The sequence below is a fragment of the Odocoileus virginianus genome, chromosome 18 (assembly GCF_023699985.2).
Source record: "Odocoileus virginianus isolate 20LAN1187 ecotype Illinois chromosome 18, Ovbor_1.2, whole genome shotgun sequence".
Lineage (NCBI taxonomy): Eukaryota > Metazoa > Chordata > Mammalia > Artiodactyla > Cervidae > Odocoileus > Odocoileus virginianus.
The window spans coordinates 3,093,013-3,213,086 of NC_069691.1; the positions used below are offsets into that span (position 1 = coordinate 3,093,013).

At 50.2% G+C, this 120,074-nt stretch overlaps 8 protein-coding genes, 1 long non-coding RNA gene and 1 pseudogene across 21 annotated transcripts; 8 read left to right on the forward strand and 2 right to left on the reverse strand.

The window, feature by feature from the left end:
• The first annotated feature begins 12,627 nt into the window (after positions 1-12,627).
• LOC110147478 (olfactory receptor 13J1-like) lies at positions 12,628-13,566 on the forward strand. The gene has a single exon (XM_020908960.2). The coding sequence runs from the start codon at positions 12,628-12,630 to the stop codon at positions 13,564-13,566; it is 939 nt and encodes a 312-aa protein (XP_020764619.2).
• An 8,944-nt stretch (positions 13,567-22,510) lies between these two features.
• LOC110147469 (olfactory receptor 2S2-like) lies at positions 22,511-23,699 on the forward strand. Its single transcript, XM_020908952.2, has one exon. It carries the CDS (start codon positions 22,532-22,534, stop codon positions 23,513-23,515), a length of 984 nt encoding a protein of 327 aa, XP_020764611.2. The 5' UTR covers positions 22,511-22,531; the 3' UTR covers positions 23,516-23,699.
• Positions 23,700-36,698: 12,999 nt separating this feature from the next.
• Positions 36,699-37,682, forward strand: LOC110147477 (olfactory receptor 2S2-like). The gene has a single exon (XM_020908959.2). It carries the CDS (start codon positions 36,699-36,701, stop codon positions 37,680-37,682), a length of 984 nt encoding a protein of 327 aa, XP_020764618.2.
• A 10,693-nt stretch (positions 37,683-48,375) lies between these two features.
• On the forward strand, positions 48,376-49,359 carry LOC139039476 (olfactory receptor 13C7-like; annotated as a pseudogene).
• Positions 49,360-51,840: 2,481 nt separating this feature from the next.
• TMEM8B (transmembrane protein 8B) lies at positions 51,841-76,164 on the reverse strand. 7 transcript variants are annotated; one of them, XM_070480275.1, is made up of 14 exons: positions 75,438-76,164; positions 70,943-71,132; positions 70,373-70,580; positions 66,922-66,976; positions 63,891-64,024; positions 63,447-63,597; positions 62,405-62,730; positions 59,407-59,500; positions 59,128-59,251; positions 58,909-59,051; positions 58,526-58,704; positions 53,617-53,763; positions 53,368-53,507; positions 51,841-53,125 (listed from the first exon to the last, which is right to left on the reverse strand). In XM_070480275.1, the coding sequence occupies exons 1-14, from the start codon at positions 75,961-75,963 to the stop codon at positions 52,648-52,650; spliced, it is 2,895 nt and encodes a 964-aa protein (XP_070336376.1). In that variant the 5' UTR covers positions 75,964-76,164; the 3' UTR covers positions 51,841-52,647. The 7 variants fall into 7 exon arrangements, with proteins under 7 accessions (XP_070336376.1, XP_070336375.1, XP_020764599.2 ...); XM_070480274.1 differs by lacking the exon at positions 66,922-66,976 and having other exon boundaries at positions 51,841-53,121; positions 53,368-53,484; positions 63,329-63,597; positions 75,438-76,163; XM_020908940.2 differs by lacking the exon at positions 66,922-66,976 and having other exon boundaries at positions 63,329-63,597; positions 75,438-76,163.
• Positions 76,165-76,179: 15 nt separating this feature from the next.
• On the forward strand, positions 76,180-83,815 carry FAM221B (family with sequence similarity 221 member B). Of its 4 annotated transcripts, none has more exons than XM_070480278.1 (8): positions 76,180-76,969; positions 78,866-79,493; positions 79,641-79,784; positions 82,260-82,283; positions 82,638-82,748; positions 82,877-83,074; positions 83,266-83,385; positions 83,527-83,815. In XM_070480278.1, the coding sequence occupies exons 2-8, from the start codon at positions 78,866-78,868 to the stop codon at positions 83,706-83,708; spliced, it is 1,407 nt and encodes a 468-aa protein (XP_070336379.1). In that variant the 5' UTR covers positions 76,180-76,969; the 3' UTR covers positions 83,709-83,815. The 4 variants fall into 4 exon arrangements, with proteins under 4 accessions (XP_070336379.1, XP_070336381.1, XP_070336380.1 ...); XM_070480280.1 differs by having other exon boundaries at positions 83,739-83,815; XM_070480279.1 differs by lacking the exon at positions 82,260-82,283.
• A 3,282-nt stretch (positions 83,816-87,097) lies between these two features.
• Positions 87,098-89,251, forward strand: HINT2 (histidine triad nucleotide binding protein 2). The gene is made up of 5 exons (XM_020880406.2): positions 87,098-87,213; positions 88,425-88,565; positions 88,662-88,766; positions 88,871-88,943; positions 89,066-89,251. The coding sequence occupies exons 1-5, from the start codon at positions 87,133-87,135 to the stop codon at positions 89,155-89,157; spliced, it is 492 nt and encodes a 163-aa protein (XP_020736065.1). The 5' UTR covers positions 87,098-87,132; the 3' UTR covers positions 89,158-89,251.
• Positions 89,252-89,340: 89 nt separating this feature from the next.
• SPAG8 (sperm associated antigen 8) lies at positions 89,341-92,579 on the forward strand. Of its 2 annotated transcripts, XM_020880400.2 has the most exons (7): positions 89,341-90,320; positions 90,427-91,249; positions 91,351-91,525; positions 91,718-91,763; positions 91,848-91,962; positions 92,093-92,155; positions 92,264-92,579. In XM_020880400.2, exons 1-7 carry the CDS (start codon positions 90,283-90,285, stop codon positions 92,438-92,440), a joined length of 1,437 nt encoding a protein of 478 aa, XP_020736059.1. In that variant the 5' UTR covers positions 89,341-90,282; the 3' UTR covers positions 92,441-92,579. The 2 variants fall into 2 exon arrangements, with proteins under 2 accessions (XP_020736059.1, XP_070336387.1); XM_070480286.1 differs by having other exon boundaries at positions 92,093-92,579.
• A 101-nt stretch (positions 92,580-92,680) lies between these two features.
• NPR2 (natriuretic peptide receptor 2) lies at positions 92,681-111,082 on the reverse strand. 3 transcript variants are annotated; one of them, XM_020880398.2, is made up of 22 exons: positions 109,587-111,082; positions 108,530-108,735; positions 102,555-102,668; positions 102,130-102,265; positions 101,798-101,892; positions 101,432-101,564; positions 101,118-101,202; positions 100,415-100,535; positions 100,178-100,252; positions 99,889-99,966; positions 99,556-99,660; positions 99,368-99,439; positions 96,636-96,795; positions 96,306-96,461; positions 96,060-96,228; positions 95,754-95,900; positions 95,142-95,265; positions 94,880-94,948; positions 93,665-93,839; positions 93,495-93,593; positions 93,149-93,240; positions 92,681-93,022 (listed from the first exon to the last, which is right to left on the reverse strand). In XM_020880398.2, the coding sequence occupies exons 1-22, from the start codon at positions 110,251-110,253 to the stop codon at positions 92,957-92,959; spliced, it is 3,144 nt and encodes a 1,047-aa protein (XP_020736057.1). In that variant the 5' UTR covers positions 110,254-111,082; the 3' UTR covers positions 92,681-92,956. The 3 variants fall into 3 exon arrangements, with proteins under 3 accessions (XP_020736057.1, XP_020736058.1, XP_070336384.1); XM_020880399.2 differs by lacking the exon at positions 100,178-100,252; XM_070480283.1 differs by lacking the exon at positions 92,681-93,022 and having other exon boundaries at positions 93,148-93,240; positions 93,495-93,561.
• Positions 111,083-111,235: 153 nt separating this feature from the next.
• LOC139039478 (uncharacterized) lies at positions 111,236-118,851 on the forward strand. Its single transcript, XR_011492743.1, has 2 exons — positions 111,236-111,673; positions 117,668-118,851. It is a non-coding gene; the product is annotated as an uncharacterized lncRNA (long non-coding RNA).
• Positions 118,852-120,074: the final 1,223 nt, after the last annotated feature.

A 120,074-nucleotide genomic window follows, 5' to 3' on the forward strand; every position in this document is an offset into this window, starting at 1 on the left:
GCTCTGAAGGTCCAGGGGTTACGACTCCTAGCTTTCACTGCAGGGAGCATGGGTTTGACCCCTGGTCAGGGAACTAAGATCCCACATGCCATGTGTTGTGGCCAAAAAAAGTAAAAAAGGAAGAAATCCGTTCTTAGAAGAAGGAGCAGAAGTCCAGACAAGAGATGACAAGTGCTTGCATTAGGGCAGTATTAGGGAGAGGAACATATGAACAGATTTAAGGCATATTTTTGAGAGGACATTCTAACTCTTTGATGTGGAGAATTAAGAAGGAGTCAAGTATATCTCTTAAGTATCTGGAATGACCTACTGAGTGGTGAATCGGGCAGGAATAACTTCAAGAAACTTGCTAGTGAAGGGAAGAGAGAGAGATGAGGCGGCAGCTGGAGGAAAAAAAATATGTCAAAGCAGGTTTTATTTTAAAGATACAACAAGGTTAAGCTTTATGCTCTCAGCGGGGTCACTAAGGGAGAAGAGTAACTCATGAATGAGGTTCCTGAGAAAGAGAAGGACTAGGACCAGGGATAGGATCAAGTGGGATGTTTTTAGATTGAGTCCCTGTCTCAGGGTCTGATGTCATGGGCCCCGGCAACTAGATACTTGAACTGATTCCCCCTTTGGCTTCCTTCCTCTTGCTCCCTGCCCACATTTTTTTTTTTTTTTTTAATTTAAGGTTTGTGCTATATATTATAAAAGTCTAAAAAAGCAAAAGGATAGAAAAAGATATGTTAATCAAATGTTAAGCAAAAGAAAGATGGTATAATATTAATAACAGACAAGATAAAATTTTGAAGCAAAAATGATTACTTAAAAGGATTTCTTGTTGTTCAGTCATGTCTCACTCTTTTGCGACACCACAGACTGTAGCTCACCAGGGTCCTCTATCCACAGGGTTTTCTGGGCAAAATTACTGGAGCGGGTTGCCATTTCTTCCTCCAGAGGATCTTCCAAACCCAGAAACTGAACCCAGGTCTCCATGTCTCCTGCATTGCAGGCAGATTCTTTACCGCTTTACTGGGGAAGCCTGAAGAGGATCTCTACATACACACCAAAGAGTGTTTTCTGGGGACTTCCCTGGCGGTCCAGTGATAAAGAATCTGCCTTCCAGCGCAGGGGATGCAGTTTCAATCCTTGACCAGGAACTAAGATCCCACATGCCGTGGGCAACTAAGCCTGAGTGCTGCAATTAAGACCCGACACAGTCAAACAAATAGAAATTAATATTAAAAAATTATTTTCACCAGCAGGATATACCAATTCCATTCTTGTGTGTACCTGATGACGTAGTCTCAAAATATATAAATTAAAAATTTATAGAACTGTAACCAGAATTGATAAATTCATAACGAAGAAAATGGTTCTAGCATATATATGTAGGTAACTGACATATGAAGCTGACAAAACAATCAGTAGGGATTTAGATTTGAACAAAGGAATTATAAAACTTGATAAAATGGACATATATAAAAACACTGCCCTCAACAGAGAAGACACATTATTTTCAAACACTCAGATAGTATTTATGAAAAACGTTCAGAGAGTAGGTCATAACACAAATCACAACAGATTTTAGATAAACAGATATCATATATACCACATTTGCTGACTACAATGAAATTAATTTTTATAATGAAATTAAATTAGAAATCAAGCTGAGATCAACTGTAAAAGTTAGAAAGATTTACCTAAAAACTTCCATTTGCTTGGAAATTAAGAAATATACTTCTATAATAACTAGAAATAATAATAGTAAAAATTAGAAATTATTTAGAACCAGACAAAAACAAAAATAGTATATATCAAAACTTGTGGCATGAAAAGAAAAGAGCATTTATATTAGAGAAAAGGAAGAAAGTCTGTAATTTAATGATATTTTATTTTATTTTTTTTAATGATATTTTAAAAATGAGAAAAAAGAAGCCCAAAGTTAGCAGAAGAAAGAAAATAATGGAGATTAGAGCAGAAATAAATCAGTGAATTAAAAAACTATAGAAAAAGTCAACAAAACCAAGTTAATTTTTTTACTAATAGAACTAAGGAAAAAGTAGAGAAAAGACTCAAATAAATCAGAAATGAAAGAGACATTGCAAGAGATCACTCAGAAATAAAAAGGAGTATTAACAATTGTTATGAATAATTGAACACAAAAATTTAATAACCTAGAAGAAATGGATGCATTCCTAGAAACCTACCAAAACTTAATTGAGAAGAAATTTGAAAGCCAGAATAGACCAATAACAAATAAGGAAACTGAATCAGTAACCAAAAAATTCCAACAAGAAAGTCCAGGACTAGTTGACTTCACAGGTGAAAACTACTAAACACTTGAAGAAGAATTCAAACCAATCCTTCTAAAACTCTTCCAAAAAGAAAAAACTAGAAGCAGCAGGAGCCCTTACAGACTCATGTTATGAGGCCAACATCACCCTGATACCAAAGTCAGGCAAAGTCACCACTAGGCTGGTGCCAAAGACTCAGGATCTTACTTTCTGGACCAAAGTTGGGACATAGTTTTCTGAATTGTGAATTTGTTGATGTGAAAAGCCATCCAGATTTATAAAAGTGAAATTATATTTGAGGGATTACTCTCATTGAAAATGGCATAAAGATAAATATAAAGCTTAAAGAAAGAACATGTCAGTGAACAGACGGCTGGATTCTAAGAGAATAAATTGCTTTAATACAGATTTGTTCTCTTCTCTCAGAGTCTCCAAGCCGTAAGAAGCTAGCAAAGCCCAAGGTGGCCAGATAAAGAGCCACAGAGCTGGGGCACACGAATTTTATTTCTACCAGATTCTTAGATCTATCATTCTACTGCCATAGAGATCGCCTGGGCCTGAGCCCTGCAATTCAAGGTGTCACTGCCACGCCGACTCCCCAGCCCCAGAAGTCCGGAAGAATGGCCTGATGCCCACCAGGTGGAGCCCAGGAGCTGGAGCCCGGTCAATCCTAAACGGACAAGAATGAAGTATCACGAGGAAGATGGGTGTATCTCAGAAATACAAGGAGAGTTCAGCATGGGAACCATATGGATGGGAATCACTTCATTAACAGGTTACAAAAGAGCTATGTGATCAGTTCACAGTAAAAGACCGGATTGATGGAGAGACAATGTTTCTGAAGGGCTTCCGTCGTGGCTCAGTGGTAAAGAATCCGACTGCAGTGTAGGAGATGCGGGTTGATTCCCGGGTCGGGAAGGTCCCCTGGAGGAAAGCATGGCCACCCACTCCAGTATTCTTGTCTGGAGAATCCCCAGGGGCAGAGGAGCCTGGTGAGCTGCAGCCCTCGGGGTCACGGAGAGTGGGACACGGTGAAGCAACTGGGCAGCAGTGTTCCTAAAGGGGGAGCTGGATTTCACGAAAATTCACTTTTGCCCCCAAGTTAGTCGATAAATGAAAGGCAAGATCTCAGAATTTTTATGAAATTTGGCAAGCTTATTGCAAAATTTTTCTGGAAAAGAAAATTTGCAAGAATAGCCAATATATTATTGAATAGGCTAGTAAGAGAAAATTTGCCCTAAAGGACATCAGTACACTCTACAAATCTATAGTAACTGAACAGTGTGTATGGGGACAGTAAAAAAAAAAACAATAAAATTTCTTTAAAACAAAACAGTGAGTCTAGAAAGAGACTCATACATGTATGAGAAATTAGTATTGATAAAAATAGCATTTTTAAATATTGAGAAAAGGATAACTTTTACAATAAATTCTGTTGGGGCGTGTAAACAAACTTACCCTATCTTGCAAGTAAATAACTAGATAAATAAATCCAGATAAAATAAGAGTGAAATTAAAAAACAAAACTTTTTAAAAGTACTAGGATAAAATATAGAAAAGAAAATGTATTTAAAAGTTTGGAGATATGAAGCAAGAGAAAGAAATTTAGTTACCCCAAATCATTTAACTTCTGTATAACAAAAGGCACCATAAACAAACAAAAAGGCCAAGTGACAGAAAACATTCGCCACACATATAATAAACAAAGGATATCGTAGACAATACATAAGGGAATCTTAGAAATCAGTAGTCTTCAAAATTAGAAGAATGGGCATAAAATATGAAGACAATTAACAAAAGGAAAATATTTAACAGCAAAAGTCGATGTATAAAATTATGTTTAACAGGATTAGTAACAAGAAAAATGCAAAGTAAACAATTATATCCATTTTCACCCATCATAATTGTAAATGTCTATATTGTGATTTGTTACAAAGCAAGCTTCACACATTAAAGAAAGACAGAAGTTTTTTTTTTTTAAAGACCCAAATAGAACTTTTAAAGATGAAAAATACTGAGATAAAAATTATATTAGATGACTCAGTGCAACCTAATACCCTTAACTGGCTTCAGAAAATAAAAATGACATTAGTGGGAAATTGGTGAAGTTTGGATAAAACCTGTAGTTTAACTGTATTGTATTAGTGTTAATTTCTTAGTTTTGATAGATGTACTATGCTTATATAAGGTGTTAACATTAGAGAAAGCTTGGTGAAGGGTATATAGGAAACCTAGGTACTGTTCTGGAATTCTTCTGCCAACTAAAAAATTGTATAGGTTTCTTTTTAATAATTGAGTGGGATTAATGGCAGACCAAAATCTGCAGAACAAAATATTTGGTTAACCTGATGACATAGCAATATAAACTGTCTAAAATAAAACATAGAGAGGAAAAAAACTGAAAAAGAAAAGAAAGAGCAGAGTATCAGTGAGCTTTGGGACAACTTCAAGCGCCCTAAGATAAGAACAACTGGGGAAATGGTGGACAGAATAAATAATGTAAAAAACTAATGGTTGAAATTTTTCCAAATATGATGAAGACTACCAATCCACAGATCCAAAAATCTCAACAAGCCTCAAGCAGAAGAAACATGAAAACACCTACACCAAAGCATATCATAATCAAACTGCTTAAAACCAATGATAAAACAAAATATTAAAAGCAGCCAGAGAAAAAGACACATTATGCAAAGGCACAAATATAAGGATGGCAGTAGACTTCTTTCTAGAAACCATGTAGGCCAGACAGTTGTGAAACATCTTTAAAATAGAGGGGCGGAGCAGTTGGGGAGAAAATACCATCAGAATTATGTACCAAGCAAGACTACTTCTCAAAAATGAAGGCAAAATAAAAATATTTTCAGATACACAGACATTGAAATACTTTATCATCAGTAGATCATATCTATAAGAATGTTAAAAGAATTCCTTCAAGTAAAAGAAAAGTGATACCAGAAAGAAACCTAGATCGATACAAAGCAATTAAGAGACCTGGAAGTGTAAAATAAATATAATATAAAAGATTTTTATATTATATATAAATAAATATAAAATATTTTTATATTATATATAAACATAGCAGTTTTTTCTCTAATTTTTAAACTTCTTTTAAAAATAGTCGATTATCTGAAGCAAAAGTAGTATAGTATTGCAGGATACATAACATATGTGAAGTGAAAATATATGACAATAGCTCAAAACTCAAGAGAGAGGAAATAAAAGTGCATTGTTAAAAGGTTTATATACTATTGGTAAAGTGGTACAGTATTAATTAAAGCTAAACTGATAGGTTATACTTAAAGCAACCACTAAAAATAAATGATAACTAGCATGCTGCTTCGGGGCTTCCCAGGTGGCACAGTGGTAAAGAACTCACCTGCCAGTGCAGGAGATAAAAGAGATGCAGACTCAAAGTTTGGGTTGGGAAGATAAAAGAGATGCAGACTCAAAGTTTGGGTTGGGAAGATAAAAGAGATGCAGACTCAAAGTTTGGGTTGAGAAGATCCCCTGGAGTAGGAAATGACAACCTGCTCCAGTATTCTTGCCTGGGAAATTTCATTGCCAGAGAAGCCTTGTGGGTTACAGTCCATAGCGTTGCAAAGAGTCAGACATGACTGACTAAACACACACACCCCCCACATGCCAATACAGGGGACAAAATGAAGTCATAATGAACACTCAGTTAATCCAGAAGAATACAGAATAAAATTTAGAAGGGAGAAAACCAGACGGGACAACAGATAATAAAAAGCAAGATGGAAGATTTAAACTCAACCATATTCATAATCATTTTAAATGTAAATGGTCTAAACATCCCAATTAAGAAGCAGAGGTTGTCAGATTGAATTTTTAAAGATCCAAATCTATCGTAATAGTGTATAAAGTAGATTTTAAAGAATATTAACAATGATAAAGGGCTTTCCTGGTGGCTCAGTGGTAAAGTACCTGCCTGCTAGTGGAGGACACCTGGGTTCGATTCCTGGGTTGAGAAGATCCCCTGGAGAAGGAGATGGCAACCAACCCCAGTATACTTGCCTGGAGCATCCCATGGACGGAGGAGCCTGGTGAGCTACAGTCCGTGGGGTCACAAAAGAGTTGGAAATAACTTAGCAACTAAACAACAACAGTGATAAAGAGAGTCATTTGAAAATGACAAAGGGATCAATTCATCAAGTGTACATAACAATCCTAACAGTTCATGGATCTAATGATAGAACTTCAAAATAAATGAAGCAAATACTAACAGAACAGAAAGAGAAACAGACAAATCTATCATTACAGCTGTAGATTTCGTCACCACTTCTTCAATAATTGAAAAAAAAATAGAAAATGAGGAAGGACAGAAAAGATTTGAACAACACTCTCCACTAACTTGATATTTATAAAACACTTTACCCAGTAACAGCAGGATACACACTTTTTTTTCAAAATGCATAGAAATTTACATGGGGCAGGGCAGGCCACCAATATTTCTCATCCCCTCCAACTCTGAGTCACAGAGGATAAATTTATAGTCAGTGCAGCTGAGAAGCTGGGGGCTCCCTTTCTCCCCAGAGTCCCCTCTCGTAGGGTGGAGGCTCTATACCAGATGGAGCAGCAGAGAATACTTGGGCTCCAATCTCACTCACCCCAGCTTTCAGGGTGCTGGGAGAGACAAGCTAAGATGACAAGAGGCTACTACCTACTACTCTTCACCCAGCACCCAGAGCAGTAGCTCAGAGACTTCATCCACGGGAAGAGGACATCTGTAAGAAGGGAAAATTCCAAAGTTTCTTCAGAGGAACTGACTCCATCTGAAACAGAGTGAGTAGAAGGTTAATCCTAAACATGCCCCAGGAAACAGCACACAGTAATGCAAAGACAACCCAATTTTAAAATGGGCAAAGGGTCTGAATAACTGTTTCCCCAGAAAAGATATATAAATGGCCAATATGCATGTGAAAAATGCTCTACATCACTTGTCATCAAGGAAATGCAAACCGCAATGAGACCACACCCACTAGGATGGTTATAACCAAAAAGGCAGATAATAACAAGTGTTCATGAGGTTCTGGAGAAATTGGAACCCTCATAGGTTGCTAATGGGATGTAAAATGGTGCAGTCATTTTGGAAAACAGTCTGACAATTCCTCAAAAGGTTAAGGAGAGTTATCACATGACCCAGCAATCCCACTCTTAGATATGTACCCAAGGAAATGAAAACATACATCCATACAAAAACTTGCCTTATGTGAATGTTCATAGTGGTAATATCCATAACAGTCAAAAAGTGGGAACTCAATGTCCTTCAACTGATGAATACATGAACGAAAACATCCATTGCCATAGACAATATTGTGTCCTCCAAATAGTCACATGTTGTGATCCTAACCCTAATGTGATCAGAGGAGGTGGGGCCTTTGGGAGATGATTAAGTCATAAGGGTTGAGCCCTCATGAGTGGGATTAGTACTTTTATAAAATAGACCCCAGAAATGTAAAGTGATGCAGCCACTATGGAAAACAGTATGGAGGTTCCTCAAAAACTAGAGTTGCCGCATGACCTGACAATCCCACTCCGGGGCACATATCTAGACAAAACTATATACAATTTGAAAAGATTCCAATCTTCATCGCAGCACGATTTATAACAGCCACGCCTCCACAACTATGAAAAATAGATTTCTGTTGCTTATAAGCTGCCTAGTCTACGGTATTCTGTTCTACCAGCCCAAATAGAGGAAGATATATACATACCATGGAATTTTATCAAGAAATTAAGTACTGATACATGCTATACAATGTAGCTCAACCTTAAAAGCATTACGCTGTTAATATATGAAAGAAATCAGTCACAAAGGAACACATATCATATGATTTCATTTATATAAAATAACCAGAATAGAATTATATATAGAGAAAGTAGATTAGTGGTGGCCTAGGGCCAGAAGAAGCTTGAGTAGAAATGGGGTGTGACTGTTAATGAGGACAGAGTTTCCCTTAAAGGTGAAACTGCATATCAATTGTTCATTCACTCTCTCCATTCTCTTTAAATGTATCCACCAAGAGTGGCCTATACATTGACTTAATTGTGCACCCATCCATCCATCCATTCATTTATTGATCCTGCAAACATTCACGGCCCATTCTGAGGACTCTTGTGAGGGTGGATTCCTGGCCCCGAGCTACCTCCTCCAACTTTTCTACACCAATTAATATCTCTAAGTAGACTCTGTGTAATTGGGTCTTTGGGGCATCATCCCTGAAGCACCCTAAAGTTTCTAAGCTGGGCGAATTTCCCCTTCTGCCTCTAAATTGCCTTGGGGATGGTGCAGTCCCCCGGTGCAGGGAGCTTTGAAAGGACCCTGCTCTCCGGGAGGCTGTCGGCCAGCATGGAGCTGGGAGCGGCGTGGTCAGGCAGTCCCTGGCTGCTGAGAGTCAACCACCGGGCACCCTGCTCAGCCTTGAACCCAGCAGAATGTCCCAGTTCTGTCCAACCCGACACACTTCAGAGAAGGCGCTGAATTCTAAGTGCTTGGTCTACTTCTCCCAAATTCTAAGAGCTCCGCTTAACTGTATCACATTGCAAGCACTTCACTAAACTCTACGAAAGCCTAGGTGTGTCTTCCTAGTTTGGAAAGCTCCATCAGTGTGAAACTCCGGGTCCTGTCCACTGAGGTTCCGTGCAGAGAGGAGGCGCAGACCTGCTTCTTGGACCTGTGTTCTCCTGACTACAGCCAGTGAAGGTTCCTGGTCTCAGAAACATCTTCCAGGGAACAAGGCACATGGATCTGGAAGAGGCTGAAGGTAAGTAAAACAATGCTGACATGGGGCAGAGGAAGGGGCTGGGATCAGGAGCCCCGGGGAACTCCTGCAGCCTTGGTTTCCCCTCTAACTCACTGTGCAGCACTGGGCAAGCCCCTCCTTCTCTGAGCTTCATTTCTCCCACACCTAACAAGGGGTGGTCTTGCTGATCTGCAGGCCCCCTCCCAGTTCAGACAGGTGTCATCCAGGCTAGGAACAGCTTGGAGTGAGCGGCCAGCTGCTCTCTCCCAATGTGTCTTAGCCGCAGGAAGTGGCAATGGGACAGGAAGAAGCTGGCTGTGCCCAGGCTGGGGGCTTCAACTTGGCCTTGAGAATCTGGGTGAGGAGGGGAGAGGGCGACCTCCCTGCAGGCTGGTGGGGCTAAGCAACCGGCTGGAAGCCAGGGAGGAAGGTGAGCACCATCCTCCAGGTGCACACCCACGGCAGTGATGCATACAGGACAGAGGGCTTGGGTGGCCTGGGAGAGGATCAAGGGAGGCTCTCCAGGGGAAGTGGCACTTGAACTGGTTTTCAGAGAGCATTTGGCCAGAAGATACGCAGAAAGACACTGTGGGCTCTGCAAACGAAGCTCCCTGGCCCAGCTCTGGGAACCAGTGTCCCACAGCCTGCAGCCACATCCCTCGTCCTGGCTCTTCTCGGCCCCCAGTCTAGGAGAGAAGGCTGAACAGCTCAGATTCTCAGGTTCTCAGCACTCAGGCCGGAAGGCAGATGAAGCTCGGAGCAGGCTGCTCACCATGTCCCGGGCCCGAGCTCTCTTTGTCCTCAGGGTTCATCCCAGGCAGAGATTGCTTCCCAGCCGCAGGGCTGCTGCTTCCCCCGTGATACTCCCAGGGCCCCCGCCTGGTCACAGACCCCCTCTGTCCTACCTGTTCCTCTGAAGCTCTGGCCACGGGTCTAAGGGCTTGCTCTACTGGGGGTGTGTGTGTGTGTGTGTGTGTGTGTGTGTGTGTGTGAAAGAGAACAAGAGTGAGTGCCTGCCGCACATACACTCGAGCCGGGACTGTGCATGCACACACATGAGCCCGCTGTGGTGTGTATCCTCACAGGTGAAGTGTGCATCTGGCTGCCAGTCGCGTGTTTGGGCGTACAGGCAGGCAGTTGCCCGGGTGGCGACCTGTGTGTGTGTATGTAGATTCTGACAGGTGTATCTGCAGCCACTGACCGCAGACAGCTGCCAGTGCCTTTAGGGGATAAGGTATGTGGTCCACCGAACTATGCGAAGGAGGAGGCTATGGCCTGAACCAGCCGCCGGGCCTGCAGCACAGTGCCCACCGCCTCTGTGCCCCCCAACCCTGGCACGGCCCCTGCTGCCACTGGTACTCCGTCCAGGGTGCCTCTCCAGGAAGCCAGCCTGGAGTTTCCCTGCTGAAACTTGAAGGGAGCTCACAGCTCACGCTCTCCTGACCCTGCAACGGCTCTAGACACAGTCAAACTGAGGCAAGACCTTCTATCTGAGATGCCAGGGCAAGGCCAGTGCTCTTTTTGCTGCAGAAAGGCCCCTCCGCCCCCGAGGCAGCACGCAAAGCTCGGGACCCTGCATCTATGCATGTGAGCGCATAGTCGACAGGGGCCCCAGCCCTGTGGTGGAGGAGGCCCAGGGAGACCCAGAGAGAGTCCACATCAGGAAGGATTTTGTGATGCTTCGAGTGGCCTGACAGCAAAAAGAAAAGTGTGTCTAAGGGAGTCATCTTCCCGTCACTAGAGGCATCACACAGAAGCAGGATGAGGCTCAGGTAGGAACTGGAGAGGATTTTTACCGGGGGATGGTTGCGGCTTCCTGGCCTTGGGGCACACGTGTTCCCATTCCTTCCCCTAATGCCTAGCACCATGTCTGGAGTATGATAGAAACTCAATCCCTTCTCGATTCTGAAAGGAATAAACATGGTAGGTCTAACAGAAGGAAATTGTCTCCTGCAAGGGCAGCGTTGAGGAACCTGTACCCAACCCAGACCCAGGCTTGGACAGTGTGTCCCATGGGTTCCAAGAGCCTGAAACACTAGGGAAAGTTCAAGTTCTGCTCCTTAGCTTGTGAGAAGATTGGGAGTAGGGGGAGACTGTCAGGAGAAAGATGTCCATCTAGGGTGATGAAAGAACAACCAACATTTGGGGTTTAACAGAAGCAAACTTCTGCCGTGAGCTCCGTACAGCTGTCATGCTGCTGGGAGAACAGGATTTTAGACTCATCTCGCCAGGAACCCACTGCCCAGCCTCAGTTTCCCTACTTGCACAAGGGGAGCTCCAATGGATTAATCTCTCAGGGCTTATTCCAATTTGATGCCTAGGACTTCATGAAGCCCAAGCAGCCCTGGCTCAGGTTAAGAGAAAATAGGAGGTGGGCTGAAAGGTCCATCAAATTGTCATTCAAAAACACATCAGTAGTCAGTTCAGTTGCTCAATCGTGTCCAACTCTTTGCGACCCCATGGACTGCAGCATGCCAGGCTTCCCTGTCCATCATCAACTCCCAGAGCCGGGTCAAACTCGTGTCTGTTGAGTCAGTGGTGCCATCCAACCATCTCATCATCTGTCTTCCTCTTCTCCTCCCGCCTTCACTCTTTCCCAGCATCAGGGTCTTTTCTAATGAGTCAGCTCTTTGCATTAGGTGGTCAGAGTATTGGAGCTTCAGCTTCAGCATCAGTCCTTCCAACGAATATGGTGAAGATCGATTCTGAAGGTCAGTCCGCGGTAGCTGATGAAGCAGGACCTCTGGGCGCCCAGGTGGATGAGCCCCTGATGAGCTCAGAGGCCAGCAGCCCCTCCAATGCAAAGTACAATGTGTGCTTCATGCATGGAGACCAGAGCTGAGTGCAGAGGCAAGTCAGAGTTCTGCAGGCTGGGGGATGAGTGAGACAGGCACCTCCATCAGTGGGAGCAATGAGATGCAGCTCAAGGCTTCCTGAAAGCCAGGAGGACCCTCAGAGACCATCTGGGCCAGTGAGTCTCAAAGTGCGGTCCCCTGACCAACAGAACAGCATCACTCAGACTTAATGAGATAGAAACTGTTTTCACAGACTTTCCAGGTGATTCTCGTGTAATCTTTACAGGGGATTCTAAGATTTGAAGACCTTCCATCCAGCCCATGGTTCCCGAAACGATGCTGCAAGAATACTTATTTGCAGAAGGTTAATGGGTGCTCTGTAAAGGGGGGATCTATGGTCAAATAAGTTTGGAAACTACCTACTCTCTACATCACTTTCAGAAAGTCACAAATCACAGTGGTGTGTTAATGACTCTGAGTAGTTCTGCAGTAAATTATTTACTTTTGATTAATCCAACATTGTTTCAAATTGCTTTTTCAGATTGCCCACATTTCCATTAACACTCTCTTAGAGAAATTCTGACCCACCTCAATCCTTATTTTTCACATGGATCTATTGAAAACTGGAAGAAGTGTGGGGACTGCCCAAAGTCTCAGAGAGAAACTGGGTCAGGGCTCAAAAAGGCCCTAGCAATACGCTTCACCCCTAAAGAGACTCTGCGGGCTCCCCGCCACCCTGCACCCTCTTTCCCTGCCTCCCAGCCATGCATCCCGCCAGAGCTTTGAGATATGGAGCCCGTCAACAGCACAGACGTGTCTGAGTTCTTCCTGAAAGGATTTTCAGGTTACCCTGCCCTGGAGCACCTGCTCTTCCCTCTGTGCTCAGCCATGTACCTGGTGACCCTGCTGGGGAACACAGGCATCGTGGCAGTCAGCGTGCTGGAGGCCCGCCTGCACACACCCATGTACTTCTTCCTGGGCAACCTCGCCATCCTGGACATCTGCTACACGTCCACTTTTGTGCCCCTGATGCTCGTCCACCTGCTGTCAGCGCAGAAGACCATCTCCTTTCTTGGCTGCGCACTGCAGATGTGTCTGAGTCTGTCGACAGGCTCCACAGAGTGTCTGCTGCTCGCCATCATGGCCTACGACCGCTACCTGGCCGTCTGCCGGCCGCTTAGGTACCCCGTGCTGATGAGCCGCCGGCTCTGCTGCTTGCTGGCGGGAGCCGCCTGGGTCCTCTGTCTCCTCAAGTCGGTGACTGAGACAGTGATCGCCATGAGGCTGCCCTTCTGTGGCCACCGGGTGGTCAGCCACTTCACCTGCGAGATCCTGGCAGTCCTGAAGCTGGCCTGCGCTGACACGTCCATCAGTGAGGCCTTCCTGCTGGTGGGCGCCATCCTGCTGCTGCCCGTGCCCCTGGCCTTCATCTGCCTGTCCTACACGCTCATCCTGGCCACCACCCTGAGGGTGCCCTCGGCCGCCGGGCGCCGCAAAGCCTTCTCTACGTGTTCAGCACACCTGGCCGTGGTCATGCTTTTCTACAGCACCGTGATCTTCATGTACATGAAACCCAAGAGCAAGGAGGCCCGTGTCTCTGACGAGGTCTTCACGGTCCTCTATGCTGTGGTCACACCCATGCTGAACCCCATCATCTACAGCCTGAGAAATAAGGAGGTGAAGGAGGCCGCCAGGAAGGTGTGGGGCAGGATGCAGGCCTCTAGGTGAGGGAGGCCAGGGCTCCTGCAGGTTAGCAGGTCAGGTCTGCCTTCGCCTACAGAGAGGGTGGATAGGGCGCAGGGTTGGGGGTCTGGAATCTTCAACCCAGAAAGGCAGCACCACCTCCCGCTGATCCTGCCACAGATCCGAGCTCACAATTCCGCCTTTGTTCCTTCCCCAGGCAGAGCCCTGGGCCAGCTCTCAGCATCACTCCCCGCATCTTCACACCAGCCTCCCGGCTGGCCTCAAGATTTCAGTCTTGCTCCTCCCAATCTACCCTCCAGGGTCATCCAGAGGGCTTTCTGGAAAACTCTATTTGATCACGTCTCTCTCTTGACTGAGACCCCTGAATAGCTCCCAGAGCTCTCAGGACGAAGTGGAAGGGCTTCACTGGGGGCATTACAGGCCCCTGCAACCTGGCCCTGGGGCTCATGACCAACTCCCTCCCCCGCCCTGTGCCCCACAGACTCCTCCTGCCAGACGCACACACCCGCCCGGCAGGAGCCTCGGTGCGCCCAGCAATGCCCAGCTCTGTGCCCTTCTTGCCTCTTCCCACAAGGCAGCCCCACCCAGGACACAGCTCCATGTGTAAAAGGACAGCCTGATCCTTAAGGCCCGTCTTTTTATTTTTAAAATGTAGTTCCCTAAGCTACACACGAGGTCCTTGTTGTTTTCCTATTTTATATATAGTACTGTAAATCTGTTAACCCCCAGCTCCTAATTTACCCCTCCCCCCACCTCAAGGCCCATCTTGAATGACACCTCCTCCAGGAAGTCTCCCCACTCTGCACCTCTCACTGTGCTCCTCCTGCTTTATTTCACTGGTGCTCTAAGAGCCGGTAGTACCGGCTTTCAGTCTGTCTCAAGGTCTGGCCCTACCCAACCCCATGCCCGCACCAGTTTCTTAAACAGAAAACACATCAGCGTAGGGCAGAGCCTGGGGTCCTGCCCAAATCTGAGCAGGGCTCAGATGAAGTTTGCAGATGACAGGCACAGTCTAGCGCCTGGGGAGGTGATCGCAGAGGCAGTGATGAGGCCCAGCCTCCAAGATTTCCGGCCCAGCCCAGGCCCTGGGACACTGGTCACCCGGAGCACCTGAGGGTCTGGCTTCCTCTATCGCATTAGCAGCAGCCCCTCCATCGCCTCTGTGCCGAGCATCCAGGCTTCCTGTGGCCTTGGGGAGACTCTGCTTCACCCGTCTTCACCCCACCCACTAACACCCTGCCATTTCTACATCTTCCTGGAGCTCAGCCTCTTCCTAGGTTTGAACACATGGAGGAAACGGACTCAGACTTGAGAGCATCTCCATTCCCTGCCCCCTCTGGCCTCCATGGTACCATCTTGTGTGATGGGAGAGCTCAGCCGCCGCACAGCGGGCCCAGTCTCCTGCGCCCGGTAGGTAAGCACAGTCCTTGTCTGAAGCCTCAGATACCCTCGAGTCCCTCTTCCTGCTTCCTCTGTTGGTCAGAACAGAGGCGCAGAGAGCAGCAGAGCCCGCAGCCCACAGCTGACCACCCAGGGCGAAGCTTCTGCAGAGATGTCTGCCAGGCCTCTGATGCCATGACCGGAGTTTGGACTTCACGCTGTGGGGACTGGGAGTTTACAATCACACTTACTTTTAGCAGGGCCACTGATTAGACACCATTCTTCACCCATGAAACTGGCAAAGAATTTTTCTAACACATATTGTTAACTATAGTGCAGTGAAGCAGGTAATATCATACACAGCTTGTAAGGGTGGGAATAAATTTATATGAACTTCCAAGTAAGTTGTGGGTATGAATCAAGAGATTGAAAACTTCACACCCTTTGACCCAACACCTCTTCTTTTAGGAATTACTCAGAGAAAATTATTACAGGTACAAAGATTTATCTATTTATCTATCTATATGATATTAATCACAGAGGTATTTTTGGTAACAAATATTGTTAAGACTCATAACCTCCAACTGGGGCAGAATACGTAAATAAATTCTGGTGGAGCCCAATGATGTACTGTGACACAGTCATTGTATATCTTATTTTTTGAAGAATAATTGATGATGGGAAATGTTCACACTGTAATTAACATTCAAAAAGGTAGAACAAGTAACTTTGTACTCAATATAATCTCAATTTTTTAATGACATTTTCTTAAGGATATATGAATAAGTATGTATATAGAAATTCCTGGAAAATTATGGCAACATATTAACTAACAATTGTTTCCTAGAGGTGATGGAGTTAGAGATTAATATTGCTTTCTTAATTATTCTTTCCAATCTTGTTCAATACTTCTAAAAGGATCATGACTTTGAACTTAAAAGATAGTATTATTTTTGAGAAATGGAAGATCATGTGGCTCCAGATAGAGCCCAGAGAAGGGCCCCTGCCCGAGGGCAGGAAGTGAGGAAGCACAGATGGAGGCTGACCCAGATGGGTGGTCAGACAGAGAGCGTGGAGCTGAGACCTCTTGCGGACATTGGGCTGATGGCAGAGATGGCTGAGGAAGGAGGAGACTGTGGTTTGGTGCTTGAACTTCTGGGTTCTTTGGGTGGGTATCGCATCACCCTGAGAGATGCCCTAAGAGATGGGGAAGGAAAGAGTAGGCTGGAGGTGGCGGGAGGGCTAGGGGGAAGCTTGTTTGTGGGCAAGATGGTCCCGTTCCTCAGCAGTCAGAAAACACGTGGTGACAATCTTCCAATGTTTTATTTTGACCTGTGTTCTTGACAAAAGGATATTCCAAGAGACATATCACAGTTTATTCAGAAAATTTGCAATTGCTGCTGCATTATTTAAGGCTGTTTTTAGTCCTTAAGCTCTGTCAAGTTGTCATTCTTTCTTGTGAAGGAAGGAGAATGGCACGGGAAGGGAGGCAGAAAAGGGGACCTGCAGACACTCACACCTGGCTCAGCCCCTGACTTCACATCCGTCACGGGGCCCAGGGCTCATCCTGTAGAGCAATCCCTTTCCTTAGCCTCCCCTGCTGGCTCGGCGGTAAAGAACCCGCCCGCCAGTGCAGGAGACACAGATTCGATCCTTGGGTTGGGAAGATCCCCTGCAGAAGGGAATGGCAACTCCAGTATTTCTTTGTAGGAAAACCCATGGACAGAGTAGCCTGGTGGGTACAGTCCACAGGGTCACAAAACTCACAAATAGAGTCAGATAGACCTTAGCGACTAAACTATACCAACAACCTCTCATGAGCACAGGTCCCTACAGCACTCCTGGAAGGAGACACCCCATTTCATAGCCCCCAAGACTCAGGTCCAAGGGGCAGGGCTGCAGGGAGACCTGGTCTTCAGCTTCCTGTCTGGTGTCTCCCCTGTGCCCACTTCACCAGCCAGGCCCTCCTGGGGCAGCGTAGGGAAGCTGGGGTCTCTGAAGCCGCATCGTGCCAAGTCTGCAAACTTGTGTTGTTGCAGAGTCTGAACTTTAAATTGGACAGGGACCGTGAGGTCCCCGAAGGCAGGGAGCAGGAGAGATGTCTACGGGGCAGGGGACCAGGAGGCTGGGCCTCAGGGGCCCAAGGCCTCGATCCTGGCCCACCCCAGCACAGCATGTCTGCTGGGAATGCACTCAGCACTCCTCACTCTGCTCTCCCCAGCCTTGGGTCACCACACCTGTCATCTGCTCAGCCACCTACCGACACCCAGGTCACTGGGCCAACAGGTAGGAGGCAAGGAGAATCCATCTAGCATGTTAACTAGTCTCCTGAAATCTTTTTAATCATACAGAAATCAGAATACCTGCTTGGAGAAGGGAACAAAGTGATACTGTAATATCCACTACCACTTAACTGAATACTTACCCTGTGCAAACCTCAGTGCTAAGACCTTTCACTGAATCCTCAAAATTGCCCCACAAGGAAATACTATTCTTATCCCTACAGGTAAGGAGGCTGAGGCTGAGAAAGCCTTTAGCAAGTGGCAGGTCTCAGACCTGGGCTTGGCGGTCTGACTCCAAAGCCCACCCTCACCAGCTCTGCCGTCAGAGTGTGGAGTGATGCAGGAATCCAGATGCGGGACCTTCTGGGTCATTCTAACAGGAACTTCTTCTTGTGCTCCTCAGCTTCCTTTTACAATCATGTCTGAAGCTTAAAATAAGAATGAAATGGTTCAAACTAGATTTACCAGCCAATGAAACGGATATGATATTAACCTGGGTTGGAAGTTGCTAGAAAGATGAGGGAATGTTTCAGGGATGGTCCAGAGTATAAGAAACCACATATTGAATAATTCCATTTCACACAAGGAGAAACTCAATGAAGGCCATGGAGCAGAATAGGAACAAAGGCAAGAATCAAATCTGGACCCCTCACTCCCAGTCTAGGGCTCCTTCCAGGGCATCACCTTGCCTCTCAGGAGGGCTAAAAGTGGGGAGAGAATTAGACAGTGATTCTCTGTAAACCCAACTTTCCAGGACATGTTGGAATGAAAGACCTGTCAGACAGATGCTGGAGTGTTTTCCTGAGTCTACTGCAAAACACCACTGCAGCAAATGCTCCGCAGCGTGTCTGGTCCTCCTCCTCTGGGCATTTGTAGGATGACACAGGGCAGCGGGCTGTGGACAGATGGGGCGCATCGCACTTCTGAGTCGGAGCAGTGACCTGCTGGTGTGAGATGCTCTGCTGGGTTCTTCCCCAGCTGTGAGAACTGGTGACGTCCCAGATGGTGGAGCCAGGGTCTCTAAGGATAACAACCTGGAACAGAGCTTCCTGAAAAGCTGCAGTGGATATGAAGGGTGAGAACTTAACCTCTGTCCTGGTAAGCCGCTAAAATCATGAGGTTGTGTGTTTCTGCAGCAAGGCTCTGCTCATCTTTCTTTTTCCGCTGTAAGATCTTTCTCATTTGAAACTTTAAGTTTTCTATTTCGTCTTGGGATATCGCTGATGAAGAATATTGAGGTAGCTTCAGGTGAGCAGGGAAGGGACTCAGTCATTCAGAGGCAGGGATCCATTCTCCCCCTACCCCTCCCCACCATCCAGGCTGGCACGTAACACGGGTAGAGCTCCATGTGTTGTGCAATATGTCCTCGGTGGTTATCCATTTTGAATGTAGCCAGAACTCAGCTCGTCTTGGTGGACCAAGGGAACTACAGCTGCTGTCTGTGGGGCCAGCCTCAGCCCACGTTGCAGTCCCAGCTGTCAGTAACCTGGCAACATGGTGTTTTCTAGACACAGTCTTATTTCTTTGGGGTCACAAGCCTACAGCTTCATGGGCTGTTCCTGATTCCCATGAATGTGTTCTGATCTGACTCTTAAATTGCAAGGAAAACACCCCTGTCTCCTCATTTAGCTCTTCAGAGAGACCAGTTGTCCCTGCATGGAGGAGAGGCATCCCAGAGCTCTGGTCCTTGTAATCACATCCTATTTGTGCACATGGGGGAAGAAGGAGGGTGATCTCAAGGTCAGACATCTGGGATCAGGATTTTAGCAGAAGAAAAGCGCTGGATCTTAAACAGCAGCTCCTGGGTGGGGCGCTGGAGAGGCTGAGGGTAAACTGGACACAGCCCTGTGATTTCCGTGGCTCACAGTCTCCTGGGCGAGAGGGAACGAACACACAACAAAGCATGCTAACGGCTGTGTGAGCGCCATGGTGTCAGGATGTCAGTGCTGTGGAGACGTCTCAGAAGGCAGCCCCAGGAAGGAGCTGGGTGTGAGCGGAGCCTGGCAGGATGAGTACAGAGAGAAAGGGGCTCCAGCCTGAGGAAAGCAGGAGAAGAGGGAGGGGACAGGAGCTGTGGGGTTTCTCCACCAGTGGGGACTGGTCTGCTGAGGCGGGGAGGCATGCCCGAAGGTACAGAAGGTGAGGCGGGGCTGGGTGGAGGCTGATGACAAAGCCGTCCGATGTCCATGCCATTCCCACCTGGTCTCTCTGATGGAGACAAGGGTGGGGACAGAAATGCAGAGTTAGGTGGTTTCCTACCTTTTACTTGCCTGAAAACACTCCCACTCCTGTGTCCAGTGCCAGAATTGGAGGTTATCAGGACTCTTGGACATAGACAAAGGCCTTATATTTGAATCTGAAAAGAAGCTGTGGACTTAATCCAGCCACATGAAGTCATAACCTAGGAGAGACCTGCTCTTTTAACTTCTGCTTTCCAGACCTCAAGTTTTCCTCTGTCTTTACATTCCAGACTCAAAGAGAATCTAGATGTTTCTAAAGCCAAGTGAGAGGAAGGAATAGGCCAAGGTCACCAAGAGACAAGGGGATGACTGTAAACACCGCAAGGGAAGAAGGCACATAAGCCTCTGCTGTGTTGCCAGCATCAGTACATAGTAGGTGCTCAGTAATAATATCTTGGATGTGTGAATGAATAAGCCATCACACTCAGGCAGTTATTTACCTTTTTGCCAAACTTCAGCAAGAGAATCCCTACCTTAAAGTGTTTACGTGGGTAACATTCACGGTCAATGATGGACCCAGACTAATCAGCTACCCGCTATGATCCAGAAACTTCCCTAACAGTATCACCCTGCTTTGGGCTGGAGGCAGTAAAACCAGCCCAGGCTCTGGGGAGAGAGGGAGCCCGACAAATGCTGCAGGTCTGGGCTGGGAGGGAGCCCTGACAGATGCTGCAGGTCCGGGCTGGGAGGGGGCCCCGACCGACAGATGCTGGGAGGGAGCCCCGACAGATGCTGCAGGTCTGGGCTGGGAGGGAGCCCCGACAGATGCTGCAGGTCCTGGCTGGGAGGGAGCCCCGACAGATGCTGCAGGTCTGGGCTGGGAGGGAGCCCCGACAGATGCTGCAGGTCTGGGCTGGGAGGGAGCCCTGACAGATGCTGCAGGTCCTGGCTGGGAGGGAGCCCCGACAGATGCTGCAGGTCCGGGCTGGGAGGGGGCCCGACAGATGCTGCAGGTCCGGGCTGGGAGGGGGCCCCGACAGTTGCTGCAGGTCCGGGCTGGGAGGGAGCCCCAACAGATGCTGCAGGTCCGGGCTGGGAGGGAGCCCTGACAGATGCTGCAGGTCCGGGCTGGGAGGGAGCCCCGACAGATGCTGCAGGTCCGGGCTGGGAGGGAGCCCCGACAGATGCTGCAGGTCTGGGCTGGGAGGGAGCCCCGACAGATGCTGCAGGTCTGGGCTGGGAGGGGGCCCGACAGATGCTGCAGGTCCTGGCTGGGAGGGGGCCCGACAGATGCTGCAGGTCCTGGCTGGGAGGGAACCCTGACAGATGCTGCAGGTCTGGGCTGGGAGGGAGCCCTGACAGATGCTGCAGGTCTGGGCTGGGAGGAGGGGAGCTCGGATCCAGCAGGTGCCATGGTTTAAGGCACAGTCTCTGACCTGGAGCCTTGCTGCTAGGTCATTTATTGGTACTTTTTTATGTGAGTCTCATCTGGACTACAGAGAATTCCCACGTTTCAAAAGGAAATTGAGTCCCACAGGCCAAGAGACTTGGTCAATATTGCACAGCTCCACTTAGTTATGAAGCTGTTCTGCAGTGCTGGGTTTTGAGTTGACTGTCTGTTGACTGACTGGCCTTGGAAGCATTCGCAGGATGACGTGCCTGGAGGAAGTAGACAGTTTGCTCTCAGGTGTAACAGAGGAGACAGGTGTGCAGCGCAAGAAGAGGAAGGATGGCCAAGAGCTGTGGGAGGAAGGAGGGAGCAGGTAACTGTGCAGGGGGCAGGTGGGCAAGGAGGACAGATGAGCTGGCTCTGCAGAGGAAAGAAGCATCTCCCTACTGGGGAAGAGGGGGAGGACAAGCCTTCAGAAGGGAACTTCTTGGGAAAGTTGTAACTCTGGGGACATACATGGTTTATTCAGGAAGAGTAAGCTTACTGGCTGATATGAATGATAGATGCAAATCCACAGGAAGAATGAAGGGAGGGAACCGTTGCTGAAGGACAGAGTGGACTCTAGTGTTGTCATAGGACATTGGCTCACATCAGTCTAGTTGTGAAGAGATGGAGGGAGGGGTAATTTGATCTTCTGACAAGTTAAATTTCATTGTCAGCTCCTATTTATCCCTAAGAGCAGGGGGTCGCTTGGGCCACAAGATAGCTTTCCATCTAACACTTGACCCTTGTCTCCCTCCAGACACTGGCATTTGCCAAGGGGCTGAGACCAGTTCAGAAGAGACATGGAGGCCCCTGGGCAAATATTGTGGCCGTTTCCCACCCTCTCTTGATATGTGGGTCAGTGACCCAGGACACCTCTGCCAGATTAGAACCTGCCTCTCCCTCCTGCGTAATATTATTGGCAATATCATTTATCCTAAAAAGCTCTACACAGGCGAAGAGGAGACTCAATTGGCTTTTATGACCGGAGTTAAATGTTGTCACCAGTGGCTCTATTGGGATAAGTATGTTCTTGTATATTCTTTTAAAAAGCAATGCATGGTCTCTGCTCTTAAGTAGAGACACCGGAATAAGGCTTGTGTAGCTTCTGCGATAGAAATGTTCAACCTTTATGCCCAAAGGAATGAGGTGACCATCACATCACCCACCTGCCTTCCCAAGCTCAACCCACTTAATTAGAGAAAGAGGAATAGCACTGGTTACAACTGTGGCATCTTTTGGTCCATGTGGTTTTCTTTCTGCTATAGCCCACCACCTAAACACCCTGCACAGGGTAGGAACTCAGCAAATCCTCAGTAAGTGAATGAATCTGAAATCCAATGGGCATCATTTAGCCACATGAAGTCATAACCTAGAAAATGTGCTTCTTCTTAATAGCCAAGAACACTGTAGATTGAAAAGGAGCTCAAGAAACATGAATTTATTCTCTTGTCTCTGATAGGCCAGCCGGGGGAGAAGAGAGAAGGGCCTAGGAGATCAGAATGGACCCCATCTCCTGTAAGTTACACAGGAACTACAGAACTGAGGGGGCTGGCTTGCAGACCTGAAGTCACTTCTTTCATTGTACCCATGGTGAAACTGAGCTCCAGGAACAGGGCTGATCCGCCCCAGGTCACACATCCACGCTGCTTGGCTCCCAGGCCCACTGGTGCTTTATCCAACACCTTCATGGTGCAGATGGGAAAAGAGGGAGAATGAGATGGATGCAGACTGAGATGAATGGGGCAAACCAGACGGTCATGACAGAGTTTGTCCTGCTGGGGTTCCACGACCACCACAACCTAGAGATGGTCCTGTTTGTGCTCTGCCTGGGCATCTACTCCATGAATGTGCTGGGGAACGCCCTCCTCATCGGGCTGAACATGCTGGACCCCCGCCTGCACACGCCCATGTACTTCTTCCTCAGCAACCTCGCCCTCATAGACGTCTGTGGCACGTCCTCCTTTGTGCCTCTCATGCTGGTCCACTTCCTGGAAACCCAGAGCACCATCTCCTTCCCTGGCTGTGCCCTGCAGATGTACCTGACCCTGGCGCTGGGCTCCACGGAGTGCGTGCTCCTGGCCATGATGGCGTGTGACCGGTACGTGGCCATCTGCCAGCCACTTCGCTACTCAGAGCTCATGAACCGGCAGACGTGCATGTGGATGGCGGTGCTGAGCTGGGGGACAGGCTTTGCCAACTCCCTTCTCCATTCCATTCTCACCTGGAGCGTCCCCTTCTGTGGCCACAATGTCATCAACCACTTCTTCTGTGAGATCTTGGCAGTGCTGAAACTAGCCTGTGGGGACATCTCTCTCAATGCACTGCTATTAATGGCGGCTTCAGCTGTCGTGACACTGCCCCCATTGCTGCTCATCTTCCTGTCCTACGTGTTCATCCTCACTGCCATCCTGAGGGTGCCCTCTGCTGCCGGCCGGCACAAAGCCTTCTCTACCTGCTCTGCCCACCTCACAGTGGTGGTGATTTTCTATGGGACTATCTCCTTCATGTACTTCAAGCCCAGGGCCAAGGACCTCAACCTGGATAAGCTTCTTGCATTGTTCTATGGGGTCGTGACCCCCTCACTGAACCCCATCATCTACAGCCTGAGGAACGCAGAGGTGAAAGCTGCCGCCATAGCTCTGCTGAGGGGAGATCTCCTCTCCAGGAAGATGTCCCGCTTTCCTGTGGTTCTCTAAGTCCGTCAGGCAGGTGTGTGGGTGCTGAGTCGCTTTAGTCCTGACCAAGTCTATGGGAATCTATGGACTCTAGCCCTCCAGGCTTCTTTGTCCATGGCATTCTCCAGGCAAGAATACTCAAGTGGGTTTCCATGTCCTCTTCCATGGGATCATCCTGACCCAGGTATTGAACCAGGACTTCTTATGTCTCCTGTATTGGCAGGGGGGTTCTTTACCACTAACGCCACCGGGGGAACTAGTTATCCTGTGGCGTGACTTCCAAATTGACTTCCCTGGTGGCTCAGATGGTAAAAGCGTCTGCCTACAATGCAGGAGACCTGGGTTCGTTCCCTGGGTTGGGAAGATCCCCTGGAAAAGAAATGGCCACCCACTCCAGTATTCCTGCCTGGAAAATTCCTTGGACAGAGGAGCCTGGTAGGCTACAGTCCATGGGGTTGCAAAGAATCGGACACAACTGAGCGACTTCACTTTCACTACAAACACAAAGGTTCTTTTTCTTGCTCACTCTCCAGGTCCATCAGAGACCTGATGAGGGATTTACTTCATCTTTTCATCCTGTGGGCCTCAAGTTGATAAAGCATCTGCCGTATGGCACACTGTTTGTCAAAAGGCAAAAGAAGAAGAAGATGACAAAGCCAGTGTGGATTCTTGCAGCTTCCACTCAGAAATGACCTCTTACTTCCACTTCTACCTCCTTGGCCAGTTATTCAGGGCACAGGCCAGAGCTGACCAAGGATTGGGGATGCCCACCGACCCCACATCTGGAAGGAGGGGGAGGACTGAGGAATTCCTGAAGAGCCTGGTGACAACACCACTACCCTACAGTCAACCCAGGAGCTACTAGAGATTTCTAGTACTTCCGTTTTCTAAGCAGCCATCCCTCACTGGCTGCTTCCACATTAATCACCCGGGGGGCACAGGTTAGCTGGCTTGTGCGTCTCTGGATGGAGTATCCAGCTAGGTTAGAACCAGCCCTCCTGGAGCTCTCTTTGCTCTCAGGTTCTGGCTCGGGTTGAGCACGAGAGAGTCTGGAGGAGACGGGAAGGCAGAGGCAAGGCAGTGCTGAGGCGGCGGAGCCTCACCCACTGTCAATGCAGACCCCGGGCTCCTGCCAGGCTGCCTGCAGCTGCTCCGAGCCCCGAGCGAGGGGCCCTGCAATGCAGAGAGTGCCAGCTCCTCCAGCAGGTCACCAGTGTCAGTGAGTCCACGGCAGTGAAGGCCAGACACGGGTTCCGTGTGTCCCCCTGGTGCGGGCCTGTCCTCACCTCCTCCTTCACCCACCGTGAGCAGCTTCAGCCCCGACACCAGGTGCAGAGGCCGAGCCTGGCTCAGGCTTCTCCTGCAGCTCCCACGGGCGGCAGCCCTGCTCTCCACAGCGAAGCCTTACGTCACTCACACTGGGCCTGCTCCTTTGGCCAGACCCTGGCTGATTCACCGCTCCAGAACATATGATGCCTCCCCCTTACCACAGAAAGAAGACCACGTTCTTCACCTGCGTCCTCGGGCCTCCAGAAAACAGCCCCCACTGTGTGACGCTAATGTTCTACTCAGCCCAGCTCACCACCAAGCCCTCTCTACGCTGTCTGTACTGCCCCCATCTCTGTATGCTGTTCATGCCGTTCTCTGGGGAGATCTGGGACTTGTTCTCAAGCCACCTCAGACACCATCACTTGCACACAGCCTTTCCCAGCCCTTTAAAGGGGGTCTCTCCTTTCTGTCTCTCCGAACTTTGTTGGGACATTTTGTTGGGTATCTAAGCCTTTCTGACTGTTGTTGAATCTGAAACTCCAATACTTTGGCTACCTGATGCAAAGAACTGACATTTGAAAAGACCCTGATGCTGGTAAAGATTGCAGGAGGAGAAGGGGACGACAGAGGATGAGATGGTTGGATGGCATCACCAACTCAATGGACATGAGTTTGAGTAAACTCCGAGAGTTGGCGATGGACAGGGAGGCCTGGCGTGCTGCAGTCCATGGGGACACAAAGAGCCGGACATGACTGAGCGACTGAAATGAACTGAAACTCTTCAGCTCTATGTCCACAATATTTCACAACACTGTGGGTGCCTCGAGGGCAGGACTCTTTAGGGGCTTGTCTCTACAGCTCCACAGAGCTTTCCCAACAGAAGGTTATTGAACTGTCACTCAAATACGCAGATGACACCACCCTAATGGCAGACAGTGAAGAGGAAATAAAGAGCCTCTTGATGAAGGTGAAAGAGGAGACTCAAAAAGCTGGTTTAAAAGTCAACATTCCCAGTTGACATCCAGTCTGATTACTTGATGGCAAACAGACGAGGAAACAATGGAAACAGTGACAGACTTTTATTTTCCTGGGCTCCAAAAATCACTGTATATGGTGACCACAGCCATGAAATTAAAAGACGCTTGGCTACTTGGAAGAATAGTTATGACAAACCTAGACAGCATATTAAAAAACAGACACATTACTTTGCCAACAAAGGTCTGTCTAGTCAAAGCTGTGGTTTTTCCAGTGGTCATGTATGGATGTGAGAGTTGTACCACAAAGAAAGCTGAGCACCAAAGAATTGATGCTTTTGGACTGTGGTGTTGGAGAAGACTCTTGAGAGTCCCTTGGATTGCAAGGAGATCAAACCAGTCCATTCTAAAGGAAATCAATCCTTAATATTCATTGGAAAAAATGATGCTGAAGCTGAAGCTCCAATATTTTGGCCACCTGATGTAAAGAACTGACTCGCTGGAAAAGACGCTGATGCTGGGAAAGACTGAAGTCAGGAGGAGAAGGGGAAGACAGAGGAGGAGATGGTTGGATGGCATCACCAACTCAATGGACATGAATTTGAGTAAGGTCTGGGAGTTGGTGATGGACAGGGAAGCCTGGCATGCCACAGTCCATGGAGTCACAAAGAGTTGGACACGACTGAGCAACTGAACTGAACTGAACTGTCACTCAGAGCCGTCCGCTGTCACACCTGGGACTGGATCCGAGCTGCTCCAGGCAGTCAGGGGCTTAGTCTGAACGTGTGGACAGACACGAGTGGGGAGCAACGGTATCTTGTGGCCACAGACCTGCCTACTAAGAAGTCACTGAAGGAAATCAGGAGACAAAAAGGACCCCCAATAGTGGAGCCAGGAGACCCGGGTTCCAGACCTGGTTCAGCTGCTCTGCCCGGTGAGGTCTTCCTGCTGGCCCTTCCCCTCCTCAAAGGCACCTCACACTTAAAGTGCCCACAGCTGAACTCACCCCTCTGCCCCCAAAGGGCTGTCACCCTCTCGGGGAACAGCACCCACACTCCCTAAGTCCCCAGCCAGAAACCGGGCAGTCATCAGGGGTGTCCTCTCATCCTCACCGCCCCACACAGCCAGTCGGTCACCACGGCCCAGAGCGTCCCCCTCACAGCAGCTCCTGGTGTGTCGTCTCCTTCCTCTGATGCCGCCATCACCTCCTCTCTCTCTCAGATAGTGTGACAGCTATGCCAGACTCTGAAATCCATCCTCTGCACTAACTTTAGAAAACAAAACAAACAACAAAAAAAAACCTGTCTGAGAAATGTAAACAAGAAACCACACCAATCCAATATTACTACTCACCTGTTTAAATTCCTAAAGGTCACCATTGCTCATCTCTCCTAGGATAAAAGCCAGATCCCCTCCACCTGCCCAGCCTCATCACTGGCTGCTGATCTCCACCCCACTCCACCCACAGACACCTTCCAGACCCAGTTCCCCGTGAGGATCAGTCTTTCCCGCCCCCTGCCTCCCCCTTGCTCTTGCCTCTCAAGTCCAAACACCTCCGGACCTTCAGCTAACATACATTGGACACTTACCACACACCAGGCCAGGCACTATACTAGAGGTCTGAGAGCTTTCCCGGCTGGGGATCAGATGGGGTGCTGGAAATCACAGGTGAGGAATGCAATATGGACACTGGGGACCATAGACACCAGTCCCTCAGCATCGTAGCGCTCTCATAACTCATTCAATCCTGTCTCAATGCCTCCACCCCAGCCCCCTTCCAGAAAGCCCCTTCGGATCCCTCCTTCATGAGCAGGGTCTGTCTCAGCTCTGTCTCCCTCTTCAGGGCCTTCTGTGCCCAGCTAACTCTGTCCTGAACCCCAGCTATTTAGATTATGGGTATGAATCAAGAGATTTGAAATGTCGTACCTTTTGACCCAACACCTTTACTTCTAGGAATTACTTTGTTTTTTTTTTTTTTTCCATTTATTTTTATTAGTTGGAGGCTAAACTTCTAGGAATTACTTTGAAAAAATTACTAGAGGTTCAAAGATTTATGTAAAGAATATGTATGGATGTTACTCACAGAGTTATCTGTGGTAACAAAGGTTGGTAATTCTTAAAGGGCAACCATAGCAGAATGTTTAAATAAGCCCTGGTGGAGACAATGATAGACTGTGACACAGCCATTAGAAATCTTACTATTTGAAGACTATTAGATAATTTGAAATGCTCCCACTGTAATTAATAGAAAAAAAAGTACATGTAACTTGTACTCAGTATAATCCTAATTTTAAAAGTGTTTTGCTTAGGATATATGAATAAATATATTTATAGAAAATGCTAGAAAAATAGGGCAAAATGTTAGCTAACAATTATTTCCTCTGGGAGATGGAATTATAGATAAATACTGATTTCTCAATTATTCTTTCCAACATTGTTCAATACTTCTAAAATGCACATGATTTTGAACGTAAAAGTAGTATTATTGTTGAGAAATGGAAGCTCACGTGGCTCCAGATAGAGCACAGAGGAGAAGGGCCCCCGCCCGAGGGCAGGAAGTGAGGCGGCCTGGATGGAGCCTGACCCAGATGGGTGGTCAGACAGAGAGGGTGGAGCTGAGACCTCCTGGGGACATTGGGCTGATGGCAACAATGGTGGAGGAAGGAGGAGACTGTGGTTTGGCGCTTGAACTTCTGGGCTCTTTGGGTAGATATTGCACCACCCTGAGAGACGCTCTGAGAGATGGGCAAGATGAGACAAGCAGGTTGGAGGAGGTGGGAGCGCTGGTGAGGAGCCCGTTTGGGGCATCCACAGGGTGGCAGACGGCCCCAGTCCTGAGCACCTGGACAATGAGTGGTCACAATGCTCCAATATCTGACTTTGACCTGTGCTCCTGAGAAAATGTTCCAAGAGACAAATCAGAGTCTACTGGGAGAATCTGCAGCGGCTGCTGTGTTATCTGAGGCCGATCCTTAGTCCGTGAGCTGCCTCAGGTTGTCGTGTTTCTTGTGAAGGAGAGAGAATGGCCCGGGAAGGCAAACAGAAAGGGACCTGCAGACACTCACACGACCACAAACCCCCGACTTCACGCCGCCACAAGGGTCTGGCCTCACCCTGGACAGCAATCCCTTTCCTTAACCTTCGCTGCTGGCTCAGTGGTACAGAACCCGCCTGCCAACGCAGGAGACACAGATTCCATCCCTGGGTCGGGAAGATCCCCTGAGAAGGAAATGGCAACTCAATCCAGTATTTCTGTGTAGGAAATCCCATGGACGGAGTAGCCTGTGGGCTACAGTCCATGGCTCCCATAAGAGTCAGACACAACTTAGCCACTAAACTATAACAACATCCTTTCATGAGTGCAGGTTCCCGCAGCACTCTTGTGAGGAGACACCCCATTTCATAGCCCAGGACGCCCACCTGAAGGACACAGGGTCACAGGCCCTGAGCCTCAGTCCAAGGGGCAGGGCTGCAGTGAGACCCGGTCTTCAGATTCCTATCCAGGGTCTCTCCTGTGCCCACCTCACGCAGCCAGGCCCTCCTGGGGCAGCACAGGAAACCTAGGCGCTCTGAAGCCCCATCATGCCAAGTCTGTAAACCTGTGTTGTTGAAGAGTCTGAACTTTAAATTGGGCAGGGATTGCAAGGTCCCTGAAGGCAGGGAGCAGGAGAGATGTCTCCGCGGCAGGGGACCAGGAGGCTGGCCTCGAGGGCTCGGGGCCTCGATCCTGGCCCAGCCAAGCACAGCGTGTCTGCTGAGAATGCACTCAGCACTCCCTCACTCTGATCTCCCCAGCCTTGGGTCACCACACCTGTCATCTGCTCAGCCACCTGCTGACACCCAGGTCACTGGGCCACAGGTGGGAGGCAGGAGAATCCATCAGCAATGTTGACCAGTCGCATGATTTTTTAAACATACAGAAACCAGACTATCTGCTTGGAGAAGGGAACATAATGATATTAATAATATCGGTTGCCACTCACTGAATATTCACCCTTTGCCAATCTCTGTGCTAAGACCTTTCACTGGATCCTCAAAATCATCCTATGAGGAAATGCTACTCTTATTTCTACAGGTAAGGAGGCTGAGGCTGAGAAAGCCGTTAGCAAGTGGCAGGTCTCAGACCTGGGCTTGGTGGTCTGACTCCAAAGCCCACCCTCACTGGCTCTGCCATCACAGTGAGAAGGAGTGACACGGGTTGCTGATGAGGGCACTTCTGGGACATCGTAACAGGAGCTGCTTCTTCTTGTGCCCCTCACCTTCCTTTAAAATCATTTCTGAAGCTTCAAATGAATATTAAATTGTTCAAACTAGATTTACCAGCCAATAAAACTGACATGATATTTACCTGGGTCGGATGTTCCTAGAAAGAGAGGGAATGTTTTGGAGATGGTCCAGAGTACCAGAGATCACATAATGAATGGCTCCATTTCACATAAGGAGAAACTCAACCAAGGTCATTCAGAGGAACGGGAACAAGGGCAAGAATCAAACCTGGATCCTCACTCCCAGGTCAGGGCTCCTCCCATGGCATCACCCTGCCTCTCAGGAGGAGTAAAACTGGGGAGAGAATTAGACAGTGTTTCTCAGAAACACACAATCTTCTATCACTCCGTAAAGCTGACTTTCAAGGACATGACGGAATGAGAGACCTGTCAGACAGATGCTAGAGTGATTTCCTGAGTCTACTGCAAAACACCATTGCACGAAAATGCTCCTCAGCGTGTCTGGTCCTCCTTCTCTGGGCATACGGGAGGATTACACAGGGCAGCGGGCTGTGGACAGATGGGACACATCTCACTTCTGGGTCAGAGCAGTGACCTGTCATTGTAAGATGTTGTGCTGGGTTCTTCCCCAGCTGTAAGAACTGGTGATGTCCCACAGGGTGGAGCCAGGGTCTCTGAGGATGACAACCTGGAACAGAGCCCCCTGCAATCTACTCTAAGGGTGAGAACTAAACCTCTGTCCTGGTAAGCCGCTAAAATCATGAGGCTGTGTGTACTTGCAGCAAGACTCTGCTCGTCTCTTTTTTTTTTTTCACTGAAAGGTCTTTTTTATTTTCAAACTTTAAGCCTTTTATTTTGACTTGGGGTATAGCTGATTAACAATATTGAGGTAGTTTCAGGTGATCAGGGAAGGGAGTCAGTCATACAGATGCATGGGCCGGTTCTCTTCCTACCCCTCCTGACCATCCAGGCTGGCACATAACATTGGATAGAGTTCCATGTGTTGTGCAATCTGTCTTGTTGGTTATCCATTTTGAAAATAGACAAAACTCAGTGCATCTTAAGTGATGGACCAAGAGAACTACAGTTGCTCTCTGTGGTGCCAGCCTGAGCCCGTGTTGTAGTCCAAGCTGTCAGTAACCTGGCAGCGTGGTATTTTTTTATCACAGCCTTATTTCTCTGAGGTCACAAGCCTACAGCTTCATAGGCTGTTCCATGAATGTGTTCTGATAGATTTGCTTCAATTGCAAGGAGACCCACCTGTCTCCTCATTCAGCTCTTGAGAGAGAGCAGTTGTTCTTGAACGGAGAAAATGGATCCCCAAATTTCTCGTCCCTGCAGTCTCATCCTGTGTGTGCACACAGGGGAAAGGGGAAGGAAGGTGATTTCAAGGTGGGAAATCTGGGATCAGGATTTTAGCAGAAGGAAAGCGCTGGATCTCAAATGGCAGCTCCTGTGTGGGATGCTGGAGGGGCTGGGGGTAAATCGCACACAGCCTGTGATTTCTGCAGCTCACAGTGAGATGTCTCACAAACACAGCAGATTGATCGAGCTCACAGCTGTGAGCATCGAGTGTCAGGATGGTCAGTGCTGTGGGGACGTCTGAGAATGTGACCCCGCAGCAGAGTTGGGTGTGAGCAGAGCCTTGGAGGATGGGTGGGAGACAAAGGGGCTCCGGCCTGGGGAAAGCAGGAGAAGAGGGAGGGAACAGGAGCTGTGGGGTTTGTCCACCGCGGGGACTGGTCTACTGAGGCTGGAGCAGCCCGCACAAAGGGATGTGTGGGAGGTGAGGGCAGGCGCAGGCCAGAGGCTGATGACAAAGCCCTCCCATGTCCATGCCATTCCCACCTGGTCTCTCTGATGGAGACAAGGGTGGGGAAGAGAAAAGCAGAGTCAAGTGGTATCCCGTCTTTTATCTGCCTGAAAACTGTCCCCGCACCTGTATCCGGGGTCACTCCTGGAGGTTGCCAGTTCCTTCTGTAGCAACGCACCAAGAAAGACCAAGTTCTTAGAATTGAATCTTAAGTTGAAACATGAAACATGAAGTCGCTCAGTCCGGTCTGACTCTTTCTGACCCCATGGACAGAAGCCTACCAGGCTTCTCCATCCATGGGATTTTCCAGGCAAGAGTACTGGAGTGGGCTGCCATTTCAAGCGGCAGGATTGATCTAGCCACATGAAGTCATGACCTAGGCTCCCTTTTAACTTCTGCTTCCCAGACCTCAGGTTTTATTTTGTCTTTACATCCTAGACTCAAAGAGAATCTAGAGGTTTCTAAAGCCCACAGAGAGGAAGGGATAGGACCAAGGTCACCAAGGGACAAAGAGATGACTATAAACCCTGCAAGGGCAGAAGGCCCTATTTGCCTCGGCTGTGTTCCCAGCACCTCACACATAGGAGGTGCTCAACAATAATTGGCAGGATGTGTGGATGAATGAGCCACCGTACTCAGGCAATTCTTCACCTTTTTGCCAAACTTTGGCAAGAGAATTCCTACCTTTAATGTTTACATGGATAAGATGTATGGTCAATGATTGGCCCATCCCTTAACAATCATCCTGATTTAGGCTGGAGGAGGGAAAATCAGCATTGCCTCTGGGAGAGAGAGGGTCATGGCAGATGCTGGAGCTCTTGTCCGGGAGGCAGGACAGGTTCAGCAGGTGTCGATAGCTGAATGGGCAATCTCTGATCTGGAGCCTTGCTGCTGGACGGATCAGCAGACTTTTTCTCTGTGAGTCTCATCTGCACCAAACAGAATCTCCTTTTTTTCAGAAGGAAATTGAGTCTCAAAGGCCTAGTGACTTGGTCAACATCACACAGTTAGGCTGGTGATGAAGCTATTATGCCATGATGGGTTTTTTTTTTAATTATTTTTTTATGGAAGGATAATTGCTTTACAGAATTTTGTTGTTTTCTGTCAAACCTCAACATGAATCAGTCATAGGTATACATATATCTCCTCCTTTTTGAACCTCCCTCCCATCACCCTCCTCAACCCACCCCTCTAGGTTGATACAGAGCTCCTGTTTGAGTTTCCTGAGCCATACAGTGAATTCTTGTTGGCCATCTATTTTACATATGGTAATGTAAGTGTCCATGTTACTCCTTCCATCCATCTCACCCTCTCCTCCCCTCTCCCCATGTCCATAAGTCTGTTTTCTATGTCTGTTTCTCCACTGGTGCCCTGCAAATAAATTCTTCAGTACCATTTTTCTACATTCCGTATATATGTGTTAGAATACGATATTTCTCTTTCTGACTTACTTCACTCTGTATAATAGGTTCAAGGTTCACCCACCTCATTAGGACTGACTCAAATGCATTCCTTTTTTTGGCTGAGTAATGTTTTCATTGGAAGGACTGATGCTGAAGCTGAAACTACAGTACTTTGCTCACCTGATGGGAAGATGTGACTCATTGGAAAAGACCCTGATGATGGGAAAGATTTAGGGCAGGAGGAGAAGGGGACAGCAGAGGATGAGATGGTTATGGCATCACCGACTCAATAGACATGAGTTTGGGTAAAACTCCAGGAGTTGGTAATGGACAGGGAGGCCTGGCGTGCTGCAGTTCTTGGGGTCACAAAGAGTTGGACACGACTGAGCAACTGAACTGAACTGAACTAAATATTCCTTTGTGTATATGTACCACAACTTCTTTATCCATTCATCTGTTAATGGACATCTAGTTTGCCTCCATGTTCTAGCTATTGTATATAGTAAAGCTATGATCAATGGGATACATGTGTCTTTTGCAATTTTGGTTTCCTCAGGGTATATGCCTAGGAGTGGGATTGCTGGGTCATTTGGTGGTTTTATTCCTAGTATTTTAAGGAATCCCCATACCATCTTCAATCATGCCTGTATCAGTTTACATTCCCACCAACAGTGCAAGAGCATTCCCTCTTCTCCACACCCTCTCCAGATTTATTGTTTGTAGACTGTTTGATGATGGCCATTCTGACTGGTGTGGGGTGATATCTCCTTGTAGTTTTGATTTGCATTTCTCTAATAATGAGCAATGTTGAGCATCTTTTCATGTGTTTGTTAGCCATCTATATGTTTTCTTTGGGTAAATGTCTGTTTAGTGTTTTTCCCACTTTTTGATTGGGTTGTTTGTTTCTCTGGTATTGAGTTGTATGACTGGGTTGTATACTTTGGAAATTAATCCTTTATCAGTTGTTTCATTTGCTATTATTTTCTCCCATTCTGAGGGTTGTCTTTTCACCTTGCTTATAGTTTCCTTTGCTGTGATAAAGCTTTTAAGTTTCATCAGGTCCACTTGTTTACTTATGTTCTTGTTTCTCTTACTCTAGGATGTGGGTCATAGGGGATCTTGCTTTGATTTATGTCATTGAGTGTTCTGCCTATGTTTTCCTTTAAGAATTTTATAGTTTCTGGTCTTACATTTAGATCTTTAATGCATTTTGAGTTAACCTTTGTGTATGGTGTTAGGAAGTGTTCTGATTTCATTCTTTTACACGTTGCTATCCAGTTTTCCCAGCACCATTTATTGAAGAGGCTGTCTTTGCTCCATTGTGTATCTTTGCCTCCTTTGTCAACAATAAGGTACCCGTAGGTGTGTGGGTTTATTTCTGGTCTTTCTATCTTGTTCCATTGGCCTATATTTCTGTTTTTGTGCCAGTACCACACTGTCTTGATGACCATAGCTTTGTTGTATCATCTGAAGTCAGGGAGGTTGATTCCTCCAGCTCCATTTTTCTTTCTCAAGACTGCTTTGGCTATCTGGGGACTTTTGTGTTTTCGTATGAATTCTGAAATTTTTTGTTCTCCTTCTATGAAAAATGCCATTGGTAATTTGATAGGGATCGCACTGAACCCGTAGATTGCATTTGGTAGTATTGTCATTTTCACAATACTGATTCTTCCTATCCAGGAGCATGGAATATCTCTCCATCTGTTTATGTCACCTTTGAGTTCTTTCATCAGTGCCTTATAATTTTCTGTGTATGGTTCTTTTCTCTCCTTAGGTAAGTTTATTCCTAAATATTTAATTCTTTTTCTTACAATGGTGAAAGGGATTGATTCCTTACTTTCTCTTTCTGATTTTTCATTGTTAGTATATAGAAATGCAAGTGATTTCTGTTATTGATTTTACATCCTGGAACATTGCTAAATTCAATGATAGGCTCTAGTGGTTTTCTGATACTATCTGTAGGGTTTTCCATGTCACAATGGGTTTTTGAATCGCGTGTTGACTCTCTCTGGTGGGATGGCCACTGGCAGCGCTCGCTGTATGAAACCCAGGAGGGAGGCAGGCAGACGGGGTCTGCTCTGTGCTGTGGCCGAGGAGACGGGTGTGCGGCCCAGGAGCAGGGAGGATGGCCAAGGGCTGTGGGAGGAAGGAGGGAGCAGGTGGGAGAGGAAGAGACGTGGACTGGGCTCTGGAGAGGAGGAGGAGAGGCCCTCCTGGGGAAGCAAGGAAGGACATGCCTTCAAAAGGGAACGTCTTGGGCAAAGATGTAGCTCTGGGAAAGGGCATGGTTTATTCAGAAAAGGCTGGGCCCACGGGCCTATATGGAAGATAAATACAATTAGCAGAAGAATTCAGGGCTATATCCAGCCCTGAAGGAGAGACCGGGCTCTGACGTTTTCACAGGATACTGGCCTCAAGTCATCTAGGTGTGAAGGGATGGAGGGAAGTATAAATACATCTTCTGAAAGGTTAAAATTCTCCATCATTTCCCATTCCTCCCTTAGAACAGGGATCACATGGGCTACAAGACAGCTTTCCATCTGACACTTGACGCCTGGCTCCCTCCTGACAGTGGCGTTTCCCAAGGCGCTGAGACCAGCTCAGAAGAGACATGGAGGCTCCTGGGCAAAGACTGTGGCCGCTTCCCACCCTCCCTTTATAGAGCTGGTCAGTGACCCAGGACGCCTCTGCCGGATTAGAGCCTGCCTTTCCCTCCTGTGAAATATCATTGTCAATATCATTTATCCTAAAAACGGATGCCAAGAGGAGACTCACTTGGCCTGTAGGACCAGGGTTAAATGCTGTGACCAATGGCTCTCCTGGGGTACACATGATCTAATATACTCTTCTCAAAATCAGTGCATGGTCTCTGATCTTAAGGAGAAACACCTGAATAAGGCTTGTCCATCTTATGCAGTAGAAATGTTCAACCTTTATGCCCAAGGGAATGAGGTGACCATCACTCATCACCCACCTGCCCTCCCAAGCTCATCCCATTTAATTTGAGAAAAAGGAGCAGCCTTTGTTACAAATGTGGCATCTTTTTGTCCACATAGTTTTGTTTCTGCTATAACCGAGCTCCTAAACAACACCCAGCATGGGGTAGGCATGTAACAAATCCTCAGTGAGTGAATGCATCTGAAATCCTATTGATGTGATTAGCCACAAGAAGTCATAATCTAGAAAACGTGCTTCCTCTTAACAGGCAAGAAAACTGCATATTCAGAAAGAGCTCAACATACATGAATTTATTGTCTTGTCTCCCCTAGGTCAGCCTGAGGAGAAGAGAGAAGAGCTTAGGAGATTACAATGGACCCCATCTCCTGTAAGTTACACCAGAACAGAACCGAGGGGGCTGACTTGCAGACCTGAAGTCCCCTCTCTCATTGTACCCATGCTGAAACTGAGCTCCAGACACAGGGCTGACTCACCCCAGGTCACACATCAATGCTGCTTGGCTCCCAGGCCCACTGGTGCTTTATCCAACACCTTCATGGTGCAGATGGGAAAGGATGGAGAATGAGATGGATGCAGACTGAGATGAATGGGGCAAACCAGACGGTCGTGACAGAGTTTGCCCTGCTGGGGCTACACGACCACCACGACCTAGAGATGGTCCTGTTTGTGCTCTGCCTGGGCATCTACTCCATGAATGTGCTGGGGAACGCCCTCCTCATCGGGCTGAACATGCTGGACCCCCACCTGCACACCCCCATGTACTTCTTCCTCAGCAACCTCGCCCTCATAGACATCTCTGGCACATCCTCCTTCATGCCTCTCATGCTGGTCCACTTCCTGGAAACCCAGAGCACCATCTCCTTCCCTGGCTGTGCCCTGCAGATGTACCTGACCCTGGCACTGGGCTCCACGGAGTGCGTGCTCCTGGCCATGATGGCGTGTGACCGGTATGTGGCCATCTGCCAGCCGCTTCGCTACTCGGAGCTCATGAACCGGCAGGCCTGCATGTGGATGGCAGTGCTGAGCTGGGGGGCAGGCTTTGCCAACTCCCTTCTCCATTCCATTCTCACCTGGAGCCTCCCCTTCTGTGGCCACAATGTCATCAACCACTTCTTCTGTGAGATCTTGGCAGTGCTGAAACTAGCCTGTGGGGACATCTCTCTCAATGCACTGCTATTAATGGCGGCTTCAACTGTCCTGACGCTGGCCCCGCTGCTGCTCATCTTCCTGTCCTACGTGTTCATCCTCACTGCCATCCTGAGGGTGCCCTCTGCTGCTGGCCGGCACAAAGCCTTCTCTACCTGCTCTGCCCACCTCACAGTGGTGGTGATTTTCTATGGGACTCTCTCCTTCATGTACTTCAAGCCCAGAGCCAAGGACCTCAACATGGATAAGCTTCTTGCATTGTTCTATGGGGTCGTGACCCCCTCACTGAACCCCATCATCTACAGCCTAAGGAACGCAGAGGTGAAGGCTGCCGCCATAGCTCTTCTGAGGGGAGATCTCCTCTCCAGGAAGATGTCCCGCTTTCCTGTGGTTCTCTAAGTCCGTCAGGCAGGTGCGTGCATGCTGAGTCACTTTAGTCCTGACCAAGTCTTTGGGAATCTATGGACTCTAGCCCTCCAGGCTTCTTGGTCCATGGCATTCTCCAGGCAAGAATACTCAAGTGGGTTTCCATGTCCTCTTCCATGGGATCTTCCTGACCCAGGTATTGAACCAGGACTTCTTATGTCTCCTATATTGGCAGGGGGGTTCTTTACCACTAGTGGCACCTGGGGAACTACTTACACTGTGGCGTGACTTCATAACTGCAGAGGCTTAAAAAACAAAGTTCTGTTTCTTGCTTATGCTGCAGGTCCATCAGATATTGGATGGGAAATCAATTTCATCTTTTTTATCCTGTAGGCCTCAAGATGTCAAAGCATCTGCCATGTGGCACACTGCTGGTCAAATGGCAAAAGAAGAAGAAATGATGAGAAAGCCTGTGTGGATTCTTGCAGCTTCCACTCAGAAATGACCTCTTACTTCCACTTCCACTTCATTGCCCAACGTGAGGTACCGGCCAGAACTGACACCAAGGGTTGGGCATGCACACTGACCCCGCATCTGGAAGGAGGAGGAGGACTGAGGAATTCCTGAAGAGCCTGGTGACAATGCCACTACCCTACAGTCAGCCCAGGAGCTACTAGAGAATTCTAGAGCTTCCATTTTCTGACCAGCTGTCCCTCATTGGTTGCGTCCAGGTTAATCACCCCGGGGAGCACTGGTTAGCTGGCTTGTGCGTATCTGGATGGAGTATCCAGCTAGGTTAGAACCGGCCCTCTTAGAGCTCTCTTTGCTCTCAGGTTCTGGCTCGGGTTGAGCACGAGAGAGTCTGGAGGAGACGGGAAGGCTGAGGCAAGAGAGCGCTGAGGCGGCGGAGCCTCACCTGCTGTCACTGCAGACCCCGGGCTCCTGCCAGGCCGCCTGCAGCTGCTCCGAGCCCCGAGCGAGGGGCCCTCCAATGCAGAGAGTGCCAGCTCCGCCAGCAGGTCACCAGTGTCAGTGAGTCCACGGCGTTGAAGGCCAGACACGCGTTCCGTGTGTCCCCCTGGTGCTGGCCTGTCCTCACCTCCCCCTTCACCCACCGCGAGCAGCTTCAGCCCCGACACCAGGTGCAGAGGCCGAGCCCGGCTCAGGCTTCTCCTGCAGCTCCCACGGACGGCAGCCCTGCTCTCCACAGCGAAGCCTTACGTCACTCACACTGGGCCTGCTCCTTTGGCCAGACCCTGGCTGATTCACCGCTCCAGAACTTATGTTTGCTCCCCATTATCAGAGCAGGAAGCCCAAATTCTTCAGCTGAGCCCTCAGAACTCGAAAACAGGCTCTCTGCTTTCTCAGCCCGACATCCCACTCACCTCTGCTCGCAGTCAACCCCTCGGTCGTGTCTGTGTCGCATCTTGGTTTGTTGCTCATCTGTTCTCTGGTGAGACCTGGGACTTTGTTGTCAAGGCAGCTTAGACCCCGTCTCTCCCACACAGGCTTTCCTGGCCTTTTAAAGCGGTTCTCTCCTTTGCATCCCACTGCACTTAGTTGGAACCTTTCCCGCGGTATCTATCCCCGTCTCCTTTGCATCCATGATATTTCACAACAATGTGGACGCTTCAAGGGCAGGACTCTGTGGGGGCCTGCCTCCTCAGCTCACACAGAGCTTTCCGAGAGAGGGTCACTGAGCTGACTGTCACTCAGAGCCGTCCGCTGTCACACCTGGGACTGGATCCTGAGCTGCTCCAGGCAGTCAGGGGCTTAGTCTGAACGTCTGGACAGACACGAGCGGGGAGCAACAGGATCTCGTGGCCACGGCGCTGCCTTCCAGGAAGTCACTGAAGCAAGTGAGGAGACAGCAAAGGACCCCCATTTGTGGAGCCAGGAGACCAGGGTTCCAGACCTGGTTTGGCTGCTCTGCCCGGAGAGGTCTTCCTGCTGGCCCTTCCCCTCCTCAAAGGCACCTCACACTTAAACTGCCCACGGCTGAACTCACCCCTCTGCCCCCAAAGGGCTGTCACCCTCTCGGGGAACAGCACCCACACTCCGTAAGTCCCCAGCCAGAAACCGGGCAGTCATCAGGGGCGTCCTCTCCCCCTCACCGCCCCACACAGCCAGTCAGTCACCACGGCCCAGAGCGTCCCCCTCACAGCAGCTCCTGGTCTGCCGTCTCCTTCCTCTGATGCCGCCATCACCTCCTCTGTCTCTCAGATAGTGCGACAGCTATGCCAGACTCTGAAATCCATCCTCCGCACTAACTAAAAAGAAAGAAAGAAAAACCTGTCTGAGAAAAGAAAACAAAAAACCACACCAATCCGATCATACTACTCACCTGCATAAATCCCTAAAGGTCACCATTGCTCATCTCTCCTAGGATAAAAGCCAGATCCCCTCCACCTGCCCAGCCTCATCACTGGCTGCTGATCTCCACCCCACTCCACCCACAGACACCTTCCAGACCCAGTTCCCCGTGAGTATCAGTCTTTCCCGCCCCCCTGCCTCCCCCTTGCTCTTGCCTCTCAAGTCCAAACACCTCTGGACCTTCAGCTAACATACATTGGACACTTATCACACACCAGGCCAGGCACTATACTAGAGGTCTGAGAGCTTTCCCGGCTGGGGATCAGATGGGGTGCTGGAAATCACAGCTGAGGAATGCAATATGGACACTGGGGACCATAGACACCAGTCCCTCAGCATCATAGCGCGCTGATAACTCATTCAATCCTGTCTCAATGCCTCCACCCCAGCCCCCTTCCAGAAAGCCCCTTCGGATCCCTCCTTCCTGAGCAGGGTCTGTCTCAGCTCTGTCTCCCTCTTCAGGGCCTTCTGTGCCCAGCTAACTCTGTCCTGAACCCCAGCTATTTAGATTATGGGTATGAATCAAGAGATTTTAAACATCATACCTTTTGACCCGACACCTTTACTTCTAGGAATTACTTTGAAAAAATTACTAGAGGTGCAAAGATGTATGTAAAGTATGTATATGGATGTTACTCACAGAGTTATCTGTGGTAACAAAAAGTGGTAATTCTTAAAGGGCAACCATAGCAGAATGTTTAAATAAGTCCTGGTGGAGACAATGATAGACTGTGACACAGCCATTAGAAATCTTACTTTTTCAAGAATATTTGATAATTTGAAATGCTCCCACTGTAATTAATAGAAAAAAGTAGTATATGTACCTTGTACTCAGTATAATCCTAATTTTAAAGGTATTTTTCTTAGCATATTTGAATAAGTATGTATATAGAAAATCCTAAGACAAAGGATTAATCTCAAAAATATACAAGCAACTCCTGCAGTTCAATTCCAGAAAAATAAATGACTCAATCAAAAAATGGGCCAAAGATATAAACAGACATTTCTCCAAGGAAGACATACAGATGGCTAACAAACACATGAAAAGATGCTCAACATCACTCATTATCAGAGAAATGCAAATCAAAACCACAATGAGGTACCATTATACGCCAGTCAGGATGGCTGCTATCCAAAAGTCTACAAGCAATAAATGCTGGAGAGGGTGTGGAGAAAACGGAACCCTCTTACACTGTTGGTGGGAATGCAAACTAGTACAGCCGCTATGGAAAACAGTGTGGAGATTTCTTAAAAAACTGGAAATAGAACTGCCATATGACCCAGCAATCCCACTTCTGGGCATACACACCAAGGAAACCAGATCTGAAAGAGACACATGCATCCCAATGTTCATCGCAGCACTGTTTATAATAGCCAGGACATGGAAGCAACCTAGATGCCCATCAGCAGACGAATGGATAAGAAAGCTGTGGTACATATACACTATGGAATATTACTCAGCCATTAAAAAGAATTCATTTGAATCAGTTCTAATGAGATGGATGAAACTGGAGCCCATTATACAGAGTGAAGTAAGCCAGAAAGATAAAGACCAACACAGTATACTAACGCATATATATGGAATTTTTTAAAATGATAACAAAAAATAAAAAATATAAAAAGATGGTAAAGATAATCCTACGTTCAAAACCAAAAAAGAGACACGGATATACAGAACAGAATTTTGGACTCTGTGGGAGAGGCGAGGGTGGGATGTTCAGAGAGAACAGCATTGAAACAAGTATACTCTCAAGGATGAAACAGATCATGAGACAAGTGCTCAGGGCTGGTGCACTGGGAAGACCCAGAGGGATGGAATGGAGAGGGAGGTGGAGCGGGGATCGGGATGGGGAACACATGTAAATCCATGGCTGATTCATGTCTATGTATGGCAAAACCCACTAAAATATTGTAAAGCAATTAGCCTCCAACGAGTAAAAATAAATGGGGAAAAAAGAGAATATCCTAGAAAAATAGGGCAAAATATTAGCTAACAATTATTTCCTCTGGGAGATGGGATTCCAGATCAATACTGTTTTCTCAATTATTCTTTCCAACATTGTTCAATACTTCTAAAATGAACATGATTTTGAACGTAAAAGTAGTATTATTGTTGAGAAATGGAAGCTCACGTGGCTCCAGATAGAGCACAGAGGAGAAGGGCCCCCGCCCGAGGGCAGGAAGTGAGGCGGCCTGGATGGAGCCTGATCCAGATGGGCGGTCAGACAGAGAGGGTGGAGCTGAGACCTCCTGGGGACATTGGGCTGATGGCAACAATTGGTGGAGGAAGGAGGAGACTGTGGTTTGGCACTTGAACTTCTGGGCTCTTTGGGTAGATATTGCACCACCCTGAGAGACACTCCGAGAGATGGGCAAGATGAGACAAGCAGGTTGGAGGAGGTGGGCGCGCTGGCGAGGAGCCCATCTGGGGGCATCCACAGGGTGGCAGACGGCCCCAGTCCTGAGCACCTGGACAATGAGTGGTCACAATGCTCCAATATCTGACTTTGACCTGTGCTCCTGAGAAAATGTTCCAAGAGACAAATCATAGGCTAGTGGGAGAATCCGCAGCGGCTGCTGTGTTATCTGAGGCCGATCCTTAGTCCGTGAGCTGCCTCAGGTTGTCGTGTTTCTTGTGAAGGAGAGAGAATGGCCCGGGAAGGCAAACAGAAAGGGACCTGCAGACACTCACACGACCACAAACCCCCGACTTCACGCCGCCACAAGGGTCTGGCCTCACCCTGGACAGCAATCCCTTTCCTTAACCTTCGCTGCTGGCTCAGTGGTACAGAACCCGCCTGCCAACGCAGGAGACACAGATTCCATCCCTGGGTCGGGAAGATCCCCTGAGAAGAAAATGGCAACTCAATCCAGTATTTCTGTGTAGGAAATCCCGTGGACGGAGTAGCCTGTGGGCTACAGTCCACGGCTCCCATAAGAGTCAGACACAACTTAGCCACTAAACTATAACAACATCCTTTCATGAGTGCAGGTTCCCGCAGCACTCTTGTGAGGAGACACCCCATTTCATAGCCCAGGATGTCCACTTGAAGGACACAGGGGTCACAGGCCCTGAGCCTCAGTCCAAGGGGCAGGGCTGCAGTGAGACCCGGTCTTCAGATTCCTGTCCAGGGTCTCTCCTGTGCCCACCTCACGCAGCCGGGCCCTCCTGGGGCAGCACAGGGAACCTGGGGTCTCTGAAGCCCCATCATGCCAAGTCTGCAAACTTGTGACATTGCAGAGTCTGAACCTTAAATTGGACAGGGACTGTGAGGTCCCTGAAGGCAGGTAGCAGGAGAGATGTCTCCGCGGCAGGGGACCAGGAGGCTGGGCCTCAAGGGCTCAGGGCCTCGATCCTGGCCCAGCCCAGCACAGTGTTTCTGCTGGGAATGCACTCAGCACTCCTCACTCTGCTCGCCCCAGCCGTGGGTCACCACACCTGTCATCTGCTCAACCACCTGCTGACACCCAGGCCACTGGGCCAACAGGTAGGAGGCTAGGAGTATCCATCTACAATGTTGACTATTCTTATGAAATCTTTTTTAAACATACAGAAACCAGACTATCTGTTTGGAGAAGGGAACATAATGATATTAATAATATCGGTTGCCACTTACTGAATATTCACCCTCTGCCAACCTCTGTGCTAAGACCTTTCACTGGATCCTCAAAATCATCCCATGAGGAAATGCTACTCTTATTTCTACAGGTAAGGAGGCTGAGGCTGAGAAAGCCGTTAGCAAGTGGCAGGTCTCAGACCTGGGCTTGGTGGTCTGACTCCAAAGCCCCCTCTCGCTGGCTCTGCCATCACAATGAGTACCAGTGATGTGGGTTGCGGATGCGGGCACTTCTGGGACGTCATAACAGGAGCTGCTTCTTCTTGTGCCCCTCACCTTCCTTTAAAATAATTTCTGAAGCTTAAAATGAGTATTAAATTGTTCAAACTAGATTTGCCAGCCAATGAAACTGACATGATATTTACCTCGGTCCAAAGTTCCTAGAAAGATGAGGGAATGTTTGGAGATGGTCCAGAGTATAGAGATCATATATATTGAATGGCTCCATTTCACACAAGGAGAAACTCAACCAAGGTCATTCAGAGGAAAGGGAACAAGGGCAAAAATCAAACCTGGATCCTCACTCCCAGGTCAGGGCTCCTTCCATGGCATCACCCTGCCTCTCAGGAGGTGTAACACTGGGGAGAGAATTAGTGATTCCCAGAGACATGCAATCTCCTATCACTCTGTAAACCTGATTATCCAGGCTATGATGGAGCGTGAGACCTGGCAGACAGATGCAAATGTAGTGTCCCGAGTCTCGTGCAAACTCCATCATACCCAAACGCCTTGCAGTGCGTCTGGTCTGCCTCTGGGCGTGCGGTGGGATTACACAGGGCAGTGGGCTGTGGACAGATGGGACGCATCTCGCTTCTGGGTCGGCGCACTGACCTGCTGGTGCGCGATGCTCTGCTGTGTTCTTCCCCAGCTGTGAGAACTGGCGATGCCCCAGAGAGTGGAACCAGCGTCTCTGAGGGTGATGACCTGGAACAGAGGTGAAAACCTGCAATGTTACAAAGGGTGAGAACTAAACCTCTGTCCTGGTAAGTCACTAAAATCATAAGGTTGTGTGTTCCTGTAGGAAAACTGTGCTCATCTTTTTTTTTTCTCCACTGTAGAATCTTTTTTTATTTTCAAACTTTAAACTTCTGTATTGGGGTATAGCCGATAAACAGTATCGTGGCAGTTTCGCGTGAACAGGGAAGTGACTCAGCCATGCATTCACTTGTAGCCATTCATCCCCAGCCCCTTCCTGTCATCCAGGCTGTTGCGTACCATTGAGGAGAGTTCCATGGGCGCTGCAATCTGTCCTTCTTAGTTATCCATTTTGAATATAGCCAAAACTCAGTTCATCTTCGCTGATGGACTAAATGAACTGCAGCTCCTGTCTCTGGTCCCAGACTGAGCCCATGATGCAGTCAGTAACCTGGAAGCATGGTATTTCCTAAACACAGTATCTCATTTCTTTGGGGTCATAAGCCTATTGCCTCATGGGCTGTTCCTAATGTCTGAAAGAATGTGTTCTGATAAGACTCTTAAATTGCAAGGAAACCCACTGCTCGCCTCATTTAGCTCTTCAGAGAGCAGTTCTTGCATGCAGGATATGGCAGCCCCGTGGCTGGGCCCCTGTGAGCCCCAGGCGGGCAGCCTGGGCTCTGAAATGGGGTGTATCCTGGCAGTGGTGCTGTGGAACCTGCAGTCATGAGAGGCTGTTGTTTTAGTCCTCCCGACAATGACATCCTGCGTGTGCCTGTGGGGAAAAGGAAAGGAGGGTGAGTTTAAGGTCGGAAATCTGGGCTCAGGACTGCAGCAGAAGGAAAGCACTGGATCTCAAACGGCAGCTCCTGGGTGGGGCACTGGAGAGGCTGGGGGTAAGTTGGACACAGCACTTGGATTTCCGTGGCTCAGTCTATCGTGTGAGAGGGAACGACAACACAAGAAACCAACTGTGCTAATGGCTGTGTGAGCGTCATGGTGTCGGGATGGTCAGTGCTATGGAGACATCTCAGAAGGCAGCCCCACGAAGGAGGTGTATAGGAGCTGAGCCGTGGAGGATGGGTGGGAGAGAAGGGGCTCCGGCCTGAGGAAAGCAGGAGAAGAGGGAGGGAACAGGAGCTGCGGGGTTTGTCCACCAGCGGGGGCTGGTCTGCTGAGGCTGGAGCAGCCCGCACAAAGGGATGTGTAGGAGGTGAGGGCAGGCGCAGGCCAGAGGCTGACGACAAAGCCCTCCCATGTCCATGCCGTTCCCACCTGGTCTCCCTGATGGAGACAAGGGTGGGGAAGAGAAAAGCAGAGTCAGGAGGTATCCCGTCTTTTATCTGCCTGCAAACTCTCCCCACACCTGTATCCAGGGTCACAATTGGAGGTTGCCAGTTCTTTCTGTAGCAACACACCCAATAAACACCAAGTTCTTATCATGAAATCTAAAATGAGCTGCAGGCTTAATCCAGCCACATGAAGTCATGACCTAGGAGAGATGCTTCCTTTTAACTTCTGCTTTCCTGACCTCAAGCTGAATTTTGTCTTTATATGCCAAATTCAAAGAAAAGTTTCTAAAGCCCAGAGAGAGGGATATGAGCAAGGTCACCAAGAAGCAAGGGGATGACTGTAAAGTCTGTGAGGGCAGAAGGCACATCTGCCTCTTCTGTGTTCCCAGCACCCAGCACATAGTAGGTGCTCAATAATTTCCTGAATGAGTGAATGAATAAGCCCTCACACAGGTAGTTATTTACCTTTTTGCCAAACTTCAGCAAGAGAATCCCTACCTTAAAATGTTTACATGGATTAGATTTATGGTTAATGACTGACCCAGATTAAGCAACTACCCTTGTATTTTCATAAACCCCCTTAACAATGATCTTGATTTAGGTTGGAGGGGAAAAAGCAGCACAGACTCCAGGGAGAAGGGGGTCATGAGAGATGTTGGAGGTCTTGTCTGGGAGGCGGGGAGACAGATCCGGCATGTGCCCGTGGTTGAAGGTGTAGTCTCTGATCTGCAGCATTGCTAGGAGACTCACCAGACCTTTTCTCTGTGCGTCTCATCTGGACTACACAGAATCCCCATTGCTCAAAAGGAAACTGAGTCTCAAAGCCCAAGTGACTTGGTCACCATCACACGTCTGGTTAGTGCTGAACCTGTCATGCAATGCCGGGTTTGAATCGGGTGCTGACGATCTGTTGGGGGACTGCCCGTGGCAGCATCACTGTGTGAGACGCTGTAAAGAGGTGATGGAGTCAGCTCTCACGTGTGGCAGAGGAGACAGGTGTGCAGCCCAGGAACAGAGGATGGCCAAGGGCTGTGGGAGGAGGAAGGGAGAGGTAACTCGGCAGGGCTCAAGGGGAGAGGAGAAGAGATGCACTGCGCTCTGGAGAGGGGAAGCAGCCCTTCCACTGGGCCCTGCCTGCAGAAGGGAGCTTCTCGGGCAAAGAGGCAGCTCTGGGAAACCATGTGGTTTATTCAGAAGAGGGTGAGCCCGTCGGCCCCTATAATGATAGATGCAATTGAGCAAGAGGAATGAAGGGGAGCTGGAGGAGGAAATGGCAGCCCGCCTCAGTACTCTTGCCTGGAAAATCCCATGGACAGAGGAGCTTGGCAGGATACAGTCCATGGGGTCACAAGGAGTCGGACATGACTGATTGACTGAGAACGCACATGGTGGGGGAAAGGTCCTGCCCTGAGGACAGACAGGACTTTCATGCTGACAGGACACTGGCCTCACAGGCAGGGTGGCTGTGAAGGGACAGAAGGAGGGGTCCGATGTGTCCCTCAGACCAGGGATCACAGGGGCCACAAGACAGCTTTCCATCTAATACTTGACACTTGGCTCCCTCCTGACACTGGCATTTCACAAGGGGCTGGCACCAGCTCAGAAGAGAGATGGAGGCTCCTGGGCAAAGTTGCGGCCTCTTCCCCCACTCCCTTCATAGAGCTGGTCAGTGACACAGGACACCTCTGCCAGATTACAACCTGCCTTTCCCTTCTGTGTAATATTACTGTCAATATCATTTATCCTATAAAGCTATATGGAGGCCAAGAGGAGACTCACTTGGGTTTTAGGACGAGGGTTAAATGTTGTGACCTGTGGCTCTATTGGGATAAGTATATTCTTGTATATTCTTTTAAAAATCAATGCATGGTCTCTGATCTTAAGGAGGGATACCAGAAATAAGGCTTGTGCATCCTATGTAATAGAAATGTTCAACCTTTATGCCCGAAGGAATGAGGTGACCATCATTCATCACCCACCTGCGTTCCCAAGTTCATCTCACTTAATTTGAGAAAGAGGAGCAGCCCTTCTCACAATTGTGGCCTCTTTTTGTCCATGTATTTCTCTTACTGCTATAGTCCAGCATCTAAAGAACACCCAGCAAAAGGCAGGTACTCGTCAAATCCTCAGTGAGTGAATGCATCTAAAGTCCTATGGGCATCATTCAGTCACATGAAGTCATAACCTAGTAAACGTGCTTCCTCTTAACAGCCAAGAACAATGTAGATTCAAAAGGAGTATGGGAAACTTGAATTCCACTCTATTGTCTCCACAGAGCCCTCCTGGGGAAAAGAGAGAAGAGCCTAGGTGATTAGAATTGACCCCATCTCCTGTAAGTTACACCAGAACTATGGAACTGAGGGGGCTGGCTTGAAGACCTGAAGTCCCCTCTCTCATTGTACCGATTGTGAACCTGAGTTCCAGATGCAGGGCTGACCGGCCCCAGGCCACATATCCACGCTGCTTGGCTCCCAGGCCCACTGGTGCTTTACCCAACACCTTCATGGTGCAGGTGGGAAAAGTGGGAGAATGAGATGAATGGAGACTGAGATGAATGGAGCGAACCAGTCGGTCGTGACAGAGTTTGTCCTGCTAGGGCTACATGACCACCACAACCTAGAGATGGTCCTGTTTGTGCTCTGCCTGGGCATCTACTCCATGAACGTGCTGGGGAACGGCCTCCTCATCGGGCTGAACATGCTGGACCCCCACCTGCACACCCCCATGTACTTCTTCCTCAGCAACCTCGCCCTCATGGACATCTGTGGCACATCCTCCTTTGTGCCTCTCATGCTGGTCAACTTCCTGAAAACCCAGAGCACCATCTCCTTCCCTGGCTGTGCCCTGCAGATGTACCTGACCCTGGCGCTGGGCTCCACGGAGTGCGTGCTCCTGGCCATGATGGCGTGTGACCGGTTCGTGGCCATCTGCCAGCCGCTTCGCTACTCAGAGCTCATGAACCGGCAGACGTGCACGTGGATGGCGGCGCTGAGCTGGGGGACAGCCTTTGCCAACTCCCTTCTCCAATCCATTCTCACCTGGAGCCTCCCCTTCTGTGGCCACAATGTCATCAACCACTTCTTCTGTGAGATCTTGGCAGTGCTGAAACTAGCCTGTGGGGACATCTCTCTCAATGCACTGCTAATAATGGCGGCTTCAACTGTCCTGACGCTGGCTCCGCTGCTGCTCATCTTCCTGTCCTACGTGTTCATCCTCACTGCCATCCTGAGGGTGCCCTCTGCTGCTGGCCGGCACAAAGCCTTCTCTACCTGCTCTGCCCACCTCACAGTGGTGGTGATTTTCTATGGGACTATCTCCTTCATGTACTTCAAGCCCAGGGCCAAGGACCTCAACCTGGATAAGCTTCTTGCATTGTTCTATGGGGTCGTGACCCCCTCACTGAACCCCATCATCTACAGCCTGAGGAACACAGAAGTGAAGGCTGCTGCCATAGCTCTTCTGAGGGGAGATCTCCTCTCCAGGAAGATGTCCCGCTTTCCGGTTGTTCTCTAAGTCGGTCAGGCGGGACAGGCTAGTTACACTGTGGTCATGACTTCAAAATTTCAGTGGCTTAAAATCACAAAGGTTTTTCTTCTCGCTTACACTGCAGGTCCTCAGAGGTTGTTTGGGGCATCTACCTTATCTTCTTCATCCTTTGGCCCTCAGGGTGATCAAGTGACTTCCACATTACTGATAAAAATGGCAAAAAGAAAGGGAAAAATGACAAAGCCTGTGAGGATTCTTAAAGCTTCCACTCAGAAGTGAGGTGTTACTTTCTTTTCCACCACATAGGCTAATGCAAGGCATAGGCCAGGGAGGATGACAAGGGAAGGGGATGACCCTCACCCCACACATCTGGAAGGAGGGGAAAGACTGAGGAATTCCTGAACGGGCTGGTGAGGACCCCAAACCTTACAGTTCACCCAGGAGCTACTAGAGATTTCTAGAGCTTCCATTTTCTGATCAGTTGTCCCTCACTGGCTGCTGTCAAGTTAATCACCCCAGAGAGTGCTGGTAAGCAGGCGTGTGGAGGTTCTGGACTGGGGTGTTCCAACTAGGTCGGATCCAGGCCTCACAGAGCTCTCTTTGCTCTCAGGTTCTGGCTCGGGTTGAGCATGAGAGAGTCTGGAGGAGACGGGAAGGCCGAGGCAACGCAGCGCTGAGGCGGCGGAGCCTCACCCGCTGTCACTGCAGACCCCGGGCTCCTGCCAGGTCGCCTGCAGCTGCTCCGAGCCCCGAGCGAGGGGCCCTCCAATGCAGAGCGTGCCAGCTCCTCCAGCAGGTCACCAGTGTCAGTGAGTCCACGGCGCTGAAGGCCAGACACGGGTTCCGTGTGTCCCCCTGGTGCGGGCCTGTCCTCACCTCCCCCTTCACCCACCGCGAGCAGCTTCAGCCCTGACACCAGGTGCAGAGGCCGAGCCCGGCTCAGGCTTCTCCTGCAGCTCCCACAGACCGCAGCCCTGCTCTCCACAGCGAAGCCTTACGTCACTCACACTGGTCCTGCTCCTTTGGCCAGACCCTGGCTGATTCACCGCTCCAGAACTTATGTTTGCTCCCCATTATCAGAGCAGGAAGCCCAAATTCTTCAGCTGAGCCCTCAGAACTCAAAAACAGGCTCTCTGCTTTCTCAGCCCGACATCCCACTCACCTCTGCACACAGTCAACCCCTCGGTCGTGTCTGTGTCGCATCTTGGTTTGTTGCTCATCTGTTCTCTGGTGAGACCTGGGACTTTGCTGTCAAGGCAGCTTAGACCCCGTCTCTCCCACACAGGCTTTCCTGGCCCTTTAAAGTGGTTCTCTCCTTTGCATCCCACTGCACTTAGTTGGAACCTTTCCCGCGGTATCTATCCCCGTCTCCTTTGCATCCATGATATTTCACAACAATGTGGGCGCTTCGAGGGCAGGACTCTGTGGGGGCCTGCCTCCTCAGCTCACACAGAGCTTTCCGAGAGAGGGTCACTGAGCTGACTGTCACTCAGAGCCGTCCGCTGTCACACCTGGGACTGGATCCTGAGCTGCTCCAGGCAGTCAGGGGCTTAGTCTGAACGTGGGGACAGACACGAGTGGGGAGCAGCAGGATCTCGTGGCCACGGCCCTGCCTTCCAGGAAGTCACTGAAGCAAGTGAGGAGACAGCAAAGGACCCCCATTTGTGGAGCCAGGAGACCCGGGTTCCAGACCTGGTTTGGCTGCTCTGCCTGGTGAGGTCTTCCTGCTGGCCCTTCCCCTCCTCAAAGGCACCTCAGACTTAAACTGCCCACAGCTGAACTCACCCCTCTGCCCCCAAAGGGCTGTCACCCTCTCGGGGAACAGCACCCACACTCCCTAAGTCCCCAGCCAGAAACCAGGCAATCATCACAGGCGTCCTCTCCCCTCACCGCCCCACACAGCCAGTCGGTCACCACGGCCCAGAGCGTCCCCCTCACAGCAGCTCCTGGTCTGCCGTCTCCTTCCTCTGATGCCGCCATCACCTCCTCTCTCTCTCAGATAGTGTGACAGCTATGCCAGACTCTAAAATCCATCCTCTGCACTAACTTAAAGAAAAACCCTGTCTGAAAAAAAGAAAACAAAAAACCACACCAATCTGATCATGATACTCATCTGCTTAAACCCCTCCAATGACACCATTGCTCATCTCTCCTAGGATAAAAGCCAGATCCCATCCTCCTGCCCAGCCTCATCACTGGCTGCTGATCTCCACCCCACTCCACCCACAGATACCTTCCAGACCCAGTTCCCCGTATCAGTCTTTCCCGGCCCCTGCCTCCCCCTTGCTCTTGCCTCTCATTTTCAAACGTCTCTGGATCTTTAGCTAACATACACTGGACACTTATTACACACCAGGCCAGGCACTATACTAGAGTTTTGAGAGCTTTACCGGCGGGGGATCAGATGTGGTGATGAAATGTCAGGGGACGTATGGGATATGGACACTTCTGACCAGAGAGGACACCCTCTCCACATCTCAGCATTACACAAAACCCTTGGGACTTGGCTGTAACCTTTGTGGAAAGATAAGTATATTCAAAATGACAAAAGATTATGTTTCTGGCACTGGGGCAAAATGGGGGCTGAAAAAGGATTTACAGTCTTGTGATATTTCTTGCACATCTGAGATTCGTACCAGCTCATCCCATCTCCTGAGCCCTCAGCTTCCCTCCCGGTTGAGTGCGGGCACCACAGAGGAGGTCTGTCTCACTGATTTGTATCATCTCATCACGTACACACACACACTCACAACTCTGTTCCCCAAGCTGCCGCAGCCTGACACAACAGGGCAACAGCCTCCGGCAGCTGCTCCAGCCGCTCACGTCACGCCAGCTGGGCTGCCTCACCCGTGCCCATCTCCTCAGGGTCCACCTTCCCCTCCTCTTCCCCACACCCTCGCCCGCAGGAAGAAGGGCAGCACGGAACCAGGAAATTCTTCACTGGAGACACACCAGACTCCACTGTCTCACGTCAGGATCCAGCGCCCCCAGCCCAGCCCCTGCCCTGTCGGTCCTGCACCCCCTCGCAGGGCCGCACGGCCCGGACGCTGCCCCCGGGAAGGAAGCCAAGACCAGGGAGGCTGAGTGGCCGGGAGACGTGGGGACTCAGCTTCCCCCAGACAGACTCCACCTCCTTAGGGACAAGGCTGTGTCCTGCCAGGGCTCTGTCTCCACGTCCTCAGCGGGTTCCACACCCTGGGCAGGACCCTCGGTCCTGAGGGGGCTCGGGGGCCCTGCACAGGCTCCAGTCCTGAAGATGCTGGAGGCCTCCCGGCCCTCAGGAAGTTGCCAGGTCCCTGGAAGAGTTCCATGTCCTTAAGAAAGACTCCATGTCCTCAAGAAACACAACTTGTCTCTTAGCCCTGAGCCGACTCCATGCTCCCAGGAGGAACCCCAGGAAGGGCTCTGTGCCCTGAGGAAGGGTTCCAGTTCTCCCAGGGCCGGCCCGAAGCCCCTCTCAGCTGGCACAGATGCTGCTGACAGTGGCCCCTCCCGGGCCCACAAGGCCCAGCTCCTCCTGCTCATTGATGCACAGCTGGTAGCCACAGCCCCGAGCCCGGGCTCCGGAGGGGACCCGGCGGTCAGTCTTGGCACGAGGGGGCAGCAGGAAGCCCACACTGCCGGCGATGAGCATGTGCCAGATGCTGTGAATGTAGAAGTAGTTGTCTCGGGTCTCCACGAAAGCATACAGCAGGATGGCACCGCCCGCGATGAGGCTGCCCGGGCAGAGGCAGAACAGCCAGCGGCGCCACGTGGGTGGGTAGCAGTGCCGGCGGCGGACGCTGCGCACTGTCTGGGGGAGGCAGAGAAGGGGGGCTCAGGGACAACTCTGGAGCCCAGGCCAGAGCCGGTCACTCTCAGGTGTCCCCTGAGCCCTGGCGGTGACCCTCGGTGTCTGCCAAGACTGGAGTTCGGCCCTGAGAGCAGCACAGTGATGACAAGGTCCGAGCCCACCTTAAACTGGAAAGCAGGTACCCAAGTACCTGTCCCCAAGTCCTGCTGGGACCTCCCCTCCCCCAGCCCTCCCAGCCTTACCCAGGCCGTGGCCAAGATCCCCAGAGCAAAGAGACTCGGTCCAAGCAGGTTCCAGAGTCCATGCCGGTCAAGCTGCAGAGCCATGGACAGCAGCATCGCCCCCAGCAAGTATAGCACCTAGAGAAAGAGGTCTCCGGGGGCTGGGCCAGGGTGGTGAGGGTGCTTGGCCATGCCCCCGGGAGAGGTCGGGAGGTGAATTTAAAGTAGATTTGGGCAACGGTTGCTCCCCCAGGCCCTCTCCAGACTGACCTGCTTGGCCACAGGCTGTAAGCGAGCCATGGCGATGACAGTGACCCACACGGACATTAACGAGCCCAGGAAGTCACAGAACTGCAGCACATCGTAGTCCATGATGCAGAAAACCACAGTGCCAGGCTGGTCACAGGCGTGGTAGAACTGCAGGAAGGAAGGACAGGCACTGAGAGAGCCCAGGGCAGAGTGCCAGCCCACGAGGCTGGAGAAGCAGGCCGCGGGCTGGGGCGCGCTCGTCAGGAGAGCAGACGGACAGCGTCCCCGCCGAGCAGCACTGGGAAATGCCCGGCTCCCCAGCCCTGAGAGTGCGGTAGGGAGGCCCAGTCCCTGTTCTACTCTGCATGTACCTGGCAGCCCTGAACCTCGGCCTCACCTTCCTAATCTTCCTGCTTCCGGAATGTCCTGTGAGAGCACCAGGCCTGGGGTGGGGGCGGGTAATCCTCAGCCTGACCCAAGCTCTGGGGCTAGACTCTGACCTCTTGGCCAATCCAAACCCCAAGCCTCATTTGATAGCTCAGACTCTTGAGTTATGTTGCACCTTCAGATCTTGGACTAACTGGTCCTCTGCATCCCTTGAGCAGGAGGCAGTAATAAAAAGGGCAGTCTCTAAAGCGTGGAGAAGAGCGTGGCACTTTACACCGTGGGGGAGGGACAGCGTGCACCTACCCGACACTGTGGAAACACAGCAGAGAATACAGTACTGAGGAGTTTGAGAGGGGAGCGTGCTGGGGACACAAGTAGAACTGGAATAAGCTCTCTAATATTCTATGACTGATCTATGACTGATTCAAGTATACTAAAAAGTCAAAGAGATTGTTTAAGCTGCAGAAAACCCAGAGGGCTAGAGTTAAATTAAGCTTCAGGGTGAGGTGAACAACATGATCTACATTTCACCAGGCCACTGTCACCTCTCAATGTCCAAAATGCCATCAGTAAAGTCCATCACTGACTCCATCATGCAGCGCAATTTGTTAGAGGAACAAGCCAATAACTTGTGGCAGCTCACTTCATTAAAACTCCTCAACCTGGAGAAGACAGCATCTTGTCATCATATATTCTAGGCATATATCTGTCTCTTCTACCTGCAGTGCTTCAGCCTGTTTTGTTATTCATGGAGCAGAATCCATTATCGATTGCCATGGCACCCATTCATTGCCATCTCTAACCAGGAGACACAATTTATAGTAAATAAGGTTGAGCAAACTTCACTGGTGTAACCATTTACCCATCACCTAGAAGCAACTGGCTGTACCAAATATTGGAATGAGCTACAACATTCAAAAAACTAAGATTATAGCATTGGTCCCATCACTTCATGGCAAATAGATGGGGAAACAATGGAAACTGTGACAGACTTTATTTTCTTGGGCTCCAAAATCACTGCAGATGGTGACTGCAGCCATGAAATTAAAAGATGTTTGCTCCTTGGAAGAAAAGCTGTGGCCAATCTAGACAGCATATTAAAAAGCAGAGACATTACTTTGCCAACAAAGGTACATCTAGTCAAAGCTATGGTTTTCCAGTAGTCATGTATGGATGTAAGAGTTGGACCATAAAGATAGTTGAGTCCCGAAGAATTGATGCTTTTGAACTGTGGTGTTGGAGAAGACTCTTGAGAGTCCCTTGGACAGAAGGAGATCAAACCAGTCAACCCTAAAGATCAGTCCCGAATATTTGTGGGAAGGACTGATGCTGAAGCTGAAATGCCAACAGCCTGGCCACCTGATGCAAAGAACTGACTCACTGGAAAAGACCCTGATGCTGGGAAAGACTGAAGGCAGGAGGAGAAGGGGACGACAGAGGATGAGATGGTTGGATGGCATCACTCTCTCAATGGACATGAGTTTGAGCAAGCTCCGGGAGTTGGTGATGGACAGGGAGGCCTGGTGTGCTGCAGTCCATGGGATCACAATGAGTTGGACACGACTGAGCAACTGAACTGAACTGAAGACTGGGTTATGTATGGTAGCACCAGGGAGAGACTACCCTGAAAGTCTGGAATATTCTCCTATATGTTTGGCGCACAGTATGTGCTCAATAAATGTTAGTTATCTTATACTTTATATCATGTATATTCATGGGATAATACCCCCACACTACCAGACTTTCCCCTATACAAAAAATATATATATTTATATAGCACTACTGTTGTCTCACAGAAAATTGTGGACTAATATTTAGGTTAGTATTCCTTTTGCATTACCAATAAAAAGGAGTGGTAGAAATAACACAGAAAGACCGGAAGATTTAAGAAACCAAATTCAGACTACAAACTGGCTTCCATTAGTATAATCTAATTTGACATCTTCCTCAATTTTGGCCATTTCTTTACTTATAAGGTAATTTTGGAAAATTATCCTAAATTGTTCTTTTCTGTGGAATTTTATATTTATAACTATATAGCTCATCTAATGCTCCAAATAGAGTATCCTGGCACTACAGAATTTTAAATTGGAGATGCAAATATATTCAATCTGTACGAAGACTGGAATATTTGTACTCAGGATAGACTGAAACTTACTGCTGTTCTCTTATTTTCTGCTTCTGTTTCCTCTTGGAAACATCATGGCATTTTGCCAAGGGCCACTGAGAATGACTGTGCTGATGTGAGGAATAGAAGAGGGGGTGGAATAATGAGGAGGCGGGCTTTCAGCCAGGATCTCAGTCATCAGCAAGGAAGGCTGCCGGGGCCCCAGAATGCCAGCTCTCTGGGTCTTACGGGATCCAGTTATGAGGTCTCTAGCACTGGAAAGGACACGTGGCTTGGGCTGTATAAGTGAGAGATGTACAACCTCCATGTCTGATACATTTTCCCTGTCCTTTCTAATACGTGGCTTGGTTATAATTTCTGACCTTTTGGCTGGCTCTCCTTCAATAAGAACTACTAACCTGAGGTCATTAGTATCTCCACATACTCCTGGACTTCTGAGAAGCTAAATTCAGGCTGGGAATGTACGCACGCATGCTCATTGCCTGGGGCAAGGAGAGCCCTACAGCTCAGTGATGACATGAGAGGGACCAGAAGACAGGCTGAGCGACAAGTCCGGTTCCGCCGCTCACCTCAGGCCTTAACCAGAGCATTTAAACTTTCCTCATCTGCAAAAAAGGGAGGATAATAATAATAGCAATGCTTCTCCATTGTTACAGTGCTATTGGAAGGATTCGATGAGCAGTGTCTGACACACAGCATGTATCAGCAGATGCGGTTTTTCTGTTATTGTTATCTGAACTATCAGCTACATACAAAATCAAGTGCTGGGTTTGTAGGCTGTTTTTGTTGGGGTTTTTTTTTAACACATTTACATTTTAAATTTTAAACTCCTGGATAACAAAGCTACTGTCTGCTCCCAGGCCCTGGACAGGAATCAACACACTACTCCCAGGTGTAGACTGTCCTGGATTTAAAGACAGGAGAAGACTGCCGCCTCTGGTGCTGGTGCTGACAGCTGCAGTAGGACCTTCCACGGAGACTGCTGAGAAGTGAATGAAGTCTACGCTAAATACAGAACAGGAAAGAGGGACAACAAGGATCCTGCCTGGGAAAACAGCATCACAAGTAGCTCTACACTTTGGCACAAATGGGCAAAGAACAGGACTCTAGGCAACCCCTCAGAGCCAGTATCTTCTCCGTGATCATTTGCCTACTGCCTTATTTACAAAGTGGAGGCACTGTACGTGGGACCAGGCACTTTTGGCTCTGACAGTGTTCCTTCTGGGGCAAGGTCTTTTCTCTTGAGGATGATATGCCACCAAACCCAGATGAGGAGAAGTCATCTGGAGCCAACTTTCAGGATGCCTTGTGAAGTGCAGGAGACTGGATAAACTCTCCTCACATGCTCTAGGCTCCTGACTCACTCAGATGTTCTTACTACTTGTGAACCACATTATATCTGCACACAACTAAGAATATACTGGTGAAACTGCTGTTGCTAGAGGATTTGGTGAGCAACAGTATAAAGGGCATCTGGCAATAAAAAAAGAGAGAGGAGAATACTGAAAATAAAAGTATAATGGAGCATTGTCAGAATAGGCCTAAGGGGGGGCATTCAGACAAAACTGGGGTGTACTGTTCTCACACAGCTTAAGGGGCCAAGGTCTCACTGCATGGCACAGTTACAACCACTGTTCCTCAACTGTGGAGAAGTATCCAGGACCTTAGAACATGACTCCCTCAGTCCCCACCTCCTCCTAAGATGACAGGTAGAATTCTTGTGATTTGGACAGAGGTCTGATCTATTAATCTCTAGAGAAGGGAATGGCAATCCACTCCAGTATTCTTGCCTGGAAAATTCCATGGACAGAGAAGCCCGGCAGGCTACAGTCCATGGGGTCGCAAAGAATCAGACACGACTGAGTGATTAACACACTGATCTATTAATACTGGACAACAGGGAGGCATGTACTGGTTTCTGTGATATCCTTGTTCCTAAGAAACATGGAAGTCTGAATCCATCTAAGACATTTGCAGTGCTCATAGGCAGGCACTGACATCACAAGATGCCAAGAGCACACAGCTGAGGTGAACAGATCCCGAGATGTAAGCACCTCAGGACAACTGTGTAGACACAATTCCATATTGTAGGTCAGAGCTTCTTGGCCAGCGTGGTGAGGTAAACGTCCCTTCAGCCCTTAGAGTGGACAGGTAGGGTGCGGGACGCTGAAGACCCCATGCTGCCTGCAGCGGCTGTTATCTTAAGTCACAAACAGCCTTGTTCATTTATTCCCATGTGTCTTCTAAAAATTATCGTGTTCTATGCATGCCATGATAGGAAGCGGTGGGGAAGCCCTGCTGTAAAGAACAGTGAAGAGAGACGCTCCAAACCCAGGGAGGCCCATGGTGGAAATGTAGACCCTCACCCACCACCACCGCTAAGGACTCGGTGCAGACATGAACGGCACCACATACCGTGGAGAAGAACATGGTGAAGGTGTAGACAGCCGCTTCCAGCACATATCGGCTCCGAATGGCCAGGACCACAGGTGGCAAAAACATGAGGTTGCTCAGGCAGAGCAGAAGTGTGGACAGCAGCTGGAACCCGTAGGTGAGCGCGTCCGCACTGTCCGTGCAGCCCCAGCCCCGCCACCCTGCAATAGCACGGGGTCAGAAGGGGTCAGAAGGCAGCCCAGGGTTCAGCAGACACTCCTGCTGGCCCTTCTGCTCAGGCCCTACGTCACTGCCAGGGAAGGGTACCCTGACCCCGCACCATTCTCTCCAAACCCTACTACACAGGTTGCCACCTCCCTCCCCCGCGCCCCACGTGGGCTCCCTCGCCAGCCCAGCCTGCTCACCAGCCTTGCACTCGCAGGCCGCGTACAGGTAGTTGTGCGTGCGCAGCAGCTTGCACTGGCCGTAGGGCCCGCAGTCATCTACGCACGGGGACAAGAAAGTTCGCAGCCGCACCTCCGCGGTCGCGTTTCGGCATCGCCCGAACCTGCGCAGAAACTCGCGGTCACCTGGCGCTCAGGCGCATCCTTCCCCACCGGCCACCGAGGCCCCGCCCCGCTCACCGAGGCCCCGCCCCGCACAAGGAGCGCAAGGTCAGGAACCAGGTCCCTGTCTGCGGAAACGGGATTCTCAGCCTGGCCACTCTGGAGGCGGCACTGACGGTGAGGAGGAAGCCGGCCAGGGACTCTGAGGGGAGAAGGGAGAAGCCAGTGTGGGGTCAGGGCCTGAAGAACCCTCACCCGCCGGCCCCCAGTTCCCAGACGCCCTAGCCCATCTGTCCTCCATACCCTACCCCTGCCCCGGTCTTCCAGCCCCTCTTCTTCCCCAGTTCCTCACCCTACCTTTGGCACAGGTCACTGCGGCATCCCCCAGGCTCAAGGGCACCTCATGAGTCAGGCATCCAAACACTGTCACATTTTCCTGGCGCAGGGAGCTCTGGGCAGGCAGATAGAAACATGAGGCTGTCACATCCTCCAGGCCTTCCCACCACCACCCCCAGGTTCCTCCACCTCTTAACCCTTCCCTAGAAACTCCTCCAGGCCCTCACCTAACACCCCTGGTCCTGTGGGTGCTCCCACAGGAAGCACACCCACCCCCTTCATTCTTACAACCAAAAAGTGGGGAAACACCATCACCAGATCTTCCATAGCAGAGATCTTTCAAAGACTGATGAGAAGCCAAGGCCACTTCTAAACCCTTTCTTTGGGCAGAATTGTTTAAATTCTGTCTAGGCAAAAGACAACACCCACTTTTTCAGTCCTACCTAGCTTTTTGGGGGGGTGGGGGGAGAGGAAGAGCACTGTTGCTGGATGTAGAAACTAGCTGTAAAAAAAGGTCTGCAATTGTACGGCTCATCAATCATCATCACATCTTCACATAAACCTGAAAGCAGGAGGTGTGTAAAGATATGCACACTTCCTCAGGTGAAATGATTCTAGGTACTAGTGGTAAGAGAACACCTGTAGGATTAAATGTAGCAACCTGGCTGGGATTAAAAGAAACTGGATATCCACAGGACTAAATGAAAAGGGCTGTGTACAAGAATAAAGGTAACAGGATTCCATAAGCTCACATCATTCAAGAAGGATTTGGGGCAGCTTATTAAATACAAATAACAGGACAGAATAAATGCATGAGGGAAATTTATACATCAGGAGAGGAAAAGAAAGTCTGTACCTAGATGTGGGCCATATATTTGATGCTGATTTTCAAGCAACCAAAGCAAGGAAACGTGAGTTACCACATTTGTGAGTCCATGCGATAAGTTAATCAGGGTCTTGGGAGAAGCACTGCACCCAAAGGGATGATTCTCAGTTAAATTCATATCAAAGAAGCACTGTGTGCTGCCCTGTCTCCAATGCTTAGCTGCAAGTGTGAATTTCATACAACTTGCTCCTAACTTCCCTCAATGCAAGCCCGGAACAACATGCCAAAGTTTTATTCAGCAAAAGCCACTCTGGTGGGAACCAGAAAATGTCCTCTAGGTATGCAGTTCTCTGTTCCAAATGTCCAGTTCTTGATGCAAGGGAAAACATCAAAATGCTTGGAGGGAAAGATCAGAGTAGGTGTGCCAATATACCTCTCAGAATAAATAGAACAGGTGCTCTGAGGTATGTAGCAGTATCATAGCAGGCAGATGATAGAATGTAAGCAGACGCCCTTTAGAGAAAATAAACAAGAATGCAGAGAGTGACAGCGCAAGACAATAGGGGAGGCAGGCCTCTCCTTTCCAGATACGGAGGAAGAGAATGGGTGAGGCTGGGCTCTGACACAGGCTCTACAGTTTCAAGGTCAAATCGAGGCTTCACCGTCACTGCCCTGAAGGCAGGGAAGAAGCCAACACAAAACGCATACAGTCTGAGAGAGAGCGAGAGTGCCATAGGAGAAAACTGAGTATGAAAACAAGCCCTGTCTGGGGCTGAAGAATCAGCTCTGTCCTACCCAGCAGGGCCACTAGGACGTTCTGAGCCGTGTCCCACAAGCTACCACCGCAGGTCACAGACCAGCTACCAGGTAAATAATTAGCTCAGTGCCAACCCAAGACAGTTGCCAAAGGCTTGAAAGGGCTCTGCTCTCAGCCTAGTCCTGTTCAGTGCTGAAAATAACGACTAAGAGGTTTAGAAGTGTGCGAATTACACAAAGTAGTGAAGACCCACAGTTCAAACCAATGTTAGGCAATGCCTCAAAGATGAACATAAATTCTTCCACTCAGGTTAAAAAGTGCACTGCAAAAATACAAGATAGGAATTGGCAGCTGGTCACATGAACCATGCTCAGAGCATGAAAATGTGCGTGGTCCTTGGTTACAACTAGATACACACATCAGTTACTGTGGATAAGGACGAGGAGGACATATAACCAAAAAGCTAAGCAGTTGTGTTACGGGGGGTATCTTCCTCTATTTTCCAAAGCTTTTATATGTGATCCTATCATTTTTATAATAAAAAAGCAAATGTATGTAATTGTTTTGAAGCAAAAAAAGGAAGTACAGAAAAACAATCCAGAGGTCTCAGTCTACCACAAGCCTCAGGTGAGGCAGCAGCTCAAAGAGGTACCTTGATCTCAGGCTGCACAAACGCTGCCTGCCACCCAGGTCAGACCACCTGGGATCACTTGTTTCAGAGGCATGATGACCGGAAGTATGACCAGAGGAGACAGCAGAGGAAGAGAAGTCTCAGATGTGGAGGTGGTTCAGCTTTGGCAAGGTTGAGAGGCATCTGAAAGACTGGTTAGGGATGCAGCAAATGTACCACACTAATATAAAATCTGACTAATAGGGGGAAACTGCATGGGGAAAGAGGGGGACTCGATTTACTCTCCTCAATTTTCCTGTAAGCCTAAAACTACTCTGAAAAATAAAGTCTATTAATTTTTTTTATAAAAGGACAGGAGTAGACTACTGGATATAGCTTCTAGGACAAAACAAAGATCAGTGGGTAAAAATCCACGAGACAAATTTTGATGGAATGCCAAGAATGCCTCTAGCAATCAGAGCTGTCTAAACATGGACTGCATGGCCTCAATAGGTGGTAAGCTCCCAAAAGATATGTGAGAAACAATGAACACGTGCCAGAGAGAGGCCTTTAGTGAGCGGCAGGTGAGCCTATAAAACTGGGGAAATCTGGACCCCTCTGAGCTGCCCTGGCTGACCCAGCCCGTTTGCAGTAAATGCTCAGAGCACATTTGTTGACCAGAAGTGGGCTGAGGCATGGTCTCTAAACCATAAACTGGAAGCAACCTGGACGGGCTTCCTGGAGGAAGTCAGGGCCCCTTCACCCCTGACACCTTCTCCTTCAGGTCCCCCCACAGGGCGACCTCCCTGCCCTCCACAAAGAGTACCACGTTGAGCTGGAGCTCCAGGCTGAGCACACCGCCGCTGTCCAGCAGTGGCAGCAGCCTCAGGGCAAACACGGCTGGGCGCTCGGGCGGGAGGGCCACGCTGGGGCCGAAGAAGATGTAGAAGTGGACGGAGAAGGTGTCCAGCTCATTGCGCAGTGTCGGGCGGACCGGCCAGCAGTGCTCGGGTGGGGAGGTGGCCCCAGGCCCCTCGGCAGGGGCCCCGAGGGACGGTGGCTCTGGGGGCAGCGGCTGGTTGCCCAGCGACTGAGGCATGTTCATGGCAGCTCCAGGGACCAGGGCACGGGACAGGCTGGGCTGCGGGCACTCTGTGGGGCAGAGAAAATCAGAGCTGTGGCCTGCTGCCCTCCCAGTCCTGCAGCCCCAGCACACACTGGATCTGGGCCACACACAGTTTAAGAGAGGGTGGGGAGGGAGCGAACTCGAATCAAACATCCCTGTGTAGTTTGGCATCTAAGGTCACAGGACTGGGTCCAGGCACTTCCTAGCGGTCACAGCTAGTGGAATGTCATGTTGGAGGGACTGAAGGTCATCTCTCCCTCCCCAGTGGCAGTGAGGGCACTGCTGAAGCAGAGGATGGACCCTCTCACTGACCTGCGAGGGCTCTGGCAAGAACCATGTCCCAAAGGTCCTAGCTGTCCCTGCCTGCCCCATTACACTGGGAGGTTAGATCAAGGAGAGTAAGTCCCCTCGTAAGCCTAAGTTAGGTACCAGAAGTGACCTCAAGGCCTTCCCATGACTTGAAGCTCCACGTGGGAGGGCTTTGGGGAATAAGGGAGCCGGGTGGTGTCAGGGAGGTCACAGGGACATGGCCGAGAGCCAATGAGCACAGCCCTCACGCCCGCCTCTTCCAGCCACAGATGCCAGCACAGGCCAGCTGGCTGGGGCAGGCGCGGGGCTTCTGACCTTGCAGCCACACGCACAGCTGGAAGCGGACGGTCCTGCCGGGGCCCCGGGATGGTGTCTCCACGCGCACGTAGACCCAGTGCCCCCAGGGGGGCAGTGCCAGCTCCAGCTGGCATACCGAGGCTCCTCCACAGGCCACGGAGCTTGAGTTGTGCAGGGGTGGGGCCTTGGGACGTAGGCGCAGGGTCAAGGGGCAGGCGGATGCCCCACGGCCCCCCACACACACCAGCTGTGCTGAAACCCTGTAAGTGAAGCTGGGCACGAAGACCCTGGGCAGAGGGGAGGGTGGACATGAGAAAAGACAGGGTACATAGAGGTGAGAGGGACAGAGGATGAGGGGGACACTGGGAAGAATGGAGGGGCGGGGGGACAGAGGAGAACAGGAGACCTTTTCTGGTCTTCCCCTCCATGCTAGGAGAGAGGGAGGCAGGGGTCAGACCCACCCTGGAGTTCTGGGTGGCCCAGCAGTCCAGGCTGGCCAGGGGGAACGCAGGACCAGCAGGCAGCTGAGGCCAGAGAGGGAAGACGCGAAGGGCCCGGGTTGGGGGAGCACTCGACTTACTTGTACAGGGCTGAGCGATTGTGGACGGAGAGGGTCTGCTCGGAGGGTCTCCCAGGCACCAGCACGGCCACGTCCAGCAGACGCCGGACAATCAGCTGCGGCTGGAGGAGGTACTGACACTCGTCCTGGAGGCCCTGAGGCACAGGCGGGGGTGGCGGGAGGGGAGAGACAGCAACGCGCTACTAAAGCAAGGCTAACAGCCTGCGGAGGCGGGACAGACGGCCCTCCTGCTCCTGGGGCTGTGACTGCGGTCTCTCTAAGCTCTGGGTCCTTCCTCGGTCTGCAGGGTCTGCTGTGATCCTCAGCATTGGCTGAGAATTGGGGTTTTGAGGGCCTCAAACCCCACTGAGGTTTGGGGGCTCAAATCCAAGGCCCTCCTGGGAAGCCCCGCCTGCTCCTCCTCCAGTGAAACCCCTCCTGCACACCCCCGGACAGCCCAATAAGGTCATTTCAAACCAGCCCATTCCCCTACCAAGCCCAGAGGAACCAGCAAGCACTCTTTGGGCACTAGCATGCCCCCCAGTAAAGTTCCTTAAAGGCCTCCAGTCCAAACCGCCCCACTTCCCCCATCTGAATCTCTCATTTCCTTTATTTTCCACCTGCCCTTCCCAAGTATTACCTGTCCAGCCTCTGCTTTAATACCCCCAGGGAAGGGTCACCCTACCTCCCCAGGCAAACTCCAGACAGACACAAAGCCTAATGTAAAGTGCACACCTCACAAATGAATGTTTGCTGAATAAATGAATCAACCCAGCTGGGGCAGCTGTGACCTTTCTGAAGCCAAAGCCTATCTTCTGTCTCCCCATATTGCTCTGCCTCAGGGTCCCCGGATACATCCGCTTCTTGTGTCTAAGCCTGGGTTCCTTCTGTCACTGGAGGAGAACCACCACGTCTCCCTGAGCTGCTCTTCTGGATAAAATCTTGGGGGACACCACCCGGGCCCAGGCAGCCGCAGCATCTCCGGTGAGGACGGGCTCGTTAGCTCCAGCATTTGCACATCTCTGGGCCCTCAGTCCCAGCAGTTCAGGGGAGCAGGGTGGTGGGGTCGGGGGGAGCCTTACTAGGTTTCTCTCATCTTCTGGACAAATGGCCTTACACTAGCCCAATAAACTAGAAGCCACTGTTCACTTTTGTGGTTCTTCAGACCAACACAAACCATTAGCCTTGATCTGGGACAAGAATTCCAGGCTCTGACATCCCACTGAGTTCCTTGCCATGGAACAAGTCAGCCATGACTTGTCAGCCATGTTTGCTGACTTGTAGCAAAGCTCCACAAGGCTGGAAGGGGGCCTTGATGGTTGCCAGGCCGGAACACCTTCTTACCCTGTGCCTGGAATTTTCCTGTGCCTTTTTTATCACTGCATTCCCAACACCTATCACACCACCTGGCATGTACTAGGTGCTAGAAAATAGCTGCTGAGTTAAAGAACAAGTGTCAGAAGAGGCCCCTTCAGAAAGCTCCTGACCCACCTTGTTGCTCAGAAACCTCCATCTCTGATACACAAAGCAGATGGCCCTCATCTTTGGTGAGGACCAGAAGTACTCTCATGAGTCATTTCACTGACCCCACTTTCTAAGGGAGGAATCACCACCATAAAAATCCGGTGGTTAATGCCCCTGAGCGTGGGGACTCACCCTCAGGAGATAGCCCCCGTCCTTACTAGACGGTCCAGAAGGAGGAAACACCTTGTTCCAGTCTTGCTTGCTGCTGGCCTAACAAAGGATGAGTGGACATGACCTCTTTGGTTAAGATGTACTTCTTCCTGAAACTGTATCATGTGCATGTCCAACACCTCCCTTATTGTGGATGCAAGTGTTCAATCAGCGGAGACCAGGGAAGGCGTACGAACCTTCACCCTGACACAGAACCACAGAAAGGGCACCGGAAGTCAGGTCTCAGGAGCTGCCAAGGCAGAAGTCAAGTGAGAGCATCCAAACCGAGTGAACAGCAGCAGTCATGGGAGGAACCGGGCCAGAGCGAGGCAGCTTGAGAATCCAGGAGGCCCAGAGTGGGAAGTGGAGTGAGAAGTGATCTGAAAGAAGCTGGCATGGAAGGCCTTCGGTTGATTCCTAGACTGTACGGGTGGGCTAAGTTTCTACAGAAGCGCCTGAGCCTCTGGGTGAGGCTTGCAGGCGGAAGATGCCCAAAGATCTTGGTCTCTGTGGCCATCTCTGTGGGAATATTCCAGCATTCAGGACAGCTGCAGCCCACATTACGCTGGCACCAATCAACATGGAAGTAAACGAGCGCTGGACAGATGGCAGGGGGCAGGAGTGGAAGCAAAGAGCCCACTCAGGAGGTGACTGTGACGGCCGCAGATGGCTGGGGGGAGGTGCTGAGAGCGGACAGAGAAGTAGATGTATCCAGGCATGCTTTAGAAAAAGAGTCTCAAGACTTTTTCTTTATGGATTAGTTGTGTGGAAATAAGGGGAAAAGAAGAATCAAGTATGACCCCTAAATGTGGGGCTTTGAGCAACTGGGGACTGGCTGTGCCATTTACTGAGAAGATTAGAGAATGCAGAGGCTTAGACTTGGGAGATGGGAATTAGGAATTAAAGAGATTCCTGATTTCAGGCTTTGTTTGGATATGTACTTGTTAAATTCGAGACAGGTCTTAGACGTCGGAGATGTCAAGTAAGCCACCGGGTGTAAAATCTGAGATTCAAATAACTTAGGGCTCACTTAAAACTCTTGGAAGACATGAACTTATAGGTGATATTTAAAACTACTGTGCTGGAGACATCTAGTAAGAGAATGGAGAAATAAAAAAGAGTTATCCCAGGACCAAACTTTTGGTACCACAACACAAACAGATCAAGCAGAGGAGAAGCCAGGAAAGGAGACAGAGGAGGGGGTGGTGGGCAGGAAGAAAACCAGGACGGTTCTATAAAGTCACAAAGGGCAAGAGGAGAAAATATTTCAAGAGGAAAGAGCTAGTTACTAGCTCTGTTATTAGGTAACAGCTAGTTACTAGTTAACTCTGGAGAGAGAACATGGGGACCGAAAGGGGATGAAGGGAGGAAGACTTACTTTTCACTGTATGTCTTTTGTACCTTTTGAATGTTGTACCAGGTGCATATATTACCTATTTGAAATACAAATAAAATAATTTAGAAGGAGGAGGAAGAGCAGAAGGAAGACGGTTAGCAGATCTGAACCCCTTCAGTTGAGATGCTGAGTGAGCCACGCTTAAGTCTGAGCTGGTGGAGTCAACTGAATCTGCTCCTTTTCTTTCCTTATGGTTGTTTTTATTATTTTATCTGCTTTCATTTGCTTTCAAATCTTGGAGCTGGGAAGAGGAAGCATACAAGAGCTGTGCCCCATGCATTTGGAGAACTTCTCCTAATAAGGCGTTTGGGTGTCAGATGTTACCCAAACCCAAAGGCCAGTCTTTCAGGAAGACTGGCAGCTGGACACCACAGGATGAACACATGCTCCAACACAAGACAGGCAAGGAGATGGAAGGCAGAGGTTAAGACAGAAGAGGTTGACGGAAAGAAGGAGAAATGATAACCGGTTTCAGAAACATGAGTTTGAGAAGATGGCAGAAGGGCAACAAAAATTTGCCAAGCCCCTACTATGTGCCACGCTCTGTGCTGGGTGCTAGGAACACAGTAACACAGTAACAAAGTAAAAATAACACACACAAAGGCCCACAGAAGTGTGGGACCAGAGCCCAGGAGAGTGGCCTGGACCACATAAGTCACCTCCCTTCTACAACATGTTAGGCTCCCTATCGCTCTCAGGATAAAGCTCTAACTTCTAGACCCTTGCTGATCTGGCCCCTGTTCACCACCCCAGCTCCCTCCCTCACTGTCACACTGAACCACTTCAGTTCTCCCTTCTCACTTGTAGCCCATGCTACTCCCAGCACCTGGAATGACCTGCTTTCTCAACATCAGATCTCACTTCCTAACAGTTTCTTAAAACCTAAAACCATCTCTCCACCACACTACCCAGCTGAGTTATAAACCTCTCCTTTGTCCTCTTAAAATGCCTTCTATTAAAAAAAAAAATGCTTTCCATATCTCACTAATATACATCTTATTTGTGTCCCTAGCACCCAACCCAAGGCCAGGGATAAAGCCGGTGCACAAAGACTAAGGTCTAAAGGGAGCTCATCCCCAAAGCTGAGGAACACTGCTGCCTTCTTATTGCTGACACCCTTCAGTACCCACCCAAGGATATTCCTGAAACCACATAATCTCCTGGGGTTGCCAAGCCTCATGGGAAGTCAGGACCACGGGACAAGGAGGAGGCAAGGCGAGAAGCTGGAGCTCTGGAGGAATGCCCTGGACAACCCTCCAATAGGCTTGCTTCTAGAGAATTAACCAGAGAACTTAAGAATCCTTATAGGCCCAGGACTTCCCTGGTGGTCCAATGGATAAGAATCCACCTGCCAGTGCAGGGGACATGGGTTGAGTCTGGTCCCAGAAGATCCCACATGCCTCAGAGCAACTAATCCTGTGCACAGCTCCTGAGCCCTAGAGCCGCAACTGCCGAAGCCTGTGCTCTGCAACAGGATAAGCCTCCGCAAGGGGGGCCCACGCCCAGCGACAGAGCGCGGCCTCCGCTCACTGCGACCTGAGAAAGCCCGTGAGCAGCAGCCAAGACCCAGCACAACCAAAAGGAATAAAACTGTTTCTAAAGTACACTTTAAAAAAAGAATCCTACAGGCCCAAGTGAGATTCCAAAAGATAATCCAATTTGTAGAGGAAACATAAAGAAGATCCTAGCCCTGCCTCCCCCAACCCTAACACAGGGCTGACTGGAGAGCTCCATCTGTCACGGGGTCCACTCACAGCTGCCACTCCCAGGCAAGGCGTAACCGGGCCCTCTTCTCTCATCTCACCGCACCCAGAGACCTGTCCTGGCTAGGACTCCGCTTGCGGTACCAAGTTCCTCAGGCCCCACTGGCTGTATCTAGAGGCACACGGGCACAGCAGGCCTGGCTCTGACCTCGCCCAACCAGGCTTCAGCTCCCACTATCGCGGCCCAGGCTGAGGCGCCGAAGTTCCTCTGGTTTAATCAGAAGGGCTGTTGGGTAACTACAGCATGGCTCCCGGAGGATTTTCTCTTCTCACGGAGAGAGTCCAGGATCACAGCTGGGTTCACAAACAGGCTCTCTGGGATTTGGCCAAAGACCTAAAAAGATATTCCTCCTAACATAAGAGTACTTGGATCTGACAGGGGTCCAGAACTTAGAGCCCAAAGCCACTTCTGGGCAAGTTCCCAGCATGTTCTCACCCAGACGGCTGCCAGGCCTGGAAAGGAAGGTCTCCTGTCCTTCACTGTCTGGAAACCCTATCACTTGAGGGCCTGAGACACTCCCTCAGACTGAGTTCCCATCTCTGGCAACAACAGGGCCAGCACACTTATTATCCCTGGTAATTCTCAGCTCATTCAAAAGCACTCTAACACCTCTGAATGCCGGGCCTCAGCGGGAGGGGAAGGGGAGTCTGACACAGTCCAGAGTGCCTGTCCTCAAGGAACTCACCCTGGAGACAGCCATCTGGTCAAACCCTCTCCTGACCGGGGGTTTCCACTCCTCCCCGTCCTCAGAGGCCACACGCCACTCCCTGTCTTCTTCTATGTCCGGTTCTTTAAATCCTGCCCCGCTCACGCTGGCACACGGTCCCCTGCCGTTACCGCGGGCGCCACACACCTGGCCATCCCACTCCGACATGGCCACTGCGTCCCAACCTCCCTCCCTGCTAACAGCCAGGAATAAGAAATCCTCTCCCTGTGATGAAGAGGGCCAGCCTGCCCAGTATCTGAGAGTGGCAGGAAAACCCAGCAGCATTTCCTTCCCTTCAAACGAGAACAGAGAAGCAACCTGACCTTGACCCCACAATACTGCAGACTTTAAGAAGCTCTGATCTATGCAGTCACTGATATTTGGGGGAAAGGAGGGTAACAGTCAGGTTGGACACCAGTTGCCCAAAGCCTCCTCTTAACAGGAAAGGGCTTGCCTACCACAGAGTGTTCTCTTACCCTCTTGCATAAGGTGTAGGGACTGAAATTATGATAGAAGAGGAACACGTACTCCCAGAGGGCCTAATGACTGGGCTGCAGCCTCCAAGACTCTGCAGGGCTATCACCAACCAACACGTACATAGAACAAGACTAGCCTTGGGTTTGTGCCGCAGCATCTGACCAGCCCCTGGCTGGCTTCTGACCACCGTGATTAACCCTACATCTTCCAATAGGAAGGGACACCACACCCCGGTACCAGGCTTCTGGCGGCAGGCTCTGGACTTTCCCTCTAGCTTACCTGGCCCCACGGTGTCTCCTAAGGCTCCCAAAGTGCCTCCTGCAGATCATGACCTCTGGCCCACCAGGTGACCTGCTGACCTCTAGCTGTGCCCCAGCCCAGCCACCCTGAGGCTATTTTCCACCCTGGCACAAGGCTGTAGTGCCAAGCAGCCCAAAGATGGAGAAGCAGCTCTGGCCCCTCCTGCCCTGGACAGCATCAACCCACCTTGACAGAGATGTGGCCATGGGCCTGGGGAAGGTGGGCAGCCAAGAACCAGTCCCCAGGTAAGGGGCTGCTGACGTTAAAGATGCCGGAGGTGCGATTGGGCAGTGTCCAGCTGAGAGTCAGTGAGAAAACCCCAGGCACAGCTGTGTCCCCTGGGAAGTGTGTGTGCAGGGGATTGATGACAGGGGGTGCCCCAGACCGGAAATACCTGGGGGACCAGAATGAAGAGAAAGGGAAAGCAGGAAATGGGGTGGGAGATGGGAAATGGGAAAAAGAAATGTCACTCATCTCCAGTAAAACAAATGGATTCCCTCTACTGACCCACACAATAAAATGGTTCCAGGTCAGGGGTCAGACATAAGCAGAAAAAGATCAGCTTGGGCATTCATGTAGTCATACAGAACTCAGGAATGGTCAGGAGACAGAGGTCTTGGCCTTCAGCCAGTCACACTTCAATCTGAACAAAGGCCAGGGGTCAAGAGGGCAGCTTAGATACTCATAAGGTCTCATTTTAGCATGGAGAGTGGCCTGGGGTTGGCACAGGGTCAGGAGGTTAACTCAGACACTCACACAGTCACACTCTGGTCTGGACAGTGGTCCCCAAAGGTCCCTCCCTGCTCTTTGAAGATGATGAGATTCCACACGGCCAGGAACGTGTCTTCAGGCACATGGAAGTGGAAGAGCTCGGTGCTGGCAAAGGAGCGGAAGGGACTCAGCTTGCGGGGTGAGCAGGTGGAGTAGTCGGTCAGGAAGAGGCCTCCTGGGGAGCAGATGGTAGAGAAAGGAGCAAAGTAGGACAGGTCATTCCCAGCCACCCCCCAGGCCCACCCGGCTGCACCCCCCAAGGCACCCACTCAAGGTGCTGCCCTTCCCATCATCTGCTTTAACCCTTACACTGACCTTGGGGGAAGTGACCTCTCTTTACAGGTAAGGAAACTGAGGCTTAAACCTAGATCAAACTGAGGACTCCAACTTTGATCTGTCTCAATCCAAAACCAGAACCCTTTTTACACTCCCCATGGTTGCCCCTCACTTAGAAGCCATTGCTCTCCTCTTACCAAGCCTAACAAAGCAGGTGTGGATGGTGGGCATGAGTCAGTGCGTTACGCACATGCGTGTGCGTGCACACAGTGATGTGGGTTCCGGGCTACTGAGCAGCCTGGAACGCCACCTGTGGGCTTGGGAGTCAGCATGGAACTGTGAAACTTCCTTCTTTATTTTCTTCCCCTTCTGTTCCCCTGTGGTCAGAAGCAATAAAAAGTCTCAGAAGCTTCACAAGAGCTGTCTGTACACTGGCTCAGCGTGGCAGTGGGGAGGGGAAGGTGTGGTGAGGCTGCAAGGGGCCTGCTTGGGTGGCAGAGGCAAGGTCAGGAGCTGGCAGGCCACACAAGAGCCCCTGCAGGGGAGTAAAGGAGAGGACCACAGGGCCTCCGGGATTCAGAAGGCAGGGCTGGGGGGCTTTCCGGCGGGAGGCCCAGGGAGGCAGTCAAGTGGTGAGACAATGGAAGCTCAAACTGCTTGGGAATATTCATATCCAGCGAAGCCAGGGGCGGGAGGTGGGGAGGATGTGGTGCTCATAGCTGAAATGCCTAGATACCTGATCGTGGCCGTTAGAAGCAGAGTGCAACAGGTGAGCAGGACAGTCTGGTATAAGCAACTGCCAGGCAAACACACAGGCACCAGGGCTGCTATAACAATGAAAAGAACCCAGTGGTTCAGCTGGATAGAAAAGGGTCCAAAAGGACAAAAATGGCCCCAAAGGACAAAAAGTTCTGGGGAATCCGATGGCTCTGCAGACTGAACACCAGCCCCAGCGAAGCACAGAAGGATACCCTCAGGACAGATGAGAAGGTCGGGGACTTTAGCAGCTTCAGAGCAAGAGTAAGGGCAGTGGGTAAGGGAGACCCTGAAGTGGATTTTTTAGCCATGGAGGAAATACCCATGGGCCTTGCCTATGCTGACGGTCTCTCCCTCTGGAGATGGGAGATATAACTCCAAAATGAGGCATGTGAAATAACAGAGAAAGAAGCATTGGGAAAGGGAGGCTGCTGATGGAGGGAGCACAGGTCAAGGTTGGCCCTACTGAATTTCAACAACCTCAAGTCACCCTGCAGAGAGCCGTCCTCTGTAGGTGGAGGTCACTGGCCCTAGATGGGCCTGTGATCTTCAAAAGTCGCAGTCACACCCAAGGCTAGTCTGTGCAGTTCAGATCACATAATCGCTCTCACCTGTCAGCAAGAAAGACCTGCCACCTTGCAAGCTGAGCACTGCCCAGGAACCGAAGAGGCCCATAGAGCAGCAGTGATGTATTCAAAAGGGATGAAGGGAAATGAAACAAGTGATGGGGAAGAAAGGTTTCCTAGGAGCCCTGGCAGTGACAATGGTGAGGCAGAAAGCCAAGAGTTGAACAGCCTGGATACTATTATTACAGGAAAGCGGAGTACTGAGCGCCCCCTGCTGGAATTAGGAAAGGGCTCCTCCTTCTCCTTCTGCAGGCTGGTACCAGGGATGGGTCATTGGATGGGCCATTGCCAATGTTAGAAAAAATGGTGGCCAGGCGCCCCCAGGGCAGGTTCTCAGAGAGTTGATGGTGAAAGTAGCTAGTGACCTTTAGGAAATAATGGACAGATATGCACAATGAGCCCTGTGGTTAAAGGAACAATGGCATGGCCTGCAAAACTGGGAACTAGTTAAGCCACCCACAAGTGGCTAGGGCCTACAGAGGTCATAGAGAAGGCTGGTGGGAAAGGGGAGTAAAAAGAAGCTGGGGATGCTAGGAGGAAATGAGAAGTTCTGAGGGCAGATGTTTGAGAAAGCACCTAGAGCCCTGTTGACTGCAGGCTTTGGTTTGGGGTGTCACTAGGCCTACAGCTCTGTGACCCAGAGGAAGCAGGAGGAAGGCCCTCACCAAGCTCAGATGAACCTGTCCTGGATGCACCAGCGCTTCCAAATGAGGCTAGGGTGATTTTCCATCACCATCTGAAACACACACAGACACACATCCCTGGGCTCAGGCTGGCCCTGCTAGTGACAGCACTCAGTAGAACAAAAAGGTCATTTCCTGTAATGGCAAGGCGTGCCTGGGTTATGCAACTGCAGTCAGACAAGTCCAGGGAAAAGATCCGAGGGTGTGCTGAGACTGAGTGCCATCACAGGCCGCTCTCTCCTCAGGGAGACCCTCCCCGCACCAGGTCACAGAGCACCCCTGCAGGCCAGTGACCACTAACTGTACTCAGGGTGGCCCTGCCTGCAGTGCGGCCCAGTCAGGGCTCTTTTTCAGCCCCATTACCATCCTCCCGAAGCACTTGAACTGCTTCTGGGCAATCATGTTTTAATCCACATCTTTCAACTTTCTATAGCTCTGTGACTGATAATCACCTTCCTCTCCTAATGGGCTCACGAACAAAGAACCTGGGGTTCTTGAAACCCATGAAACTATGAACTGGGCTCAACAAAGTGGACTCCCCCTCACCCAAACTGAAAAACTGACCTGGCTTCTGTCTCGGCTGAGTGCCCGCTCTGCCAGCAGCAGTAATCAACACTGAGCAGCTACCAGCCCTGAGCCCTTCAAGGAACCTGGCTGGGGGCAGATGGATCACTTATATATATTGTGGGAGGCACCCAACACCGCCTCCAACCAAGGAGCTATCCACTTGGGGGTGACCCTTCGGTGATCTGTCTGCAGGAGGAGCAAGAAGAGCTGAAGAGGAACATGCATGGGCCACAACACATACCTCCTCCTCACACAGTAACACAGACACCAGGACACACAGGCTCACACCACACAACAAACGTATGCCTGTGCTTACCAGCACACAAGCATGTATACACTACACACGCCCAGCATTCCCACAGACCCTTCAGGTACACATACAGACACATTAGCACCCAGACACCCGTGAGAATCCACACAGAGCTCGCACCTCTGCGGGCGCAGTGACCTTTGGCGTGCATCCGTCTCCTCGAGATTATACTCTGAATGCAGCCCGCTACCTCCAGCTGCTCTGCTAGCTGCTTTTGCCAAAGACTTCCTCAGGCACCTCCGCATCCCCTCTAGAGTGCTACCCACCAGAGACGGCTGGGGGCTGGGGCCACGAAGAGTCTTTATTACGGGGCCATCTTTATGGAACATGTCCTACGGCCGGGACCCCTTCCTCCACCCGCCTTCCACCCATTAGGAAGTTGGTTATCTCCCTCTCCTGTCCCAGTCACCTCCTCGCTAGATGGTGGCCCTGGGCAGACTACTGGCAAATGAGGGAAGTTTGTGGATGAAGCCCCCTTGTGGGCAGATGGGAGAGGACACGCTGTGCTTGCAGCCTTTCTGCACTAGGATCTGTTTTCCTATTGGGCATAGATTACAGTAAAAAACAACAACAACACTAGGGTAGGGTAGGAATCAGGAAGCCTTTTTTCTAGCCCCATACTGTCGCTGATAACATGTATGACCTCGGGCCAACTGATCCCTTGCTGTGCCTCAGTTTCCCCATCTGTAAAATAGTCTCCAAGTTTCAACCCTGCTCTGAAAGTGTCAGAAATAATTCCTTAGCAAATCAAGCTTATTTGGAACAAATTTCACTACAAGAAGAAAACTCATTATAATGGCAACTAACCCCATGGCCATCTGTTTGCTACATGTTATTTTCAAAACTGCTTTCTTAACCCTGCTTCAATGTATGCCCAGTACGTCAAAGGTTTAGGCCAGATCTTCCCACACTTGACTAGAAGTTCTCTGGTGGGGGACTCTCACCCCCATCAAACTTCACAAGCAGGTACAAAGCACTCCAGACTTCCTTGGAAAAGAGTCAAAGTGGAGTCCAGATAGACCCCCAAAAAGAAAGCCTTGCAGTCTCTGTCAGCCACCTGCTGAGCCTCAAGCCCACAGCTACCACTCTTCTGACCTGTCAATTCCTCTCAGTTATGTAAGACTTCTCTCCTCCTCCCTATTTCTCTCTGCTTCTTCCCCAGCCATCTAGTTGCCAACATCCCACCTCTCCTGAATCCCTCCAGCCCACCCCTCCCTGCCAGAACCCCATCCTTGCCTCATTCTCTCCTGCTCTGCACTCACCAGCCCCCGGGCCAAGGACAGACAACAGCAACAGCAGCAGTAAGGCTGACGGCAGCTGGAGCCCAGACCTGAGTCGAGGCTGGTAGAGGGGCGGGGTATGAGAGAGAGGGGTGGGCGGTGGGAGAGACTCGGGTAAACACAGAGATGAGGGCACAGACGGGGAGAAAGAGTTGGGCTGGGCCGGACACAGGGACTTATGCAAGGGTACGGGGTGTGATGGATGGAGGGGCTGTGGTGGGGACTGGAACAAGGGCAGGCGTTGGGCCCCGGGCTTAAGCAAATTTTGAGAATGGGGTTGGCACAGGGGCCGGGCTGGGATTTGGGGAAAGAGGTGAAACAAGGGCTGGGACTGGGATGGGGCCCAGGTCAGGGGCTGGAGGGGGCGCCTGAGCTGGGACCCGGATCTGGGCATTCGCTGGGACCCAGGCGGGAACTGGAACCGATTTGGGAAGCGGGGCGAGGGCGGGGTCGGGGGCCAAGGCCCAGAACGGGATAGGACAAGGGGCCGGGACAAGGGCTGAGCCATGGCCCGGGGCGGGGGCGGGGCCGGACAGGCCAGCGCGGGCGCTCGCTGAGCTGACCCGCGGCTCCGCTCCCACCCCCCGGGGATGGCCTCCGGTGTCCTCGCGAGCCTAGGGCCGGAGTCGAGCCAGCTGGGGCCAGGCCGGGGACTGGGTAGGAGTTCAGGCCTGGGCGACTCCGGGCTGCGCTGGACAGGCGATAACCAGGCCCCGCGGCTGCGGCCTCGGCCTGACGTTGCACGACGCTCCGCCCTCCGATTAGGTCAATTGGTCCTTCTCACTAAAGCCCGCCCCCGGCCCTATTCTATTGGTCTCCTACCTGGCCCCGCGGGGCTCGAGGACAGACTCCGCCCAGTCCCCGCTGCCCGAGTCCCCGCCTTTCTCACCCCAACCACCGAGTCCAGACACCCCCATAAAGTCCTCACAGCCTCACTGACATCTCATAGGAACCCTACAGAGACCTTCACAAACCCAGACACCCACGGACGTCCCCACAGATATCCGCAGACCGTACCCAGAGACTCTCAGAGTCTCACAAAGATCCCGCAAAAAACCACTCACAGAGATCCAGCAAAACCCCCTTAGCAGAAGTGAACCCTCTAGGTTTGTCTCCTCCGGATCAACGGAGCCCCCTTAGGAGACCTCACTCACCGAAGGGGTGACGAGACTGCTGTTGCCACGGAGACTACTAAACGTTCCGGTTGCCCTGGTGACGGATCCTCCACTCCCGGCCAGGGTTCCAGAGGCTTCAATCAAGCCTCTCCCTTATTCGGCCCCGGACCGCCTCGTCCCTTCCCCTCCCCCCTTCCTCCCGACCAGAACTCCTTCACGAATTTCTGCAGGTGTCCAAGTCCCTTCCCCAAGCTGTAACTTGCAGGCAAGGCCTCAGCAAACAGTGCCTGCTGCCAGGGCTAGTCCACAACCAAGCCTTCTCTCCCCCGGGGCAAACACTTCCCCGTCCCGCTTCAGACAAGATCCTAACCTTAAGGACTTGTAAGACAAAGCCTAGAGGTATGTAGTCTCTCAAATGGCCCCTCCTCCAAATCCACATCCCACTCCCTCCTTATACCTTTCTGTCCCTTCCCACCTCACTCCAGCCCCCTCCCATCCTCTGATTTTCATCTTTATCCTCTCCCTCCCCCACTTTTCTCCACTCAGTTCCCTCCTCCCCCTTTTTCCCTTTCGTCTCCTCCCATCCTGTGGTTCTTCACCCTCAGGCCCCCTTTCTCCTCTTGCTGAATGTCTGGCTATCTTCCTCTCCATCATCCTACTTCTCCCCCTACTTTCTGACACAAACTTTCTCTTTGGAAAGGCCTTAATGAGTTTAAGAAATGATAAATGTAGTATTTGGGGAGCATAGACCAAAGTAGAGAGCAGGAGAAGGTAAGGCTGGAATTACCTTAGGCAGTGCGGCAAATGATGACAGGCCTTGAATGTCAGGGCCAAGAAATTTGGACCTAACCCTTAGGCTGAGTCACTGGATTGTTTTTAGGCAAAGGAATGCCATTTCAGAAAGGTCTCACCTGGGTCATTAAGGAGGACTGCCACCCTTTGGACCTGGGCTTCCCAGGTGGCACTGGTGGTAAAGAACCCACTTGCTGATATAGGTAGACGTAGGAGACGTGGGTTCGATCCCTGGGTTGGGGAGATCCCCTGGAGGAGGGCGTGGCAACCCACTGCAGTATTCTTGTCTGAAGAACCCCATAGACAGAGGAGCCTGGCAGTCTGTAGGGTCACACAGAGTCAGACGTGACTGAAGTGACTTAGCATGCATGACCCCTTTTGGACATCCTTCCAAGATAAATTAGGCACAGCCCAGTCCCCACAGCATCCTGGGCTTACCCCAGCACAACACCAACTCATTTGTATTGTCATTTTGCTTAACTGGTCTCCTTTCCAGATTCTTTCAGCTGAGTCCAGTGCCTGAGTAAAAGTGTTAACATTAGGCTCTTTAAAAGCATAAGTTACATAAACCAACAAAAGAATGGACGAGTGGATTAATATGCTAGGGAAGGCAGCAGAGGAGCAAGGGTATTACATAATCCAGGTAGAAAATAATGAGAATTTGAACCAAATTGGAGGGAGAGGAGAGGAGAGAATGGACTTGTGGGATATTTCAGCTCAGTTCAGTTCAGTCGCTCAGTCATGTCCGACTCTTTGCAACCCCATGAATCACAGCACGCCAGGCCTCCCTGTCTATCACCAACTCCCGGAGTTTACTCAAACTCATGCCATATTTAGAAGATAGGAAATGTAGTCTTTGGTGCCCATTCTAAGATGTGGGCTGAGAGGAAAGGAGAAGACCACGATAATTCCCAGAGTTCAATTTTGATGACCTGTGGGACATCGACTTAGCAATGTCTAGCAGACAGTTGGGGTATGACTGTGAAGTTCAGGGTCTGAGCTGGAAATAAGGATTTAGGGGTCATCAACATACAACTGGAAGTAGCTGAAGCACTGAACATGAACGACATTACCAAGGGCAGGAAGGGGTCCTTAGACAAGACTAGACTGTGGTCATTGCATCCTTCTGCACTCTCTGGAGCAAACCGCCACTTTACCTTGGTCTTCCCAGTCTCTAGAACTTCACAGCCTGACTTCTATGGTCCTAAATTACACCCAGAACCCTGCTCTTGGACTAGCCAAGATGCTATGTTCAGGATCCCTTCTCTGTTACCATCTACTGATGGGATTCTGACTGCTTCAGACTTTCAGTATGCAGTTTGGGTCTAGGCACATGGGTGAAACTCCAAGCACCAAGCCCTGGCCCAGAGCTCATCTGGATTCCCCTGAGTGATATCTCAGGTGCACTAAAAACTTATATAAATTCCATAGCCCCCTGCGAGTCCTGACTCGGAGACCCTCTAATCCTGACCTAATGAAACATGTACTCTGTTCTACCACTAGATGGAAGCAGACAAGATCACAGAAGAGCCTCATACCGCCCTGGATGCAGAAGAGAGCCTTTCTTCGAAGGACCCCTCTCCTGAGGACACACAGGAGCCCCCCATCCCTGAAAGCCCCTTAGAGCCCACCCTCTCTGAAGCCCTGTTAGAGTCCCTTGCCTCTGAATCTCCTGTGTTGCCCTCCACTTCCCAGACCCCTATAGACATCCACACCTCTGAAACCCCTGTAGAGCCTTCCACCTCCACCGCCCCTTTAGAACACTCTGCCTCTGAGGTCCCTTTGGAGACCCTTACCCCTGAGACCCAGTTGGAAACCCACACCCCCAAGGTCCTAGATCAACCACTTGCTTTTCAGACTTCGTCACTAAGCCATGCCCCTGGGTATCCCTCTGATAATCCAAAGGAAGATTTCTCTGAGTCTTCCTCCAGCGAGGGCTCATGGGTAAAGAGGCCCATCCACACCTCTGAATTCGAAGGCTCTCCATCCCAGGTCCACCTGGACACATTTACAAAAGTGAAGGAAGAGGAAGAAGAGGGCGAGAGAGAGATGGATGCCACTACCAGTAACACTTATGCAGCTCAGCCTGTACACCAGCTGGGCAAGAAGAAGGGGAAGAAAGGAGTCAGCTGTAATTGCTCCTGCCCATTCCCCCTTTCTCAGCACCGTCTTTGACCTGCCTCAGGAGGAGGAGATTGGTTACTCTGTGACCTGGCCCCTTCTCTTAGGTTTGGGGCCTCCTCACTTCCCCTTAGTTACTCAGCCTTTCCCTCCCCAGGTTACACCATCCACCCAGTGGTCCCTGCTAAGCAGGCAGACCTGGTGGACGTGGCTAAGGCGATGCACAGAGAGAAGTTTGGTTCACAAGTGAATTATCTTTTCCAGTGGGAGAAGGATGCAGCCCTGAATGCCATCCAAACAGGTGAGCCCAGGCAGCCTTTCAGGAGCCTGTGACAGGCCCATGGCCATCCCTCTATCCAAGGGGATCTAGGAACCTGCTCCTTCAGTGGAGAGCCCTTGTGGAAAATGGCAATGCCACCTTCCTGGAATCTGGGATGGGTAGGCCAAAGTAGATGAGGGTGGATGCAGACAAAAAGTGAGGATATTCATATAAAGCCAGGCAGGAACAGGTGGCTGAACTAGGGCTCAAGTAGCCTGCACCAAACAGATCCTAAAGCAGAGATGGCCCAGGACCCTGGACAGTTTCCAGGTGACTTGTTGTTCTAACAAGGCAAAAGGCCTTAGTCCCCCTTGGTGGAAATGTATTAAAAGGCTGTAATGGGGACTTCCCTGGCAGTCCAGTGGTTAAGACTCTGCACTTCCACTGCAGGGGGCGCAGGTTTGACCCCTGACACTGATATGGGGGAACAAGGATCCCGCCACATGGTACAGCTAAAAAATTTTTTAAGACAAGGCTGTGATCCCTGCATGCCAGACCCATGATCACCTGGAAATCCAAAGCTCTGAGTCTCCTCACCAAAGCTCTGAGTCCCATCAACTCCAAGTCTCAGCCCAGAAGTAGTATTGTAGATGGTCCTGTTAACGGCATGCCGGGCTTCTCTATGTCTGTATATAAAGGGTGTGCATATGAACCATGTGAACACACACCATTCTGTGTGTGAGCATGTGCATCACTGAACTTCACATCTATAGGTTTTGGGTAAGAAGGCCACCTGACCTGTTATGAGGATTCTTGGATTTCTAGACTGAATTCAATAGGTATCACTGCCTTTGGAGGAAGGGGGTTTATACTTCACTTTCCCTAATGATGGGAATAGAGCTATGTTCTAACCATAAGAGATATTATCATGCAGATGAGACTGTGTGATCATGGAAATGAATGTGTTGTGCAGTAAAAATGGCATCCCCAATAATGTCTCCTCCCCAGTCCTTGTCCATTTATAACAGGAAGAGGGTGTGGAATCAAGGCAGAGTAGAAGGCCCTACTCTAGAATGCACAGCCCACTTTGCATTGTCCCACTTTAAGGGGATTATAGAGTCTGAGGTATAATTGCCATTCCTCCAGCTCAAACGTCAGTCTTCTTCATCTGAAAGATGAGCAATGACTCCAACAACAGTGCTTAAACTTGACTCTCCCAGGCCCTCAGGCCTTGATCTATGGGGCACTAACCCTTGTTCAACTCTGCACCTCACCTGTTCATGCACTGGATCCTGCTATTCTAAACACAGCTCAGAATTCCTCCAGTGGAATCCCGGCCTCCAGCCAACCCCATTGTGACTCAGTCTAAACTCTGCTCCCTTTCAACCAAGCTTCCCTGGTGTGATGGGGCACGAATACCACGGGCTGGCGGTATAAGTCAGAAGCATCAAAGCCAAAAGCCACATCTGGACAGGCTTCAGATCCTAAGAGACCATGGGTAAGACAGGAAAACCGAGTGTGACAGGCACAGAATTGTGGATTGTGATCTGGCCAGAGTCAAAGACCACAGGACACTTGGCTCTTTTTCATTCTCCTTATGGAACTTCAGGGCTTTACCTGGAATACTGGGTCTCTCTTCCCTCCTAAGGGTATTTGCTCAATCACTTATCCAGTCAAGCTTCTATGTTCTCTGAGCATCTATTTCGTACCAGGTCCTGTGTGAGGATACAAGACAGTGATGAAAAGACTGACGCTTCCTTAGAGGAACTCACAGTTGAAGGAGAATACAAGTGAACAGGTCCACCAGAATGCACTGTACTCTGACAAGAGTCATGGAAAGCAGGAGGAGGGACTCCTAGACAGAAGGGGAAGTCAGGGACAACTTTGTGATGGAGATGACAGTTCACTGGAGCTTTTGAATAGGATTAAGGGTCCTAGAGCTGAAGGCCCCACTCCTGGGGGGTGGGGGGGTGGGGGAACCCAGGATTGTTGACTTTAAGTTGGGATACTCTCAGCTCTCACAGAGGATGAGAAAAACCTGAGTGGGAAATGCTCTGGGTCTCCTCCCACATTTACTCAGCACCACCCTTGCCTGCTGGTAAGACTAACTGTGAAGCCAGACAGTTTCTCATCTCAAGGGCAGCAGCCTCTGAGGGATGCTCAGGGATACATCCTGGGCTCCTCTTCCTTCCCACGCCTCCTTTTTTAGCCTCACAAGCCTCTGTTTCTGCTCTTCACCCCACTCATGACTTCTGGCCTCCTGTTTTCTCCTGAACCTTGGAGAACCAGAGGCAGCCCTTCTCAAGTTCACAGAGGGCGTTCGTTCAGTAACCTCAGGAATGTGGAAGGGACGTATGATGGTGCCAGCCTGCAGAAGTGAGGGAAGCCCGCCTCCTTGTGGCACTGGGCGGCCCCACCTCCTCCTCTTCAGGTCCTTTCAACACCACGCTCCTTAGGAGCCAATCCCCACCACCTGCTCTGCACCTGGCCCGTCATCTTCCTTTTCTCTCGCCTTAGACACTTCAAGGAAACCAAGCAAAGGTGGGCTCTAGCGTTGGGAGGGGAGGAGATGAGAATCCCACAGTCACAGAGAACACAGCTAGATACATGGGCATCATCACACAGAAGCTCACTTATAATAATCTTCCTGCTCAGAAATGAAGGCTGTCTGCAGTCACAGGCCGACACAGGTGGAGTGGATCCTCGGGTGGGACGGGCTCTGAAGACACTCGTGGGCTGATGAGCAAACCTTGAAAAAAAAGTCTAAAGGGGCAGGGAGGAGGATGTGTGGGTGGTGACACAGACACATCGGGGGAGAGATAAGAACAATTTGGGAGGAGCTTAGGCTATTTTTCCCTGTTACTTTCCCTTAGTACTCAATCCCTCCATACCCAGGTCTCTATATTGGCTGGCGCTGCCCCCATTATCTATGGGACTGTTTCCGGATTGGGGATGAGTCCAAGTGCTTTTGTGGACACTTGCTGAGAGAGCACCAGATCATCTCAGGTGTGGAGGGTAACTGTCTTCTGTCCTGTGTTGAGCTGTGTGAGAGCATGTGTGTGTGTGTTGGTTTGGGGAGAGGTTGACATGGGAAGGCCAGGCCCTGTCAGCTGCTGGTCTAACCCTCTTCACAGACATATCTGTGCCCTGCAACGTGGGCCAGTGCCACTGCCTCATGTTCTGCTTCATCCCGTCACGCCCAGAGGAGGTGGGTGAGTTCTGGCTCAAGAGACGGGCCACTTTTGACCCCAAGGCTTGGAGGGCCCAATGTCGCTGCAAACACAGCCATGAAGACCACACAGCTACTGGGTCCCATTCCTGCAGGGTCAAAGGTATCTTCTCCAGTGAGCGGAGTGCAGGGGTGGGCATGGGTTGGGATAGACTGCACGTGGTTTGGGGATGCAGGTGGGGAGTGGGGAGGAGAGACTTGGGCATGCAATTGGTGAGGAGGATGTGAGGATGTGGGCAGCCCCTGGGGAAGCCCCAGTTCCCTGCACTCTCCCTGGCTGCCCCCTTGCCTTAGGCTGTTGCTGCAGCTGCTTTGAGTCTAATTTCCTCTGTGCGGCCTGTGACCGGCGCTGGGAGGAACACGAGACGTTCTTTGAGACTGAGGAGACCCGGCGGCGAGGAGGGAGGCCACATGGTGAGAGACACCTAGGATCAGGGCCCACTCAAGGGTCTGTAATCAGCCAAGCTGAAGGCACTCCTGCCCTCTGCCATCCCACCCAGGACTACTTTGCCCCTCCTTCCTGCACCCCACACTTGCACTGACTTATACCCCCAGGAGCAGACTATGTGCCTTTTGCAGAGATGCCTACCCTCCGAGAAGCTGTCATCAACAACTCTGACTTCGAGGCCCTCCAGAAGCAGGGGCTTTCTGGCCATCCCAGCTCTCACCCTAGTCCCCCAGGGCTCCCTAGCCCACGCGACGTCCAGCCTAGCCCTCCATCTAAGCCCCGTAGCTGACCTTTTCACCTCTGCTCTTCCCTCCTCCAGGGACAGACACTGTCAACACCTGGCGCAGGCCTCTGTGAGCCTGGCCCAGATCAGCAATAAAGAGAAAACCACTGGAATCTGACTGACTCTGTATGAGGCAGATAGAGCCCAGCCTGGGGCAGACACCCTAGGACCTTGGAGTTAGCACCTCCAGGGGAGCAAGAGAGAGCTCCAGGCAGGAGACAAGGTAGATCTAACCATCTGCCTCCACCACACCTACATTCAAAAGGCTATTTCTGGCATCAGGAAGAGAGAATGGCTTCAAGGAAGCCAAGGAGGGAGGGATTTCAAGGAGCAGTGATGTCAGATATAGCTGGGGGCTCCAGGAAGATAAATACTGAAAATGTCCATTGGATCTGCAATTAGAAAGTCTGGTGACTTCAGAAAGTGCAGTTTCAGTGGTGCAGTGGAGAGAGGAACCAAACAACAGTAAGTGTGAAGGAATTTCTGTAAGAAGCTTAGATGAAAAGAGCAGGGAAGAAGTCAGACAATATCTACAGGGGGGATGTGGAATCAAGGAAGCAATTTTTAGTTAGGAAAAAAGCATTTTTTGTAGTTAGGAGAGACCAGTAGAGAAAAAGACCTTGAAGGATACAATAGAAAAAGAGAGATGCCTAGGGAAGCCAGATCCCAAAGACAGAAGGAGAGGATGAGGTAAAGGCAGAGGTGAAGGGATTCAGTCTGGACAGGAGAAACACCACTTCCTGGGACCAGGAAGAAGGAAGAAAGGATGGGGCCCTCACTGAGTTGCAGGGAGTAGAATTCTGTGGAAGTTCCCCTGTGAACATAGGAGACAAGGTCAGTTTCTGGTGGGGGAGGAAAGGGATAAGGGGGGGGCAGTAGAAGACAGGAAGAGGGATAAAGGCTTGGGAAGGTTAATGAAGGGAACTGGAGAAAATCTGATGGGTGGGTAACTGAGGATTCAGGTATAGTTGGAAACTGGAACCAAGTCAGAGAAGCAGAGAAGCAAAATATTTAGATTAATGGTGGTGATGGGAAAAGTGTCAGGGAGGAAGAAAAAAAGCCAAAAGAAGGCTTGAGGATGTGGAGGGAGCTGACCACACAAATAAGAAAAAAAAGTAAAGCCAGGATGCAATCAACAGATTTTTTTTAAAAAGGAACAGAAGTCTCTAATGAGGCCCAGTAGCAGATGCAGTGGTAGGGATCAAAGTACAGGAGACAGTGGCCAGAACCCACAGAGTGCTGCAGCTTTCAGAGAGCAGCTACAAGTGATCACAAGAGCCTGAAGCAGAGAATCCGGGGGCCAGGGGCCAAGAAAGGGTGAGTGCGTGGGAGAGACTAGGAAGCCCATACATGATTCTAATGGAGAATAGCAGATTCTCACAGTAATGGGCTCTATGATTTTAGGCAAGTCACTTTCCCTCTCAGAGCCTCTGTTTCTGGGTCTATAAAATAGGATAACCTATGTGCCACCTGTGGCTTTTAAGAACCCAAAGAAATAACCAGTTTCAAAGTGTTTTGTACTCATGTTACCAGTCCTGGCTGGTTTCCTCTTCCTACATCCCAGCACCTCTGATCTCCTGCCGGTCTCCACAGGCACACAGACTACTGCAGCCTCCAGGGCACAGAAAAGGCCAATGTACATTCCCACATTTAGCGGGGTCATCTATTCTTCCAAGGAAAGGAATGCAACTCTGACTGCTAGAACTCCTGGGGGCAATCGCAGGGTCTTCTGCCTTCGGAAGGAGAAAAGACTCTCTAATATGGCTATTCAAAAGAAATCATTACTATCTCCAGAAGTAGAATTTATTACTAGTTATTATGGAATTAGCACCATGATGACCATTAACTAAAACCAATTCAACTAGCAGTCAACAATAAAAGAATGGTTACTGTGATAAACTCATTTAAAGAAGTATTAATATTATGCAGCCATTACAAAGTATTTATATAGACTACGTAATACTATGGGAAATTGTGAAAAGGGGAATAAGAATGTAATATGTAATACATATGTATTATATATCATGGAAAAGGAAATGAAAGAAAACACCAAATGTTATCCATTCCACAAATAACTCAGGCCATCCGCTTTAAAACAAAAGACACAGTGGTGACTTTTGCCCTGTATTAAACATCAGACTAAAACTTACTTGGTTTGAGTATATTATATTAGCATTTTGTGATCCCATGTTTCTGATGTCAAAAAATATATATTCCAGCAGAACAAAATATACTTCTAACCTAGCCCTGAGGCAATTCCCCTCGTCCTTCGAACACGCCTGACTCACTGAAAATGCCAGGCACTGAGCGAACCGTATCACATACTTATTCTGAACAGGAAAGGACATTGGACACATATTCCTTTGCTTATTAGTCGTGCAACAAAGACAGGACATTCCGGCCCCGCCCGTTAAAAAAAAAGAAAGCAAAATGCAAAACCGCTCTGAAAACAAACTGCAGAACCTTTAGTCTTGAAGTGAACAAGCACATAAACTAAGGAGGAATTGCCCTCAGACGAATAAGTTAACATTTTTGAGGGAGGTGGGGGGGGGGTTCAGGATGGGGAACACATGTAAATCCATGGCTGATTCATGTCACTGTATGGCAAAAACCACTACAATATTGTAAAGTAATTAGCCTCCAACTAATAAAAATAAAGGAAAAAAAAATTTTTTTTTAATCTTTGAAATGGTCAAGGGGCTGAAACTGTTTGTGGAGGAAATACGGGGTAATTATCCCACCAGTTAAAAAAAGACCACGTCCCTATTCACCTTCAGCCCTATTCGCCAGGCGTCCCCCACCCGCTTCTTTCCCGGGTATTCCGGGGGTCTGGAACTTCCGGACTAGTGTCCTGGAGCCAATAAGCACCGAGTGGCCACCTCTCCAAACCCCGCCCTCCTACTGGCCAATGAGCTTCTGAGCGGCAGGTGACGGAGCACCGCCCCCTTCCTCTCAGCCCACCAATAGGGGCCCGACCCGAATAGGCAGTGTCAATACGGTAAAAGCCCCACTACCCGGGAGCCGCAACCTAAAATGGGCCGACTTTGTGTTGAGAGCCAATTGGAGGCAAATCCAACCTCCAGGTGTCTCAGTCCTTCCAATAGAGTGAGAAACTATCTCACAGCGAAAACTAGTGAAGGGACCCAATGGTAAAGGAACTTTCACTCTGACTAGAGGACGACGCCAATGGAGTAAAAAATTCACCCTCGAGTTGGCACAAGAAGCCAATGGGAGGAAAAGATCCCGCGTCGACCGTGGCGGCGGAGCCAGTGGAGTGCGCCCAGGAACGCTACCCAATGGGATGACGGAGTTCCCTTCCGGCCTCGGCCGCAGCCAATGGCAGTGCTCGCCGGCTCCCCGCGCCCCACCTCAGCAGGCAGCAGAGCCAGAGTGCTCGGCCAGGTGGGAGGTTCCCGCGGCCGAGGGAAAGATGGCAGCGGCCGTGGTGCTGGCCGCCGGGCTCTGCGTGGCGCGTCGGGCGGTGGCTGTGGCAGGGCCTCGGGGGGTGCAGGTGAGAGGTGGCTGTGGGGCGAGGAAGGGGTCCTGCGAGCTCTGACCCCCTCCAGGGCCGGGGACTGCATTCCTCCTCGGCTCCCCCCGGCTTGCGCAGCCCTAAGGCCTCGCGGGACCGCAGCCTGAGTGCCCGGCGGGGTACGTTGCCTCTCCCGAAGCGCAGGCTCCAGGGCGCTGCGCTGAGGTCGGACTGATGGTCGCGGTGGCCTCTCAAAACCTCGCCGCGGGGGAAACGAGCCGGCGATGGCCCTGACCCCGAGGTCGACACAAGGTCACTGCACCGTGTGCTGCCCTCTCCCAGCCAACCGAAGGCCTACACCCCGCGGCTCTTCAGTGCTCCCTGCAGAATTAGAGGGAGCCATTTGTTTTTTCTCCTGGGAGCCATTCTTCTCCCCATTTACTAGAACGATTCAAGGAGTCAGATGCACCTCGTCCCTTTCTCCCACACTGTGACACCGCTGACTTCAGCCTTCTCTCAGCCCCTGGGAACCTGGGACTTACCCTCAGTTCCCTGGGGCTGGGGTTGTGTGCACTTAACTCCTCTCTCCACTGACTTAGGAAGACTGGAGGCAAAATTCACAGTAAGAGGTCAGGTGTGACACCCAGACGCCCTTGTGTCAAACAGGGCAGTTGTATTAAACCTAAGTAAAACAGGTAACACAGCATAAAGATCAGACAAAAAGTAATGGAAGTGGAAACTTATTACAAAGAGATCCAAAGTAGTCTTAAGAGATGATACAAATCACCCCCTTTATATCTGACGCTGAGAGAAGGGATTTAGCTAAGGTAATTCAATAGTCCAGGGGGTCGCAAAGAGTCGAACAGGACTGAGTGACTAAACACACACTACTAAACAAAAAAAAAAGCAGTAAAATAGGAACCAGGACGTAAGCCTCCGGGGTTCTCACTCTGCACCCTTTTCCCTGAACTGGGATAGATTTCCTTAGTGCTTCAGGAGTAGCACTCAGTCACACTGCTGAGTCCTGCCCTGTCACACTGCCTGTTATCTAACCGGGCCCAGCACTATCTGGACCTGCTCCCTGCTGCTGATACTCTGAAAGCGAGGAATTCTCCCTTTGAGTGGGAACCACTAATGGGTTCTTAGAAGGGTGAAGTTAATGGCTGTCAGTCCAGCCTCTGCCAGCCCCACCTAAGGACACGAGAGGTATTGCCAACTTCCTCCTTTGGGTGTGTCTGACCCACCTGCAGGTCCGAGGAGCTGCAGGTGTGACTGATGGGAATGAAGTTGCCAAGGCCCAGCAGGCAGCTCCTGGGGGGGCAGCCCCAACCATCTTCTCCCGGATCCTGGATCGGAGCCTCCCAGCTGACATCCTGTATGAGGACCAGCAGGTGCGGTGCCCTTAGGACCCACTCCCTAGAAATTTCATCAATACCACCCAGCCTGTGGAAGTAACATGGTGGCCTCTGGCCTGTCACTGCTCCCAGTGTCTCGTATTCCGGGATGTGGCCCCTCAGGCTCCTGTGCACTTTCTGGTCATTCCTAAGAAGCCCATTCCTCGGATTAGCCAGGCTGAAGAGGAAGACCAACAGGTGGGAAGGACAGGGCCAGGGTTTGGCTGGGGGAGCCCTGTATTCCTCTAGAAATTTTGCTCCCTGTAAATGAAGCAACCTGTCTCCCTCCCCTTTCGCTGTAGCTTCTCGGACACCTTCTCCTTGTGGCCAAGAAAACAGCAAAGGCTGAGGGGCTGGGTGATGGATACCGACTTGGTGAGTGATGTTTGGCCCCTGAGCCCCTCTCTCGACGCTGAATTCTCATACCTGCCCCTCCCTGTGACCATTCTTTGACCTTCCCATGATCCTCACCCCCTAACCCAAAACTCCCATTTCAGTGATCAACGATGGCAAGCTGGGTGCACAGTCTGTGTACCACCTACACATTCACGTACTTGGGGGCCGACAGCTCCAGTGGCCTCCAGGTTGAACCTACCAAATGACCAGGGACCCCAGACCTGGATGTTTGGATGGGATGGGGAAAAATAGCACCCTGTGATGCTAATAAACTCGCTCTCTGTCAATTCTGGATCCTTGTCTTAAATATAAGAAGATTTATACTACAAATAGGAAAGAAAACTGAGTCAAGACTATGATCCCCCTTGACTATGGTCTGAGACACTTAAGGAAGCCCATTCTGTAAAGGAGCATTTTCCTATGTATCTGTGAGCTCAAGACTCGTGGTCTACCTGGGTCAGGCTTCTAGAAAAGTAGTGGTAGGAATACGCCTGAATGAATAGAAAGAGATTGAATCCCAAGACTTGCTCAATTCACATGCCAAGCCACATTCTAAGGGGGGCTCTGTAAGGAGGATCGTCCATGTGAGAACCTTTTACTGGAAGAGAAATAATCACACCAAAAAAAAAAGTGGCAATCCTTTGGCTAATCCCCATGTCTCACCATTTTGTTTTTGAGCTACTGTCTGATGTCTCTTCATCCTTAAAAGCTTTGAAAAAATGCCCCTGCATAAACACACGAAGCAGGCTTTTGACTGATACCATAGCCCTGTGCCTGTTATAAAACACAAAGAACCACCTTGCTGCTCCTGCTAAGTCGCTTCAGTCATGTCCGACTCTGTGCGACCCCATAAACAGTAGCCCACCAGGCTCCCCCGTCCCTGGGATTCTCCAGGCAAGAACACTGGAGTGGTTTGCCATTTCCTTCTCCACTGCATGAAAGTGAAAGTGAAGTCGCTCAGTCGTGTCCGATTCTTAGCGACCCCATGGACTGCAGCCTACCAGGCTGCTCCGTCCATAGGATTTTCCAGGCAAGAGTACTGGAGTGGGTTGCCATTGCTTTCTCCGAAAGAACCACCTTAGAAAACCTTTAAAAGGTCTGCTTAGGTACGGAAGCCAGCGGAACTTTAAGAGCCGGGCTGACGCGGAAGGGAATCCGGACGGAAGGCAGCCCTTCCAAACCACAGCGGGTTTAAGACTTCCGCCCCGCAGAGCACTTGCCAGCACTCTCACCCTCCACGTCCGCCCAGCTCTAGTTCTGCGCAGTCTCCTGGCAAGATTTGCCGTCTCTATGGCAACCCGGTAGCTGGCGTCGGAAGATGGAGACCTCTGAGTCTACTGACAGATCACAGTCGCGGTGAGAGCCACAGCTCTGGCTGCGGGTGGAAGGGGACAAGGAAAGTTAACAGACTTTGCTGCGCTTCTGACAGCTTTGCCGCTTTCACTTTTTTTTTTTTTCCTAGATCTTTAGACTTACAGCCCAGCTCGGACGGACTAGGGTCCAGTTCCGATCCCTTTTCTTGGGATGGCCGTCATAGATCGGCCCTGGTAGCTGCATCCGCCGCGGCTTCAGCAGCTGCTACAGCCGCCTCCACTGCCAGAGCAGCTGCATTATCGACCAAGAGCCCAGCCCCCTACTCTCATGGGAACCTGCTCACGGAGCCCTCCTCTGACAGTCAGGCAGAGCGCTACACTGCGCCCAGATTTACCTACAAGAAAAGCCATGGGAGACTCGGTTTTCAGCCTGTCGGTGTTTCCCGTATTGCTGGGAATCCCTATACTACAAATGACCTAAGCTCTAGCCGTGGCCCTATTCCTGGCTCCAGTTCTGGCCCTGTTCCTGGCTCCAGCTCTGGCCCTGTTCCTGGCTCCAGCTCTAGCCCTGGTCCTGACTCCAGCTCTGACCCTGGACCTAGCTCCAGTTCTGGTCCTGGTGGTACCCCTGGTGGTGGCTCTGGTCAGGGTCCTGGTGGTGGTTCTGGTCAAGGCACTGATCTTGGTCCTGCTGTTGATTCCAGGCATAGCCCAGGCCATGGCCATGGCCCTGGGTTCAACTTCTCTGCTCCTGTAGGCTTCAGAAACCCCAGGGGAGATCTTATCCCTAATTATACCGGCTGCAAACACCACTGTCACTGGGAGCCGCAGAAACAATCCTGGAAATTTTTGAAAGTCTCAGAACCTGGTGCCCGAGGGCTGTGGAAGCCCCCCGAAGTTGAAGGGAAGAGTACGGTTCTCAGTGAAACACTGCCACGGGGCCAGTGCCTTCTCTACAACTGGGAGGAGGAGGTATTAAGGTTTGACCTGCTCCCTTTTCTTGAAGGCTGCCCCCAGTTGATGGGGGTGGGTACAAGGAAGGATATCACTGTCACTCAACTTGGGGCCTACAGAGAGCCACCAACTACCTGGATCAAGTCCCAGTCATGCAGGATGGCTCTGAGAGTTTCTTTTTCCGACACGGACACCGAGGACTGCTGACCCTGCAACCACAGTCACCTATGTGCTCCTGTACCACCCAGAAAGACTCATACCAGCCCCCAACAAGCCACTCTCAGCCAATCCGAGGTATGAAACATGAGAGAATGGGCAAGAATGAGTCCAGTAGAGAAAAAAAGAGAGGAATATCAGGTGGGCCTATGGTTGTCCAAGGGGTATAAGGACAAAACCCAATTTTTCCTCATTTCCCCAACTTTGTTTCTTCTGGGCCTGTTTCTTAAGCAGCCTCCTCTATTCTGTCCATTCCCTGACCTCCCCCAGGGAAGCGTGAAGCCATACTGGAGATGCTCTTGCGCCAACAAATCTGGTGAGAGGCTGGGTGAAGGGAAATGGGGAGGGGGAGGACAGAAGTCAGGGGAGAATGCCCTTGACACTCCCCAGGCCTGTGTAGTAAAGAGGTGCAGGCAGAGCAGGAACCCACAAGGAAGGAGCCTGAGGTCGAGTCTGTGACACACCACGACTACAAAAAGGAGCTGGTGCAGGTGGGGCCTCCTGCCCCTACAAAGGTAAGAGCGCGGGCACCCCCGCCCCCCACCCGTGCACAGCCGGGCCCTGACAGGCTGTGGGAAAGCAGCCAGCCCCGACGCTGAAGAGTTAGCTCTTCAGGCCCAGAGTCATGCGGTATTTCCCTCACAGCTCCACGACTACCGTACAGAGCAGCCTGAAACCTTCTGGCTAGAGAGGGCACCACAGCTTCCGGTGTGTGAGGGTGACCGGGTGCTGGGTGCTGGTGAGAGGAGGGGAGGTGGCTGTTCTGCCCCGGCGTGGTGCAGAGCGGGCCCAGTCCTCATTCTGGCACCCCTCCAGGGTGTCAGTAACATCAGGACCCTAGACACGCCATTCCGGAAGAACTGCAGTTTCTCAACGCCCGTGCCTCTGTCGCTGGGGCAGCCATTGCCCTTTGAACCTGAGAGTTATTCCCACCAGGGAGAAATATCTTCCCTTGCCTGTCAGGGAGGGGGGAAGGGTGGTGGAGGGGGTTGAACTACTCCTGTCTAAGGGCTGAGGAGGCAGGTAGCTGTGGAACATGGAATCTCCTTCTCTCTGTGCTGGAGAGGTGGGGAGGAAGTGAATTTGGTCTGTACTTAGTGACAGGGTTTTACATAAAAAGTGTTCTCTCTCATCCTGAGACTGCTGATTCAGTGATTCTGTGAGTTACTGTGTCCATACCCCATAACCTTTCCTTGGAGCCACCCCTAATGCAGACTGTGTCACACATAACTGTTTTTGTTTGTTTGTTTTATATTTGGCCAAAATATTCTGGTTTAGATACAGATATTTACAGAAGGTAGGGAGGAAGGGGACCAGGCCAGAGAGGGACAGGTATATGTACAAGACTGAGCTGCAAAAGGCAACAGTTTCCATATAAGGTGGGGGTTTTATGCATGTTGGTTTCCATCTCATGTGACAATGTCCACTTCTGATGTGTGGAGAGATGATGGCTACTGCCCACCCAGGTACCAGCAGCAGGGGATTGTCTGACTTAGGAAGAAGTAGGGTTTATAGGAGCCCAGCAGGTCCTTTCCGCTCTCCTAGGAGCCAGTAAGTTCGCATCTTTCCTTTTCCCTGGAATTGGGGGAGCAGAGATAATTCAGATTCTTCTGTTATTCCTCATACCTCCCTCTCTTCCCCCATGGCCTCCACAGTCACGTTGATCCTCCCTTTCCATGACTCCCTGTGGCCTGCCATCACCTTCATCTCCACATCCCCTCGAAGCTCTAGCTGGAAGCATCCGAGCTCATCCAGGGCATCCTTGGTGGTAGAGGAGACATGAATCTTCAGGGCTGGGGCAGGACAGGACAGATGACGGAAAGAAGAATCAAAGAAAAGGCAACTGAAGAACTGCAGTATCAGAGAGAGCTTTACCCGACCACCATCCCCAGGGGGGTCTCAGTGTTCCTGGGGCACATGCATTAGAACCAAAATATGTCCAAGGGCAGGGCAATCAGGAACTTCGGTCAATCCAATTGAGATATTTGGAGGAAGTCTGAAAGGAAGAAAAGGCCAACCCAGATGGAGGCTGAGGCTGATGTCTCACCTTGACCGTTAGACTCCATTCGGGAAGCAGTGTTCACTGTGTCTCCGAAGAGACAATAGCGGGGCATCTTCAGGCCGACGACCCCAGCACAGACGGGCCCTGTTAGAAGAAACAGGCTGGAAGAGCCTGGGGAAGGTGGGCACGAGGGCAGGAGGAAGAGTCAGCGCTACCTGTATGGACCCCTATGCGCAGCCGCAGTTGGTCGTGGGGTCGGTGGCGGATGCGGAAGGAAGAAACTGCATCCAGTAATGCCAGGGCCATACGAGCAATTTCTGGGGCATGACGCTGACCATTTCTGCCTGGGAGACCAGATACCACCATGTAGGCATCTCCAATCGTCTCTACCTGATTGAGAGGGGGATAAAAAGGTCATCTCTATCTGTATCAATGGGGGTGGGGAAGAGTAAGAGGAGAGAAGCTGAGTACACCATGAGTCATCCTGGCAGCCGGGAAGCCAGACACTGACTGGCAAGTTAGTGCCCCGGTCCCGAGAATCTGGGAGAAGCAGGCCCAATGAAATGAGCCCTACATAGCCCAAAGTGTCAAAGGAAAGAAAGCAGGCACTTGGCTTTGTTAACTGTACTGAAGCAGTATAAGAGAAGGCCCTGGTTTTTAGGAACTACACAGAGATTTATTTAGGAATGAAGGGCCACTGTGTCTGCCACTTACTTGCACAAGGTTCAGAAAATAATTATATGGATATATAGATTTTTTTTTAAATAATGCAAATGGGAAATACAATTGGTAAATCCAAATAAAGGGTTTATGGGAATTCTTCGTTATGGTAAATAAGAGATGGCAGAGTGAATCCAAAGGGAAGGGACAAGAGTGGGTATTTATTATCTACACAATGTTAGGCACTTATTCACAATAAGTCTATTATTCCCATCATACAGATAAAACATCTGAGGCTCAAAGAGCTTCTCTTACTTGCCCAAGGCCACACAGCCACAAAGTCAGATCGTTTTTTATTCCCAAGCACCATAAAGCCTACCTTAAATGACTCAATGACTTCAACAAAAAGCTTTCACTACATATCTTGTCCTTCACCCCAGTATATCATTCTATACCCACATCCTGTATACTTCCTCCATGTCTGGAGGGGATGAAGAGAAAAGATGGCTAGACTGACCATACCCTCAGTTAAAAAGTGGCAGACTAGATCTTGTGATGGTTCTGATTAGGGAAGGCTCAAGGATTCACAAGGGATTAGACTGGGATGTACAACTACAGCGCCAGAGCCTCAGTTGTCTATAAACAGCACTCCAGCACTAGAATGCCAGAGACTCAAGCGGGAAAGCTGACCACGGGGCAGGTGAGGCACGTGGGGTTCGGGAGACTGGGTTTTAAAGGAGTGTCAGTGGAAGGGCAGCCCCAGTTCTCACCTTGTAGACGTCAAAGTTGTCAATTATGGCATCGAAACACGTATACAGATCGTTAAGAAGTGTCACCACCTAACAGGGATGGGAAAGAAGAGGCCTTAAAACTTGTGCCTGACTTTCTAAGAATTCTTAACATACGAGCCGTGACAAGATACGGAAACTCCAGAACAAGCTAGTCTTTCCTATTATCAAGGATCTCTATGCGCCAGTTAAGCTCCCCTAGGTGCCCCCCCCCACCGCCCCTGGCCCCTAACCTGTCTCTCACCTGCATGGGGGTGCTCTCTGCCGACAAAGCTGTGAAGCCAACGATGTCACTGAAGTAAATGGTAACGCTGTCAAAGGCCTCAGCCTGTACAGTCTCTCCCCGTTTTAACTGCTCTGCCACTGAACTAGGAGGCAAGGGTACAGTCCAAGCCAGACTCAGAGAAGGGGGCAAAGGGAGAGGAGAGGAGTGTATGGCTGGAGCAGAGATGGGTTCTAACGTGAAAGCTGAGCCTGGAGGAGGAGAAGGAAGGTGGCTGGGAAGTCATGACAGTCCAGAGCAAGATAGGGTAGACACGTGGTGGGGGTTGGAAGAGGATCCCTGGGCTGCAGGCCAAATGTCCTAAGATGGGACTGTTCTACCTACATTCACTGGAGTGAAACTCTGGTAGAGCAGCATCCTAAGAAGAAGGGATAGGAGGCCAGGAAGAAGGCAGCACAGCTCATTTGGAGACAGAATGAAAAACATGGTCTAGAGCCAGAATGGGCTCACAGTAGCAAGATGTGACAAAGCAGGGTTCTGAAGGTTGGGAAGGGAGTTGTCAGAAGCTGGATGAGGTAGAAAGCAATACAGCAGACACCAAGGGAAAATTCAGGAAGGGGTCAGAAGTCTCACTGGGGTAGAATTTGGTAGAGCAGAGCCTCAGCCTTGCGTTTCTCTTCCAGGTAGGCCTGTGTGCGCTCCTCCACCAGCTTCTCCAGGTTGTTGGCATACTGCTCCATGCGCAGCAGGAGGTTGTCCAATATGCTGGTGCCACCTTCCCTGGAAGGAGGACAGGATATGGCACCTGCTCCAAGATGTTCAAGACTCCCAGGGCTTTCTACCCAGCCCACCCTCTTGGCCCCACCAACCCCACCTCATCCACTAAGACTGATGAGGCCTCTATCCCTGGGGAGCCCCTGCCCCGTCATGCCCTCTCACTTGTTAAAGCGGCGAATGAAGCCCTTAATCTGTCCAAAGTCTGGTCGTTCAGCAGGGTCCTGGGCCCAACATCGCTCCATCAGCAAAACTAGCTCTTCATTCAGTTGGGTCCGGTCAATACTTGGCCGGAAATAAGGCCGCTGACCATTCCGGACCTTCTGGACAATCTCTGAGGGTGATCAAAGGCTTGGTTGAAGAACAGGTCCTCCAGGTAGGGGAAGCGCTCGGTAGTAGATTGACTCTTACCTTTGGGGCTGAGATCCAGGCCCTCCAAGTAGAAAGGCCCACTGCGAAGTGCTATCTCCTGTAAGATGATCCCAAAGCTATAGACATCAGCCTTCTGCATGCCTGTGGTCGGCAGGGGGTTCCCACTGAGCAGTTCTGGGGCAGTCCACAGCTTCTCTGAAAAGAGGAAACCAGGTCTTCAAAGATGGAATCCCCAAGCCCACGTGAGCTCATTCGCATAATGCTCGCCGCAGTACTGTCACTCCATCTCCCTCTCCCACCCTCCCTAAGTGGAAATGATCAGGGCCAGGGGAGGGTAATGCAGAAGTGGGTTGTGGGAAAAGGCCTCACTGGCATAGAGGGCATGGCTGTCATCAGGTTCAGCAGTTGATCGGAAGCTGGCCAGGCCATAGTCTGTGATTTTGAGCACGAAACGACTATCCACCACACAGTTGGAAGACTTGAGACTCCCATGGGATGCAATAATGCTGTTATGGAGAAAGGCCATGCCCTGCAGGATACAGATCAAGTCATAGGATCGGATCATATCTGGCTTAGGATACCCCCTCTCCACGAGATGGGCATTAGCTAGCTGTCTAAAGATCTCGGGGCCATAAAGAGAATATGCTAATTTTGGAAGGCATCCTTTGTACAGTTTCCACTCAAGGAAGCAGGCAAAAATAGGAGAGTCATCTCTTCCATGGGCTTCCCTGGTGGTTCAGATGGTAAAGAATCTGCCTGCAATGCAAGAGACCTGGGTTTGATCCCTGAGTTAGGAAGATCCCCTGGAGGAGGGCATGGCAACTCACTCCAGTATTCTTGCCTGGGAAATCCCATGGACAGAGAGCCTGGCAGGCTATAGTCCATAAGGTTGCAAGAGTCCGACAAAACTTAGCAACTAAACCACCACGTCTGCCTGGTACCTTAAGCAATATATCAGCACCTAAGCACCAGGGACAGGAGACATGCGTAAGAAGAGGGACGAAGGGAGCTATCAGTTATTACCCTGGAAAGGGCAGTCTGTCTTCCGAGTAATGAAGGGAACAGAACTATGAGGGTGAACTCCAAGAATACTACACCCGCGATGGCCTCAAATGCTTGGCCACTGCTCAGGAAGGCATGCTTTGAAATCCAGGTATTAAGAGTACCTAGATGCACCAAGGAAGACAAGTCAGTCGGAAACTTGAACGTATAACCGTGAACAGGTAGGCAGGTCGAGATGGAGGAGAAAAGTGATCTACTAGAGGGAATGTGGACCAGAGAGAAAGTGGAGAGAATGGTAAATTAGGAAAACCTAGGACTTCCCTGGTGGCATAGTGGATGGGAATCTGCCTGCCAAGGCAGGGGACACAGATTCAATCCCTGGTACAGGAAGATCCCACATGACCCAGAGCAACTAAGCCTGTGAACCGCAACTACTGAAACCTGAGCACCCAGAGCCTGGGCCCTACAACAAGAGAAGCTACTGCAACGAGAAGCCCATGCACTGCAATAAAAGTAGCCCCTGCTTACGGCAACTAGAGAAAGCCTACAGGCAGCAACGAAGACCTAGCACAACCAAAAATAAATATAGTTTTTTTAAAAAGCCATGGAAAATGGACCAAGGTAGGAGGTAGCTGCCAAGTCAATGCAGAAGCCTGAAACTTCTGACTCCACAGGGCCAGAGCAGAGAGAACCTTTGCCTGTGAAGGACTCTAAGGCAGGTCCTTAGAGGACAGAGTGGTGCTTCCCCTGGGAAGTCAGTTCGGGTGGAATAGAAAAAGGACACAGTGCTAACCAAAACTCCTCTAAATGGTTAGCTCTGGGCCTAAACAATTCAAAACTCTAGTCTCTGTCAACTCTTTCTTCTTATTTGTTTCATCTTGACATCAACAAACCTTTGGAAATCTCCAAATTCGTGAATGTAGATATGATTAGGCTTCTGGATTTGTTATGAAACCTTTCCATCAAATCATTGTTCTCTTAAGAGTCACGTTTTTCTTACAATTTATCATCACACCTCCAGTTGAGCACCACATCAACGTTACCTAATAATTTCTCTCTCATTTGATGGCAAACTTTACATACAAAATTTTTAAAATAACTTCATTAGAACTAAGCACAATAACCTTCAGGTGTGGTACAGGTGATCCACTAGGCTAGCTCACTGACCCAGGGACTTGCTTCTAAACACCTGGGCGAGATGTAAATTTATACTTCCACAAATCCATGGACCTCTGGGTCACTTGAAAATAGCTGAAGCCTAGTATCTTGCTGCTGCTGCTGCTAAGTCACTTCAGTCATGTCCGACTCTGTGTGACCCCATAAACGGCAGCCCACTAGGCTCCCCTGTCCCTGGGATTCTCCAGGCAAGAACACTGGAGTGGGTTGCCATTTCCTTCTCCAATGCATGAAAGTGAAAAGTGAAAGTGAAGTTGCTCAGTCGTGTCCGATTCCTAGCGACCCCATGGACTGCAGCCTACCAGGCTCCATCCATGGGATTTTCCAGGCAAGAGTACTGGCTGGGGTGCCATTGCCTTCTCTGGCCTAGTATCTTAGAAGATACCAAAAGATCAGTATAGTTTTCCTTGGCTTCTCAGTTTTATTTAGAGAAGTAAGTAAAACTTACTTTTTTATGTAAATGTAAACTTTACTTAGTAAAATGTTCCTTTTGAAAATGTTCAGTTTTTCTGAACAAAAGAGCGAATATGCCAAATATTGGCTAGAGAGTAAATGACAGAGAAAAGTGAGGGTAAAAAACCCAGAAGATAAGTATGTTTGGAGACCACGTTCATTTTTCCCTGCTAAGAGATTTTATAAACTCTTGGAGGTTAAAAAAATAAAAGTATGATGGAGAGAGATTTGAGGTGTTTAGTGTGGGAAAACAAAAATTTGCTACAAAGACTCTCTGTGGCAAATAAAACTCATTCCTCCCAATTTAAAAGCCCCAGATCCCTTGTTTACCCATTATTACCCAACCTTCAGAATAAGGGGAAGTGGAGAGAATGGAATTTTTAGAGGACCAGGAAGAGAAATCCTAAGCAAAGACAGAAAAAAGGAGGCATTATTAAAGTGGATGAACTCAAGGAGTGGGGAAGACTCACCTTAACAAGGTCATTAATGAGTGAATAACGAAACATCCAGTCCAGGTTGATGCTGTCATTTTCCAGAATATCCTGGTAAGTGACATGGAATAGATGATGTGACTATCCCAGCCCACTGTCACCCGCACAGTTGATGTAATCTTGGGTCTATGTCCCTTGCCCCCATAATCCCCACCTAGATCCCACACCTGTAAACTCCCACGAGGACAATACTCGGTGACAATGCAGATGTTGGGAGGGTCTATGCAGGCGCCAATGAAGCGAGTGAGATGGTTAAACTGAACATCTCTCATCTAGCCAAAGGGGGGGGTGGGAAGAAAAGAGAATTAAAAGAGCTAAAAATTAGATACAGAAATCTACCACTACAGGAGAGGACCTTTCTCTTAACTTTACTCACAACTCAAAGTCATTTATAAATGAGCCACTTGCCCTCCCAGCCAGTATTACCATTCCCTAGTCCTCTCCTCCCCCTTCCACATCTGTGTTTATCCTGGGCCCTCAATCCATACACCGTGACTTACATGTTTGAGTTCAAACAGCACCTGCCGGGTCAGCTCAATGCGCTTCTTATTCACATGTTTGATGGCCACAACATTTCCCTGAGGGTGGAAGTGAAAGGGGAAGAGGAACGTTAATCTCCGAAGGAGCCTCCAGGTGCTGGGAAAGACTAGAGAAGTGTGGGAGCACCCAGGAGCTCAGCCAGACAGAGAGAGGAGGCTGGCGAGGGGCAGAGGGCCACGGGAAGAGGTGAAGGATGCGGATGAGACAGGATGAAATGGTGGGGACCAGAATAAGCGGATGACTGTTCACCTTGAAGTGACCGGTGTTGGCAAAGATCTGGTATTTCCCATGGGCTGTCATGAGCGAGCCGTAACTGGATCCCCGCTGGGGCCAAGGGCAACATGGAGGCGGAAGGATGAAAGGAGCGTTAGGAGGTGGTGGCGATGCAGGCGCTATCATTACAGGCTGATGTGCTGGGAAAGGTCCAGGGGACGAAAGGACAGGCACTCAGAGGGAAGCGGAGGGACAGCTGAGACCAGGGCTCACCAGCGACAGCGTGAGGCGGCTGCCTGCACCTTTGTGACATCGCTCTGAGTTGCCGAACTGCAGCTCTTCCCAGCGGATGCGCCACAACATGCTGGCCAGCTCCTTCTCCAGCATCAGTTTTCTGTAAGGACTGCACCCCTCAGCTGACTGGCAAGCCCGATCCTACCACCCCAGAAGCCAGCTGCGGGGTGGCGGGGGCTTCCCGGCAGCTCTCGAGGCTGCAGTTGTCACGCCCGAGAGACAGGACAGAGAGAGAGTGAAGCGCTCTCTGTGGGTCGGACACAAGCCCTGTGCTTAGGTAAAAACACAGAGGCTGAAGAGAAAGTATCTTCTTAAAATGCTGCCCGACTCTGTGCAACCCTAGGGACTGTAGTCCACCAGGCTCCTCTGTCCACGGAATTCTCGAGGCAAGAATACTGGAGTGGGTAGCCATACCCTCCTCTAGGGGATCGAACCCACATCTCACGTCTCCTGCATCGGCAGGTGCGTTCTCTATCACTAGTGCCATGGGAGCATCCATGGAAAGTTCACCTTTGCGTAGAAGACCCCACTCAAAATCACAATTCTAGACTAGTGCACCCAGTCTAGAACCAAAGTCGGGGAGGGGGAAACAAGACCAAGGCTGAAAGACGACTGACAAGAAAGGCTAGAGGCGGCCGAGTTACAGCTAAGGGGGCCTGTCAGCGGAAAGCCCAGAGCTCACCGGAAGATGAGGAAGCTGGAGACACCAAACATGATGAAGGTGATTCCTGTGCCCAGCGCCACAATTGCCAGAGTTGAAAGTGGAGCTGAAGGGGAGAGGGGGGGGGTCCCTGAGAAAGACTGTGTGTGGCCTTGTGAGCCAGAAGGGGGCAAGGCTCTTAGGTGCAGGGAGCAGACCCATCTCTTGAGGTAGAGAGGGAGGGAGGGGGTGGAGGAGACAGAGCTGAGAGTTGGGGGCAGGCGGGCATGAGCAGGAAATACGGGAACGGAAAGCAGAGAGAGGAAGGGCTGCTCCCAGTCCCTGCACACACCCACTTTTATCACAGGACGGGTCGTCCAGGTCAAAGGCACAGGGGGGATTGTCCAAGGGGGGGGCCCCCTTCACCCAGGGGATGGGCCGTCCTGTCCACCAAATCTGCTTCTCGGCTCCCGAGTAGTGGGCTGCAGGCTGTGAGGATGGAAAGAACGGGGCCCACGGGCCTGCTCCCACCAGCCTCCTCCCCCGATCCCCAGCTCCTCGGCTGCTCTTCTCCCCAGCCTGCCGCTCCCCCCACCACCATCATGCAGCTCCAGGAGAGAAAGTAAGGCCCTGCCTCCAATGCCTTTGGTTCTGCCCCCATAAGAACCCTAAAAGCTGGGCTTGTGGGCCCCACACTCTCTTCCCTGCCTCCTCCCCATCACCTGAAAGTCCCCGGAAACCAGGTCTCCCATGGCCCACAGGACAAAATCGGTCTCCCGGTCGTTGTTCTTGTCCATAACGACCAGTCCAGTTACACCTAAGACAGAAAGGAGCACCCCTTACTTGGAGATCTGCCCTTGGTCCCTCTCCCATCTTCCCAAGCCCTCTAGTTAACTGGCGGTCCGCCCCTGCCCCCGTTCCTAGCATATGTCCACCTCAGCCAGGTGCTCTGACCCCAGCTAACTTTCCTGCCCCTGGTGTCCGTTTGCCTCTGCCCGCTCCACTGCTGAGCCTGCCACCTGCGCTCTGGCCCTCATCTGACCCTCTCCATTACCACGGTATCTTCGTCCTTGCATCTTCTCGACAATTCGGAGTCCATCTTCCCGGGCGCCTCCCTCCCGTATGGTCTCATTCAGGACTTCGGCATACAGAAGGATCCCATCGTAGAAGCAGCCAGCAATGAGGTTCATCTGGGGGTGGTAACTTCAGCAGTGCTCTCCAAAGGTCCCGCCAGGCCCCTTCTCCAGCCCCCCTCCCATCTCTGGGGTCTCCTTCTTCCCCTCCTCCTGGCTCGCTTTCTTCCCTCCTCCCATAGCTAAGGGGCCATCCCTGCCTTGCCAGGGCAGACGGGAAAAACCCAGATGGAAGCCGTCCCCCACAGGAGGGCTGGCTCTGTGGCCAAGGCTGTATTCTGAGTTAGGGAGAAGAGCCTTTCCTCAAAGCCTGGCCTGACTCTCGGGGAAAGAGAGATCTGCTTACCAAGGAAGGGGCCAGCTCCACACCAAAATCCTTCCGCGCTCTTATCAGAAGACGATTCTGGAATTCCTGGTACTCAGGATTCGGGGGTTCTCGGTATGTGATGACCAATACCGTCTGGACCCACAGCACATGGGACAGTGAAAAGGATTCAAGATGGGAATTAAGGGAAGAGAGGAAGCAGGAGAGAGAAACGTGGTGAAATACACATGATATAAAATGTACGTGGGTGACCCTGAAGGCCGAGAGGATACTAAACACTATGTGTGTGTGTGGTTAATACATCTGGGAGAAGGGGGGCACTCCTCACACAAGATAGATAGAACCATCTGTCCGTGGATGGTTCCGGGAATGTGGAGACTAAGAAACAGACAAAGCCAACTCCACCCACCAGACGGGCTCTTCATCTCCCTGAAGCCCCTACTGTCCCTCAGAGCTCCTCGGTCCCTTCCTCTCTGGGTACCTGTCACCGGCAAGGACAACCCTGAGCAACAGCTCCTCTCCCTGGTGTTAATACTGCCAATGCTATCAGCAGAATGTTGGCCCAGTGCTTCCACCCAGTGAGTTAAAGAGATTTCAGGTCCTATGACAAGTGGGGGAAATACTTTGAGAGAGTGATTCCATCTGCAAAAAGCCACGAGCCCATTCCTTTAACGTGTGTAGAACACCCACTGTACGCAGTACGGCCCTGCATACCAGCCTAGTCCCACAAGTCATGAGTCACAAGGAAAGCACACGGGCCCACGCCCACACACACCTCACAGGTAAGCCAGTGACACATGTGGTCTTAGCTGTGTACACTTCTCCCTGGCCACAGTCAGCATTTCTCTATCTCCCACGGGGGCGCCTGCCTGGCTCCCACCGCCCGCACACACTTCCCCCTCCTTGGCCTCTGCCTGCACCTCGGGCCTCCACAATCACTAGCCTCTCTGCCTTGGTCAGAAAACTGGCATGACAACTTTGGGGAAAGACTGTAGATCAATATATTTTCTGAAATGGTAGATTAAAACTAGTCATTTCTAGCAATTGTGTTAATCCGTGTCTTTAATCCCTAAAGTACCATGGAGATACTAGATATGTTACTTATGATCTATTCTAGATCAATTCACTCCAGGAACGAAATAGTGAAGTCAGTTCATAACACATATTCAGTATACAGACTAGAGCTTGCCTACCGAGGTAGTTATTCTTACTGGAGTGTGTGGATGCTTGACCACACATTGCTAATACTCTCCCACTGTCAGGCAGAATTAAAAAGGAGAGGGAGACTGAGGGTCAGGAACACGTATTCAATGAATAAAATAAGAACAGAAAGGTAGGACATGGCTGACAATGTAAAAAGTGAGTTAAAAGACTCGAGGGACTTTCCCTGGAGGCCCAGTCGTTAAGAATCCACCTGCCAGTGCAAAAGATACAGGTTTGAGCCCTGGTCCGAGAAGATCCCACATGCCACAGAGCAGCTGAGTCCATGCACCACGACTACAGAGCCTACGCTCTAGAGCCCGTGCTCCTCAACAAGAGAAACCACTGCAATGAGAAGCCTGCACACAGCAACAACAGTAGCCCCGACTCGCCACAGCTCGAGAAAGCCCACTCGCAGCAATGAAGACCCAGCACAGCCAAAGATAATAAATAAATACAATTTTTTAAACATTACCAAAAAAACCTTGAAAAGATCAGGCTTCACACAATTTATATTTCAATACAGATGTTGATGATAGATTTCCAGTGCTTTTTTAAAAAGTAATTCCCTAGGTTGGTTTGTTTGCTAGACCAGCAGTTCTCAAATGTTTTTGGTCTCACAACCCCTCACTACTAGAAATTACGGAGGACCCCCAGGAGTCCGTAATTTGGATTACATCTATCAATATTTACCAGAGGAGAAATAAAAACTGACAAAGTTCTAAAGCGCAAGAATACACAAGCACACCTTCTATAGCTGCCAGAGTGATGACATCATCTCACATCACGTAGCCTCTGGAAAACTCCACTGTACAATCATGGAAGAATGAGAGTGACAGAGACAAATAACATCTCAGTATTTTTAAAATAGTTTTGACCTCACGGTCCCCATAAAAGGATTCCAGGGGCCCCCAGGATCCCAAGACCACACATTGAAAACTGCTCTGCTAGACTCTTCTGCTGTGGTTACTAGCTACTAAAAAAGAGAGAGAGAAGCAGAAGAACCGCCAACGAATTGCTGTTCTTGCTCAGAGGCTAGAGAGAAGGTAAAGGTAGGTCACTGTCCCGTTTCATAGGGGACCCCGGCTGGAAAAAAAAAAACAAACAAGCAAAGGCTGCCAAAAATGAGTGCAGCAGTGATGGAAGCCCGAAGGGCACCCAGGAAATGTGGAAGCGCAGCAGGCGCCTGGCCCAGCCCGTGGGCCCACCCGCACCTAACCCCGATCAATGGACAGAATGGTGGTCTCCAGAGGAGATGCTGCCCCACACAGCCCTTGGTTTAGTGCTGACGTCCATTCTAGATGCTGGAGTCCCCGCTCTGTAACCCAGTCTCATGCTGGTCACCTAGGGGGTGGCTTCTGCCTGGGTTTCTGGGCCAGTCTGTCCAACGTTCTAAAATGCCCAGACAGAGGCTCTGGGTCCTTAGAGCTAAGTCACTTGTTTAGCTCCACCGTATCTGCTTATTTTCCCCTCTCCTGAGCAATCATCTCAGTTTATAGTATCTGCCAGCTCTACTTCTATCTAGAATTCCTGACTCTGTCCCCCTCTTCCCAACACACACCTTGATTTAACTCAGAAACATGTGCCGGGCACACGGACTACACAGGTGAGCATGACCCCTGCCCTTTAGCAGCTATGGTTTAATGAGGGAGAAAAATCATAGCAACAGACTTAATTTTAGGGTCCTCTCCCCCATGCTAGCTAGTATCCAGCACGAGCTGGGACCCTTTCCTTGGGCACGACAGCCAGCGGGAAAGGCTGTGGACATCTGTATCAGGGACTGCTCATCTCTGCTGCCACCTTCTCCAGGCTAGCCCAGCCTGGGACCACAGTGGGCCAGGTATGTCTGGGGTGAGGCCTCTCTGCTCTTTCATCCTTGTCGGAAACTGACCACACAACCTCCCTAACCCCCTGCCCGGCTTTGGGATCAGAAAAGGCTAAGAACAGCTTTGTCAGAGGATACCCCATCACCCCCGCTCCCCAGCTCACCACCTTGATCGTGCCTTCGGCATGTTCTTGACTGCCCCTTCTCTTGTATTGTAGCAAAACCTCCCTCTTTGCTTTTCTGTCTGGAGTAACGCCTACGGTGAGTGGGAGAGCTGAGAATTAATTTACAGTCAGCCCTTGAGCAACACGGGTATGAACTGCATGGGTCCACTGATAATGCGGCTTTTTTTTTTTTCCCCAGTAAACACAGACCACAGTACTGTATGATCCATGGTCGGCTGAATCCACAGATGTGGAACTTCTGATGGGGAGGCCCGACTGTAAAGTGATGCTCAGATTTTTGACTGCATGGAGGGGTGGGTGTCCCTGATTCCCACAATGTTCAAAGATCAATTGTCTGTAACTAATTGTTAGTGGACGATATCCCTCCTCCCCTATCCTAAATGCTGGGGCCTCTTGGCTGGTAGAAATTCTCCCACAAGAGAGAAAGTTGTTCCCTCCACAAAGAAAATGTGGCCCAGAAGGCTGTGGAATCTTGCCATCTGGGAGGGTCGGGGAGACGTTCCTTGACCACGGTAGCTAAAGAACAATTCCCTTGTTACTCTCTTTTCAAACCACTCCATTCGTTTTTTTTTAAAGTACCATACTACATCACAATTTGTTCTATGCTAGTATTGTTGCTTCTTTGTTTATGTTGGTCTACTCTACTGAATGTAGACTCCAAAAAGGCAGGGACTATATCTGTTATGTTCTCTGCTCTATACTAGTACCTAGCACAGTGACTGGGATGTAACAGGTGCTCAATAAACTCTAATAGAATGAGTCAGTCTTCAAATGAATCAAATATTTGCTGAAGAGTAAGTTCCAGAGGAGATAAAGTTAGTCACAAGAGTGGGAAATTCAGTCCAGCCTGAGGATTCAGGGATTGTTTCCAGAAGGGAAGATAACTGATCCGAGTCCTAAAGAATGCCTTACTCAGACAGACAAAAGGTGAGAGGGTCATTTTAGGCAAAAGTTACAGCATCAACAAAACCTGTCCTGTCCCTGCCTGTGTTCATGTGTGACAGTCACAGACTCATGCTCAGGAGTGCACACAGATATGTCATTCACAGTCAGACACAACCAAATACAAAATCACAGCCACAGCCATGGGGCACTCAACCCAGCGCTCAGTGACCACCGAGAGGGGTGGGCTGAGGAGGGAGATGGGAGCGGGGTTCAGGAGGGCGGGGACACATGTATGCCTGTGGCTGATTCCTACTGATGTGTGGCAGAAACCGACACAAATATCATAAGCAACCATCCTCCAATTAAAAAAAAAAACAGTCATATTAAAACCTCACTTACTGGAGAAGGTGGCCCAACAAGTCCAGCACTTATACATACCTACTTAGAGTCAAACAATCTAAGGGTTGAAAGGACCTTAAGGTTATCCCATATGCCACCTCAAATCCTTTTGGGAAAAGGAGGGATATGCATAAATAAGTTTAAAAAAATACTTATGCACACAAATCAGTGAAAAATTGGTGGGAGGAGAGGGGAGCAGTTCATGGGTATGATTTTAACAGGCAGAGATTTGGGGTGAAGGCAGGAAGAGCCCTGTGAACAGAAGGAGCAGGGAGTATCAAGACAAGGGGCAGCTTTTGGTCTCGGGTTTGAGAGAGGTCTAGCTGCTGATATAGTCAGCAGTACTGGAAAGTAAGATTTTAAAAGTGGGTTGAGAACAGACTGTAGAAAATCTTAAAGGTCATGATAAGGAGTCAGGACTTCATTCAGTGGGAAATCAGTCATTTAAAGTTTTAAGCAGAGACGTGAACAGAGTCATGTCAGTTCTCCCCACAAGTTGTTTCTCATATCCATTTCTTTTCATTCCTGCTACCATCACCACCCCCTGGAGAAGGAAATGGCAACTCACTCCAGTATTCCTGCCCTGGAAAACCCTGTGGACAGAGGAACCTAGCGGGCTGCAGTCCATGGGGTTGCAAGGAGTCAGACACAAATGAGCACACACATCATCACAGCTCAAGCCACACCTCTGTGCATCATTCTAACCTGTTACATACAGGTGGTCTCACTGCGTCCAGTCTTCTCCTCTTCCAATCCAACCTGAATTCTGTCAGTATACTTCTCATCACACACACACCAAAAAAACTCGAAAACTTGGCCATTCAAGTCCAAGCACCTCAGTCTTAGGTTCAGGGCTCTTCTTAATCTGAGGCTACCCCTGCAACATTATTTCTTATAATCTGTCCCCAAGTGAACCACTCTTTCTTGTCAGGTCAGTTTGCCTTGAACCCCCAAAACAGATCCATTCCTGTCTTATTCTCTTAGCTGCCTGGATCCTCTTTCCCACTCTAACTAGGAAAACAACATCTGTCTTTAAAGTCACAATAGAGTCTTGCTTCCTTTATAAAAAGCCTTCCCTAAACCCAGCCCACAGTGACTCTCCTCTGAACCACTCATGTTCTTAGCATCCCTTCCAGGACCCGTAATCACATCCTATCTCATGCTTATATCTAACCGTACTGCAATCATGCCTCACCTCTGCAGAAAGGGTGGAAGCCCTCCTAGGGGCTGGGACTAAGTCTTCTCCTGAACTTTTCTCCCTGACAGTATATCTACCATTGGTACTTAGGAAAGCCAGCCATTCCAGGATCTTAAGAGGTGGCCTTGGCAGACACATGGAGAAAGAGCCACAAAGGTGAGTCTAGACTAGAAAATCCCCTGTCCATTTCACCCCTTTGGTTTACAATTCTCGCCCTATTGCTGGGGCTTCTGTGGGGTTTTGTGAAAGAGAATTCCTCCAAAAGTTCCTCTCCCCCTTCCTTCGAGTTTGGTTCAGATGATACCTGAAATGCTTCCCTGAGGGCCTGGGCCTGTTCCCGGGTGCGATTATCCTGCCAGGGCCGGCCCATGGAGCGTGTGGGGCCCGCGCGGAGACTCTCCCCAAAGACATCCAGGTAAAAGAAGACGTAATCCCCGTTGGTCAGGTTCTCCCTCTGCGCCTGCAGCAGGATCTCATGCAGCATCTCCAGAGGGCCACAGATGTACACAACTGGGAGCAGGTACATGACAGAGGGGCCCTCTGAGAGAGGGGCCAGGACCCCGAGCAGCCCCCTCTCTGACCAGCTGCATTTCCGTCCTTAGCGAGGAACAGAGGCCCTGACCTGTCAACCACCCACCAGATGTCTGCCATCCCTCCCCTCGGGAGTCTATGTCATAAGTACCCTGGGGCTATAAGGACCGTCTGGCAGAAGTCAGAGCCTGACTCCAGGCTTCAAAGGAAGGGAGCTATCCCTCAAGCCCCTCCTCTTCCCAGAGCCCGGCCGGCCGTCTGCCTCCCACCCGACCTCCTCACTCCCCAACTCTGCCCTGCCTCTCCCTAGGCTCAAAGGCACTGATGGCTCAGAATTTCTCTCACTGTGAGCTTTACCTGTCTTTCCCCACCAAATCTGCTGTACCTCAAAGCCCATTAACAGAGTCCTCACTCTTCTTATGCCTCCAAGGGGTCTTGGCAGCCCAGTCTGAGAAGTCTCTGCTCACAGACAGGCACACATTTTGGAGTGACCATCAACTACATTCACTACTCCGGGGCACTCACACTGCTCTCCAGATTCAACTTCCCCCAGCCCCACACTCTCCCTGACCCAAGCTTCAACCTCCATGCTATCTTCTTCCTTGTTCACATCTACCTGTGAACAGCCACCAGCAGCCCCCCGCCACCCCACCCCAATACAATGCCTCGGGCCTCTCCCAGGGACTCCATCCACGTCTGCTTCTTGATCCCAACCACCACCATCAATCAGCTCCTCAACACCCGTGTCCATCTACAGCCTCCCAGTGCCAAGCCCCAGGGACACCGCGACCCTCCTCCCCTAGCCCTAACACAGCCCCGGCCACACTCACTGCGCCCGTTGGCCCGGATGAAGTGGGTGGCCTGCTCAGGGCCCCCCGGCTCACGGGCATACACCTGGTGCTGTACACTGAGGTTGATGCCCTGCAGGGCCTCAAAGACGCCCTCGATGGTGAAGTAGTGAGGCCGGTCATCTGTGCGAGCATCCAGATACAGCAAGGCAGCACGGGCAGTCCAATTGAAGTGCCCGTGGAGCATCACTACAAACTCACCCAGTTTGGGAGCAGAGGGGCCAGTGCGCACCAGGGTTCGGTAATGCTCACTCTTAGCCGAAAACCCAGAGGCCACAGCACCCGCGGTCAGCAGGGGAAGGCGCCAGTGTGAGGCAAAGCGAGCCACAGAGGCGGCGGGGTACACGCAACCCGGGCCCAACAGAAGGTCGGGGTCATGGTACAACTTGAGATCCACAGCGCGCAGAGGGGCCAGGTACTCAGAGCAGGCGCCGTCCAGCTCCGAGCTGACGAAGCGGAGGTCCACGGGCAGCGCCCGGCCCAGCGCCTCCACGGCAAGGGCCACAGCGGGACCCACCCGCGGCCAGGCCCAGGCATAGCTCAGGTTGTGCTCGGGCAGCACCACCGCCAGCGTCAGGTTGCGCGCCCCGGGAGGGCGCACCCCACCTGCCAGGGCTGCCACGACCAGCAGGAGAGATGGCAGGGCCATGGGGAGAGCGCGGCGGCCCCACCGCCCCCAGAAGCCGGGGCCAGGCGGGCCTACGGGGGAGGCCCCAGCACCACCCAGCCTGGAACCAGGCGAAGACCGCCAGAGGAGAAGTGATGATGAGCCAGGAGGGCCGGCTCACGGGAGAGGGGCAGGGATGGGCGAGGAAGAGGACGGAGGAAGGGAGCCCCGGGGAGCGGGTGAGGACTGGGTCCAGCAGCCCCGGGCACGGGCTGCGGAGGACTAAGGGCAGGGTGGCAGGGGGACGCAGGGACCGAGGGGGCCTGTGACTGGGATGTGGACAGTGAGGGGTGAAGTCGGCTGATGAGTCTGAAGCTGAGAAGGAAAAGGGGATCCGAGACTGGGATGGGGTGGGGGTGGGGGGCAGGCTGGTACAAAGAGAAGGCCTGGGGGGCCCCTCACAGCCGAAGGGGCTAGGAGGGCAGAGAGCTGCGGAAAGGAGGACCAGGGGGATAAGGTGGGAGGGGGCTGGCGCGGCGGAAGGACTGGGACCATGGGCGGCGGGGAGCGAAGCGAGGCCTGGGCCGGAGGGGAAGGAAGGCAGGGGTGAATCTCCCTGAGAAGGCTTCTCCCGAAGCTCCTGCTTGGACTAACGGGCCCAGGGCGCTGGTCCCATCCGGAGCTGCGGCGGCCCCGCCCGTGTCCCAGCTCCTCTCTGCTCCGCTTCTCCTGGGCCCGGGCAGCCCGCGCAGCCCCGCGCTTCCTCCCGCCCCCTGCCTGGGCCCCCGGGCGCGCCGCTCGTCCGGGTCAGGTCGCCGCGGCCCGGCCGTCTCCGCTCGCTGCGCCGGCGGCGGCCGAGTGCGACTCCCCGGGCAAGCCGCCCGCCCCCGCCCCGCGCCGTCCCCGCCCCCGCCCCGCGGCCCCTCCTTCTCCCCGCCCGGCCCCACCCTCCGGCGCCTGCTGTCTCCCCCAACCCGCGCCCCCCCCCCGGCCCCCCGCACCCTCCACCCCTTCCCGGCCGCCCGGGGACCTCCCAGGTCTCACACCCACCCAGGGGGCGCCACGCAAGGGCCTCCCAGGCCGGCGAGGTTCCGGGCGTCCCCTCACTCTGAGGCCTGCCCGGTCTCCTCCAGGCCCCCCGGGCCACCCCAGCGCGCGCTGTCCGTCTCACTCCCAGAAGCCGTGGCCTCTCTACACGGCCCTCGCGCATCCTGCTCTTCTTAGGGTCTCCTTTCTCAATTCCCCCGAGTCCCTCAGACACTCCTGTCTCAGGAAGAAGTCGGAACCCCCACGTATTTGGTATCCTCACTTGTCCTCCACCTAGCAAGCCACACCACCCTTCTCACTGCCGGGAACGCTCTCTCCCCGTCACCAGCAAAACATGCTTGCTCCCTGGAAGAACAGGCCCCTCCAGGACCAAGGCGTCCCAAGGACCGATTTTTCCCGAGTCCTTACGAAGTCCGTAAGTCTCCCCTTTCCTTAAGACTCAACTCTCCAATCTCTCTCTTGCTGGCCCTACGCCACGTCTGTGCCCTCCCGGGTCCTCAGAGGCCACCACAGCCCACGGGGCTTCCATCACACCATCTGCTCCTGGGCAGGACCCCAGAACAGCCTCTTCTCTTTGTCTCCCTTCACGGCCCAGGCTCGCACCCGAGAAAACCTCAGGGGCTGACTCAGCGGAGCATTTCCAGCAGTGGAAGCCCACTGTGTCCCCTCCGGGTTCCACCCTCCCTCCTAAGCGTCCAGCGTGGAAGGCTCACCCCAGACACCCCAGATCTGGAGGAGCTGATCTGATTGCGAGGACCAGCTTGGGAGGGGTGAAATCACGGTTGCTGGGAGGAACTGCCAGGGGACCTTAGGGAGTTTTCCTCAAATTGTCGTTAAGGAGATGCACATCAACCCATTTCCCTAGCCCTGCCGAGAGCCACAGTGCATCTCCTGCTTCAGGCCACTTCTCCAGCAATCACAATGCCAAGAAGCTGAGAGCTCCCGGAGCAGCGCCAGAAGGGTGGGTGTGCAGGGGGAGGAGGGGCCCAGTTTCTCTGAGGTGGAGGCGACACCTAGTGGTTTGGGGAGGGAACTAAAGGACAATGCCATTTTATTCTCAGGTACAATGTTTCTTTATTGAACACTGTCTGCCTTGCACAAGCTATGGGGGAGAATGCACAAAGCTGAATGATACAGGCTTACCTATGAGGAGCATTCATTTTTAACCCCTTGGGCTCAGAGGCCAAAGGCAAGCCCCCCAACAACCTCTTTTGCCTTCAAGCCAGTAGAAATGGAAACCTTTGGATAGTCTTTAATACAGACATGTAACTCCAGTTCCAGCTCCTGACAGTTAGTGCAAAGAAACTTCATCCTATCTGAGCAAGGAAAAGAAGATAGACCAGACAAATGGGTAATGGGGCAACCCGAAAAAGACATGACTCTAACTTCACATGCAATCAACCAAATACTTTTCAAGCAACTACACACATTTTAACCAGAGAAGCAAATCCAAATGACACAGTCTCTGCCAGAATCACAGAATTTCAGTGCTAGGAGGAATCTTATAAATATATTGTTCACTCCTCTTCAAATATTTCAAGATATTTCACTTCAATTATTTAAAGATAATTGAAAACTGAGTCTCTGAGAGAGAAATCCCATAGCTTCCTCTCCTGCCCCTCTCCCCCAACCCTACATGGTTTTTTCTTTTTTTTTTTAAATTTTCTGCTCAGGGTCTTAGCTGAGGCACACAGGATCTTTCATCTTCCTTGCAGTATGTGGGATCTTTAGTTGCAGCATGTGAACTCTTAGCATGGCATATAGGATCTAGTTCCCCAACTAGTGGAGAAGGAAATGGCAACCCCCTCCAGTATTCTTCCCTGGGAAATCCCATGGACAGAGAAACCTGGTGGGTTACAGTCCATGGGGTCGCAAAGAGTCGGACATGATTTAGCAACTAAACAGCAACAGAAGCTAAGGTAGTTTCAAGTTGCTCTGTTCCTTAGCACGAAGAAATCCTGAGGCCTGTCACACTCTGGCCAAAGGAGCCTCAAGACCCTTGCTGAGTTCTGAGACCAACATGGGATTTGGGCTCATGACAATCTCCATGTTAAGCCTTGATGCCCCAAACAGACTATTGGTTTAGTACTGAACTTGTAACACATGTAACTTACCTGATTCACAGCTAACTCTGGACCCTCTGGCTTGCTATACACCAGACTGTGCCTCCAAGCCCATAGAATTCCAGAGAAATGAAACACCTTGCCGTCTTTTCTCTGCTTAACCGACCTCGCTTGCGGAAAAAGGCTTTGACTTATATGTGCTTGTCACCTGCACGCAAGACAGGGCCAAGGGAACTTGCCAACAGAGGCCAGAGAGCAGTTATGGGAAGTAAGATAAAATAAGACAGAAAAGATACATTTGCAAATGCAGCATTTCAGTAAGGGAGAGGAGAAGGCGGTATAAAAAAAGAAACATGGTGGAAATTCCCTGGCAGTCCGATGGTTAGGACTCTGCACTTTCACTGCAAGGGTGTGGGTTCAATCCCTGGTCAGGGAACAAAGATCCCACAAGACCCCACAAGCCTTGTGGCTGCAGTGAAAAACCAAAGAAAAAAATAATAGTGAAACATATTAAAGGCAAAAAAGACCTCACTAAAATTCTATATTATTTCTTATAGCCCCAGTGAGGGAAAGAGACAATCCGGAAAACAAGTCAAACCCCCATTATTGCTCATGTGGCCCACTCCCATCCCCCTCCTGACTCCCCTGCCCCTCCATACAGCACGGTTCTAGACTTTGAGGTCACCTTCTCATCATATTCAATATTCTCAAAGAGCTGCTATTATTGTTTAAAGGGTCAAAGGTTTTTACTTTGAGTTGAGACACAATTTTCTAAGTTAAATGTTTTAAAATACTTTCAAATCAAATCCCAGCTTCTAACTTACCTATCAGGATATGTATCCTAAAAGCTGAAATGGTACATATTGCAAGGGTCACAAACCCAAATTTTGTGAAAAGATGGTGCAGAAGAGTAGTTTTTTTCATGGAGAGCCAGTGATTTCCTAAGAAGCCATTTAAGAATTGTCAGGAGAAGTCACCATGCACTTTGATCTCTGATTCTCCATGGAAGCTGTGCTTTGCAACGTGTTGTTTTTAGCAGCAAAACCCTGCCTTCAAACACAAGTTTAAATGTAAAACAGAAAAGAAGCCCAGGTGCCCCAGGTGAAGTAGCAGAGGTGAGCCCCCAATCCTTACCCTATGCCCTTGGCGCTCTCTCAGACAGAGCTCCTAGGCCCTGAACCTCTGGGCAGAAGCTTCCGAACAGGGAGAGAACAGAAGGATGTTCCACGGGCCCTGTATGTACAGATGGCTTCAAGGGAACTCATTTCCAGATCCTCGTCTTCCACATGCACTGTTGCCAAAAATTCACCTGCTGGAGAATGAACTGGTACTCACACAGTCCTTCCCTCACTTGACAAAAGAAAGGCCTGTCCCTCACCCCACCAAACTTTACTAGGATGAATTGTTCTAGAGTGTCACTACACCCAACAAACAGATACATAAATGAACACACTGGTCTAGGGAGGCACGTAAAGGCTAGCTAATGCCTGAAACTACTGGGGCTTCCTGTCTTCCCCACCAGATACAGACTTCTATTATGGGTAAAACCTGGCATTGGAAATGGGGTGTTAAGCCCATTCTGAGATTTCTTACAATTGGCATAGCCAAAGGAAAATACATTAGTGACATACTTTCTTTTAAAAGTAACCAGAGTACACATTTGTGTTTTACCGTCTATAAATTATACCTCAATAACCTGACTTAAAAAAAATGTAATTGGAAAGTTTTATAGGCCACCAAAAAATGCAGATACACTGAAAAATATCCATGAATAAAAAATCCAGTAACTTATTTTATATTTGGCATGCATTATTCCATAAGATAGTTAAAATCTACTTCATCAAATCATCATGAAATATTTTTTATGATTACAATCAGTCCTCAACTTATGAAGTGATTAACATTTTCTGTCTCTTATTAACTTGAATAGTAAATGTTAGATTTCAGTGTAGAGTGGTGTGAGGAGGTTATTGCTATTTTAGGGAGCTTGTGAGCAAAACATCTGAGCTCTGTGGCTTCAAACAATTCTTTGGAAACCAATGGCTACCAATAATAGTAGCTCCTGATCCTATCAGACCTAAGTCTCCCTTCTTCTAATAAACATTTTAAATAATAGCACCCTTACTATCCTAGAATGGAATACATAAGTGGTCTATACACATAATTTCAAAACACCATTACAATGTCCTAAGTCTAATACAAAAGAGAAATAAAAAACAATAGCTTATAATGAAATATAGAAGACTTATTGAAACACTCAGTTTCTTGTACCTAATTGTAAGGAATGAGTAAGTTAGGGTTTAAAAGAAGTAAGATTAGAAACCATATCATTTAAAAAATATACTACATTATACATCAATATTAGAATTAGTAACAATAGCCCAGATTCAAAAATTATACTGAACTCAGCACATTTGACATCAAAAGCATATTGCTAGTGTTGAAGTACAAAGATTAACAGGATAAAAGCCCTTCTCAGACTGTGCTAGTGGTCTGGTGGTTGAGACTCCAGGCTTCCACTGCAAGGGGCAAATGTTTGATCCCTGGTCAGGAACTAAGATCCCACATGCTGTGTAGTGTGGCAAAAAAAAAAAAAAAGTCCTTCTCTCATAAAATATATGACCTAGCGGGATAAGCAGTATCTACTTTAAAACAATATATTCTTAACTATGTGGAACTATTCTCACATTGTAGAGTCTAGCATCTGTGGCCCCTAACTACTGAAATGCCAGTAGCACCAACCTTCTATCACATCACAGTGAAAAATGACCCACAAATGTCCATGACGCCCCTCCCGGGGCAGTACCATTGCTATGAAGCACCATCATCTACAGGATAGAGAACAAGCAGGTCAGCCCATCAGAATCTGCCTCCTGCCTTTCTCCCCATCCTTGTCTGCTGCCAAGTCTGCCTTCCCAACACACAGAGCCGTCTGTTGTTCCCCAAGTGGACACAGTCCCTGTAGTCCATACCCACTGTTTTTCCATCAACCTGAAATGTCTTTTCTTCTTTTGCTTTCTGACTATTATTCTTCTTTGAGACCTTCCAGGCCCCTTTTAATAACCCTTAATACATTGTTTTTACAGCAGATAGTTACCTTGTACTCTACCCCACTAATCTGTGCATTCCACAAGGGAAAGAATTCCTTCATCAACCTTTGTACCTCAACACTGGCAATAAATTTAAGACATCAAATAAATGTTCTCTTAATGAATAAACAAGAGTACAGGTGAAGGAACTCACTTTACAGGAAAAGAATTATTTCCTCTTAGACTGCAGGGAAAGATGGCACAGTGGATTCAGGGATGGGTTTAGTGATAGATCAATGTAACTGTTGGTTGAGCATTGAACTCAGATGGGTATAAACACTCCCACCCACCCCATCAGAATCTTCCTGTGTGCCTTGACATGCCTCACAACAGCACAAACAGATTCCACGTCTCTCTGCTCCCTTTTAGTTATGTGAAAGCTTGGTCCAACCCAACTCATTTAAACTCCAGTCTCAGATCCAACACAGACATCATGTCCTTCCCTCTTCCAGCCCAACCTGAGCCATGGCTGAAGGAGCCTGAAGTGGAGAGCCTGTTTCCTCCTGTGGCTTCTCCATCTTCTCTTCTGCTTCTCTAGAAGGTTCTCTAGAAGGGGGTCTAGCTTCTAGGTAACTGTTACTACAAACCACTGTTGGCTGTGGGTGACAGGCCAGCCCAGCCTGTTGTTTGACAGACATCAAAATGCCAGATCTCTTATGGCACTTGTGAGGCCTCTCCACTGAGCTGTGCCCCAGTGTAGACCATCCTGCCCCTTTAACCCTCTTAGCTCTGTCCAGCAGGGAGCCTCTTGCATGGACTACCAGCAGAATGGCTCAAGTCCAGCTATCTTCCTCCATGTCCCCAGAACCACAAGAAACGCACATTCCCATGCTAAGACAAACAGGAGGAAGGCAGGCTATTCTACTGCTAAGCCCCTTCTGTCTGTCCACACTTAATTGCCTTTCTTCTTAGATAAATGCAGAGCTAAATAAGTCCATTGTCCAAACAGAGAGTCTAGCCAGGGAAACAGAAATTAGTCTCCTTCTGTAGACTCTCTTTGATACCCTCCTGCTTGGTCTGGGGGGCAAAAGAAGGGGGAGGTACTGGCTGCTAGGCTCATGACTCCTCCCTTGAGTCATCGTACAATTTACACAGACTGGAAACGAGGTGAGGTGATGAGGTGATGAGGGGTGGGTGGGGTTAGTGCTTAGAGGTACCAGGACCAGTTCTGCTACCTCGAGAGGGTGACTGACCCAGGCCATTAGCAGCTCTCTCCAGAAGGTGTGATGCTTAGTGTTTCTTTGTCCTCATTTTCAGACCCTCGTCACCAACTCCAGGGCAATAGGAACTCAGTATCTTCTACAGAATGCTGAAGTGAAGGAAAAGTTATACGAAAGAAAGAACTCAACTGCATTCCAAGATGAAGGTGCAAAGCTATCTTCTGAGTGAGGGAAAGAACTGGGAGTTGAAGGTTTAGGCAGAATAAAGAAAGAAGACAGAGCTAGGTTGGGGGCAGAACACTGGATGAAAGCCATGGATGCTTTGTCTCCTCACCCCCACTCTCCCCAAAAAGGCACTTATACATATTACACACAAAATTTTGCATTATCATTTTGGGGACACATGGACCCAGGATCTTCTGAAACCCTTGAAGGCCAGAGGACCCCAGATTAACAAGTCTTAAGCTAAGAGAAAGCAGCCAGGAAGAGACAGTTCACTGTTGTAATGTAAGAGGAAGGAGTGGTATCTGTGCAGGTAAAGCAAATCCTGGAAGGTCAGACATTTAGGGACAGGCATACACTCAGAAGCAGTCCGTGCTAGATGTCAGTTTTCTAAATGAAATGTTTAATCCAAACTATTCTGATTGCTTAACACTATTCAACTTATTTTTCAGTATCATGCCATGATATCCACTTACATGCAGATTTTTTTTTCAATTATATCGGTACTACAATACTACACAGTTGGTTGAAACCACAGATGAGGAACCACATAGGGAGGGCCAACTATATAGTTATGCATGAATTTTAAACTGCCTGCAGCATTGGTGCTCAAAAGCCCCTGCATTATTCAAGGGTCAACATATATACATTTTTGGATGAGAATAGGGCTCTAAAAACAACAGGTGTGCTATATATGACTGCAGAGACTGTATGTGAGTATATGAGACAGTCACAGTCCTCAAACACCTGCTAGATCTGAGAGAGAAAGATGGAGCGGTAATGTGATGCCAGTCTCTCCCACCAAACAGCAGCTGAGGACATGACCCACCAACTACTGAGAGTAACCAGATTGTCTATCCAAAAGGGCAAGAAGATGGTCCAGTACCTGTGATTCAGAAGGAAACAAGAAAAGAACCCAAACAAGAAAAGAACCCTGATGTTTTTCTTTCAAACCCAAACTTTATGGTAATCTGACAGAGGACAAATAAACGGATTCCAGGATCCCCAGATTAAAACCTACTCATGATGAAAATAAATGTAAAAGTGTGTTGTACGTTGTACAGCATGATATACGTGTTCATTATTATGTAATCATTACAGATGTTTCCTACCCAGAGAAGAGGAACGAGACCCCAGCATCAGCAGTTTGAGGTCATATTCTGGAAAGGTGAAATCTTTGAAAAGAATGTGTCTGCTTGTTTTCCTAACAAATGTGCAAAGGTTTTCAAATTTTTCATCTCTTCATTGAAAAGCCTAAGAAGAGGAGCCAGTCAGTGATATGTGACCAGGAGTTAGAAACTCTAGTTTAAATTTGGTTCAGTATAACAAATATTTTATTGAGAGGTCTTCGGAGGACACAAAAATAAGTCAGAATATAGCTCCCTGCCTGACCACCCCCACCCCCCAAGAAGTGTACTGACCAGGAAGGACAGACACCAGTTGCTGTGGCAAAGTGTTGACATGCTCCTTCCTGCCCTACCCGCCCCTTCGTCCTTGGCCTGTTTCTTATCAGATCCACACCGCCCCCTCTCCAGCAAGTCTGACACTCACAGACTGGGCCCTTGGCTCCTGGAGTCCCTGCTGAATCCTGTCAATGAAGGGCACTGGCAGAAGAACAGAACTCAGTCGGAAGTGAGAGAGCGAGAGTATTTCCTCCCCTTCTCCTTCCACCTTGGCCAGCATCTCCTGCAGAAGCTGTGTGTCCCCGGTAGCTGCCGCTGCCCTCAGGTGGGCGCTCCCGAGTTCCAGCTTCTAACTCATCTTTGTTCCCCCAGCCTAGGGATGACAGAAGATTCCTGCTGTGGCTAATCTCTGGCTTGCCTTGCCTTCCCTTGAATAACTTCCCAGGTCTTCCTTCATTTGTATAGCTAGTTCTCTGGATGACATTCCTTCTAATTTAAATACTTACAGTAGTTTCTGTTCTCCTGGCTGAACATGACATGTGGCAGCTAAACCAAAAGTGAACTGACTGCTATCAAGAGCAAAGACCCTGATGTCACCATTGTTAAATTCAAAGCCCACTGCTATTGGTACGGGTCCAGACTGAATTACACAGAGGAACGAAGAGACAGAATTGACTTTCCTCTTCTCCCAAAAGAACACACAAGAGTAAGAGAGAAAAAGAATTGGGGGAAAGAGAGAGGAAGAAGCATTATGGACTGACTACTTCCTTGTCTTCAGGATAATATGGGGAAAAGGCTGCTGACAAGGACAAGGAATATCCTTACTCCTCCCAAAATTCCGATAAATTAAAGAGGAGAATGGACCTGCATACAGCTAGT

Excerpts from the sequence above, each read along its gene's own strand:
- NPR2 (XM_020880398.2), bottom strand. The coding sequence starts at position 110,253 with ATGGCCCTGCCATCTCTCCTGCTGGTCGTGGCAGCCCTGGCAGGTGGG. Across the intron at positions 99,661-99,888 it reads TGCTGTTTGAACTCAAACAT|ATGAGAGATGTTCAGTTTAA; the intron begins GTAAGTCACGGT and ends CCCTTTGGCTAG. Across the intron at positions 95,901-96,059 it reads TTCATTCGCCGCTTTAACAA|GGAAGGTGGCACCAGCATAT; the intron begins GTGAGAGGGCAT and ends TCCTCCTTCCAG.
- SPAG8 (XM_070480286.1), top strand. The coding sequence starts at position 90,283 with ATGGAGACCTCTGAGTCTACTGACAGATCACAGTCGCG. Across the intron at positions 91,250-91,350 it reads TCTACAACTGGGAGGAGGAG|AGAGCCACCAACTACCTGGA; the intron begins GTATTAAGGTTT and ends TGGGGCCTACAG. Across the intron at positions 91,764-91,847 it reads CTCTTGCGCCAACAAATCTG|TAAAGAGGTGCAGGCAGAGC; the intron begins GTGAGAGGCTGG and ends AGGCCTGTGTAG.
- FAM221B (XM_070480278.1), top strand. The coding sequence starts at position 78,866 with ATGGAAGCAGACAAGATCACAGAAGAGCCTCATACCGCCCTGGATGCA. Across the intron at positions 82,749-82,876 it reads AGAGCACCAGATCATCTCAG|ACATATCTGTGCCCTGCAAC; the intron begins GTGTGGAGGGTA and ends CCCTCTTCACAG. Across the intron at positions 83,386-83,526 it reads GCGAGGAGGGAGGCCACATG|GAGCAGACTATGTGCCTTTT; the intron begins GTGAGAGACACC and ends TTATACCCCCAG.
- LOC110147478 (XM_020908960.2), top strand. The coding sequence starts at position 12,628 with ATGGAGCCCGTCAACAGCACAGACGTGTCTGAGTTCTTCCTGAAAGGA.
- TMEM8B (XM_020908940.2), bottom strand. The coding sequence starts at position 75,963 with ATGGCTCAGCCCTTGTCCCGGCCCCTTGTCCTATCCCGTTCTGGGCCT. Across the intron at positions 71,133-75,437 it reads TGTCCTTGGCCCGGGGGCTG|GAGGCCTCTTCCTGACCGAC; the intron begins GTGAGTGCAGAG and ends TCTGCTCCCCAG. Across the intron at positions 70,581-70,942 it reads CCAGACCAGAGTGTGACTGT|GTATTTCCGGTCTGGGGCAC; the intron begins GTGAGTGTCTGA and ends CTGGTCCCCCAG.
- LOC110147477 (XM_020908959.2), top strand. The coding sequence starts at position 36,699 with ATGAGATGGATGCAGACTGAGATGAATGGGGCAAACCAGACGGTCGTG.
- HINT2 (XM_020880406.2), top strand. The coding sequence starts at position 87,133 with ATGGCAGCGGCCGTGGTGCTGGCCGCCGGGCTCTGCGTGGCGCGTCGG. Across the intron at positions 88,767-88,870 it reads CTGAAGAGGAAGACCAACAG|CTTCTCGGACACCTTCTCCT; the intron begins GTGGGAAGGACA and ends CTTTCGCTGTAG. Across the intron at positions 88,944-89,065 it reads GGGTGATGGATACCGACTTG|TGATCAACGATGGCAAGCTG; the intron begins GTGAGTGATGTT and ends CTCCCATTTCAG.
- LOC110147469 (XM_020908952.2), top strand. The coding sequence starts at position 22,532 with ATGAGATGGATGCAGACTGAGATGAATGGGGCAAACCAGACGGTCATG.